Source organism: Echiichthys vipera (assembly GCF_963691815.1).
Source record: "Echiichthys vipera genome assembly, chromosome: 20".
In the NCBI taxonomy this organism is placed as follows: domain Eukaryota; kingdom Metazoa; phylum Chordata; class Actinopteri; order Perciformes; family Trachinidae; genus Echiichthys; species Echiichthys vipera.
Window position 1 is genome coordinate 6,217,470 of NC_139845.1, and position 144,179 is coordinate 6,361,648.

The following is a 144,179-nucleotide window of genomic DNA, read 5'->3' on the forward strand; positions in this document are numbered from 1 at the left end:
TCTTAAGGCATGTAATGTACAACTAATCTATATGTCATTGAAACATATCTTTACTTTATGTAAGCTAATTTTGTTCTGATCCCTGTTCTCGGGTTGTTTGTCGCTCTCGTTTACGAGGTTAGATGGATCCAATATGTTCCACAGCTCTCTGAAAAGATTTATACATGCTGTGAATTACACGCAGTATATCACGTTTGATACAACCATGGATGTTTCTGACATTCTGTATGTACGGCGTCTGGCCTCTCCCGGCCTCCTGAAAGTAGTCATTTATCAGCATGTCACACACTGGACCTGTAGTTGCTGTAAAATGGTGATAAACGACCCCTGCTAATGCATCACCATGGTTATTTAATGTATACAGCAGGAAAGGTCATGGTAAAGCAGAAATAATATTATGTTATTTGATTCTGATGCTTTTTTTTTTTTAGATTGAATCATCTCAGTATCTCTTCATGTATCTCAGTTAAGGGAATAGAAAATCTAAGCATTTGCTTCAGTAAGGGTGGTGGTGGTGGTGGTGGTGATGGAGCGGAGGGAGCAGCAGTTATTATCCACAGTAGATGTCAGTCAGCACGCCCCCAGTTCGGAGAATCAGACAGGAGTCCCAACACAGAAGCTAAAATATGTAGGCTTAACAGTGAAGATGGCAGAATCACAAAAAACTGAATATGGAAGTCTTCGCCCACTTCTGAGGCAAATTACAAAGCAATTAAAACACTTTGAAAGGAAATGGAAACTAATGTTGTACTAAAAGCTAGAAGTCAAAACTAAACTTTAAGTTTTCAAAGCAATTTCAGTCAAAAGCAACTGGACTGAACCATTGCTTTGAGGATAACGATGACCTGGACAAATGAGAATATTCACAGGCCTCAGCTTTAGTTTGTTTGGACAGCCATTTTTTATCTGTCCCATTGTCTAACAAACAGCTCAACATAAGACAATTTTATTGCAGAGTTTTGCAGTGCATTGTGTACACCTTTAAGTGAACTAACATTACTATGCTTATCACCATAGCCTGGAAATGGCAGCATGAGCAGATGTTGGCAGAGACAACCCCAGACTCCATCACAGTGGAAGTAATAGGATGTAATTACAGTTTTACTCAGACCAAATCAATATCTGTTGAATGAGAATCAGCTTTAACAAGCAATTATGCTGTGTTGTAATGAAACGGACATTGCAGGGTTATTCCTGCTTTAATGTTCTCGTAAATTCATAAAGGAGTCCTCCGAGGAACACAATGCATGATGGGAACATTTGCTTCACCTACAGGAGTGCTGAAATAAAATTAGATCCAATCTATTTTAAGCATATTCTCATGGCAGCGTCACATCATCACAAAGAAACACTAAAGCAACACCACTTTGGCAAATCAATCCCAACTCAAGGTTCGCTTATACTTGCTATATCACACATTCTTCATGACTGGATGGAGTTGCCTCTGGATCTGATAACATGCTGATTATATCTAGGACATCTTTCAGGACTTGTACTGACCACTAACAAAATGTCTGACCTGTTTATAAATGTGTTTTAAACCCCATTAGTGCTGGATGCTTCATGTGTATTATAATAACCCAATTCTATAGTGCTTATATATGGTAAATAGTAAAGGGTTCAATTCTGAAAAGAGGAATGCAACAAAGTCTTAAAGATCTTATGTTATACAAAGTTTCTATTTCTTCATTTCTATTTCTTGGTATATTTTCACAACCGGTCAAAGTTGTATACAGCAAATACTGTGAAAGTATCAAAACACAGAAATGCGCACAGTCCATACTAAGAAACAATGCTTTAAGAGATGCTTTTAAATGAGCCGTTAGGTCTATACGGTTGTGATGTCACAACTCTGCTATATGTAATGTTTATATGTAGAAAATGCTGCTACAGAGCCGTTAAGTCATTCCCTGACTGCAATAGCGGTGCAGAGATGCAGAAAGTGCAGATGCGGAAGACCCAGAAACGTTGACCAGAGCAGACTGGGCTTTTTCAGGAGGGGGTCTTAAAGAGACAGGCGCTAAAACGGAGCGTTTCAGACAGAGGGTGAATACAGGTATATTCAGACAGACAGGATGATAAAAATAATGTGTTTATCAACATTAAAGCATGTAAACACGTTCTAGTAGAAACCCAAAAGTCAAGTATGAAACTGAAAAATCATCCGCAGGGCAACACATAAATACGGAGACTATAGTTGATTTCTTAGATGACAACAATGACAAGCATTGAATATGATGCATTTGGGCTTGTAGGCACAGGCAAATGGCACAGATGTATCAGTGTGGTTATTGTAATGACTGACGACACTGACACAGAGCAATAATTCAAAAATAATAGTGCAATTTAGATATGTCAATCACAGCCATAACTCAGAGTGCCATGTATGACATGAACACACATTCACGATGAATTAGTGTAGCCAATGCCAGCCTCTGCGTAGTGAAGGTGATACATTATTAATTGTATTCATTATTGTTGATGAACACTGAATGATCTGTGCGCTTGAAATACATTTTTTCATGGTGATTGTTTAATGATTTACCGATGCAGTTCTGCAACATCATTGAGACAAAAGTTGACATATTTATAAACCTGAAAAAGGTCAGAGGCGTAACCATGGTAATAACTCAAATACATACACTAATCGATCCGGGTAAGACTTCCCTGTAATGTGAGACACATGGGAAAATTCAGCCGCCGAATGACACACGCTTTGTCTGCCCTCTCAATGGATGAAGGGATTTCACGGCAGAACAATTTCTTTCATGGCTTTCCTAACCCAGACCCTACTTAACCTGAAACTGGGTTGGACATTCTACCTGGTATTAAGGCCAGACTCCCCTAAAATGTAAATGTCTGTAAGTGTGGGGGGAAAAAACACAGTATGAAACATAAAGACAAAGAGATCAGAGAAAGAGCCACAGAGCCAGATGAGGATGATGTAGCTTATTGTCCTTTTCTTTAAAAAAGCCTGCTCCTTTGCATCTGATCAGGAAGGCTGGCTTTGTGATTGGCTGCAAAAACAGGACACTCTGGAGGCTGTGGTGGAGAGGAGGACACTGAAAATGCTGTTCTCCATCATGGATCATCCTCTCCACCCTCTCCAACTCACACAGGTCAGACAGTGGAGTACCTTCTCCAAAAGGCTGCTTCAGCTTCGCTGTCGTAGCAACAGACTCAGGAAATCTTTGCTGCCACAATCCATCACTTTTTATAACAACTCCCTCACCTCTGCCTGACAGAGAACTCTGCTCTCTCTACTGTTTTTTTTTCTTTTGTATGTATTATTATTATTATTATTATTATTATTAAAGCAAGTTGCTTCAGCCCAATCCTGTTTTTGGTTGAAATTGTCAAAATATTATGTCATTTTATTTAACATCTGTTGTATAACCAAAAAATAAAAAAATTCATTCATTAATTTATTCCTTCCTTGTTATAGTATATTTTGCATATGTTGTTGTATATATTATAATTGTTAATTGTTTATAGCACACTGTGCACTGTATATATACACGATGTATATATTGGATTCTATTTATGTTTAAGTTTTTACTTGCTGACCCACTACTGCTGTTACAAAATAATTTCCCAGTCTGGGATCATTAAAGTCATTCTATTCTATTCTATCTTGGCTGCTGGACAGTGGCGGTCCGTATCACCAGCTCCAGAGCCGCTGCTGTTTATTTACACTTCAGATACTGGTGAGACCTCAAAAACCCCAAAGAAAAGGCTTTAAAACCACAGCCTTTCTTGTTTGTCTACACAGGCTAAAGAACCAATGGCGTCAAACCCCCTGTGAAGCATACCCCAAAATGTAACAACATGGCTTCAACATTTCCTTCTCTTCTGTCTCTCTTGGGTGGAACCGTCGTTTTTGAATGCACTGGAAGCTACTCGATTAAACAACAGGCTTCGGTGCTCTGCTGCTACCTGTCGACTGGTTTTATCTATGAAGTATCGCCCCCAACACCATCCATCATGTGTAATGTATTTCATCTAATGTAATGTAATGATCCTCTTCCCAACACCCCACACAATTTATATTTGAAACACTCTGTAAGGTGAAGTGTGTATGTGTGTGTGTGAGGTGTGTCGGAGTCAGAGCAATAACAGATGGGCTGTCGGGTATGTCCTGAATGCTAAAAGCAACATCCATGACTGTGCTACATCCTGAGTGCCAATTCAGATATCACAATGACGTTTTGATGTTTTTCTATCATTTTGATTTATGGAGGCAGTTTTATGACATAGGGATCCTCAAAAGCATCACTTTGATTCGCTGTATTTTTTGTTTTGTCTGAAAAAAGCCCCACTAAAGCATTAAGGTGTGTCCTGCTTTATTACCTGATCTTGAGTTCCTGTCCCCTGTGTGATGTCAGAAAGAGGATTGCATGTAAAAGGGGACATATGCTAATTTTCAGGTTCATACTTATTTTGGGTTTCTACTAGAACAAGTCTACATGCTTTAATGCTCCAAAAATACATTATTTTTCTCATCCAGCCCGTCTGAATAGACCTGTATTCACCTGTCTCTTTAAGAACCCCTCCCAAAAAACCTAGTGTGCTGTGATTGGTCAGCATTTCTGGGTCTTCAGCATCTGCGCTCTCTGCATCTTTGCACCGTCATTGCAGCCGGTGTATGACACTAACTGAACTATAACTGCACTTTCTTTTCCAATTACTTTATTAAAGACATTTGTAAATACAAAATTATACAGCAAGGACAGGAACAGACCACAGCAACAAAATAACAACATAAATAACAAACGATTCATATCCAAGGGGAGCTGCAGAGTTCAGCTAGGCTAATTAATAAGCAGACAAAATAGCATCAATTACCTTTGGAAGAGTTCCAGTATTGGACAGTCTGTAGCGTTACTTTCTAACTTTATATAGTATAGTTGTGACATCTCAACCATACAGAAGTCCTTACGACTTGTGCGCATTTCTCTGTGGATTGAGTGTTTTGATACTGCCACAGTATTTATATAGCACCTGCTTCAGCATAAAAAATAAAAGACGAGAACACTTTTTTACAACATGAGACCTGTAAAGCCCATGCAGTCAAGTGGAGGAATCATGTAAATCACAATAAACAGACTTTCCCTCAATCCTCAATTTGCAGAAACGTTCCAAATCACACTATTTATTCTTGTGACATATTTGATATCTAAATTGACATACATTGATGAATATTACTGCAGATCACAGCAAGTGTCAGAGGTGACACTTAGATATGTCACTTGTGACATTTGCTGTGATCTGCAGTAGCGTAATACCCATCAATATACTGTATAATTCAGTGAGTGCTGTCTGTGTATGCATGTGCAGAAGGAGTAGAAGGGTAGCATGTGGGGTTGGAAACAGAATTCAAACAGAACTATGACATTATTCAAGTAAATGTTACTGTTAAATGAAAGAACATATTTTGGCTAGAAATTATATTAAAGGTTGAATATGTAGAATGAGCAGAACACCGCCATCTAATGTCTCAAGATCGTAGTCGGAACAACAAAAAATAATTCCACCAGTCGGGTTGCCAGGTTTGCAGGTTTGGAGCCTGTTTGAACCCATCCCCTCCGACAAATCGCACCATAAAAACAAGTATTGCAGAGGAGTTTGACTGACAATTACCGTTAGCTGTTACAGCTGAGTAAACATTAAAGTTAGCTTACCGATCAAGGAGAAATGTAGATATTTCCGCGTGTGTTTTTATGCCGTTGAATCTCAGTCCATGGAGTGAACGCTTGGCCTATACCAGGGGTGCCCAATCCTGCTCCTGGAGCGTTACTGCCCTGCACACTCAGGTGTGTTAGAGCAGGGAGAAACCTAAAACATGCAGGGCAGCAGCTCTCCAGGAGCAGGATTGGGCACCGCTGGCCTACACTAACTCTTGTTTTTGCGCATCTCCGGTCTCTCAATTCAAATAACGCCCCCTTTACTGAGGCTCAGAGGCAGCTGCAGGATTGGCAAACTCCATTTCACCTAGTGCAAGCCTACAGTAGCTGCACCGAATAACAGACAACCCTGGCAACCCTTAATGCCGGGCCACTATTGGCTGGTACAATGTAAACAGTGACAGGAAGTCATTGTTAAACCCATCAATCAATTTTAATATATTATTTCAGAATAGAAAAACATTCATTCTGTATCCCTCAAAATGCCCAGTGGTTGTATTATTTATATAAAAAAAATATATATAAATAGCTTTTAATAAAGACTCTACCTTTAGATATTAAATTATACATCAATTGAACAACCTCACACCTCCAAGTCCAAACTAACAATAACTTTAATTTCCATATAGGGCACTTTGCAGCCTGTGCATATGCCTGCAACTGCTAATCAGTTAGCCTATACATATACAGCAACCAGCAACAAGACAAAACTCAAACAATTAAACAAAAGTCATGACAATAAATAAAAGTCTACGGACACCACAGTGGGTACAAGCAATATTAAGCCAGCGGAATAAAACACCCCCAAACAAAATATTAACTCCACGACGACAGCAGTCACAAACTCGTTTGCGATAAGAAGAAACCACACAGTTTTGTACAATGTGTAGCGCACACACCCTCTACAGTACTTGTGTGTTGTTGTACCACACTACTCACCTGTCTGAAAGCATCCTGTGTGAGTCTCTTACCCGGAAGTCCTCTTCAGTCACCTTCTCTGCTACGTTATTCTCAGAGCACAATATGACCAGATCATTTGACCTGTCTGTCCCAGGATAACCAGTCCGCTCAGCCTCCATGTCCCACTGTGGTCCTCAAAGTTGTCCAACATTCAGGCTGTGTGAAGCTCTGCTCCTCTGCAGGGTCCACCATTATCATGTCAGCACCAGTTAGCATGTTAGCCAGCCTGCACCTGTGTTTGGGTGTGTTTGATTTGGGTCACCTAGCGTGCTGGCCGGGTGGTGCATTTTACCAGTTATTAATTAAGGGAGATGCAACCATTTTAAACTATAATTGAACCACCCTTCCACCCTTGGTAGCAATGGTGATATGTAACTAAGTGTCGTACTACATTTACTCCAGCACGGTGCTTTACAACATTTTTCCTGTACTTGCAGCCTGCTTTACTTGGACATTTACAGCTTCTTTTCACTTCTACATTGATTTGACACATTTAGATTCTGTGCAGATTAAGATTATTCATACAAAATATGAATAAACTTATACATTATGAGCCTGTTATTATAGTTTAAACTACTCAGGTAGTATATAAAGTAGGCCCTAATTTAAAATAATTTTAAGATGCAAGATTAAAGTGATGAAAACATTACACATTACACAACACCAATAAGTATAATCCTATCATATAATCTATTATTATTCTGCACAATTAAAACTTTTACTTTTTTGTACCTATATTTTGATGCTAAGGATTTTGTACTTTTACTTAAGTAACATTCAAATGTAGGACTTTTACTTGTAGCCTTACAGCATATTTTTGCGCTGTGGTGTTATTACTAATTTTATTTAGGTAAAATATTCCTTCCCACTGATTGGTAGTATGGTGTGTGTGCGGAGTGTGTGCGGTGTGTGCGTGCGTGCGTGAGAGAGAGAGAGAGAGAGAGAGAGAGAGAGAGAGAGAGAGAGAGAGAGAGAGAGAGAGAGAGAGAGAGAGGGAGGGTTAATTAATTCCCAGGACAGCTACACACAGACACACACACACACACACACACACATTATATGTGAAAATAGGGTTTGTAATTGGGCGATTCAAGTTTTGTTCCATGTGTGCAAAGACCTCAGCTGGCTGCCAATGGCAAGGCCTTGATGGAGGATGACTTCCTCTCATTGTTTACCTTGAAAGGGATAATCCAGAAGGAGAGAGATTAATCATGGGGTTTTATTGTATTATAGATATTCAGAAAGGCCTTCGACATGTTTTCCAAGATCCCAACTTAATCAGAGTCATATGTTCAGAAATCAGCTGTTGTTAATATGTACTTGTCTTTGTATCAAAAGCATGGTGAAATGGATTATGTGATTAAATCAAAAATGTCCCTCATGTTGCTGTGAAGCCTTTGTGTATTTTTACATCCTCAAACTGAACTTTGACCACCAGTGATTTACAAAATGGAAAAATCTCCCGGGCCTACGGACACCACACCTGTGAAAGGCTCAGGGGAAATGTCAGGGCATTCTTCCTTTGTATTCAATGTGAGATGAGCCTGTGGCAGAAACAGTTGGGAGTGAGCGGATGAGGCTGGTTGGGCCTCCACTTGACTGGGCAGGGATCTTGGGAGGTCAGGTGGAAAACAGCAGGACAGGTGGGCTCACATCTCCTGGGGCCGGTGTGCGAGCTTGGGGGAGAGTCACCCGCTAAGACAAGGGGTTAAATTCAGACCTGCCCTGGGATTTCACAGTGTGATGCCTGAGATGTCCTAGGGCCTTACCTGTGAGAGATAAATATAATAAATAGCTCAGTGGTAGATACTTGATAGTGTGAGATGAGGTCGCCATCTGCTGGGAGTAAAATAAAGTGCATCCAGCTTTGAGTAAATGGAATCCAAATTCAAGTCAAATAGTCAAATAGTTTGGTTCCCTCTGCTGGTCAAAGAGAGAGAAACATCACGGTACAGTACGTTGTAATGGATGCTGCATTTAATGCACGGCCATGCAGAAACTAAAACTTATAATGTTTCAATGAGTCTGTTTTAGTACGACTGACTTCATTTATCCAACACTGTAAAACCTGGACTAGAATTTTAAAACTCAGTGTCAGAAACAGAAACATTTCACAGATTTTCACTATCTGGCCCATTAGACCAGTAATAAACTAATTAAAAACTTAAACAAATGTGGTTTTGTTTGGGTGTGTTGCTGTTTGATTTGGGTCACCTAGCGCGCTGGCCGGATGGTGCATTTCATCTGTTATTAATTAAGGGAGATGCAACCATTTTAAACTATAATCAAACCCCACAATGACTGAATTAATTAGAATGAAGGGAAGTTATTCATAGAAGTACAAAATGTCTTTATTAGGCTACTGTAACAAGGGTAAATGTTACTTCCACCCTCGGTAGCAATGGTGATATGTAACTAAGTGTCGTGCTACATTTACTCCAGTACTGTGCTTTACAACATTTATCATGCTCAAAGAGAGAGAAACATCACGGTACGGTACGTTGATATGGACGCTGGATACAATGCATGGCCAGGCAGAAACTAAAACTTATAATGTTTCATTGAGTCTGTTTTAGTACGACTGACTTCATTTATCCAACACTGTAAAACCTGGACTAGAATTTTAAAACTTAGTGTCAGAAACAGAAACCAAGAGTCGTTGGTCCAAGAGTTTCTTTTTGCTACAAAAGACAGAAGTAACAGACCGTTTTTGTGCATCATTTTGACATCGATCATCCACAAAAATCTGTTTAACTCAGAGTTTAATGTGTAGAATGTTAAATGTTTGTTAGCTATAATAGCAGCCATAATCACAAACATGCTGTATTTCCGCTTCTCTCAGCTTCTTGACCTCTTAACGAAACAAAGACATCCTATGATCTTGTAATGCTGAATCCTGGACACACAAGTGCCATAAAATACCAGGGGGGAAAAATCTCATAGTCCTGCAATGACTTCTATATCCAATGTTGGCTCTGAATGCATCAAGAAGATGACAGCTCACCCTTCGTAAATCTTAAACCAAAGGAATCTCTTTGTGCGTATTGTACGTTGAGGAATTTTAACAAGCAGAGCTATTGCAGATGAAGTTAGACTGACATCCATACAGCAGTCAGTCACGTGGAAATAGGGAAAAACAAGCTAATAGAGAGGCCTCAGTGATTTGATCTTGGCAGAAATATTGCACAAATAGTTTAGATTTAGCTAAAGCTGCGTGTGTGTGAAAGCCGTGACAAGATGAAAATGTCTGTTGTTATTGAAAGCAGCTCTCCTGCAGTCTGTGCAGCTGCCTCTGCATCACCCTGACCCTTGTTTCCCATAGCCCAAAAGGCCAACGTCAAGCTGTACACACATAAGACACACACAATGACACACACACACACACACACACGCACGTATACACACAGGGACGTGTGGAGCCTTTAAACTGCTGTAATTACTCGCTGAAGCTTGTAAGAGTGCTGGCTTTGTTCCCCGCTCAGGCTGGGCGGGTGGACTAAGAGCCAATAAGGGGAGAAAAACATGCAAGTTAGGGGGAGAGGGGGCCATGTTGACGCCAGTGTTGTCTCTTCCTAGTGCACATTCACTAAACTGCTACAAATGTGTGGGTCGGAAGGGTTTACAGGAACCCCAAAGAGCACTGTTGACTTCTGTAGTTGGAAAAGTGGAAAGGATTCACAGACAGAGAGAAAAAGAGGTAAGAACTTCAGTTTGCAGGACTAATGTACAACGTAGGTCTAAACTTTAAACGTGCAGAATCAAGGTAGTTTATGGTATCAAGTGTGTTCTGCAGCCACACAGAGATGGACAGGTCACAAATGAAGCAAGAGGATGATAAGAAGGAGAAGACGGAGGAGGAGGTGGTGCAACTACGGCGAGAGATCGGCCTGCTGCCTGCGGCGTGCTTCATCATCGGCACAGTGGTGGGCAGTGGGATCTTCATCGCACCCAAGGGAGTCCTGATGAACAGTGGCAGCGTGGGGCTCTCTCTGCTTGTGTGGCTGCTGTGTGGGGTCCTCTCCTTGTTCGGTAAGGTACCTGATGGTATAACTTGTATCTGCTGTCTTGGTAAAAACTTGGAATTGTTCATTTCTATGTTACTCAAACTGAATTTTACATTTATTCACTTATGTGTGTGTGGTATATAGAATGGAATATTTTGGGAAAACACAATAAAAACAGTTGAAGCCTTTAACATCTTCTTTAAAATCCTTTAAAAATGTAATTAATATGACTAATACCGCTGATATAGAATAAGGCAATTGTTAACATATTTTGTTATTTCACTTTTTCATGTATTTTTGGATAGCATCCTCATGTGTACATTTGTTTTTTTATGTCTCAATGTGTTTTTTAATTAATTTCTTTAACAAATTATTAATTGTAAAAATCAATCACTGGTGTATATTGAGCTGCAGGTACACAATAACAAGACAAGGATTAGCCTACAGCCATGCTAGTGGCTCTGTGTAGCTGTAGGTCTACTTTGTGCAAAATGCTAACAACAGTATGCTAACATGCTGATGTTTAGCATGTAAACTCCTACCATTTTCACTAAGTTAGCATCCTAATTTGCTGATTAGCATTAAGCACAACGCTCATGTTCACTTTAGGTGAACTACTATAACATGTCAAGTGCTTTAATAGTTTAAAAAAACATATTTTTTTCCCATGTCTGAATATAGCCTTCCTTTATTGACCCTCCTTCTGAAACAATTAATTAAGCACCTGATGCTTTAAGCTCCCCACAGTAAAAAGCCCAGTCTGCTCTGAGACACTTGTCTCAGCACGGAGTAGGTACCAAAACGGCTCAGGGTCTTGCATTTATAGATGCCGTAACATGTTAAGCATAGCTGTACGTGGGCAAGGAGAGTTGGTTGGGCTCATTTTCTATAACCAGTGTAGCATCAAAGCATACTGTATGATGAATTATTAGCTAGCTAGCTAGCCAGCAGCTAATTATACTCATTTATTTTTACTTAATCACACACACTCTTTTCACAGTACAGGAAAGCACAGTGCTAATGTTATCGCTGTAAACTGTAGATCACGTAGTGGGACCTTGAACTGATCTAGCAGGCCGAGCACATTTGTTACCTACAATGGTACTGTAGTGACACTTTCTACCTTGTGATGTCACAACTGTATAGATATCCTGATTGCTCGTTTAAAGACAGTTTCTGATTACGGCCTGTGTGCATTTCTCTGTGGATTGAGTGTTTTGATACTTTCACAGTATTAATATAGCACCTATGGAAATCTCATTTTTAACAATATGGGACCTTTAATATGTTTTTTTTTTCCCTGGTCTGCTCCTTTTTACATTAGGGGCCCTGTGTTATGCTGAACTGGGCACCACTTTTACAAAATCAGGGGGCCACTACACTTATCTACTGGAGACACTGGGGCCACTGCCTGCCTTTTTACGACTCTGGGTTGAGTTCTTTTTCATCAGGTTTGTTTCGATTAGGTCCATCCTGTTTGTCCTGACCTAAAGTCACATCACACCACATAAAGCATATTTTCCTTGTCCAGGCCAGCTGTGGCTTCCTATGTGTCCCTGGCTTTTGGCCGCTATGTGGTGGAGCCCTTCTTTGCACCCTGCGTTGCTCCCACAGTGCTCATCAAACTCGTCAGCATCCTGGGAGTGAGTGAGTTGTTTCATACCTTCCCCTTCTATCCACAATATCACCGTACTACCCAAACTGTCCACGTTGTGCAAACATATAGATTCATGAACTTTTCTATTACCAGCTGTTTGTCTTTGTGTCCGTAGCATTTGTCGTGGCAGTCAACTGCTGGAGCGTGACCATGGCCTCTCGCACTCAGATTACCTTGACATTTATTAAGATGTTTGCTCTGGTCTTGATCATCATCCCCGGTGTCATCGCACTGGCCAAAGGTGGGAGGATGTCATTGTTTCTCTTGAGGTTACAGATGGCTTTCCAGCTGTTCGGTCCTATCAAATGATTGTTATTTGAAGATAATGCTCAGTTACTCTCTCTCACTCTCTCTGTATCTTCCTCTTTCCAGGAAAAACAGAGAATTTCCAGAATGGTTTTGAAGTAGACTCATTAACATTGGATAGGTTGCCATTGGCCTTCTATAATGGCCTATATGCCTACGGAGGATGGTAAGCAAGTATATTTATCACAGTATGAACACTTGCTTGAACTCAAAACTCTTGTTTGTTTTCTGTTCCCACATGGAATCTTTCACTGTCTCTATGACAGCATATTAATAATTTATATTATTTAAAAATTGCTCGAGTGCACCTCTTTCCTTTAGGTTTTATCTGAACTTTGTCACGGAGGAGGTTATAAACCCAAACAGGTATTTTACATCCGACATCTGCACTTCACTCAATCTATTTTTAAAAGCCTTGTTGCCTTGGAAGCTATGATATCTGTGTGTGTGTGTGTGTGTGTGTGTGTGTGTGTGTGTGTGTGTGTGTGTGTGCGTGTGTGTGTGTGTGTCTCGTCTTGACAGAAACATCCCGCTGGCAATAATCTGCTCCATGGTGACAGTGACAGTCTGTTATGTGCTTGTTAATGTGGCCTACTACACCATGATGACTCCCGCTGAGCTGCTGCTGTCTGACGCTGTGGCTGTGGTCAGTGCTGTGCTGTAAAGTTCACAGTGCACTTAAAAGGACAATCAGAAGAAATATGTGCTGTACGGGTAACTGCTCTAAACCTTTGTCCCTGCAGACATTCGCAAACCGCGCTCTACACGGAGTGGCTTCTGTGATTCCCATTCTCGTGGCCCTATCCTGCCTCGGAGCGCTTAACGGGGGCTTCTTTGGGTCACCCAGGTAATGTGGGTACAGAGAGGTCATTAATTGTCATGTGTGTGTGCTTGAAATGGGCCAAGAATGAATGCTAACAGCCTGATGTGAAGTCTTATGGTTTGTGTTGCAGGATGCTGTTCGTGGGAGCCAGGGAGGGCCACTGGCCTCCAATCTTCTCCATGATTCACATTCGCAGACGCACACCTTTGCCCGCTGTGCTGTTACTGGTAAAGCTTTTTACGAATACTTATCTTAACTCAAGGTCCACTTATCTATTTTCTAAACTTTCAACTACATCACACAGTCTTCACCAGCAGATGGAGGTTGCTTGTCAAGATTTTTTTTTGGGCAAACTACTTTTTCAAAAGGTCAAAAATGCATGGAAGCTAAATGTATATTTGGTTTTCAATCCAAATATATATATATATATATATATATATATATATATATATATATTTATAATATTTTTATACTAATGAAACTAATTGAAATAGTCTATTCTATTCAATTTTTCTTTTCTTCTTTGTTGAGTATTCGATTCTGATTGGTCAATTACGTCGCTCTTAGGTTTTTTTCTGCAGACCGCTGCTATGAATAATGGACTGTGTTGCTATGGACACAGTTCTGATCGAAGACTCTGGAGGACCATTTTAAAAACAAACTATTGATTTATGTAGTAAGTAGTTGTGAAATAAGCGGGATACCACTTCAGGGTGATTCAAGACCCTTCCATTCACAAAAATGACCGGCTCGCTCTATAATATCCCACAAATGCCCTTGATTCTACATATAGCCTACAAATATGATGTGATGAAAGTTCTCTAATCCCTAATCAATTAAAAAACATATTTTCTGGAAGAAGCATTTGATATTTACAATATTTTTTTGGTTAATGTATTTTTTGTCTTGATTTTTGAGAAAATAGCAGGTAAATGAAGAAGTAGAAGAATTACTTTATTAAAACGGGAAATTCAATTTTTTCACTCTATTATTATTATTCATGTTACACACACACACACACACACACACACACACACACACACACACACACACACACACACACACACACACACACACACACACACACACACACACACACACACAGGCCCGAAATACACACACATGCACAAACAGGACATTTATACATGCAATTAATGGAGAGATGTCAGAGCGGGGGGGCTGCCAGTGGACCGGCGCCCCGAGCAGTTGGGGGTTCGGTGCCTTGCTCAACAGCACCTCGGCAGTGCCCAGGAGATGAACTGGCACCTCTCCAGCCACCAGTCCAAGCTCCATTCATGGTCCACACAGGAACACGAACCGGCGACCCTCCGAGTCACCTATGGACTGAGCTTCTGCCGCCCCGTACATTACAGTACATTATGGAGCTTTTTAAACTTATTTTATTGTCAAGACATGTTCCTAAATGGGAACCAGTTCTTAAATCTATTTCCTAATGGTCTCCACATGTATGATGCAAAATTATGAATTGTACAAATAAAATGTTCTTTACTGTCCACGGCATCGCCTCACATGGGATATGCCATATTGTCTCCAGTACCCCTTGGTGGTGGTGATGTTAATCACCGGAGAGATCTACCAGCTCATCAACTTTGCCTCCTTTTCTCGCTGGTTCTTCATCGCCTTGGCGACCTTGGGGATGCTCATCCATCGCTATCGCTTCCCCCTCCACCCGAGACCTTTCAAGGTTGGTGCATCAAACTGTACGGCATTCTACACTAAACTGACCATGCATTGTTTCATTTGCTCTTTTTAATGACCCAAAGGTGCCTCTGATCATCGCAGTCACCTTCACGGTGGTTTGCTTCTTCATCGTGGGTCTGTCTCTATACTCGGACCCCTGGAACACAGGGCGAAGCTGTGTTCTCACGCTGACTGGGGTCCCTGTTTACTACCTGACAGTCTACCGCTTTTACTTGCCCCATAGATGGAGACGCATCTTCAGTAAGTCAAACCAAAACGTTTTGAGAGAACACTTAGTAAGAGTATACTGTTTCATATATCCATCCATCCAAGTTCCATCTCCAATATACTGTATGTTAGACAGAGCAGAAGGTGAAACATTTGCAAGAGCAGATGACGTTGTTTGTAGAGCGTGGACAAGTTTGTTTGTAACACAGAGAAGGAATTAAACTTTTAACACGAGAACTAGTCCAGGACACACACCCTGTTGGTTACTTCCAGTTGATTTGCTTTTCACTATCAAATTGGCTGGCTCAGCTTAGTAAACCCCACTCTAAACAGTTAATCGTGACTTTGGTAAGAATGAAAAGCCGTCGCAGCTCTTTCATAATTGTGACTCTCTTCAATAATCCCAGATTACTGCAGCAAGCAGCTGCAGATCCTTCTAGAAGTGGCTCAACAAGAAGTGCAGACATACTGAAGACCCCAAAGACAGCTTTCTACTGGACACCACCTTTTCTACTGGATACCACCTTAACGTCCACCTTGAGCCCTAGAATATATCTTAGTTTAGAGGAAACAGGTGTCTTATCTGACTTCTGGTAAGTCTTTCATGTATCACACCACTGGACGCGACTTTTCTCTATAGTTAGCATTCTGTGTGAACATCTAAAGCTCTCTCAAGTCTTTTATTTTGTACCACGTTCTGTAAGATTAATAAAGTCATTCTTGAATCACAGAGAGAATCTTTCAATTGTTTCAACTTTTATTCAAATAGCGGTAAAAATAGGTGACCTTGCTGTGTAGGTTCAGATAAAATACACTAGTTTGTTTCAGGGTCCCCACGCATTTTGATGGACAAACCTTATAATAAAATGTCCGTGACCATTCACAACGTATAACAAACAGAACCGTAGTTGCTTTACTCCAATGTTGATTATTGTATAAAATTAAACAGCAACACTGTGCGATCCAAAGTTATTACGTTGTCCTTTATGTAAAAAGATGCTGTACAAGCACTTATAGCAGTCTGACGCAGGGTTTCAAGCAGGAGGGGAAGCTGAACAGAGTGCTCTATCAGTATATTCTGAATTTGATCCCAAATTGCTGAAAGTCTGAAATTTGTATTTGTATCGGTCATTAGAGCCATGATATATAAAATGCATACCCAGCATTATTCAAACATAAATGCAGCATGCATGAAAAGAGACAATGGAGACACATATTAGAGCTACGTTACATCAACAGCTACAGACAATAAATTAGGCGTTATGTAACATTCTGTGGCAAGTTAAGGAAGATAACTGTTGCAACAAAATGCCATGGCTTTTTCAAAAATGTTCAAGGATTTTAACAATTCCATGTCTTCTCCGTTTTTTCATGACTGCAGGAACACTGTTATTGGCATTTTGAAAACGTGAGCCGAGCGTACTGGTGGTCAAAAAAAGGATGAATGGCTAAAAGCTCTTTATTCAGGCGCTGACACCAGCAGATTTATTGTACAGTCATAGAAACACCAACTTCAGAAAACAGAAAAAGGCACATGCTTTGAAAACTGTTTGCAAGAAACCACATTTCATTCTTTGCGAGCCATTCAGCGGCAACCGTAAACAGATCGACCCACTGCAACGCAGAGCCTCTCGCATACAAAAAGGACGCACGCTGTCAAAACCTGAAGGAATTATTAAAGCCGTACATTATTTCGTGGCATTTTCAAAATGGGATTCTCTCCCATTCTGCCCTCCGAAGGTGGTGCTGCAAAAAAACCTACATCCCATTTGTGCTTACGGATAGAAAAATACATTTGCATCTTTACTTACTAATACAATCTGTGCTACAGAGATACAAAATGTTCCGTAGACTACCTGAAAATAGGGTGCAGAGGAGTCACTGCATGCAAAATGTCCCTCTCTGCGGGTACAAAACGCCTACCGATGGCATACTGATCAGGATTTAGAAAGTCATGTGGTGACGACAGTTCTACGATGAACGTACAGAGACAATCCTACTGCTGTTAGTGCTATTTGTATTACTTTCTATTGTTTATTGCTAACAATCTCACAATCTAAAAGTACATGCCGCGAGGCCGTCCGAACCGAACGGCACGGAAGCGTCTATTGCTTATCATGCAATATATTGTCATTTAATTTACATATGCAAAAGCTACATTGTATATATTAAAATGTGCAAATCAACATACATACATACATACATACAAATGCCCCTCTCTAGCGATTCCTTCAAGAATACGGCCGGATATGACAGGTGGGGATAAATGATGGGTGACAAAAGGGCAGTTAATGAGTGAGGGAACCAATGAAAAAGCCAGAGGTGGAAAGAAACATCGGATATGATAGAAAGACAAGCGAGCAGCGTGCTTATTTGACATAGCAAGTGTCCCTGTCGTTACTTTTTTTTTTACTTTATTCCCATTTCTCCTATAGGGGTTTGGAAAACAGATGACATGAAAAGGAAATGTCTTTTGACCCTATTTAAACTGAGGGATGAACTCGGACCAGCTGAGATTGGCCATACCAAGGTCCTCATCGTCCAGACCAGAGAAGCTAATGTCCACTAGTATCTTGCTCAGGCTGTCGTTCATTGTATCCAGAACTAGGCCCTCGGTGATCGAGCGGTTAGCGGGTGTCGCCGCGCCCCCTGCCTGGAGCAGCTCTCTGGAGCAGCTGCTTTTGAGACATTCCATGGGAGAGTCCGTTGGTCCGGTCGCTCTGGACGGAGCGGACGTGAGCAGCTCTCTGGGGGAGCTGAACAGAGGCCAGTCTTTAAAGGGGGTGCTGTTGAAGCTGAAGGTGGTGTAGTCGTGCCGCGGCGTGACCGCGGGACCGCCCGGTGTGCGAATGGGGCTGAAGTCCAGAACGTTTTGGCTCCCTTTGCCCACGGGGGTCACTTTCCACGGCTCGGGTAGGACGTGAGAAGGAGGCTTGCTGGGCGTGGAGGAGGTGAGGTGGCTGTTACTTTTTATGGGGGTCTTGAAGGAGAAGTCTCGGTCGGGGCTGTGCTGCTCCGGCTGGTGCTCGTCCAGCTCAGCGTCTCGCACTTCGTGGAAAGTCGAAGCGTCGGAGGCTACGCCGGAGTCAATGAAGGTATTATCAGGGCAGAGGAGGACGGGCTCCTCGTGGTGAGAGTGAGCCAGATGCTGTTTACGCCGAGAGCTGCTGGCTTGTCTCTTCGGAGGGGCTTCGGGAGTCTCGCATTTAACCGCCACACATCCCGGCTCGTCCTTCACCGTCGCCTTGAGGTCTTTGTTCTTCTGAGGATACATGACCACAGCTGGGGCGTCACTTTGTGTCACCTGTGGGACATAAAACCGTGCACTTTAGAATTCTAACAGTGACTGTGTCCTTCACACACACGTCCCAACACAACATGGAAGAATGTAGCCAGACATAACCAATATTGCTCCAGCACAGGAGAACCAAAATACTTTTTTCATAACTAAGGCGAGACTATGACACTGACTTAACGATATCAGCATACAGTATCGTTGCAGAAAAAGGTGAGACTGAAATGTAGTTTAAAAAATATAAACTTCACCGACATCTCTCTTCATTTCCGTCAACCTCTACCTTTTATTCTGGCGCTCAGTCTTTCTCTGTCCTTGTCCCAGTCCTGACAATTGTGCTGAAATAATGCGTCGCGTTGGTGTTTTTTTTTGGATCGGGTCGGGTGGTTTGCTAACACCTATTTTTGTGGGTTGGGTGGTCAAATTGGGTCTCATAACTGACTGGGTGGGTGCAACTGACCCGCAGATCACTAATAAGCACAGTCAGGAGGACTTAGATTTTTCATCTATGGACCAAGAACGTAGCTGCTTCAGCCATGAATGTGCCATGCGCGACGGAGCCTTTACCTTAGGAGCTATCCGCACCCTCTTGGCTCCTCGCGAAGTGTTCCGTTTCTGTAGCGGGCAAGAGGGGGGAAACTGGGCCGATGAGGACGGCAGGTAGACGGAGGAGGCAAGGGGGAGCTGGATGGGAACCAAGTAGGAATCGGTTCGAGGGAGAAGAGGTTTCATCCTTCTTTCTGAATGTAGAAAAGACAGCGACTCAGAGATAAGCATCTTAATGACATTTGTGTCCATTTTGCCAACTTCCAGCTTCTCCGTTCAACTCACCAGAGCTGGTTGGTGTTTTTCTTGCATCGGGAAGAATCCTCTTTTGTTGCTGCAGAAAAAAAAAGAGACATAACATCACTTTGTGGAGTTAAGCATTCTGCCTCAGTGGTCTAACTTTGCTGAGTCTTTCCTGACTACACTTCAGTGACATTCTGGGTTCTCTCCCTTGCTTTTAGGCTTTTGACAAGCTAGAACAGACAAAAGTCAAAGTTAGAGCTCTTATAACTTCCCCTACTCTTCATAGAGCGATGATGAATACAAGGCATGTGGTCTTAAAGCTGACTAGCCTTCAGTGACCTCCCTACTGCTCATATCATCTCCTCCTGCAAGAAAGAAAGGTTTCCCTAGCCCTCCATCTGCAGCTGCACTCTTTGGGTCAAAGGCTCTGGTGACAGAAAATGCTCATATGACTTCTGATTTTTTTTTCTCCCTTTGCTTTCTGCTTTCTTCTGCCTGACAGTAGAGATGAAGACTGTCCCTAGAGATCTGGAAACATAAAACCATCTTACTTGGTGGGGAAATAAAAGCATAGGCACCGCGACAGGAGCAGTCATCGGGTCGCAACCGGGCTGTAGAGAAGGATGTGGAATGAAAGGGAAGAAAACCATAAAGATCGGACACCAAAAATCCCAAATAATACTTCTACAGTTATGATATCAAACATACAACATGATGAACTATAACACACAAAGAAACACCGTCTATTTCAGTTCTTCCTTCATGATAAAAAAAGGTGGGAGAAGGTGAACGAGGTCTTGTGCGCTCACCTTGTACACCTGATCGAGAGTGAGGCATCGGTTGGCCTCGGGCCGGATAGTCCAGAAAGAAACTTTACCATCTGGTGACGTCTCGCGGATGAACATGTCGTGTAGAGAGAGGTTGTGGCGGATGGAATTCTGCAATTATAAATGAGCAAAAAGAATCCTTAATGCGAGTTTCATCTACTATATTAGAGGCACCAACTAATTGTACATTTATTGTTCAGTTCTTTATGTAGGCTACCTTCCATCCTGGTTTAGCCACCTCCCTGAAGTACGGGAAGTGGTCCTCGATCCACATGTAAATCTCTTTCAGCGTCATCCTCCTGCTCTTCCGGCTGTTGATAGCAAACTGGATCATGGCCATGTAGGAGTACGGCGGCCTCTCGGACATGGGTTGCTGAACAGCCTCTGCGTCGATTTGTGTATTTTGTGTCTGTGAAAGAAATGAAGAGATTGAGGCTTGGATACTGAATCATAAACGTATTAAACTGTAGACAGATTATTTTAGATTACCATGACCCGTTTAAACATGGACAATACAGAGATTCGTATTAAATCTTTAAAACCTTTTTTTTTCTTCCATTTGACACTTATGATATATCCCCTACAGCAGGGGTGGGCAATTCCAGTCCTGCAGAGCCACTGTCCTGCATGTTTCAGGTTTCTCCCTACCCTAACACACCTGAGTCTAACAATGATCAAACTGTGACAAGCATCAGCTGCTTGATAACGAGCAGAGCATTGGAATTAGGTGTGTTGGAGCAGAGAGAAACCTAAAACATGCAGGACAGTGGTCCTCCAGGACAGGGATATCCAACCCCTGCCCTACAGTGTACTGCATGTTACTTAAGTGCAGGGTTCATTCAGCTTTTTAAGGATAGCTTGATTTCAAATATTAAAAGATTTCTGGTTTAAATGAGTGAATGTGTAGATAAAAGACCAGTTTATGTTGAATATCAAGCACTTTTTTCTATCTTAATTCAGGCCTATACCAAACCTTGATAACATAACAGAAATTTGGAAAATGCTTAATTTTAACTAAGACTTTGTATGTACTCTGTTAAGAAATTTACAGCAGAACTATTTCACGTCAGATTTGACAGCTTGATGATTTAGGTTGATTACATGATGAGCTACAACTTTATTTACTGTTGTGGAACAAGTGGAAACATCTACACCGGGAATCGCCCTCAAGTTAAAATCTGACAATCAAAACGTTAAATTTAACCTTTAAGCAGCAGAGCAGTTTTCTGCCATCCCAATACTGTGGAGATCATTGTAATTCCCACTCTAGTGAGACGGACTAGTTAAAGGATGGTGTTTAGGGGACATGCCGAGACATGCCTGAGATCCTTCTCCCCTCCCTGAAACATTGGTTTTCACATCAACAGTAACAAACACACTGAGGTGCTCAAGGAAGAGCAGCAGACCTGAAAAGTCGGTGAATTGGGGTTTTTGTTCTCCAGGTTGGCCATCTGTTTGGCAGGATACGGAGTGAAGGTACATGTGTTCATTCTGCCCAGCCACTGAATATTGGTGAGGCTGTCATCTAAAGGACCACACTCCAGTTCCTTATTCACTAATAAAGAAGAGCAAAATACGATTAGGAAGGATAAGAGATTGCAGGTCAGTGCTGTTGAACTTAAACCCTCCCCCCCAAAAAAAAAAAACATTCCACAATTATACTTGCAACATCATCTTAAAAACATCTTATTTACATACATGTTTTAATTCCAGTGAGAGCTTTAGCGTCCGGCGAGCTGTGCCCAGTTTCTGCTTTCTCTTGCTGTCCGACTGTAGAGGCTTCGTCCCCTTCGGCAGCAGGCTGACAAAAAGACCAATTATCACGACTGCCATTCTCACTCAGGAGGATGAACTTGTTTGGTCCCTGGACGCCACACTCTTTGCCTTTGGCAGTGAGGGCCCCGATGACACTTTGAAGGTCTGCCGTTTTGGGGATGACAACCACCTGGGTGTCAGACATGGAAGGGTGATCCATAATGCGGACGCCATCGGGGAAGCACTGGCTGGCGGCTGCCTTTGAAGGCTCTTCGACACCTGATGCATCAGCTTTGCTTTGGGATTCAGCTGCTGGTGGCGGCGGAGGAGGAGGATCGTTTTGCTGGAAAGGCAACTTTCTTCTTCGGAGGATCAGGGGTCTCCTTGGGCTCCGTCTCATGGTCATCAAATCATTGAAAACGCTCATTGGTGTTCACTGGTACTCTGTAGATAAACAACACAAATAAAATACAAACACATGGATGTTTTAAAGCCTTCTAAGCATTATGGAAAAGAATAATCAGCTTTGATCACTGCAGCACACCACTACCTGTAGATCCCTGTTTACCTGGCTGGAGTATGAAGTCAATGTCAAGGTACTAACGTTAAGCCAGTTGGTCAACAGTCAAGCTAGGCTGGATTCAAACCGTCACACGGATCGATTAGATTGACACGAAGAAATCGATTAATATAAAATACCAATCGGATCAAACAACCCACTAGTAGACGGACTATATGTTGACAATGAACCTTGAGATGAAATCCAGCTGCATACTGTCCGTTTTCTGTGCAGTTTCTCTGTTTATCAGCCTTTTTTTTTGACAGATCAGTTGGTTAACGTTGTTTCCTGGCGACTGTCGCCTTCTAGAACTTTAGGCCGTTAACTGTTACACGATTTCAGTTGACGACGTACCGTTTACCGCTGATCCCCTTGCACAAATCCAACGTTTACTCGGATTCATATCTGACTTATATAAATGTAATAAAATGAGTTAAGTCTCTCAGAAAACATGGCTGATTTAGATCATAACCAGATAGTTCCATCTCAAAATTATTAACTTACAAAATCATGCAACCGATGACACTTTCTTTTACGCCATCGGTCGCTTGTTAACGTTAGCTAGTGTAGTGTGGCAACGGGAAGCGGTGCATTCAATGGACTAACGTTAGCCTAATGTTATACTTTATTAAAACAAATGCTGTATGTTTTGTTATGTATGCCGAATTGAATATGTGGTTGTACTGCTAATAAAACATTTCAATGTATTTGAATACCAATGTACATTCAAAGACAATGTAATGAAAATATTACAATGTCATATAAATGTAACGGAGTTCAATGCGACATTTGTCTCACACGGATGTCATGCACCGGGGTAACGTTAAGAGTTACAAAAGGAATATTGGGACGTAAACATTTTATTCTGTCGCGTTAAACCTCGCGTACACATCAACATTACAACTTTCTCTCTCCGCTAACGTCAGCTGTCTGTTTAGAAGCTAAGCTAAAGTGCTAACTACACCATTGTAACAAAGCTAAGATAACGTTAAAGCCAAACCTTCATGTTACTGTGATGTTTCAGGCAATTCCGTGTTTGCTGGACTCCTGCTAGTGATCCAAACAGTTGGTTCATATTCGGCGTTACATCAAATGACCCATAATATCTGTGGTGTTCTTTCATTTAGTGTTATTTACACGCTGTCTGGGCGATTCAGAAACGTTTTTGAATTTTGGCGCTGTGGGCACCACTTCCGTCCCCTTGATCACGTGGTATAAAGATGCACCAATAGCAGCTGGACAAAAGACGCTGGCAACCAATCAAATGCGACGGTACTGGAAACCGGGAAATAATAAGTAACAAGAGAACGAAAAACAAAGGAAGTGTATTGCAGACAACAAAAGTTGAATAGCTAACGTTTAATAAATGTATTACTCGTTTGCGATAATGACTATCTTTTGCGCGAAGTATCACATTTAGGTAAGTACAATGTCGTATTAGTAGCTACGCATGGAAACGTTCAAAGGTATACAGCTGGCTGTTGACAAATGAACCGGATCTGGCAAAAGTAGAGGCATGATACTGCGTCGATTTAGTGATGTTTTTGTTCCATCAGGTCTTCAGGAATGATTTCTATTAATGCCCCGTAAAAGCAGAAAGACAGATAAGCCTCCCTTGCTGTTCTTGGAGCAGCCTGTGTGTGGAGCCAGACTCCAAAATGTGCCTGAAGTCCGAGCAGCACTCAACCCCAAAGACTTTTTCACAGAGACACAAGCACAGAACAGCTCAGTTCTTAATTCTTGGGTAAGTTGATTGTCCATTTTGAACACTATTTGCAGTATGACATGGGTCGGTTTACAGTAACTGTAACTGGGTATATCATTGAGTCTGTTTTAGCTCTTAAACCTGCATTTTTTCAGCTTGTTTACTGTACTCTTTTAGGTAAGACCACAATTTGACCCTTTGGTTGTAGCTGCGGCACCCCCAGGGAGACGAGGGAGGAGAAAATGCCTCTCTGCCACAAGCATCCTTGACAGTTGCAGTCAGCTGTCCAGGAAAAAAAGTGTGTGCAAATTCCCATCATTAACATTTCAGACAAGGTCAAGAGACCAATCACATCAACCAAAGAGTACACACACAAAGAAATCTAAAGAGTCTACCGTTGTGTCTGATGTGGGGAATCAACCACGAGGATCACGCCAAATCAGAAGGACGTTTTCAAGTGCACAGTGCTCACACACACCAACTAGACAGCTGACTACGATCAGAAAAAGAAATGTGGAGAGATCTTCTGATGGTGCTGCATCCTCCAGCAGATGTTTGGACCAACATGAAACTCCATCTAATAAAGTGACAGAGAAATGCAGAATTCTAGCAGATGGTGTTTCAACGGCTGCCTCCGGTGAGCCCAGCCCCACTGAGGTCAGCAGTGTTAATCCACCACCTGATGTGGACACTCCAAAAGTAATTCAAGAAGGGAGTCCCTCCTCCTCCTCTCTACACTTGCTGCAGGCTCAGCCATGTACACCGCCATGGAATCCGCCACCTGACATTTTAGTGGCTGACACACCAGAGAGGGATTATGGGGTAAAGGTCACATGGAGGAGGAGGAAGGGTTCCATGTTGCTGTTAAAAGAGAGGGGCCATCTCTCTGATTCAGATGTGTTGATTCACAGATAATGTGGAGACTTGGTAAGAAGAGGATTGAAGTCAACAGATGTGACACTGATTATTCATTGGACCTCTTCTGTGACCACAATTCTTTCTATAAACTGTTTTTATGGCACTGACTGAAGCTGTTGCATTGTGATGATTACATTTTAGTTCACTGACTGTTTACTTTGATCGCACATCATAATGATCAGCCAAGGATGTTATGACAGAACTCTCCCACCACCTCCTCTGGGCAGCTTTGGTTATCATCACTGTAAGAATCAAATAATGGACAAACAAAACCTGGCAAAATAGCAAGCCATAAGTGAGAATGTATTTAGACTGATTGCAATTACAATGTACTGTTGTAGATTATGTTGCAAATCAGAGGCAGTCCTTATATCCACATATTATCTTGACCTCTAGCAACACAAGAAAATTTTTTTTTTTTATTATTATGCTTAAGCATTTTATTGGCAGATGTATTGAAAAAAGGCATGTAAATATGGACTATAACTGATAGAACACACCCAATATCAAGCAAACACTATAATTTTGCCACATGAAATCTCAAATCACTGATGTAATAAAACCAAGGGTGGTACTGAAAGATAATTTAAATTCAGCCGTTGGTGATTGTGAGAAATGTTGTGTAACTTAAAACCCTTTTTCTGTCAAATGTGTTGCATAAAATATATGGAATAAATGTGTCACCCAAGTCTAAAGAACAAACTGAAGTCTTGGTTTATTAAGACTTCTCTTTGGCTACAGCTAGTAGGTATAGTGGGACGATGAGGGTTACACTTATTTCTCTTTAGAATGTATTAAAAGAAGGTTTCAAAAAATATATTCTGGGGTAAAATTTTGTTTCATGCTTTCAGAAATGAAATAGTAGTGTGTTCATTTCAATTTGTGTCTAGAACTACTCGTCATTGTTACTAGTCACTGTAGCAGGCCTTGACCAAACTCTTTTCTATTCATTTTTTTCTGGGATAGGTTTTCCTTTCATGCACCTTTTTGAATGAGGTGATAACAATTTTCAAGGTAAAAGGACACATTTCAATAACTCTACAGAGAACAACTCTCCGTCGTTCATTTTTTTCCACAACTTGATTTGCAAATTCTCAAAAAAACCTCACGATACAAACAGTTGTAGAACAGTTCAGCTTCATTCTTAAAAGAAATATATATACATATTCAAATTCAAATTCAAAAAACTTTATTTGTCCCCGGGGGGGCAATTCAGGACACACAGAGCAGCAAATAACGACAGTGCAACTCTACAAAAACATTTTAGCCTATCATATATATATATATATATATATATCACATATATACAATGTTTGTATTTCAGTGGACATTACAATCTTACATTATGATGACATAAGTACATTTAAGAAGAAGGAGCAATTTAATACACAATTAAAAATGAAGTAAAAATAAAACAATAACAATAAGTAAATACATAAATACAAAAAATGGAATTGAAATGTAGGCTATATAATTACATTTCTTTGAAAAAGAAAAACGTGTAGTATATCAGCTGTATGAATACTTTTCTTCATAATAATAATTTAGATAGACTCAAAATAATTTCCGAAATTCAATGTTGAATTTGAATTTAAGCTTGGCTGAGATTTTGAACATTTTAGATACAGTGTATGGATGTGAAATTTCCCCTGCAGGGTGAACACGTCTCTCCACCCTTCGTCACAATATCCAGCCAATCAACGTCCACGTAAGTAACCAACGGACCAATAGGAACGCCCGTTCTTGGTGTGCTCGGTAACTAAGGACCGTGTAACAGGGTTCTCTCCAACCGCATCCACAAAAGTGTTACTGCCGCACGAGGATCTACCTTAGCAACCGTGGATAAACATGAGTTACTACAGCATAAGGTAAAATAAAAACACATTTAGTATACGTTTAGTTAGTTTTTATTATATTTGTCCAACTGTGGAATTAGAGGCTCGCCGGTGTCGTGACCGTTTTCTTTTACCCCCAAAAACTTGACTGTTGCCCGCAACTTTTATAAAAAGGCACCGTTGGATACTGTAAAGGCTGGGCTGAGGCAGCTAACGTTAGCTTCTAACTGTAACAAGCTAACTGTAACGTTTAGATGAGATTACAGTTACCGTGTCTAATGTTACCAGTTGATAATAGGTTGCTCTTTTAATGTCAAGCTTACTGCTTGAGCTAACGGTCGTAAATGTTAGTGTCACCGCACAAAAAGCGCTTGACAAATGTTTTTTTTAGCCGAACAATAGAAAAAATAAAGGCATCATTAACGCCAACGTTACCTAAACCGCGACTGTTTAACGTGCTTTAAGGTTTGCTCATGTCGTAAAACAACGTATCAACTGGGAAAACCAATGCACTTCATTCTGTCTGATAATGTGGAAAAAAATACGTTTAATGGATGTTCAGTTACGCAATAGCCACGCATTCTGCTTTTATTTACCCCCCTAAAGAGTCATTTTGTAACAGTTGAAAGCATTTGTGTGTTTTGACCAGCAATTTCCTGCGGTATTTCCGTCGATACAGTTTAACATGAAGGATTGCGTACAGTTTGGGAATGTGGGGTGACTGGAGTTAGGAATGCAGCAATCTCTGTTTAATTACAATGTATCAAGGGATATGCATCATCGATGGTGGAAGGCACTCAAAGCTCGGACTATAGGTGTAGCTTGAATACATTGAAGCGAGAAGCATAAGCTGGGAAATATTTGTTTTTGCATGTCATGTTTGAGCATGCCTTTCTGTAGCTTCTCCTGTCAAAGCATTCCTGTAAAGCAATATCCGTCCTGGTGAGCTACTACATGTATAGACTCAACTCACAAGTATGTCGGTAAATGCAAAACATTGTATTCTACATTTGAAAGTAGCAAGAGGGATTGATTGTCAATATGTAGCAAAAGCCCGATAGCCACTGTCAGACTCAGCACACACTTCATCTTGGCGTAATGCACCATAGCAATTTCACATTTTTGTTCCTATGACAACTCTGCTGTCATGCCTACAGGTGTGTGTGTGTGTGTGCGTGCGTGTGTGTGTGTGCGTGCGTGTGTGTGTGTGCGTGTGTGTGTGTGTGTGTGTTGGGTGGGCATGATGTTAAATTACTATACGCAATTTCAAGTACTGGAGCAGAGGTCTGCTTTCATTTTGCAGAGAGATAAACATCACAGTAGCTCCCACCCTTTCCTGGCACAGTCACAGTCTGATTATTTGATTTTTTTCCCCCAGTTTGTAGACAAGAACAGACATTTAAGGTTTACACTTAATTCAAAATACTGTTTATTGTAGTTACAGGGATGTTAAAAGGTTTTTAAATACCAATTGTACTACGAACAAATATCTGGCTAGCTATACTCTGTGGATTATACAAAAATGATAAATACAATAAACCCAGAGTTATGTCCATTTTTTCATGGTTATCCTGTGTGTGAGGACAAACAAGTATGCGTTCTTTGTTTTGTATGCCAGGCTTACAGCAACACACACATTGTTCAGGTGGTGTACAGCTCCACCTTTTCATTTCCGCTCTCAGTCTGTGAGAGAACAACTGAATCATGTAAAAGTTGTTCTCTAAAAGTCTTCAGTGTACGGTATGAGTGTGGTGTCGGTTAGAAAATGCATCGCTATCACTGTGTTTGTCTTCCCCCAGATGTAACAGACACTGAGACTTTGCTCAAGAAACAATCTGGACTTTGTAACTGTGTCATTTTAGAAATGTGAGCCACAGCTATGGACTCATTCCTTATGAGCACACATGCTGTGATGAGGCACACTGCTGTCGGCTCATCCAACCCAGAAAGTTTGTTATAAAGTTCGCACATGGCTGACTCAGCATTTGTAATGATCAGCCTTTGAAGACAGTTGAATAAGGGATCTTTTCTCTGCTTCGTGTTGCCTTATCTATCACAGCTGTATTAATAATTAGTAAACTGCAGATTTTTTCCAAAGCACGAGGCCTTCTGAGCTTGCACAGCAAACACGTCTAAGGAGTGGCAGTTTTCATTACAGCATCACAAATGTAATGTTGCAAGGACTGCTAGTGTTGAAAGGCTGGGAGGATGATTTTTGTTTGTTTTCCAAATGTGTTGCACTGTACTATCATTGCCAGGGTTAGTGGTAATAATGTACACGTAACTTAAATGAGAAATGGTACATCAGAACTTTAATGGCACCTAAACACATCCAGTGTCCGCCTAGAGTAATCAGCAGAAGGGAAATGGTAGCTAACAATTTTCTAGTTTATAAGTACCTATTACTGAAGCTAGGTCTGCGCTATTAGATTTAACCACATTGGAGTACTCTTCTTCGCTATAATACAATAGTTACACAACAGTTACATATAATACCACTGAGTACCATCAATATCACAGTCACCAGAGCCTCCATTTATTATTGTCCAACAATGTCAGAAAGAGCAGAAATTAGCTTCCCAGCTACCACAGAAGTTGGCAATTAAATAGCTGTCGTTGCTTTTTTTTTTGCAGAATAGAAATCAGTAGTTTACAGGAATGGTCAAAACGGTTGGAAAATGTAGCTGACTAAACTGCCAATTGTGTATAATGTGTGTAGTCCCCAAGAGGAATAGATGTACGGAAATGAATTCATCTGAGTCGACAATTGCAACACCATCATTATAAATCAATCAATAAATAGGAGTTCCCCACAAGGATGGCGTTTGACCTCTGCAACTACAAGCACGGCTTGTGGCGGAGTTGACATTTACTATGGTTGTCCAGTGGATTCCAAACACACACATGTCCCAGCTGGCCAGAGTAATCTACTCCGTTGCTCAATCACTGAGACACTGAAAAAACCTCCCTGGTATTTGTAATGAACTCACGTTGTCCTTGTTGAATGTAACCGCAGCTATGGTGTAGAATTAGATTTTGAATTTGCTACAGCCAGTGCCAAGTGGCTTCTTTCACCGGGAGAAGAATCAAATGACCAAACACTCAATGGTCGGTTGCGGACACGGCAGTCTAAACAAAGTAAAGCATCATTGTGCTAGAGTTGTGAGTAGAACGGGTCCCTTGAGGTCCCCAGTGGAAATGGTATCATCTCTTGTAGCTCATTTCCATCATTTGTTTTGAGCTCAGTAATTACTCCCTGTGGTGATTCATTCCCCTGCTTATCATCATTATACTTATATGCCATTTTACTGCTGTCTCTCAGGACAAACATACACAAACATACTCTACGTCTTCTCTGTGCTTTCTTTCTCTTGCTCTTGCAAATAGGCACAGAAAAACGATTGGATCGGTAGGCTCTGGTTTCCTAGCAACTAGGTTAAGGTCCCAGCACCATGTCTCTTTTCGATAGGATGATTTAGAGGTTTCCTTTTATTGAGTTACCTTTTTAAAACAGCACGCGCTTCTCAATATTATTATGATAAACACAGACGGGAATATGTTACTCATATGCTGACAGTTGAATAGCGCCATCCAGTAATGTTGACAGGACATGACGTTGTAGAAGAGATTTGGGCTATTTAAAGCTTAATAAATTCCCCCTATTGCATAAAACTGAGATGCCAGACAGAATGTGCATATGTGGTTTGATATGCAGTGCCCCCTTATGAGTCAAGAGGAAATGAGTCTTTCAGAAAGTGACTGGAATGTAGTCCACAGTAAAATAAGGGAACTTAGGAGATAGCAACTCAATTCCCAACCAGGGGTAATTGTAGTATTGGAAGTAGTAGTGGTAGAAGTACAATTGCTGACCAAACAAACCTAAATGTCGACAGTTCAATTGTATAAAAATATAATAATATCCACTTGTGTATAATGTATAGAGTTATACATTTGTAACATACGGTACATTGGGAATAAAAGTGAGTTCATCTGAACAAAACGGTTGGGACCTACTGGTTTAATTGATTTAAAGATATATATTTCCAGCCACTGGGATGGAGTGACTTTTCATCAAACATGAACAGGCTCAAACAGCTTACTTCTGCATTCATGGTGTCAGTCCTGCTTAATGTAACTTTGCGCACAAAATTCACAGAACATTCAGACTTTGTTCTGAATGTGTCTTTTGCGACACAAGTATTTAGGCCTGTCACTTTCATACCTATCCCTTGTTGAATCCTTGTGGGTGCAAAGTCATGGTAACCAGCTCCGTCAGCCTCAGCGCTGGTAGCTGTCATTCCCCTGGGTTGGACATAGTCTTCGTCAGTGACATAAGAGCAGATATCTCCGAGCATGCAGCGCATACTGTTAGGTAAGACGGCACAGTCACTTTGAGCTCCAGTGTGAATGAAGATCTTTTGATATTGTAGATACAGTAGGAGATGCCTGGACTAGCATTCCTGCAGCCGCATCCATGGACACTATAAAGAATGGGGGATCTCAGCCTGTTTACAGTCGCTGGTCATACAGGTAGCTGCACACAGGCACACATCATGCTCTTGTTACTATAGAGGAGGTTGTTTGAAAATAGCATCTCTTATGTGCTCTCTAATATAAATGGTTGTTACAGTTTTTTGTCCCAGGAGAGTGGACAAACACATTTTGCTTTAGTTCTCCGAGCTGTATTGACTTTTCGAGATTGAGAATTGCAACGTGACTCATGCCAGGACGAGAGGTCAGCGCTAATATAAGGTTTCTTCCACTCGCCGCTCCATCTTTCTGGCCAGCTGAACGGCTGACCTGCAGTCAAAGATGTGCCTCTCTCTCATGTTTCTGCCACCATGTCGTTACTTATTCAGAGTATCAGGCTTTGACTCTGCTGTAACCAGAGTTGACGATTTGCGTGTGTTGTGACCAAGCTGTTTTTTTTTTTTAATTGTATGCTGTTTGCTGCTTGATTGGAACATTCATGTGACTAAGGATGTGCTTTGAATATCCATCCAACTGATTATGAAACAGATGAAATGACTGACTGTTACATGTGCCCTCTTATTTTATTTCTCAAGATATAGGGATATCTAGAATATAATTTTATGGCAGTAGGTAACACATTTTTGCCTTTCTTAGTTATCCAGTTAGTCAAGGATTCAGGTTAAACTTCTTTATTCATTGTATATATGTGAAATAAATATTTCACACACTACTTAAACCTAATGTACCAAACTTTTAGATAAGGGGGAAAAAAAACTCTACGCAAAGTGACAAAGTAATGCACAGGAAAGAGAATAGCAGACAACAGTCCATCGGTTGCTTGCTCTGCACCTCTCGCAGCTGTTTCACAATATTAGCCAAAGGTTTTAAAGGGAAAGTTCAACATTGAGAGTGAGATGAGAAGGTTGTTATTATTCTTTAAGATACTGTTTAATCTGTAAGATTTTTATCTAGTTAATTGTTTAACTTACTACCTATCGAAGAGTGAGTTAAAACTGTGGTGATGGATCTGTATGTCTATGGCGACATTCCCTCCCCTTAATGCAAATGTGCCGCACCATCATCCATGTACACACAGACCTTTACGAAAACCTGTGCTCACCAGCTGTATCTGGCAACCACAGTATAGTCAAAGATGCTCCACAGAAGTACTGAAAGGAAGGATAAGCTTTACTGTTTTATGCCCGCTCGTTTGTAGATAAACAGCATGGATGTAATTCTACTTGTGATTTCAGTTGTTCCGTTTTACACAAGTGCGTTATGTAACTCTCCACTGGGAATAAAACATTTAGTCTTATCAGTCCTCCTTTCATTCTGCATCCTCTCTGAATTGCCGATGGTAGACATTAGGTTATGCTCATTCAACTTTCAAATTCCTTTTTTAAGTGGCAAATACTAATTGGAAGGCTTTTAATTAAAATAAAACTGTCGAACTGTGTTCTGATAATAAGAGCCCTCTGGTTAATGCCATGTCATTTCTAAATAGCTTTGATATTGTCCTCTGTAAAGAAGTCACTGGTCAACTTGTCCTCTTGCACCCTGAACCAACAGCAGTGTGATACACAGTTATTACCATTTCATTATTTATAGCATTGAATCACATTTTCTCTTTAAAGTCTATATACGACACATTTGATGTTTGCCTCAGAAAAGCCTCTGACCAACTGTTGAATGAGTAAATATTTAGATTCTAGATGTGCAGCTGAACAGAAATGGCACACCCTCATAGACCCCTCTGTAAATCTTCACAGCACAGTGCTAAGACCTCCAATTACAGTGAAGCCCAAGATCCTCGCTGCAGGTTTTTAATCAATGCTGGTGGAGGTTCGCTGTTGACGGAGCTGAAATCTCCATGGTTACCTTCGTCTGACACACAAGGAAGGGACAACAGAGGCAACAGAGGCTTGTCCTTTTCTTGTCACCCAAGCTGTGATGGACTAATGAAACATTGATCACTCACAGCTGTGATGAGGCATTCAGGAAGTGTGTGTGTGTGTGTGTGTGTGTGTGTGTGTGTGTGTGTGTGTGTGTGTGTGTGTGTGTGTGTGTGTGTGTGTGTGTGTATATGCACATGTTTTCCAAGAACATTTGTAATAGGCAACAGCCCCCAAGAGATTTAAGTTTTAGATTTATGATAAAACTGTGGAGGAGTTGTCTTATTTTATGTTGCACCTGTTCTTCATCTGTCCTCTATCTTAATTATGAGCTTGTTTGACTGTATTAAACAATGCCTGTCCTCCTAAAGCATCTGTTAGTAGACTGCTTTACCTTTCTTGTTTTATTCAAACTACAAATGAATGAGTAAAACCTGGGAAAGATTGTATTATTCATGTCCCATGTTTCATTCTCTTATTTTCCACATGCCCTGTGCTACTGGCTGCCTTGGTACCAAATTGCCGTTTTCCCTGAAGACCCTCAAGCTCTGCCAGCTTCTCCTCTAACACAACAGCAAGGTAGACATCATTACACTCTCCCAAATACACACTCTTTCAAACACTTTATTCTCACAATCTAGGACTTGAATTACCAGGTTAACATGAGTCATGAGGACGTTTTATCTATGATGTAAACACCATATTTGTCTGACTTTTTACAGTGTTTTGGACACATGGCAATCCAAGTGCTTTGCACTACGTCAAAGCTGTCTCAGCTCAGACTCTATCATCAGTTATGATTGATCTCTAGACTACAAACATAATGTGCTTCATCCGCAGCTACCAAATGTTGTGTCTGTATCTGCACTACTATTTCACAGCTACCATAAAAATGTTTGCTCGCGATATTACGACAAAGATTGCCTCATGTATATGCCACAGTGCCACTCAAAGGTGTGTCTTCAGCCATTATTCAGAATTATTTATGCCTTGGTCTAGTCATAGGATATGTGGTAGTCCATTTGTAGAAGTATCCTAATCCACAGGTCTCAAGCCTTCACAGTCCATGCAGAAGACAGTGCCTTCCCCCAGGTGTCGCTGTTTATCTGCACAACTTTGACCAGTGCTGGGTATTGATATTGATAAGTAATTACCAAGTAGTATCAAAACTTTTCCAGTCACACAATACTTGCATTCGATCCTTGGTGTACCCAGATCTAGAAAAAAAAAGTATGGTTTTCGCAGCTAGTCACCCCAAGCTCAGCCAAGATGCTGAGATACTTCCATTCACATGATGGGTACTGAATGATGTAGAAAAAAAAATATCGAATGAAGTATTTTACTGGTATCAGTATCACTTTAATGCTATGTTCAAACTACGAGCGCCAAAAGCTACAAAACAGCCAAGCGTGGCCAGCTACCTTGTCACAGAGTAGCCGCTAAAGTGCTTATTTGGTTTCACCTTTTGCCACCCCACAACACAAAGGGCTAGCATAGCGTCAGCTAACTGAGCTAAATAACACGGTATCACAGTAAGCATTGTGTTTAAAAACATATGATTGGTTGATGCTTCACTGCATCATTGAAGTGCTTAAAAAAGATGAGGACTTTGATTTTAAGCGCATTACGCCCATCACACAGTGACAAGAGTTGGGTGTCGGTTTGTAGCTACATGTCACTGGCCTCCATCGTAAACGACTTGCAGATTATTGCGTTGTTGCTCGTAGTATTAACTCAGCATAAGGGTACTGGTAATTATACGGATATCATAATTAATCAGCCCTAACTTCCAAGCTTCTAATTCCTCATCAATCCTTAATGACAGCCCTGTATGTGTAGTTAGAAACTATGATTGTCCTCCACTCTCTCTCCCATCTCTCTCTTACTATCACCTATTCTTGGGTGCAATAATGGCCTCCCAGGGGACCTGTTGGTTTGCCAGTGTCAACAGTGTGGGATACTCAGAGAGGGATTTAATAGTGACACGACACGTTGGTGCAAGATGACTCATTTTGACATGGAATCGACCGATCATGACTCAAGCTCACACTGGCTGGTGTGCTGCAGATTGTGATTTTACTTATACCTTTGTGGGCTTAAGAAAAGTGGAACAGGCCCATTAAAGCACTTCTGTTCTTCTTTGCGTGAATGGATTTTCGGAGCTTTCGGAGAGATGAGCTGCGAGGTCAGCCATTGTCTGGCTTGAGGTCCTTAAGTAGTGTGTCATCACCTATACACTAGAGCTGTGGATAGGATGTGAGAGTGACTGCAGGAGATGAAAATGGAGGAGTGGGGATGAGCGAGTCAGATATCTGAAGAGCTTACCTGATGGAGAGATAGGCAGAGTGATATGGAGACTTCCCATCCTATATCCCTAATCCTTTTCTCTAAAAAACTCATTTCAGCGAACATGTGAGATTTACCCGACAGGAAAAGATGAAAAAAAATGAGAAAGTGAGTTTGTAACCTACAAATTACATCAGCATATGTGAGTGACTTGTGTGTTTTTGACAGAGAAGCAGGAGTAGAGCTGCTGTAGGTCCCTGACTCGGACTCTGACAGTTCAGACTCCCGCTGTTGCCCTTCTTTCTTCCTCACGGTAGCTAAGCAACATGGGCCCTGTCCCTTCAGAAAGGTGTCCAGGGTAAAAGCCCAGAGGACCCAGACTTCAAGGCACACTCTCAGCTGGAGCTTTGTCCTTTTTCTTTTTTGTTGCTCCCTTTTTCTGTTTTCACAAAATTTGCTTTCTTATCGTCATTTTCAGAGAATGTGTCATGCCGTGTTTCACCGAGACATTCAGAGGGTCACTATCCGGCCTGTAGTTTTGAAATTGTTTGTTTTTTATTGCTGATTTAAAGCTGCCACCACTGTTACTAAACCTCATTAATGCCTTAATTGGTTTGCTTCATAGAAAACCATAGGGCTTGGCTATATTAACAAAATCTTCTATCCTGATACAGGTCATTTCATATCATGATAATGATATACTGTACATCATATATCAGCATGTTTTATGATAATTCAATAAATAAATATAACATATAATATAACCACATGGTAAAGCCTATTGTTGTATACTCCTGTGTGAATTTAACACTTGAGTAATTTATTATTTGATTAAAAACCTAAGTGCAAAATGAACGTATAGCTTTGTCCAAATGACAGTAAATATTGCTGTAACTGCTGTTTTTTTTATATTGGAATAGAAACAAATTGAAAAAATAGAATAGTTGATGTTGATCTCATTCAACTGTGTGGTAATATAAAGTTTGATTATAAAACCAAAACCGCAATATCCAAATAATGCATTGATTATACATGATGATCATTTTCAGAGAAGATATATATATATATAGATATATCGTCTTTACACCTGTATATATATATATATATATATATATATGTGTGTGTAACTGAGATTCTCTATGGGGTTTAGATCTGGATACTTCCTCCTCCAAGACTTCTTTGCACACTTTGGATTCAGTTGTTCCCAGTGCGACGGCGTACATTTCACATCAGACCCAAATTATTTGAACCTTAGAAATGTAATGGCATGATTTGGGGGATGTTTTCTGCAGCAGGAGTTGGGCCTTTTGTACAGCTACATGGCAGGGTTAATGCAAATGTTTTTGTGAACCTCCTTTGGAAACGTGCAATACCCCCACTTCAAATGTCTCCTAATCATCCCACAATTTTCATGCAAGACAATGCCCCCTGTCACACTGCAAAATGGGTGACGCAGTTCCTTGAAGCTAAGAATATTTAAACAATGAAATGTCCAGCCCAGAGTCCAGATCTAAACCCCATAGAGAATCTCTGGAAAATCCTTGGCAACAAAATAATGGCTAAGAAACCCACTACAGTTACCAAACTGTGGAAGAGACTGAAGAAGAATGGACCAAGATCAAACCAGAGCAGTGTGAGAAACTACTGATGTCCTGTGGGTGCAGATGTGCTGAAGTCCAGTGTATATATTTTTAATTTTAATAAAAAATATACTTTATATTCAATAATACATTGTTTCCATTGAAAGACAATGGATAATAATATTGACTTATCACCCAGCCCAAGAAGACCATAAAAGATAACACAACAGCAGTGGTGACCTCTACTGGTTTCATAAGGATTATCAGATTCAGTGCAGATGAATGTGTGTGAACTCTTTAAAAGAAAGGTTTCTCCTTTTTCTCTGTAGCGGCATCGAAGATGACAGTGCCGGTCTTATGCAACAGAAGCTGGAAAAACAGGTAGGAAGGAAAACTTTTTTGGTTTGGTTTTGTTTCCTCTTCTCATTTTCATAAGACTTTGATGCCTCTGCTCTTTGGTCTTTGTATTTTCAAAGAACATCTGGTGTCGTTCATAGCTATTATGTTGCAGCTTTAGTCTGAATAAGCCGTCTAACTCACACAGAGATGGTGTTTTGGAGAGCTAACCTGTTGTATTTGTAAGAACCTACCAAGATTTAGCATGAAGTTGGTAAAATGAAAGGGCCGATAACAGCACAGTGTTCTGCCACTCTGGTGTCACCAAGGGGTGTCTGCTCTTGGCAAGTGCTGCTTTAACATCACAGCAGTGGTGTTCAATTTAGTGATTAAGCTGTTGGTTCGGAAATCTCCTGTTTTTCACCTACCCAGTCAAATGGAATTTAAAAGGGTATTTACTCCCAACGCAGAAGTGTTTCCTTCTTCTGCCACACATTTGTTTTCTTTTCATCTGTCCCCACACAAGTCTCTGTAAGACACTTTATCCCAAACGTTTTCTGAAGAGCCGCCGTGTAGAGCTTTAATTTAAGCAGGAAGCCGTACTCCGCTATCTCACACATTACGCAGAAAGTAACGGGAGGGACAGATTGGTGAGTTCAAAGAGAGCGAAGGATTTAGTGTGGGGCGCCCAGCTTTGTGTGTGTGTGTGTGTGTGTGTGTGTGTGTGTGCGTGTGTGCGTGCATGCGTGTGTATGTGTCCCACTGTGGCTCAGTTATGCTGCACACTTTCAGTTGAGTCCAAACAGCCTCACTTGAGAGTCTTCTGTTCTTATGTAATTCATGAGGACAAACACAGGCTTTAGAAGATATAGCCAGGATCGGAGACTATGGGCATAAAGAGGTAATTTCAAAGAGAGAGAGAGAGCATTCCTATTGTCTGTCTCTCTCTCTCTCTCTCTCTCTCTCTCTCTCTCTCTCTCTCTCTCTCTCTCTCTCTCTCTCTCTCCTCTCTCTCTCTCTCTCTCTCTCTCTCTCTCTCTCTCTCTCTCTCTCTCTCTCTCTCTCTCTCCCTCTTCCTCTCCCTCTCTCCCTAATGATGGCTGATTCAGTTAGCAACGGTGACTGCGCATACGCGCATACACACACACGCACACTGGCACTCAGTAACTCAGTAGTTGCCTGACTGAGAGCCAGACCTTTTTTTCTGTCAAAGGACCACATAGTACAGAAGAGGCTTTTTGGTTTATCGACTGTCAAACTCCACTTCCAGAGAAGGAAGGGACAGGGGGACAGAGTCATGCCCAGCAGGAGTGCTGCTCTTTTGGGGAGAACGTACTTCCATCTGACCTCCAGACGAATGGGACTTTTAATGTTTTTTCTTTAAAGAAACCAGTTAACTTTAATTCACACTTGTTCAGGATGTCAATGGAACGGGTTGGTAACTTATAATATTTCCTTATCTGATATATTTTCTTTTGATCTGTCTTAGGATAAGTTTGTCTGAAAGAGAAAGTTCTACAGTAATTTCTTACTGACTGTATTCAACTTTTGTTGTTGGATGCCTAAAACACACACACACACACACACACACACACACACACACACACACACACACACACACACACACACACACACACACACACACACACACACACACACACACACACACACACACACACACACACACACACACACACACACACACACACACATTAATATACAGCATGTCTCCTCATATCAGATTTATTCTTTAGTCTTCTCCTTCTCCTGTTTTGGCTGATACAGGAAGGAGTTGTTGAGCGTGAATAAAGTCACATCCTGGTCTCAAAATGCCAAATACTGAGTCTTGACAAAAGAATGCCTTATTACAATAGACTGGCTTAAAATAGCAACTAGACAGGAAGGAAACACAGACTGGTCAGACTTTGATTATACAGTATGCAGAATAAGTCCAGAGTGCAGACTGACAGTGGTAGAAATCAATCATAAGAAGTCATTACTTACTTACTTTAGTCTCGTTGTTTTGGGTCTCTGTACCCCCTCCTCATCAACATTGTTATCTGTCTTGGCTGCATTTCCACATCCATAACAGTAATGGCGTCTATTATCAGAATCAGAATCAGGTTTATTGCCAATTAATTTGCCTTGACTTGACGGTGTTTACATGGAAACAGACATAAGCATAAAAATAAACCTAAGCATAATGGACTATTAACCCTAAAAAATAGAAAGTATGTACATATATGTATTTTCACAAGCAGTGATGGGGGGGGGGGGGGTAGTTGGTGCAGCGCATGTGTGAGTCGTGGGTCCATAAGTTTCAGTCAGAGTCTGTAGCTGTGTTCCAAAACCCGATGGCAAAGGGGTAGGATAATCCTGCTTTATGTTTTATTCATTCGTTGCCTTTATTTACAGCCATAAAGTGATCCTGCAGAGCCCGGTCCTCTTAAAGCACTCTTTTGAAATGCTAACAAATCTAGGTCCGGACTGTAAGTCTAACAGACTTATCATACACTTGTGTATTAAGGAACCGATGTACTCAGTAATACCATTTCTTATAGCCCCCTATAGTAACAGGATTTCTTTCACACACTTTCAGACACTTTCCCAGTGACTGATGAGTTGTGAAAGCTTTCGGTCTGGCAAATATGAAACAAGGCCTCCTGGTCCCTTCAAGCTCACTAAACCGGACTTGTTGTGCATTTGACACGCTAATGAATGTGCTTGCATAATCCATCGGCTCCTTTGACCACAGGGACTGGGGCTCTGGGGGATGTGGACGCAGCACGACCAGGAGGAATTTTCTGAAACTTCACAAATCACTACACAACACATCACCTAAACTAAAGTATACTAATGCAATGTAAAATACCAGTTGATGAAAAGGAAAAAAGCCTCATATCTCTGAGCATATTTAGTTAGATCCTGCCTTGTTTCTTTACCACTCATAGGATGGAATATTATTCTTCAACAAAGCATAACACCAAATGAGGCGCTTGGAGCACCCATTATTTCAACTATTCAGTGTTATTCAGGCCTTGGCATCATTGTTAGGTTTTGGTTACACTGCTGATGCAAATTGAAATCTTTGAGTTTGCTACAGTGGAGCATATCTGGCTGTTCTTTCTTCATCTGTGCTTGAATGCACTTTACCCAGCATGCCGTTCATCGGTGTAACAGACAATACAAGACAGATGTCCGTCCTCCACAGAGCTGGGTCTGTCCGATGTTCCTGTCTGTTAAAGGGAAGGTTATCGTTACCATTGTACTCTACGGGGGAACTGTTGGATCTAAGTAAATCATAAATAAGTCATAGAGTGTGGTCTTTACCTACTCTGTAAAGTGTCCTGAGATAACTTTTGTTATGATTTGGCACTATAAATAAAATTGAATTGAATAGGGATCCCCTCTCAATACAATGCACAGTGTATACATAATGCACTACTAACAAATATGTCACGTAGATCTCAAGAGCTCGCACACAACAGTGCACTTCCCTGGGTCCTCAGTTATACAACCACCAAGTGTGAAGTCAGTTAGATGAATGGTTGCAATTTCCTTTTTTCTATAACTTGAAGTGTTTTTTTCAGGAATGCCATTTCTATTGTGTAAAGTATTCATACTTCAAGTCACTTATTCCCTCATGTAGCTATATAATATTTATCCTGCTATCCAGGTCCAGGAAGTTCACAAGAACTGTATACTGTATTGTTGTGGCTTTAAATGACTCCAGCTTAGATTGGTGTTTTGCGATGCAAATGGTGTTACTCTTGACATGGCGGTGTTGGTCACTGGGTTAGTCTGATGGCATAAATCTATGTTCCAAAGTAAAATATCTTAACAATAATGATGAATCATTTCTTTTTTTTATCATCAACAACCGGGAAGTCAACACTTTCACTTGTCTTTTACTGTGGTTTATTGCAGGATAGCAATAAAAATAATACCTAAATACCCATGAGCCTCCGCTGTCCCATGAGGATAATCCTAACTGTGCAGTTGTCACCTGGAACTCATCATGCATGCTAATGTAATTACCCCCCGTTTGTTCCACAGAGGGCACTGCTGGAGCAGAAGCAGCGGAGGAAGCGTCAGGAGCCTCTGATGGTCCAGCCCAACACAGAGGCTCGGCCCCGGCGCTCCAGGACACGGCGTGGTGAGGAGCAGGCCCCTCTGGTAGAATCTCAAGTCAGTATCACCAACGATGTCATCATGGATGGTGAGGAAAACAACCGTCACCTGTTGGTTTTTTTATGTTGAATCTGACATTTTCACACGATCTTTCCTCTGTGCATAAAACATAGGCTTTGCTCGTAATGTTTATATGAATAAGGAGAAGGGGAATTACGTGTTTGAAAGGCAGCTTTATAATGTGCCACTGCATAAATGCATAAAATACATGAAACATAATGTAGTAATCAGTATTACTGCATTGTACACAAGTTTGTGTTTACTCAGACAGACATGTAATTCTATACAATAACTCCAAACCGGAGGACATTAACAGCTAAGGTAACAACTGACTGGTCTGCCCTGCTGTAGGTATCGATGGGCCAGCAGCTTTCTTGCGCTCAGAAGCCCCTGACCCCGGGATGAAAATCCTGTCAGTGAGCCAGTCCCAGTCTCAGTTCCAGTCCCAGTCTCAGTCTCAGTTCCAACCTCAGCTTCAGCCCCAGTCCCCTGTTGCTGAGGAGCCAGAGAGAGATGGAGACACAGAGACACTGCTCGAGCCCAAGACAGACATCCACGAATTACTGCAGAAACAAGGTGAGTCCCAGCTTAAACCTTAATGGACTTTTCAAGAGAATTTTTTAATCAAAGAAGTGTTTTACTTGCATTACTTTGGAACAGAACTTCAAAAGTGGCAACCATTTAATTGACAGGAAAATGACGGTTTATGGTGAATATCCTTTTATTTACTTCATGAAGGATTAGCGAGTTGCTAATTTTCTATTACAACATCTTAAATCCAAATTGCCCATTGATTGCATTTTATCCTCAGTTAAGGGAAGATGCATCCTCAGTTGAATATAAGAGCTAATTTGTTTTCATGAGCACGCCTGCTTAATGATTTGCTTTTATCACCGACTCTACGGAGTCCCCTGCTTCTGTTTTACAATCCACCCTTTGTTAATGTTGTTGTCGTTCTGAGTAACTCCAGATTAGCAGCTGTCGTCGAGCAGACTTTTTTGACATCCCCTAGAATTTTAAGCACTCTGCTGGAGCAGACACTGTTGGGATGTATGGTGACGCAGTGAGAAATGGGTCATTTAATAATAGTGCAGGGCATTGTTCACACTGCAGTTCTCATCTGTGTTATCATTACAGACTCTGCCACCTACATTCACCAGCCAGCTGGCAGGGTTTTTATAAAGTTTGGGGAAGATGCATTAAAACCTATCCCTGGGCAGGTTGTGTATTATTCTGATCCACCTGCTGCTGTGGGGCCAAAACACGTTTCTCCATCATAAAAACAGTCCATCTTTCATTGAAGCGATGTTAAAATCTCAATTTATGCTTATTTTCAGGTTCATAATTTGTATTTTTATTTCCAGTAGAACATGTTTACATGCTTTAATGTTCAAAAAACATTACTTTTCTCATTGCGTCCGTCTGAATATACTTGTATTCACCCGTTTTAGTGCCTCTCCATAAGCCCCCCTCCTGAAAAAGCCCAATCTGCTCTGCTTGCTGCACATCTGCACATCTGCATCTCTGCACCGTTATTGCAGCCGGGGAATGAATGTAACTGCACTTTCTAATATAACTGCACTTTCTACCAATATATGGTATAGTTGTGACATCACAACCATACAGGAAGTCCTGATGGCCCGTTTAAAGACACAGTTTCTGAATAAAGGCGGTGTGCATTTCTCTGTGGATTGGGTGTTTTGATACTTTCGCAGGATTTATACAGCGCCTCTGCTTTACAATGAAAAATAGACATGAAAATCGCACTTTTTACAATATGGGACCTTTAATGTTTAAAATAACTCCACAAGTGTCATAATGTTGGCATTGCAGAGCCACGATTGAATCTGGAGGCAAATGACCAAAAAAGGCTCTAGTTATCACTAGAGATTCAGTGTGACGCGACGCCAGAGGAGCAAATGTCATTGTGCTTCTCAATAATGCAAGGCCTCATTGTTAATGTCAGCCAAGTTTAGCATAGGACTATGTCCTCAGGACTAACAGCAGGTATTTTTGGTTCCCTGTCCTCGGATAATACTAGAAATGGAAGAAATAGGCAATTTGAGGTGCATTCACATTTGATCAGCTCCTTCAGTCAAGATCTGTATTCTTGACGCACTCTTTACCTGCTGTGTGGTGATTATTCTGTGGATTTGTTTCTATCTCTGGTTTTATTTAGTAGGTTTTTGGTAAGCCAATTATGAATTATTTTACTGACCTTTCCAGATGGTTGGCTTCATGAGCTACTGGCTCACACAACCTTGTCCGGTGTTTTAATTGGAGCCCTGGAGTCACTGTTAGAGGGAAGCTAACATTTGGAATCTGAATTTCATGCTTTTCATGCTGGTACTTTCTCTCAGGGATAGACGTGTGTCCTAGGCTCATCCCTTGTAAATACCCCCGTATAAACATTGTGTTTGGCTGTGTTGTCCGTCACATTATTATTCTTGTTCAGTACCACATGGGCCAGTGCTCTACCACCCCCTTTACTCTCTAAGCTTCCCATTCTGCCACGTCCTCCTTCTTCTGTGTGCCAAATATTATTAATTATGCATAACTGTATTATGATCATTTAATGACTTCAAAGATGAAGACTTAATCACAGTCATTAGGAATACCTGTGCAACATGCTCTATAATTTTATACCAACCACATTATAATCATTAATGTCATTGATTTTATTATGAAAAATACTAAAATCCACATAGAATAGAAAAAACTGACAATCTTTAAACACAAATCAATTTTGTTTAACACTATTCTATATCATTATTTGGCAAAAAGGAAACGTGCCTTATTATGCAAATTTTCAGGTTCATAATTGTATTTTGGGTTTCTACTAGAACATGTTTACATACTTTAAATGTTAAAAAAAATAAAACAAATCTTAACCCTCTGCCTGAAACAATCCTTTTAAGCGCCTGTCTCTTTAAGACCCCTCCTGAAAAAGCCCTGATTGGTCAGTGTTTCTGGGTCATCTGCATCTGCATCTGGCGTCTCTAAATCGTCATTGCAGTCAGGGAATGACTGTAGCGGCACTTTCTGCCTTTATATAGTATAGTTGTGACATCACAACTGTACCGGAAGTCCTGACGGCTCGTTTAAAGACCCAGTTTCTGAATATATAACAATATTGGACCTTTAAGTTAAACAACTTTAACTCTGCAAAGTTGCAGGGGAAACAATTTCCCTGCTTACTGAGATCTTTCCGTACTAGTGGAGCACTGTCATCTTCTGACAGCATATTAAAATGAGTTGCATCCTGTCTGATAAATCCAATTATCAATGAAGAGACAGATGTCTCAAACAGTCTAGGCTGGCTGCGGTGAGCCAGGCCCATTTTACATGTGCATGACTGCAGATGACTGGGACGTCAGACTCATCTCTTCACATTATTCTCACCCTTGCAGAAACTGACTGAGAAAAAGATGCATTGTTTGTGACAGGTATTAAGGCCATGGGCCAAATGTGACCTTCGGTGAATACTGAGCAGAGCTAGACTGAATCATTATTTGATAGAAAAAAGTTTGGAGATGGCTCAGTTAGATTCACAAGGCTTTATTCACTTTCCTGTTTTGCTGTTAAATACATCTCCCCCGTGTTAAAGAAACACACTGGTGACTATTTCTGAGTATATATAACAAGGCGGGATTTCAACAACATAATGCACTTTTCTGCTCCAACCATTGCTTAAGTGTTGCATTGGTTCTTGAGAAATTAGTTGTCAATATCAAAGGCTATAAATGTACCAAAAACCTTTGAAATCCACCTTGGGGACAGTTTTGTACCAAAACTAAAGAAACTCCCGGGAAGAAATGAAATGAAGTCTTTCAGATTGTTTTGTAGTTGGGAATATACACAGTGCCTGTGGGATTAATTTTGCCCTTGTGTGAATTTGTGTGAAATTCTTCATTTAGCATTAAAGCTCTCTCACGCCTTTGCCTCTTCTCCCACTCCAGGTCTCTCTGGCAGTATGAACTTCGATGAAGCCAGCGAACACGAGGACGACGCGGGAGAAGAAGGGACACGTTCGCTGTCCCCTAAAGCAGACAGCACCAGACCTTCCTCCGCCGCCAGTGGCAAGGACACTCCAGTGAGTAGCCCAATAAGTTCACTCACCAACAAGTCTTTAATGTAGACTACACAATCTCAAACCCAACATTAAAAGTTCTGTAAAAAAAGCAGTTACTTAACAAAGGTTCGTGCCCTGTGTTTTACACAGGAGGTGGTAACCCCTGGGTCACCCACAGCAGAGAGCTCGCTCATTGACGTGGCCAATCTAGAGGAGTTTGTCCTTCGCCCGGCTCCACGCGGTGTCACCGTTAAATGTCGAATCACCCGGGACAAGAAGGGCATGGACCGCGGCCTCTACCCCACCTACTTCATGCACATGGAAAGAGAGGATGGCAAGAGAGTGAGTGCGGGCCATGGGTTTTACTTTATAGGATCTGTAGAGTTAAAATCATTAGCTTATTCATTGATCGGCATAAAATGTATTGACTAATATTCTGATAATTAATAAATAATTCATAATTATTCCTTAAAATTCTCAAACATTTCTGGTTCCAGGTTCTCAAAATTCTGGATCTGATGCTTTTCTTTGTCTTATATTACAGTCAATTGTACATCTTTGTGTTTTTTACTGTTGGTTAGTTAAACCAGGGCGTTGGGAAATTATGATTTTATTTTTCACAATTTTCCAACATTTTCTAAATGAATAATTGAGAAATAGTTGGCAGGTTAATGCACAATGAATATCATCATAATCTGCAGCCCTAATTGTGCTTTGAAACAATATACACAAAGCAAACCAAGTGGAACAAATTTTTCAATAGTTGCACTTAACATATAAGACCCTTACTTTACATACAGTATTCTGTATAATAAAGTTTAATTGTTTTATCTCTCAGGTGTTTTTGCTGGCAGGAAGAAAGAGAAAGAAGAGTAAGACGTCCAACTACCTTATTTCAGTGGATGCCACTGATCTGTCACGAGAGGGAGAGAGCTTCATCGGTAAACTGAGGTAAAAAAAAACACTTTATCTTAGCTCTCATTGTGTCCCCTGTCCATCACAGGCTGATAGCATATCTGAATATACGTCATCTGACAGGTCAAACTGAACTCTGTATTAAATCCTCCTAAAAATCTTGTTAGATTAAGTATTTCACATTTTTTGTACATGCTATAATTTTTCATTTTGTCAACATGTGTGTTACAAATAGCTGCATTGTGTGTCTTGTATCAGGTCCAACCTCATGGGCACCAAATTCACAGTGTACGACAACGGCACCAACCCCTGCAAAAACCCCGGGACACTGCTGGAAGAGAGCAACACACGGCAGGAAGTGGCTGCCATCTGCTATGTGAGTGAATGACAAACAAGCGTTCGCTGCGTCCACTGTTCATTCATAAAGGGAAAAATTGTCACATTGTCCGTACCATTTGGCAGGAAACCAACGTGCTGGGATTCAAAGGGCCACGTAAGATGACTGTAATCATTCCGGGCATGAACATGAACTTTGAAAGAGTCCCTGTAAGGCCTCAAAATGTGAGTCTGATGGTCCGATGGAATCATTCACTCCGAACAGGAGCATCAACTGAATGGGTAATCCTGAATGTGTTTGTATTACAGGAGCAGGAGAGCCTCCTGAGCCGGTGGCAGAGTCACTCACTGGACAACCTGATTGAGTTGCACAACAAGGCCCCTGTGTGGAACGATGACACCCAGTCTTACGTGCTGAACTTCCACGGCCGTGTTACTCAAGCTTCAGTCAAAAACTTTCAAATAGTTCACGACAACGACCGTAAGCAGTATTCACTAATTGACCTTACATTTTCTGCACTCATGCTTACTGTACCACACTGTTTAACACACTTCACGCTTGTTTTTCCCATTTCCTCCAAATCTAGCCGACTACATCGTCATGCAGTTTGGCAGAGTGGCTGAAGACATCTTCACTCTGGACTACAACTACCCCATGTGCGCTCTTCAGGCCTTTGCCATTGGCCTGTCGAGCTTTGACAGTAAGTTGGCCTGTGAATGAACCACCAGTTTTACTTCCACACCACCACCACCACCGCTCCTGTCCTCCCTCAAATCTCTTCTCACAGGTCCCTTTGGAAGCTGACAGCTACACTGCTTACTTCATCAGGAACCAGTTCATGCAGAAGTCAAGAAAGAAATAAGAGACTAAAAGAAAAAGAGCGAGAGGAAACATCAGAGATGTTGGGGCTCTGTTGGTCGATCCAACAGCCTTCTTGATTCCTGTGCGAGGGTTGTTTTTAATTTCTTTGCACATCATTTTATAGGGGTTATTTTAATATTGGTTTACCCAGTAGGCGATATGAGGTGGGGTAGCTATCCCTATTGTTAGCAAAATAACACATTTTAACCTGCCATCCTCGTTCTCCATCCCCCGGTAGTAGAGTGTGCAGGGCCAGAGGGGTGTTTAGGTGAATATGTTGTGGTGTTTTTTCATACACACATGCTGGCTTGGCTTGGCTCAACTCAGCACGTCAGCCCAGCACACCAGGGATTAGCATCTCTATTACAACAGCGCTACCCACTTGAAGGCGCGTCTTTAACTCTAATGCACTTGTCTTGAGTTGATGGCGTTTAAAAGCAGCTGGCTCGTCCATGGCTGTGACTAGTGTTGGTAATGGTAAATGGACTTGTACTTATATAGCGCTTTTCTAGTCTTCTGACTACTCAAGGTGCTTTCACAGTGTTTGTCACATTCACCCATTCACACAGACATTCACACTGATGGCAGTGGACATCTACATACCATCTAATCTAATTTAACCATTCGCACCACATTTACACACCCATGCGCAGCACGGGGAGCAATTCGGGGTTCAGTGTCTTGCCCAAGGACACTTGGGCAAGACATGTGGACCGGGGGAGGTTTAGTTCGAACCGACGATCTCGACGACCCACTCATCCTCTGAGCCACAGTCGCTCCCCATTCAATGAAATGTCTGTAAAACTATCTAATTTCCTATAAATCCTTCACAATAAGTATCCTCTGTAAGTTTCTATTATGAATCAGCAAAATCAGGAAATGTTGGGTTCTCATCAGCAGTAACTTAACACGACGCCTATACAGCTGAACGCAAACATGAAGCAGTACAATGAAGCAGGTATTTGAAAGTTCAGACAGGGACACGGGAGAGAAAATAGAACCACAGAGATTCAGCTACAAGCTACAACAGTTCTGAGAGCTGATCGCACAGATGCGTCTTGTGTCTTTCTCTCGTGTCTCCTGCACATGAGTTGAGTCTCACAGCCCGCACTTGTTTGCGGGGGAGAAGGGGGTCATCACAGCCACGGGTCTACGACACATCACCACATTCCTTATGCTTTGGTCGGACTGCAGCGAAGGCCCATCTTGCTCTGCACAACTCAATGCCTTTAAACTAGTAATTAATACCCAAATCAGCATCAATCTAGTCTGCCTCAACTCATCAATCCTTATGTGACCAAAGTTTGTCAAATGAGAATATACGGCCCTGACCATGGGTCTGAAATATCAGTCGCTAATCTGTCCCGCGTATCGAGAAATCAACGGTGCTGTCCGCGGTGCTGAAGTAGCACAATGATTTGTAAATCGCGACTTCTTTGAGTACCGCCCTTTTGTCAGTTTCATCTAGGATCTTGGGTGGGGTGGGGGCGGTGTGCACCCCAGTTAAAAGTCAACAAATCGCCTACTGGATTCAACCATTTTTACAGTGTATGTGTACACATGTATAACAACTAAAAGGGAAAGGACAAAGTAAAACACACCACTCTCATCTGCGCTGGAGACACTACTTTCAAACATCTGGTGCAAAATGAACTGATGTAAAATCTGTGACTCGGTCATTGCTTGAAGGGCAGGTCTATGTTTATCAATGATGCATTTTCTGTTGCCTTTAAATTTGTGGGTTGTTCTTTTTTTTGCCACGTCGGTGGTGAGGGAATGTCGCCTGAGATGTTGCTTTACCGAGTATAAACTCTTTTAAATTACATAAGAACATGGCCTTTCCTCTGGCACCACCCTCAGGCCAAACCTTATACTGGAGTCATTTAGTCAAGTTGTTTTACATCCATCAAACGCTTGTGAGTAACGTGCATCACAGTCAGAATTTCAATCTTGTTTACATCTTGACATATGGCTACGTAGTGTGACATCATTGTGATTATTTCGTCATCCCTTTTGTTCTCATGTGGAAGGTGCGTTATTCAACAGGCTATTCTTACTTTTGTTTTGTGAATAAGTGTCATTTTTATCTTATAATTGTGCTTTTTCTTTGTCGTAACAAGGTGATCATGAGAAAAACAAATGCAGAATTGCACATAACGTAAGAAAGGACGGGATAAATACTGTATATGAAATACAAAGTAATGCCTTATGAAATCTACTCTAGCGGTCTTTGAACCACATCAAGATACTAAATGTCATTTCGAGACACAGGATTTTAAAATAAACAAATGAACCATTTACAGACTAGACAGTTTATATTTTCAGTAGTGCACGGATGAGAGAGTCGCCCCCAGACTGTGTGGAGATTAACAAGAACTCTACTGAATGAATAATAAAGATATAAGTGATATTTTATCGAGGTGAGATGGAGGCAATTGGTGCATTCCACATTTTGTCTGTTCAAAAAAAATTACTGCCTCTGCATCTCCATCTCCCCAAGGGAAACGTAAGGGAAGTCAATAAGGGATCGCATCATTTACATCTTCATTAAATGTCCCTTATATTTGGTTCATTCTGGATGGTTTTAAGGAAATTAATGTTAAAATACTTTCAAAATAAGTGTGCCAGCAATTTATGAAAATCATGTTTTGACATTTTGCGGGCAATGGAGTTGTATGTATAGAGAGCACAAAAGACTTTGTAGGAAATATTTTGAAATATATTTGCTTTTACTACTTTGGTGAAACACATTCCAGTCTGGCATTTGAGAAAAAACAAACCAGATATATATGGCTAAAACTTTAACAGTGGATGATCAAACTTGTCTATCATGTTGAGACACAGAGACGTGAACGTACTCGGTGAATAATTTTATTTTCAGGAACATGACGGAAGTTGATTCAGAACACCTTTGAGACAAGTACTTATTTCCATCGATATGAAATGTTTGAATGACCAAAATAAAGACATTTTGAAAAAGTGCTTCCTAAGTTTGAACTACATTTGAACTGTCTGCTTTCATGTCTTCATTATTTAAGTAGAACTTCATTGCCAGTAACCAACATATTGCACATTTGATCTCAACGAACGCAGCGTTTCCCATTCATAACATTTGATAAACCTGATAACATTTGAGGTCATCTTACAACACCTCTAACACTGTTAATGTCTGAACAATTAGCATCAACTAACTCCCCTGCTATCAATGTCCGTCCTCTTCATGAAATATCAATCTCTTTGGGCAGGTCTTGGTACTTGATGAGGTAGTATGGGTAGCACTGACAGCTATCATAAACTACAAACATGGTGGGTTTAGTCGTGTCATCCACGCAGGTGTCGTAGAGACAGAACTGCTTTGTCTTGTTGAGCGGCGGTGGCCGGTGGTAGCTGGTCCTTCCCAGACTCACCTTCCCCACCAGGACTTTGGCCAGGAACATGTGGCGAACCTCATCCGGCCCCTCCTTCACGGAGTAGGTGTGGGAGTGGGCGGCTGTGGTGGCGAAGTAGGAGCCGTAACCCTGTGATGTCCCGTGGAGCCCGGCCAAGCGGTGGTCGAAGTTATTGTGGCAGATGTCCTCTGAGGCGTTTTTGTTTGTCCCGTGGAAGAGATGTCTCTCAAGAGGCTGCGGGGACTTGGTGTCCTGCTTCTGCATGTACGCCTTGTGCCTGTAATGACAACGTAGATACCAGTATTTCGATGTGGCTGGGTTCTTTTGTACGGTTCTTGCGTCTTCGTACTCAACTCACATAGAAAACTTAAAGGGGAATTAAGGTATTTTTCAACCTGGGCTCTATTTCTTTATTTTCCCATTAATGTTATCGAACAGGGCTTACGCTTGCCTTTACACACCTGTGTGGGGCGTGACAAATAATTTACAGGAAAATGCGAAATGCTTGCCTTTAAATGAAGAGCTCTTTTCCAAAACGAGATAAAAGCCAAATTTAAAAAAAAAAATGAGTGTGTCATCCAACTTTGCTGTATACAGAACCTATTCACTGCTTCATCAGTGTTTCATACCAAATCTCTATATTTCCTTGTTTAAAATGTTCCGCAAGATGCAGTTCCTTTCCAAACTGCGACCAGCGGCAAACTATTTTTAGCCTAAATGCGATACGTCCTCTCGACCAATCAGAATTCAGTGAGCGTTCTATGCGATTCAACATGGCGGCGCTCTGAAGCAGGAGAGTTTTTCGTTTTGTCCGTCCGTTTTCCTGAAAATTATTAAAATGGATTTATAGTGTTTTGGAAAAGAGATTCTCAAATATTCATACAGACAGGTTAACAGTTCCGCGGTTACCTTGTTACTGACAGGCTGAAGTTGTGTGGCTACAAATCGATCCTGCGGCTTAGTAACTTTAACTTCAGCATTTTAAGTTTTATAAAACAGGAAGCTGAACCTTTGATACTTGTCCCAGTGGAGGAGGTTCTGGACCTGCTGGATGCTGACGATGTCCACCTTGGTCTCAGGCAGACTCTCATAGAAGAGGTTTAGGACACTCCGGTAGGCCTGTGAACCCGCCGGAAGGTCCACCAGGCTGTAGTCCTGCTCTGAGGCCAGACACCACACAGGAGGGTACCAGGAGCTGAACTCCGCCAGAGGGTCCACACTGAAGTTTGCCCCTGGAGGATCACTGACAGACTCGGTGGGGTCCGTGTGAATTCCTGTCCTGGGTGGAGGGAGGGTATTAATGTGATGAAGAGGAGATATGCGACCATTTCGGAGGACTTTCCTTACAAAACGCTTGCGTTTACCGTACATCTCAAGCCGAGCACTTATAATTCTACTACTATAAACTACTGGGTTTGTTTCAGCTCCACCAGTACAATTTAGTTTGGATTGAAATGTTGTATTTAATGTGCCTGACACACAGAAATGGATACGGACTTTAGGTAAGGCTTCATGGAATCAGGGGAGCGGTAGGCGGGTCTGCAGCGAACTTCTCTTCGGAACCCTGTGGTGAGGTTGGTCTGGATCATGGTGGCGAAGTCCAGCTTGTACTCCTGTGGGCCGATACTGAAGGAACACTCGGGTTCCTTTGCACTCATCTTGTTTAGCAGCAAGACGGAGAGATCCTATGGAGAGATGAACCAATTAATGAACAAGGAGCTGCTGGGAAATGGCATTGGATGCAACTTATGTTAGCTAAGAGAGTGCTTAGAGATAAAAGAGGACTGTGGAGAAAAAAGGGACACTAGCCAAGGGGCGATAATAAAAATGTCTTTTCTTCTTCTTTTGACTGCTCCAGTTAGGGGTCGACACAGTGGATCATCGGTTTCTATGGATGTATTACTGCAGTGTATGGACCTCCCACAAAATGATCTCAAAGAGACGCTTAATTACTACAAAGAAGCACAAAATGACTAAAGATAGTCCACAAAATAATGCACAAACAAAAATAGATGCAAATCAAACAAAGAGATGTTAATGTCCACGTACAGACACACAATAACCAAAAATAGATGCAAAAAAACGACTATTAAGAGACGTAAAAGTTCTTAAAAGTACTGAATAGACTCTTGGAGTTTGGGTGTCTCGTTCCTATAAAGACAGGGTGGGGCTCTGTGCATAGGGGTCCATTCATAATCAGCCTATTTGCATATTTGATTCGACAGCTTTTACACAGGAAACCCTTCCAGAGGGAACTCTCAGGGAGAGGATTCATATTTTGGTGGCACCAGAAAACCCGGGGAAAACCCGCGTGAACGTGAGGGGAACTTGCAAACTCCGCCTGAGCCACTGAGATAATGTAAAAGTATGAAAAGGTTCACCTTGTTGTACTCCTCCCAGTTTGGGTTGTTCCACCAGTAGATTTTCAATCTACTGGGAAAGTAGGGGTTCTTGAGCACACTGTCAGAGTTAGTCAGTCGTCTAACCCCGTCGTACTTGGATACGTCGTCCAACTTCATCGACGCAAAGTCCAGAGTGTAGTGGGCAAGCCTAAAGGGAGGGTTTAACAAAAGAGCATTAAGGTCGCACTTTAAACACACTAACTTTTGTCTTTAACTCTGGAAAGATACGCAGAGTGTTCAGTGATGTAACGGTTTTTATCGGAAGAAAATATCTTCTAAAAGCAACACCCGATCAAGCTCAAACCAGAGATTTGACTCCGGTTCCGCGCTCTTAGGGCGCACACTGTCGTTCTTTACCGGGCCAAAACCGTTTTTTCAGCTAAAGCCTAGTACCTTTAAGCAGTGTGAGTGCACCCGTTCCGCGCATAACAGCCGACAGCGGGCCGCCCATGGCCAGCTTGAAAGAGGTGGGCTTTAGCGGAGCTGTTTGCACATGTACGAGCACGAGCGTGCGCACGTGTACGAGCACGAGCCCTACGGCAGTAGCGTTATGTCCGCCTGTTCGGACATGTAAATAGATGGACGGACCATGCGCGGACATTTAACAACAACAACAATGGCGGTGATGCAGAGGTGGAGTGTTTACTGCAGATTTGGTCGATGAAAGTAATCAAAAACAGTCAACAAGACGCACAAAAACTCCGAGGTCTGTGGAAAGATTTGTAAACAAAGCCACACACACGCGATCAATGCGTATGACTGTTACGGCGTGATGGCGTATGGACGTATGGACAAGTACCCTAATGCCCGGGTCGCGGTGCGGAAGGACAGTGTGAGTGCGCCCTTACTCACCCATCCTTAATACAAATGGCTTCTCTGCTGACGCTGCAGTAGCTCTTCTCCAGTATGACCTGAGAGCGAGAGGGGATGTCGATCCACTCGTGGGCCGTCGCACACCACAGCTGCCAGTGAAACGGGTAGGGAGTGTGGTGCATCGTACACTTCTTCATTGTGCGACACGAACCCAGGAGGAAGTTGTCACAGACGCGGATGTCAGAGGAGATCTTGGTGTAGAACGGAGAGGGGACTGGCACTTTGGACGGGGCTTGCAGCTTGGTGGGGGTGGATGTTGGGGTCTGGATCTGTTGCTTGGAAGGGGTGCCAGGCTGATGGGCGGGCTGTGGTTGGGTGATGATGAGAGGGAGGGAAACGAGGAGGGAGGTGGCTGGCGTAAGGTTCGGAGGTGTGTTCTGCAGAAGGCTCGGGAGCACCTGGGTGCTGTTTTGGGAAAGTGTGAGCATGACACAAGGGTTCTGGGAGGCACCGTGCTGCTGACCGATGGGCTGGACGACCATCTGAGGCTGTAGGATCCCAGGTGAAGGCACTAAGGTCTGTGCTGCTACGCTGGATGTGCTTTCACTTCGTTTGGAAGTTGTACTCTTACCCTGCTTAGAGGTCGCAGGGGTTAAATGAACACTGACGCTGTAGGGGCTGACGTTCCAGGCGATGTCGACCTGCTGGGATCTCACTGCGTCCCACACAGGGAGGCTGGTGTTGGTGCCTGCGGGGATCTCCAGTAGGATAAGAGACGGGCTCAGGAAGGTGACTTTGGAGGATTTGGAGGGGGGCTCAGAGTCTGCCATCTTTCTCTTTGTTCTTCTGGTTGAAACATTCGGCATCTTGGACCTCGTGTAAAAAAACACGTTGAACAATTTATTTTTAGTAACTTAGAACAAAGAACACTCAGATTAAGTACGTTTATCTCTGTATTTAATTAAAAGGTATATAGTATACAATCAAACTACACAGGGAAAAATGTTTTTGTTTTGATGCTGTATTAACGTCCACCTACGTGAGAGTCTCCATTTATATCAACTCTACGTTCTAGTGAATTAAAAACCTGTGGTCAAAGGTGACTGAGTACAGGGAACGGCCAGTGGCACAGTGGTCAGAGCAGCCAGTCGCCCCCATGTTAAGAGGCTGAAGGTCCTCGAGGCAGCGGCCGCGGGTTAAACTCCGACCTGCGGCCCTTTGCTGCATGTCTCCCCCTCTCAAACACCCCATTTCCTGTCTAACCCATATCATAAAGGCTTGAACACTGCCCAAAAGTTATCTTTTAAAGAGTAAACAAGTACTGTAAAATGCATTTACTCAAGTACGATGTTGAGGTACTTGTACTTTTCTTGACTAATTCCATTTCAATCTACTTTAAACTTCTACTCCACTACATTTCAGAGGATATATTGTAGGTTTTACTCCACTACATTTATTAGTTAACTTTAGTTACTAGTTACTTTACAGTTTCAGATTAACACAAAATATTAAACAACAATAAAATAAGACATAATGTGAAAAAATACATCAGCAGTGCATAAAGTCAATAAAATGAGCTCCACCTTTATCAGCTGAATGTCATAATTACATTTATCTACCAATAATTACGATCTAATTACACAATATTCTGCATAATGAGCACTTTTACTCTTTGACAAGTACATTTTCATGCTAATACTTTTGTACTTTTACTCCAGTTACATTCTGAATGCAGTACTTTTACTTGTAACAGAGTATTTCTACAGCTAGTTAGCTCTGAGTGCGTCTTCCACAACTCTTAGCTACACACACTATTAGCACTGGAGCTATACCTGGCTAATAAACAAGTACCTTTACCCGCTGAGGCCTTTCACGGTGAACCTTGCTGGACAAATGCAGCTTTTACACAGATTAAGTGACCCGCAAAGTTATGGAAGTAATGTCACGACGTGTCCGGGAAAGTGAACTAAAGACCGGCACACACCGCTGCTGCTGCACACCGCTGCTGCTGTTGCTTCTGCTGCTGCTGCTGCAACGACGCGTGCACCACAGGAGGACCAGGTGTGAGCGCGTGGGCTGAAGCGGGCGCATCAAAGCCCTGTTAAAGTATCAACAGTGAATAAGATTAGGATTATTATAAGATTAGGATTATTCTCACAGTAGTTACACGTGTAGGTGACATTTAGAAAGTTACAGTAGCATGCAAACTTACTAAATAGTAATAAACTTTATTTTTGTAGGGCCTTTCAAAGTAAGGGTTACAAGGTGCTTAACAAAATAAAAAACAAGATTACGATTATTATAAGATTAGGATTATTCTCACAGTGGTTACACGTGTAGATGACATTTAGAAAGTTACAGTAGCATACAAACTTACAGAATTATAATAAACTTTATTGTTATAGGGCCTTTCAACACCAGGGTTACAGGGTGCTTAACAAAATAAAAGAGCAGTGAACACAGAGAATACAATATAAACAGGGATTTCACAGTGATGGCACACACATACATATATACATGCATACAGACATATAAAATAACAGCATTCAAATATATATTTTAGATGAAAGAAAAATGTAAAAACAAACAACAAAACTATTAAAATAAGTTATAAAGATATTATACAAATGCCAGACTGTATAGGGCACCAACTCAGCTGATCTGATACCGTAAAACAGTAAAATAATATTAGGCTTTATTTTATACGTACTTGTTAAATATAAATTCCAATAGACCAAATAAAAATACAAGGTTCATGTTACCTATGAATACTCGACAAAAAATTGTCCTCCATAACTTCATAATGAAATACCAAAAACACATTTTATCTTTTGCGCTTTAATTCATTTCCCATCTCAAATCTCACTCAGTTTATAATAATAATAATAATAATAATAATAATATCCTGTATATTTGTATGTGGGTATAAGTATGCTTTTGGTATTTGTACCTGCTGTTTACGTGGGCTTTTTTAATTCATTTGTCACCTTTTTTTATAATCTCATTCATTCATTCATTCATTCATTCATCTTCAACCGCTTGTCCCGGGGTCGGGGTCGCAGGGGGCTGGAGCCGATCCCAGCTGACATCGGGCGTGAGGCGGGGTACACCCTGGACAGGACGCCAGTCTATCACAGGACACATAGAGACGAACAGAGACAGACAACCATTCACACCTACGGGCAATTTAGAGCCATCAATTAACCTGTGGGAGGAAACCGGAGAACCCGGAGAGAACCCACACAGATACGGGGAGAACATGCAAACTCCACACAGAAGGGCCCCAGCTGGGATTCAAACCAGGAACCCTATCGCTGTGAGGCGACAGTGCTAACCACCACACCACAAAATGTAATTGTAATCTGCCTAAAATAACATTTGGAGTAACAGCTGTTAATATTACATTTACATTACTCTATTGAGTCGGTCTGTACTTTCATATATAGAAATGACAGCCACTATGACATTTCTCATAGTTACCAATCATAACCCCTGTGGTACGCATTCACATTTATACCCATTGTTTCATTTGAGGCCAAACATCAATGCCTAGACTACAGACAGCACCTGCAGGAGGCACAAAACCAAGGGAAGCCGTCATATTTGTAAATCATTTATTTGTAAATGATCAATCATTGCACTTGCACATAAAGCCTATTAAGTGTCGTTTTATATAAAGTATTTTAAAGGCATAGTAACACCTTTTATAGTAGTGCAGAGACCCAATGTATTCATTATATTTTAAACTGGAAACATGTTTTAGGACACTGAATTAAACCAGGACATAAAGTGCCGATATTATGCAACTTGTGAAGGTGAAATGCACTTTCAGAAATAATCCACAGCTTTCACAGAAACCTCCAGCGGCTCCACCGTCAAGGGACACTGCTGACAACCCACCCAGAAGTAAGGGTAGACTCTCTCGGTGATGGCGTGCTTGAAGGTGTAGATGTGCGTGTTGTCCCGCGGGTCGTAGAAAGACACCCTGCCCTTGTCACAGTCCAGCAGCACTCTGATCCTCTGCGGGTTCCTCTTCAAGTTGAGCCTTGTCAAAGGAGAAGTACCTGCAAAGTACATGTTGTGGTAAAAGTACACGCTCAGGTAGCCGTTCTTCAGCACTGAAGACACTTTCTCCTTCTTCTGGACGGATTCTTTAGCCACGCCGACAACCCACGCCGTGTTATCTCCCACGTTGACGTCCCAGGCGTGCTTCCCTGCGGTGAAGCTCTCGCGGCCCAGTACACCGGTATCGGGGTCGAACCTCTCCGGGTTGTCGGGCAGCTTCTGCTTCTCATCACTGTCACAGATGCTGGTGAGGTCGTCTGACAGGATGAGCCACGGGGCAGCAGTGTTGGGGTCCAGAGTCACCGGGGCTGAAAGAAACATGGCAGATTGTCAGCTGTCCCTGGGAAACACACTCTGACCGTAGTTCATTCAGCATCAGAAACTTTTCTCCGCCTCAGGAATACACGATGAGGTGAAACTACTTCTGAAAGTTTAAAGGACCTCACCGCGCCCTGAGAAGTAGGACGGGAGTGTGTACTCACTGTATTTGACGATTTTATGCATCTTCTTCCACACGTGGAATTTCAGGGACCCCAGATATTCTGCCACATTTAAAAGCGCCCCGGGAGCCATAACTGGATCTTGCATTGGGCTGTTAGCTCTGCAGGGAGCAGAATCAGAGAGTTTATGTGTCTCATAATGAGAGCAGAGAGAAGATAAGACCAGTTTAAAAGTAAAAAAGCTTTTTTTGTTTCACCTTGCCAAAGCGCTCTTGCATTTCTGAAAAACATAGAGGCAAAAGTATTAAAAACAGAAACTTTTTACGCCTGTATCAATGCATTTATACATATTTCAAACATTTACAGACTCACATGAAGGACAGAGATGCCCTCCAAAGCTATCTCCACCTCTAAGGCTCGGATGGATTCAGACACAGATGCTATGCTTGCGCTGATTTCTTCAATCTTCTGCGTCACCGCTCGAGTCTTCTGCTCTTCCTCCGCCCTCACCGCCTCCATCCTGGCTTCCTCCTCGGCTTCAAGGAAGCTGTGAAGTTTTTCAAACTCCTCTCGGGTTCGCCTCTCCACGAATCTTGCCTGGACCTGAAATAAAAACCCTCTGTAAGTATCTCTTGGAAATTACCAGCAAGTGAATGACGGTCATTAGAGGAAACGTCACCAAAAAACAGCACCGCACCTGAATGCATTCCACGGTATCCTCGTAGTTTTTCTTCATTTTGTCAAAAGCATCCCTCCTCTCCTGCAGTGAGCTGAGGGCAGACTTCATTTTCCCCTGAGTAGATCATTAAGAGCAAATTACTTTGAAGGCTGGTCTTTGATCGCAAAGCAGGCAAAGATGCTATAAATACTGTGAAAGTATAAAAACGTTCAATCCACAGAGAAATGCAAACAGCCCATATTCAGAAGCCGTGTCTTTAAATGAGCCTTACAGGACTTCAGTACAGATGTGATGTCACAACCATGCTATACTATATATATAGGTAGAAAGAGCTGCTACAGTGCAGTTTGTCATTCTCCGGCTGCAATGACGGTGCAGAGAGACCGAGAGCGCGTATGCGAAAGATCCAGAAATGCTGACTAATCAGGGCAGTGTGGGCTTTTCCAGGAGAGGGTCTTAAAGAGACAGGTGCTTAAAGTGAGCTTAAATACAGGTATATACAGACAGACAGACGGTGTGAGAAAAAATAATGTGCTTTTTGAACATTAACGCATGCTTTCTCTTGTAGTAACCCAAAATACAAGTATGGACCTAAAGATTAGCATTGGTTCTCTTGTGAAGTTAAGGCTGGTAAAAGCTCTTAAAGCCTCTGAACACCCACACAGGTGTTTTCACTTAACCTGTTTGGTTAGACCTCTTCTCAGGACTGTGTGGGTGTGTCTACTGTGATTGACTGACATCTTCCCGAGTCTCCTGTTAGCTTTGTTTCACCTGTTAAGGCGGGACAAAGTACACCTGCATCGTTGTAAGTGGTAGACGGACATGTATGACCTCATACATTTCCATCAAATTCTCATCAAAGCCCTGCCCACCTTCAACCCAAGCTGCGGTGTAATAACTGAAAACACCTGTGTGGGTGTTCAGAGGCTATAACAGCTGTTCACAACAACAACTTAGAAAAGCAGCCACAAGGAACAGCATGTCATTACTCTACCTTAGTGCTGCATTGTATCTTGAAGGCAAAGTATTTACCTTCACATCTGTGACAGCCTCACTGACAGGGCAACATTCGTGCTGTTTGTGCCTCCTTGAAGTGTGGCAAACCACACAAATAGGCTCCTTGTCTGGCACACAAAAGAGCTTCAGCCTCTCCCCGTGAAGAGGGCACATCTCCCCCGGATCACAGTACAGCTCTCCCGCCGTTTCCTCCAGACCCTCAACCTCCTGGATATAAGACTCACACAGGTTCTTCAGGGTGAGACTGGGCACAGGTTCATCCACACTCTGGGTTCTGCACAGAGGGCAGTCACGGCTCCGTCCTGCGTGAGTCCAGTACTGCTTCAGACAGGGTGCACAGAAGCTGTGGCTGCACTTGAGCACCACGGGGTCCCGGAAGATTTCGCAGCATATGGAGCAGGAGAGGTCCAGTTCTGGGAGTGAGAGCCTGCCTGCCATTCTGACCCTAGCTCCTGTTTAACTGTGAAACTGAAAGTAGGGCAAAGGTGCAGACTGATCAACAACATATAACCATTCTTTATACCCACAATCCCTCACTACTTAATCTGTTTACATTACCCTTATGGACACTACTGAACACACACCAACTTTAGGTAAAAACTGCTGCTAGTTTCACGTGTGACGTCTGAGACAAACATACCTCACAAGCAAAGTCCTGTGACAGATGATATTGTACGTGCTCAGGCTTCGATCACTTCCTGCTTCCTGTTTTGTTGAGTCATCCAAAGGAGGAGGTGCTCAGAGGCCAGGCAAGAGTTTTTAACCCTTAACTAACCTAAAAACATTTACACTCAAACACAATGGTTCACAAGGGAGAAAAGGCTGATGGGTTACATGGTGATTCAAAAAGGAAAGAAAAACAACAATACTGTTTTTCAAAATGGTATTTATTCAAGATTGTTTCAAATGGTTGCTTTTTTTCTTGAAAAATACAGGATACTTTCACCTCTCCAGGGCTCGATGGGTCCTTCTTTGGTCGAACGAATCAGACTCTTGTCATGAGGGGTCACAAGTAGAAAAAGGATCCATACGCCAAAAATGTTGTGAACCAATGGGCGAAGCTATGTTGCCTCACAAAGTAGAGAAAAAAAAGTGTGTGTAGGATAGTTTAGAGACTCTTAGCTGAATGAGTAATTGAGCTGTAAAGTCTTAAATTGTATGCCTTTTCTGCTGATACGTAATCATCACACCACCACCAAAGAGTCTAGTTGGACCCCCAGGAAGGGGATAAATGTTGTATATTCATACTTTGGTCCAAAACTGCAGCCTCTTCTCATTTGTTTCTCTCAGTATATGTCGCCATCTACTGGCAAACTACAGTAAAAGGTTTATTTTTAGTGCTCAAATTTCAGTTTTTGCATGATATCCCTGTATAGCCAATGGTAATCACACTAATTTGGTATTCTTTCATTTCACAGCAAATACAGCTGATCATACCATGCTGCTTTCCCAGTTATGCAATTAAGAACACTTTTCAGTGAATGTATCATGTAATATCTCCTTGTTCTTGGTCACACTCTTCTCACTTCTTTCAGGATTTCCATCCTACTTTATCACAGTTTGATGTAACTGTCCAGAAAGCCTTTCCTGAACATGTTTCTATTTTTATGCTCCGATGAACAGCAACAAATAGACAGTGAAAAATAGAGGCTGCTCACTGTGGGTTCTTGCTACCTGATAAATGCATGTACAACTCCACAGCATCAGTGTGCAGACTCTATTCATCTTTATTTCTCACCCTGTCCATTTGGTTGTACCCATCTGCTGCCTCCACATTGCTCCTGTGATTGTAACTTGATTAACTTGGTGTAATAGCTCTTATAACTTGCTTTGTTTGGCCCTATTGCCCCTCTCTGGTGTCTGATTAGAGCCATTTGAGTTATAGGGAACAGTCTGGGAAAGAACAAAACACTTATTAGTCCTCACAGTCACTGATGCTCCTGCCAAATGTGCATTTAAACGCAGGACATCAAGAACTGTTTTTTTAGAAATGTGGGAAAACAAAGACATGGTGGGAACACTTTTTGTTTCCAGAAAACAACTTAATTAATTTCTTGTAAAGGGCATTTGGAGGAAATGTTTCTTCTTTGCAGAGGCTATATTTGTGGTGTGATTCACTTGTCATTGTGATTCACCTAAATTTATGGTTAGGATGTGGTATGACGAGAGCTTAAAGCGCGACTATGACGCTTTTAAGAAAAGAAACACCATAGAAATAGAATGAGTAGAATGGACCTTCCCATTCAAATCAACATAGCAGGATGGTCAGAGCGGCAACCATTTTATGTGTATCGTTGGCTGTCATTGCAACAGGCTAACACCTGTATTAACTTCCATATAAACCAACTTATGGGAGCTCCTTTGGTTACTCACCGACCAAAGGAGCAGTGGAATACTAACATTACAAAAGATAGAGTGCCAGCTGCTAAATTTGTAGAAATCTAATGGTTCATCCACACAGTGTAGTAAAGCACATTGCTATGGCCAGATGAGAGACGAATGATTGTTGCTCATTTTCTGTAACCAGTGTTGGATGAAAGCATGGTGGAATTAGCAGATTAGCTAACTAGCCAGCGGTGCGCTAGTTATCTTACTTCACGAGCAACAAAACAGTTTCTCAATTCTGTACACTGACAGGTTTTGCTGCTTGAGTCTCATTTAGTCTGGTATGGCCAGTAGCTTTGGAGGCTAATGCTAGCTCATGGTAGCAAACATTTAGGTAATTGTTGCTGCTGTCACACATTGGCTCAGTGAATGTGACAAGGACGGAAAGGGTAGCTAAGGAATGCCAGCAATTGCAGTATTGCTATGGAGGCGTTGAAGGTGCAAAGCAGAAGAAAGTAATGCAGCGTGGCTGTCAACAGCTGGAAGGGAGAAACAGAGTGAAAACAGGAGCCAGCTTTAATGGGACCAGGTGAGCCTGATCTGCTAATGACCCTCTACTGTCACCCAATTACCCGCTGAGGTGGCAAAGGCATGACCCGCCCAACTCTGCCTCTGATTGGCTGCCACAATATTCTTACCTTAACTCAACCAATCTCATTCCTCATGCCTAAATTTAACCAATCCAGCCAACGATTACCTGTCAATTAGAGGCAGAGTAGGGTGGTTCATGCATTTGCCATAGAAGGGTTCCTCATAGCATCGTAGTGGCCAGGACAACCTCCAAGACAATTCCATTTTTACTGTATTTAATCTTTATTTTGTCGGCTGTTATTCATGCAATACTTTAAAGGGGACATATCATGCTAATTTTCCGCTTCATACTGGAATTTTGGGTTTCTATTAGAACATGTTTACATGTTAACGTTCAACAAACACAGTATTTTTCTGATACTGTCTGTCTGAATATACCTGTATCCGCCCTCTGTTTTAGTGCCTGTCTCTTTAAGAGGCTAAGAAGCTCTGAAAGACACAGTTTCTGAATACGGACTGTGTGTTTTTCTCTGTGGATTGACCGTTTTGACATTTTCACAATATTTATATAGCACCTCAACCAGCTTTTTAATTAAAAAAACCCTCCATGGAACCCTCATTTTATGCAATTTGGGACCTTAAATATTTCTTTAGTTGCTTCTTTGTGACTTTTGAGACTCAAGAGTCTGCAGCTTTTCTTTTATACCCAGAGCTGCAGAAGCTGGTTTTAGTGATTGATTGGAGTACAAACTTGCAGTCTACTCGGCTGTCCTGTCACCTTCCAGATGAATGCGATTTTAAAGTGAGCTTCATTTTCTCGAGTTGATGGCACTCGTTTGGCTTCTGTGCTTTTTTGACACGAGTGTAGCGACATGCACAGATGGTCTGTTTGTCATTCATAAAGGAGCTTTGCCGTTTCGAGCATATGCTGGGGTTGTTAATTTCTTCACTTCCCTCCTGGAATGACTTGGGTTTTTTTTAAGGCATGCTGAGCTTCACTTCAGTTGAGCAATTAAGCCTTCACTTTGTTCTCGCTTAGTCTATAAGGTATCGTGAACACACTGTAATGTCTTTGCATGTCACTGTTCACACATTACTTTACATCAAACACCAATGAATTTATCATGTGCATTATGAGCTACACGGTGGTGTAGTGGTTAGCACTGTCGCCTCACAGCAAGAAGGTTCCTGGTTCTGGTTCGCATCCCGGCCTGGGCCCTTCTGTGTGGAGTTTGCATGTTCTCCCCGCGTCTGCGTGGGTTTTCTCCGGGTTCTCCGGTTTCCTTCCACAGTCCAAAGACACGCATGTGTTTGGTTCATTGATGACTCTAAAATTGCCCTTAGGTGTGATTGGTTGTTTGTCTCTGTTCGTCTCTATGTGCCCTGTGATAGACTGGCGTCCTGTCCAGGGTGTACCCCGCCTCACACCCGATGTCAGCTGGGATTGGCTCCAGCACCCCCCGCGACCCCGACCCCGGGATAAGCGGTTGAAGATGAATGAATGAATTATCCTTCACTGCTACTCATTTTGGTAAAAAAAAAAAAATCAAGTGCTTAGTGGAATTTGGTGACGTTGTGTATAATAAAATGAACATATTATATGTTATCTGTCTTAATGAGCCAGATGTCAAGCACATATTTGTTGCTAACAGGGTATGTCATATAAATTGTTGTCTTAATCGCAGAAACATATAGTATATGGAGTACATGAAGTGCTTTACTGAACCTGGAGTATTTTTCGGATCTGTGAAAAATTGCACCTTTACTTCTGACTTTGTTGGAGATAAAGTTCATTTCTTTCTAATCACATGACACATTGGACAATAACATTTGTCAGCACCTTCATGCTGAAACGAAACCAGTCATTTATCTGATGTTGTAATTATTTACCACCACTAGATGTCAGAATGTACCCACGCATGGTGAAGTCAGCTAAAAAGGCCAAGAGATACTGAATTTACGCTGCTTGATTGCATCAAAGTGCCTTGAAGAGAACAAACAAATATCAGGAGATAAGACATAATCTGTTTTAAGCTCCCATGATAGACGATTTTTAAAAATACCCATGCTACCTGCGGTCTAAAGCTAAATGCTCTCATTTACCTGGATGTCACTGTCTGCACCCTCTCCTTCTCTCTAAATTGGTTGTCAGCCAGTGTGACCGGGCTAATAGTGATTCATTATTGCTCACACCCTGCTAGTGTTCACCGAGCTTCATCTGGGCTGAAGGCAAAGGGGAAAGGGGAAGGGGGGCCGTGTCAATCTCTCAGCGTCTAATGAGGACAGGCAGGCGAGCACAAAACAGAGACAACTCCAGTCGGACCTGTCTCTCGGCCTGATACCTGACAGAGAGAGAGCATCACTTTGACGGATATCATCGGGGGATGGAGCTCCTTCCTTTCGCACTGAGAGAAAAGTATTGATGACTGCAGCTGAGAAGGTGCATCAAAAATATTATCGGTGAAGCATAGCCATTTCATATTTATTTCATACTTGTACAAGCCTATTTGCAAATGTGTGACAAAAAGTCAATAGCCTATTACTCTGCCGTGCTATACGCAGTTAAGCCGGACGGTAAAAAGTGAACTAAATCCAGTGAGTTATGGGAGATCCTAAGAGGAAGGAGTGAAGAAGAGAGAGAGGTAAAGAAGGAGACACAGAGAGATTTTATTGTATGGATTGATGGTGTTGGCAGGCAGGTCTCCCCAGAGTCCCCTCCACTTCATTATTTACCGTGTGCTTACACAACACCTGCTCGGTTTTCTGTTACGGTAATGGTATCATATCCCCTTATTATGCACACTTGAAAATTACGACTAATGGCTTTTTAAGTAGTTAATGAATTGTTGATGAAAGTGAGGGCTACTTAAAATGACCAAACTTCAACTTTTGGCCACTTGGGGGCAACAGAAACAATATGTATACAAAACACCAACAAATTGTCACCTTAGGGATTACTTACAACATATTAACCCTTTATACCAGGGGTGTCAAAGTGATCCAGTAAAGGGCCGTCTGGCTGCAGGTTTTCATTCCGATCAACCAAGAACACACCTGACTTAACTTACTCAATCACCTGAACTGTCTTCACACAGTTGATTTGTTGGACCAGGTGTGTTTTTGATTGGTTGGAATAAAAACCTGCAGCCACACGGCCCTTTACTGGATCACTTTGACACCCTTGCTTTATACAGTACAATGGAAAGTAGTAGCATTCTTTGTCAGGGCCAGCAGGGGGCGACGCCACTGGTTACAAAAAGAAGTCTGATTGTCAATGAGAAAATGATCCAACTTCTCACTTGATTTATTAGTTTCAAGTCGTTTTCAATACAGCATGATATTCATTTTGTAAATTATGGCCCCGTTTATGAGTGAAATAGATGATAAAGAAGGGTTTAAAGCAAGGTATGCTTTAGCTACCATGGCGAAATCATGGATAGAGGCTTAGCAATCCCTATTCATGGCACTGTGTACCTTTTAAATGCCTGTGAACTTGTTATTTCCAGTTCCTGGAAGTTAATTGTAACATTTGGTCGCCTAAAAATGTCTTATATTCAGTGTTCGGTTGTACTAGAACACACTAAAGGAGTCAGCTGTTCCTCTTTCCCTCTAAGTAAATTCTCCTTTTAACTAGCCAACATTAGCATCCCACTGAATATGTTCAAGGGAATGGCGGATGCACCTTGCTAACCAAGCTAGCTAGCTGGTAACTTACCATATAGCTTGGCGCTCTACCCTCTTGTTCAAATATGGTCTCTTCCGGCTCCACAAAAACAAGATGGTGACAGCCAAAATGCCGAACTCGAGGCTTTAAAACAATAGTCCACAAACCAATGGATGAATTCTTTTATACAGTATGGTCCCTTCTATGAAGTTGCTCTTCTGCGTATAACTGCCAATTTTGAAAGATCCTAATTTACTATACAAGTGTGCTGTGCTTTTTTATTATTTTTATTTTTTTTATCATAACCAGAGTTTAACAATCCACTAAAAATTGAAATTGCTGCAGTAGGCAGCAGCAGTGTCAGTGCGTATAGTGTGGAGAAGACATACGATTAATCTCCTATTTTCGTCATAATTGTAATTGCTACCCGAGAGATGAGACAGAAAAGGAGAGAGAGAGTGAGAGGGAGAGAGAGAGAGAAAGGGAGATGGAGAGTGTGAGAGAGAGAGAGAGAGAGAGAGAGAGAGAGAGAGAGAGAGAGAGAGAGAGAGAGAGAGACTGGGCCAAGGGCACCAGAACTAAATTACACTTTCTGCCATATGAACATTTGATCTTTTCAGATTAAAACACTTGTGACGCATTGAAAAATCATTTTCATGCTCTTCACATTGTGACTCATGAGCAGCGGGCTCCGTCACCGTCAAAGGGGAACAATATAGCACATCCATTTCATAAGAGGATGCTTTCATTTTGTCTCTTCTTTCACACATGAATTGAGTGCTCCATATAAATTGGATTAAATGCACAATTTCACGAGGGCTTGCAAGGCTCTCTCACCAAAGACCAGGAACCCTGTTTTTTTTTTTTTTGGTCACATAGGCTATTGATATTCCACTTTGGTAACGGCTGAAGAACTTTTGACAACCTTCTCAAGACATGTGTGATGTAGTAAAGGAGTAACGGAGTTAAGGTTTTCCCTGCTAGCTATTTGTATTATGTATTTGTAGATGTGTGGGAGGGGTTGACTGAAACAATAGACTTGCACGGTGCTCACACATGAGCTGTCCTACACAACAGGCACCCCGACATCTCCGCAAACACAAATGTGTACTGAATTGGCGGTAAATTCTGTATCATTTGAGTGGCTGCTCTAAAGCCCGGGGCTCAGAAACCTCCTTCATTCTCTGGAACGTTGCCAGGTCCTCCATATTCACAGGAAACACACAGTTATCAGTATTTCCCTCCCTCCCCGCTCTCCTTCGCTCTCCCTCTCACACACACACCTGCACACAGCGACCAAACCCGCTGGAGTTTGAAGGAGTGACATCAATTCAATAAGCCTGGCCTGACAGGGGCAGCGCAATACACCACAACACAGCTGCTCTCTCTATCTCTCTGCTAACCCATTTCCCCTCCTGGCTTCCTCCCTTTAAAACTCTAGCTCAGCAAAGCAGAGTGATGACAATTTGGTTTTAGCCGGATGGATCCGCTGTCTGTGATGACCCAAATTTTTATTAGCTTTTTTTCACCGCTCCGCTATCAAAAATGGTATAGAGGGTGTCAGAAAATGGTCCCCGTGTGTGGAAATTGCTCACAATCATTTTCTGCTGGAACAGTGTTATGTGTTGCTTTTTTTTTTTTTTTTTTTTTTCAATCTTCTCAGGACTTCATGTCTTTTTGAGAAGTGGGATATTAATAAAATTGCTCTCATTCCTGTAAAGATTCGCAAAAATGAATCTAAGTTAGAATTAACAGAATGAATTTATAGACCTTTGAAGGTGTCATATTGGAAAAGGTGAGATATCCATGTCTTTTTGTGTTATTATAAAGCAAGTCTGAGTGCTATGTGAATACTGTGAAGAATCGACAGGAAATCCACAGAGAAATTAATAAATTAAACTGATTTAACATGTATATTGAGGATGAAAGTGCTGCTACAGTGCTGTGTTACCGTCATCTCCCAGCTACAACGACGGTGCAGAGATGCCGAGAGCGCAGATGCGGGAGACCGGAGATGCTGATCAATGCTTTTTCAAAAGGGGGCCTTGACCTGTTCCTCCCTGAAGCCCCTGCCGGCGGGGGCAATCAGGCAGTATAACAACATCCCCCTCTGCAGCAACATGTAGCTTGCATACAGACCCACATGCTGCATACCCACAGAAGAGCATGTCATTTTCGAGCAGGAACCTCAAAAAGGGACTCAGGGAAGATCAGGTTAAGAAGACAGGTGCTACAATGGAACATTTAAGACAAAGGATGAATACGGATATATACAGACAGACTGTATGAGAAAAATAATGTGTTTTTTGAACATTAAAGCATATAAACATGTTCTAGTAGAAACCCCCAAATACAAATATGAACCTGTAAAAGAGAATATGTCCCCTTTAAGTTGGATCTTTGTGGTGGCTCCATGGGGGCTGTTGCAGGACGAGGAGGACCACACATTGACCATCTCTATGTGGGTCATTTGGCTCAGCTCAGGCCAGAGCCGCCTGTCACCATCGATGTGTCAAATCAGCTGTGGCATGACAAGATAGGCTGCGGGGCTGAAGCCAGGGATCTAACTGGCGAAAAAGGCAGAGCGGCATTATCAAGCGCAAAGCCCGCAGAGCGCTCCGGTGAATTGTGATCATCACCTGCATCATGGTGTATCAAAATCCACTTTAAGGACTGAAGCAAAAACCTGTACAGGGTTTTGTTCCCTGGAAACAAATTGGCCCCGGGCTTCCCTTCATTTCATCTACCGGAGGGAGACATGGGTCTCTTTAAAACTCAGATGGATGTGCTTGCTCTGCCAGCATGACACCCAAAGGGCCTCTGTCACGTGATGGTGCACATTAAAAAGCTGATCTGGGTGGCAAATACCCCGCCCTCGGTGGCTCTATGTTGGGACAGTTATGAGATATAGATTGCTGGATGCAGCTGCACAATCCCCCACTGACCCCTACAAGTCCTCTATGTTTGCACGTGTGTTCCTACTGGGAGTGATAAAAGCACAGGGAAACACATCAGAGGAGTGTGTGGTTCACATCATTTGCTTGATAAATGACCACATAGCCTTTAAAAAAACCACGGCAGAATACAGAGTCAACTTTAAAGATGCACGAGAGCTGCTTGGGTTGTGCTTTTAAGGCTGCGTGCCGAGGTAGATAAATCCTACACACCTACACTGGTTCAAATATTTTTCACGACTGTACTTTTTGTGGCCTCAGTGTTAATTAACGTTCCTGGGGCTGCTCACATCAGAGTGATTTGAGCCACTGACAATTCTGCAGGATTATATTAATATATATTTTTGTATCTTAGCTCCGGGGAGGATTTGAATGATATAAATCCCCATTGCCAGAAAAAGGATTGGAGCTTCTGCCTGACTTAAAGGTGTCAAACAGTCCGCGACGGCAGTAATCCTGTAATCTGGGCAGTCAGCAGCACCACAAAGGTCCTTACTACAGTACGAACAATGCACGCAGACAGATACAGAACCACAGTGCTGCCATTAAGACTACAGTCGTCAGCAGCCAGCCCAACAACACCACCGCCCACGTCGCAGCTGTCATCATATCCCACCTCGCATCGCTCCATTTTATCCCGGAACCCTTTGTCCTCGGCTGAAATGATCGGGCTATTGTGCTGTCAATAGCTAAACGTTGGTGTTTTCTTCAGTATGGGACGACAATAGAGTTCATGGTTCCTTTGTCTTTTGTCTTTGAATATTTCTGCTTTCATTTTTTCACATGATGCGTTGGGTTTGAGACACTTATTAGAGAGTAAATGACTTTTGCAGACATTCCAGGTCTTTCATATGTACGTTTGCTTCCTCCATCCTTTTGGGTGGGTTTGAAACATGACTAAGTGCACAATATGATGGGTTTGCCCACAGTAGAAAATCTAAGTTGCAGAATGTAAAAGAGTTAATAAACGTTTAACATGTACAGAACAATGACATTTTTGTTACAATAACGCAACGCAAAACGAACCCAGCATGGGTTTGGTGGAGTATAGGGAGGGTTTTTATATCATGATGAATTAAAAAAATGAGTAATACAATAGATGTATTGTTGTTTACACATTTGAACATATCTGTAGTTACAGTATGTACTAGTAGACATAAACTGCATATACCTATATACTTACATGTGTATAAGCACGTGTGTAAGATCCCAATCCCACACTGTATTCTCCACAGGAGCACAGTGTGGGGGCTTCTTTTTTTATCCTCTCCTCCTCCCCTCCTTTCCTACCCTCTTTGTGAACTGAATTGCCCCTCAGGGGTAAATAAAGTTTTCTTGAATCATGTATAGTATATGGACCTGCAGTTGGGATTGCTCAGTTCTACTAATGAACTTTCTTTTAATCCAAAGTCAATTACAGACCAATTCACACTGGCCTGGGAACGCCTCAGGATCCCCCAGTTAGAGCTGGTTAATGTGGCCCAGGAAAGGGAAGTTTGGGGTCCCCTGCTAAAGCTGCTGCCCCCGCGACCCGACCCCGGATAAGCGGATGAAGATGAGATGAGATAAAGATAGAAAAATAAAAACTTTCGTACATAAGTTATTTAAGTAACGTATAACGTAATTGATGACTCTAAAATTGCCCGTAGGTTTGAGTGGTTGTCTGTCTCTGTGCATCTCTATGTGCCCTGCGACAGACTGGCGTCCTGTCCAGGATGTACCCCGCCTCACGCCCGTAGTCAGCTGGGATCGGCTCCAGCCCCCCGCGACCCCGACAGGGACAAGTGGTTGAAGATGAATGAATGAATGCATGAATGATAACTTAAGTTATGTATGTAATGGTAAGTTATGTAAAAAACATACTTATTTAAACACAGAACACCATCTTTTTCAAAACCTAACCAAGTAGTTATGTTGCCTGAAACTAACCAAACTACAACCATTTCAGAACCAAACCATATTTTTAAAACTTTTACGTTTAGGTATGAGGACGTGCTGATCTGCGTCCACCTGTAAGGATGTTAATTCAGGAAATTTGGGTCGTGTTAGACTGTAGAACAACCTTTGTGTATCTATGGATGTTGGCTTGTTGGTTAGGTTCAGATGGTATAAAATGCTGAGAAACACCGTTTTACTCTGGCTTGGGTTGCATCAGTGTTAGTTATACTGCTGTGAATGTCAGAAAAGTTACACACTGACATATTCTCCGGCCCTGACCTGTTAAAATGGCTGAGGTTTTAAAATGTGCGAGCCTTGTGGACGTCAACATCTTGTTTGCTGTGCAGAAATGAATACACATTCCTCTCGGTAACCAGCCTGTCCCCCTCTACTCCCTTATGTATAGGTTAGCAGAAAAGATTTAGAGGCTTGGGAGGAGAGACACAGACACGTTGCTGGGATACCAGAGAGCTGAATGCATTGATTGCATCTTATGCTAAAAGATGTATGCTGAATCGGATTACGGTGGCTGTTTGTACCTTATTAGCCTGACATTTTTACAAGAGGAGGCCCATGTCCCCAGATGACTCAGAGAATTGGCTGCATCTAAATGTCAGACTACAAGGGCTAATCATTTTTATGTCTTGACATGTTTTAATATGCTTATGAGAGCGGGGGGGGAAGCAAGTCTAGAAAATTGCAGATTGTGGAACGAGCGTAGAAACTGATAAGAGACCTTCTTATCACGGCAGCTCCTTTCAAGAAGAGGAGACACAGCAAACTCTTCAAGTGAAGCCCCAGCTGAGTGCATTTGATGATAGCAATTGCATAATGAGACTATCCTGAAGCTTGGCTGAGTTCTCAACTTGAAAAAAAAAATCACAGGTTTACTGTGGGCGAGTTAGAACAATGTGCCATGTTTGAAGTCTTTGTTGTGGTCCTTACCTTCTTTTTCTTTTCAAATATTAATAACTTTGCGTGGCCTAAATCTAATGAATGTCACATCAACTTGAAGGAGGCTCCTCTTCTCCTGCTTTCGCTTCCTCAAATGAGCAGCATACGCAACAGAAAGACACCGCTTTCTCTGCACAGCAGCAGTACGTTCACATCTTTTAATTCTCATATGACGGAGAGACGGTAACTCAGATTTAAGCCTTCACTGAAGGTCCCATATTGTAAAAAAAAGAGTTTTCCACGTATTTTATTTATCATTAAGCAGGCGGAGGTGCTGTATAGATACTGTGAAAGTATCTAAACGCTCAATGCACAAAGAAATGTACACAGCCCATATTCAGAAACTGTCTTTAAACGAGCCGTTAGGATTTCCTGTATGGTTGTGATGTCACAACTGTACTCTATATAAGTAGAAGCTGCAGCTACGCTGCCGTAACAGCTGGAAACCAGACATGTCTGCCGAGTTCATGTTTCATTTGCTCTGGCAGGTACTTCTGGCCCTTCTGCCAGTCAGACAGATTTCTAGCTGGCCAGATCCTTGGGAAGCCAATCACAGTCTTTTATCTCATGCGGGGCAGGTTTAAGGCGATGACTGACAGAGGTGCGTCATAGTTACTAATGTAACTGGCGTTCACAATCCAGCACAGTTCACTAGGTTCACAAAACTGTCAAACTAGGCAGCTCTGATCAAATATGAATCACCTAAAATGCTTCCAGTAACACATTTTAGTATATTGTTTAGCTGTGATTTGAGAATGTTTTGGACTTGAAAACTTGCGTCTCTCAGCAATACATCGTTTTGTTGCTCTGACTGGTTGTAGGTCTGTCCAATTGTGTCCAGAGGCATTTTGGTCTGTGCCTTTGAGAACACACCTTGGAAATCGAGAATAATATTCACAGGCTCATGCATTTGCAAATTAGCCTGGGGGTGCCAGACTACGTTACTGTCATTTCCCGGTGAAACAACTGTACAGAGACGCCAAGAGCACAGATGCTGAAGATCTGCAAATGCTGATCGATCAGAGCAGACTGGACTTCTTCAGGAGGGGGTCTTAAAGAGACAGGCGCTAAAACAGAGGGTGAATACAGGCATATTCAGACAGACAGAATAATAAAAATAATGTGTTTTTTTAACATTAAAGCATGTTAACATGTTCTAGTAGAAGCACAAAATACAAGTATGAACCTGAAATGAGCAGAATATGGGACCTTTACTTTGATGGCTATAATGTAGCTTATAATATGGCAAACATCTGTATTGACTCATGCTGCTGTAGTTCTTCACCTGGCTTGAGGGGAGTGGTGCTTAAACCAAAGCAGGGGCAATAATCAGCCATCGATCCATGGACAGAGGAGTAGCTGTATTCAGTCAGGCCCTTTCGATTTTGATAAAACAATGATGTATGGTAGGCGAGCGTTAGGGGAAACTAGCCGAGATAATTGTTTTGTTGGTGGTCCCTCCCTGACCACACTGTGCCCTCGGTGAAGGTCATGACTTATTGAGCGTTTGGCGGCGCTTGTGACCATAACATTGCAGTTACGCGGAATGGTGTTAGCGATCAAAGCTGTTTGTGTCCGTGGAATATTATATTTTACAACAATCAGAAATGGCCCACAAATACACAGAGAGAAATAATCTTTTGAAATCTGGAGGTGGCACAAAAGCTTATCCGTCATTTTGGAGCTGTGGCATGTAAAGGCCCATTATCATAATGCTGGCAGACAGGCGGAGTGGAGATTCAATTGAATTTAGAGCCACAGGAGTAGTAGCTGTGAGAGAGAGGGAGACACCATACGCTACAGAGGTAGTAGGTAGGTATAGAAGCATTTTATCTGAACCTAAAGATGACCTTAAAGTGGAAATGTGTTATTTTTGGAAGAAGAAATGACCCAAGTTGTACACACTGAGGTGTTTTGCCGCTACAGCCCGATTTGCTCGGGTATGACTTGAGCTTATGGTTAGAAAACTCAAGATGTACTTGGGTTTCTACTAAAACACATTGCTTTCCACCTATTTTTACCCATATACAGTACCTGTCTCCCTATCAACAACGTACCAAAGAGAAACGAGTATGCATCCGGTATATTGTTTCATTTGATGTATAGATAGGTAGCTAGATAGAGGTTAACTGTGAATTGACTTCCCCCTAATGTCCTCTCTGCCATGCTGACAGATTTAAACCTCTCCCCAGTAAGTGATATGCATGATCTACCCACTGCTTTGGTCAGTTGTTTGCAGTCTGTCAGGCTCGTGTGACTGATGGTTATAGGGTGTGAAAGGTCAAAACAGTCTGGCCTCACCTGCTTGGACTGGGGCAATTCTCAACCTCATTAAGTGGAAATCACAGAGCTCCTCTCCCGGACCAGACTTATTCTCATCTGTATTCCGGGAGACACTAATACGGACATCAATGTGGCTGGCGCTCTGCTCCGTCTGCACGGCTAAAACTGACCCAAATAAAACCCCGAATGAAACATGTATCGATGCAGGCGCTTTGCTTGGGCTCCAGACATAAAATTCATCTTGTGAATAGCTCAAAAAAAGGTTCAATTTTAATGCTGTGATCATTATTCATACGCCTGATGCAAACCAGAATCAAGTTAAAGGCTTATCTTCAACAAAACATTCAGAAGTTTTCGGGGCAAATTAAATGTTATAAAAGAGGCGGCTCTTGCTGTTAAACTTACAAATCCACCCGTCCAATTACAATAATGTCGACCATTTGGGAGGCTGCATTGTAATGCAGCACATTGAATTCTTGCTAATGAGAATACAGCATCGGTATACCTCAGTGATAGATGAAAACTCATCAGCAGGCATTAAGTATTGGGCACTGCAATGCAAGGGCTAATCCTAATACTTTATCTCTGCAAGAATGTCCATTTTTTCCATCCAGGAGACATTTTTCACTGCTGAAGCACATTCCCACCGAGGCTGCTGCATGTGGCTTCATTAAAAATGGATGGTAATCAAAATAAGCTAGGAGTACTGTGATCAAAGTTAAGTCCCAATGTACAAAGTGCCCACTTTGTCTCGTCTCTAATTTGAGCTGCGTTCGGGCTTCTGACCAAGTCTTGTGAGTTGATAAATGTGCCTCCTATTTACCAAAAAGTAAGCCACGTTAATGAAGATTTATTGCACTTTTCCGACTGAACCTGCAGGTATCAAAGTGTACAGAGACTCTGTAGTCTTTCACAGTGTTTTTATAGCAACTTGACCTGCTTTGAAATAAATAAAAAAAAAGACACAGGAAGCTCACTTCCGACAATATGGACCCTTTAAAGACTTCCCTGCTGTTTTTGATTTCAATCTACTTGTACTCCGTGTGCGCTATTGTGAGTAACCGAGGAAGGAACCTACAGGGTGCTGAGCGCAGATGGTCCGAGCCGTGTTGTTAGATGGACTTTTATTTACTTTACCACCTCCCGGATTGACAGTGAGCACCTGCAAAGGGCAGGACCAGCGCTCGCTAAGCTGATGTGTGTTTACACGCTTGGCCGACTCGGAGAGGAGCCTGCTCCAACTGCGAGAAATGAGGCATGGGGGCCCCGATGCCAATCACAAACACTTTAGCTGTCTCGCTAAATCCCCCAGAAGAAGAGAGAGTAAAAAAAAAAGAGACAAATCCATCACTTTTGCATACGGTCCCTATCACCCTGTCTCATTAGTGAAAGTATTTCTCAAGTTCTTTTTGGAACGGGGTTAAATTGCAGCTGTGACTCAAACTCTTTTTCCAAGTCATCTAGCAAGGTTGCAAGTGGTGATTTATTTTCTCATCGATTGGGACTGCAGGCCCTTCCAAACACTGACAACTGGTGATCAGCTGGAGTGAGACAGAGGTGTTTTATTATGGCTGTATTGACTTCTATCTAAATTCACTTAAGTACCACAGGTAGGTCATCTTTGTAAGGCGACAGTGGGAACAAGTTGCATCACACAGAATCGAATGTTTGCATCCTTGACACAAAGAACTCCCATCATAACACGAGTGACGGGAACATCAGGTATGTGGCACCGGAGCCTGATGTCCCGGGGTCAAAGCGGCTTTCCTTCAGCGTTCCCTCAAAGGGAGGAGGGTTCAGCATGTGGTCACAAAGCTATTTCCCTTCCTTCTTTTTCTCAAATCGGCAGATAAAAGGGCTGCGCGGTGCCAAGCAAACAGCCCCCAGCCCACTGGCTACAGACTAGATGACAGAGAACAAATCAAACAGAAAGACAAGTGTTCCCTCGGGGGGTTCAGGCTCCATCAGTGATAGCAGTGATCCCAGTCAGTGGAGATCCTCTCTTCCCTTGCCTTTTTTGCTACTCAGCATGGCACTAATCCTATTGTTAAAGGTGACTGCCGGCAACACAGAGATGCTCTGAGCCACAAAGTTACTTTTACAGAACCGGGCAGATGATATGTCATTTAAGTTTTTCTCACCTCTCTCACTCGGGGCCCTCATTCTGTCTCTATATATAGTTGTTTTTTTGTTTTGTTTTTTTACAGCAGTTCCATCACTAATTGGCCTCGAAGCTATTGTGTAACAGGCATGAGAGAGGCATTCAAGCGCATTCCTTTTTTGCAGGATTGTGTTTTGACGACTGAAAGTTTTGAATTGTTGACTTGTCTTTAAGACCCACAAAATCAGGAGGAATGTATTTATCTGTGGAATGAAAGGCTGTTTATTTCAGCACAGCGAAAATACCTTAAGGGGAGAGTGAGCATCTATAATCCCAGCAACAGTTAAGAACAAAACAGCACAACTACGTGTCTTGATTCAAAAGCATTTTTAAGGCTTCTGGACCATCTTTTTCGCATTTCATCACCTCCTATTGAGTTTTGAAGCTACTCATTTAGCAAATGGGGAAGCTTTAAAGGTCTCATATTGTTATGTGAGATTCTTGTGTCTTTTTTTTAAATTTTGAAGCAGGTTGATGTGCTGTTTAAATACTGTGAAAGTATCAAAATGCTCAATCCACAGAGAAAGGCAGACAGCCCGTATTCAGAAACTGTGTCTTTAAACGAGTCGTCAGGACTTCTGTACGGTTGTTAGGTCACAACTACACTATACGTAGGTTAAAAGTGCTGCTACAGTTCTGTTACAATCATTCCCCGGCTGCAATGACAGTGCGAAGAAACAGTAGTTGCAACGGAAATGCTGACCAATCAGAGCAGAGTGTTTTTTCAGGAGTGGGTCTTAAAGAGACAGACGCTAGAATGGAGTGTTTCAGACCCAGGATCGATACAGGTTTATTCAGACAAAAAATAATGTGTTTTTTGAACATTTAAGCATGTAAACATGTTCTAGTAGTAACACAAAATACAAGCAGGTACCTGTTAATTAACATATCATCTGACCTTTAAGTGATTCAACCTCCACCTGTGGATATTTTTTGTAATAACTGACAAACTACAACTAAAAATAAGGGATTGGATTGATATAGCGCCACTTCACAGAGTCCAGGATCCATTCATTCACACAGACATACATGGTGGTGGTAAACTACGATAGCAGTCACAGCTGCCCTGGGGCAAACTTACAGAAGCGTGGCTGCTAATCAGGGCCTACAGCCCCTCCAACCACCTCCTCAAACATACAGCAGTCATACACATTCACACGAGGCAAGGTTGATAAAGTGTCTTGCCCAAGGACACAACGACCACGACACAAGTAGGGATCGAACTCCCAGACATTGGCTGACCAACCTACCAACTGAGCCACATGGGAAGAACGCCTTGCCCTCTATAAACTGAGTTTGGTCTGTGTCTTTCAATGCCTTTCACAAGTCCTTAATTTAGTTTGAACTGTGGCTTGCTTGAAGCTTTTATGCATTTTCATTTTCTGTCATCATCTCTCCTACCAGATCTCATACTCGATTATCTGCAGCGCTCACCATCAAATAACTACAAGACGCATCACGTACATTTTCTATTTCCAGTCTTTTTTCAAGAGAACGTTTTATAATCTCGAGTCTGCACTATAGCATATGATTGAAATGCCATTATTGAGAACATACTCGGGCCATACCAGGAACACAGAATTAAGCCATTAGAGATTAATGAGTTTTTTTGGGGGGGGGAGCGTATGGAGGCAGATAAACGCAGGGCGACGGGGCCAGACTGACGGCTGGGAGACGAATTGGGCGAGAGCTGTTTTTGCCTGTCACGCTCCGCCGGCCACGCTGGAGTGTTTTGGCTCCTTCAGATTAATTGTCAGTCATGAATTAACTTCCGCAGTGTTCAAACAGGACGGCCTGAGCAGGGGCTTTCACTGACGTGGTTATACACGAGTATAAAAGAGGACATGTTTGATTTGTCTGGTTGGAGTCGCATTAAAATTCTGCTGAAAAACTTCTTAGACATCGTACACAGCAAAGTGAACCCGGTGCTGTATCAGATTTCCATTTGTATGACTCGTCGGAGCCTCTGCAGTGTCACCCAAGAGAAAACTTGTCATCCTCTAAGAACCGTAGGGATCACTGGCTTCCAATATGCGAAAACCACATTATCATACAAAAGCATCAGGCTAATAAATCAGCATTCATCCATTGTCAGTCTGATTATGTTGCTAATCAATACATTTTAACCATTGCACTGCTGATCCTTAAAGTGTATGATGACTAATTAGCATCAAATGGATTTTAAATGGAGATTAAATACTACATTAAGGCCTGAATAACAATTGCAGCTGCAGTCTTACAAGCATCAGAGTTAAACCTTTGCTTCTCACATTGCTTCACGATGAAAATGGGAACTTGCCTGAAGTTGCGAGCCGTTCAACAACAACAGAAAGAAGAAAACATGCCGATCATATTCCACGGGGAATGCCGACGATGGACTTTGGAAAGTAATAATCATTTTACTTTTATTAGCTAGGGCACAGGCGTATAAATATTAATATTCAACCAAGAGCTTATGCTTTATTAATGAAACTGAGCTTCTTGTGAAATTAAATGGGCATAATGGGATAACGTTCATTACCTCACGCCGAATAGATGCGAGCCATAAACTTCATCAGGAGATAAAGGTTGTGCTTTCATAAAGACTTTTGTGGAGAATCGGATTTACGGAGGTGTTTGTGATGCGCCCGTGACTAGTTAGAGTTTATATGTAAGTGTGTGTGATACGTACGGTTTGTTGTGAGCAGCTCCACTGAAAATGATTGGAATTAAATGGGACTTTTAATTAGGCCATCACAACATGAGGAATAAATGCAATAACGTGTATATCTCCATAATAAATAAACAAACATTAAAGTGTGCTCAGTTCTGCCTTTCTGCTGCTTTCAGTATACTGCTAAAATACCTGTATGTAATGCCACAGTCTTTAGCGATGCATTTGTTGTGCAAGTTGATATTGCAATAATTGTGCAGTCCTACTTTTAATTTCTTAAAGGTACCATATTGTAAAAAGTGAGATTTCCATGAATTTTTTTAATACTATATAAAAGGTGTAGGTGCTGTATAAATACTGTGAAAGTATCAAAACACTCAATCCACAGAGAAATGCACACTGCCTTTTTTAACTGTGTCTTTAAACGAGCCGTCAACACTTCCTGTATGGTTGTGACGTCAAAACTATACCATATAAAGTGCCTTTACAGTCTTGCCCAGGCCGGCGTGATGATGCAGAGACACAGAGAGTGCAGATGTAGAAGACCCGGAAACACTGACCAATCAGAGCAGACTGGGCTTTTTCAGGAGGAGGTCTTAAAGAGACAGGTGCTAAAACTGACTGTTTCAGACAGAGGGTGAATACAGGTATATTCAGACACACAATGAAATAAATAAGGTATTTGTTGAACTTTAAAGCATGCAAACATGTTCTAGTAGAAACCAAAGATATAAATATGGACTTGAAAAAGCTTCACTATTCAATGTTTTTAAATTACTTTCTGTAATTTGAAAGCAACATTAGCCGCTAGCTTGTGAGCCAATCACTCAGATATTAGTAGTATTTGACTCGACTTACGACAACACAAAACATTTCTTCTCACAGTTCCCCAAAATTGAACAATATGCAAAATCATTTTGTGAATTTACTCCAATTAACTCAATGAGTTCTGAATCTAATGATCACTTAGAGTTATTGAAATAAATTGTCTTTGTGCAATTATTTTCCTCAGAAATGTCTCTGCTATAACTGCCTTGTAACTATGCAACGAATTCTCATCAACAGGTTCGTGTGATATCTTACGAAAAGTTATGCACAAATATTCATAGGATAGCTCACGAAACGGCGACTGGAATTCGACCAAGATGGTTACGGTAAAGGACACAAAAGGCGTCGTCTAGGTTTAAGCATCAAAACTACCGTTAGATCTTTCGGTATAAAATCCGCAATTAGGTTCGGGTAGCAAAATGGTTAGGATTAGAAAAAAGGTCATGGTTTGGCTCAGTACCTTTGGGACACGAACACGAACCTGAGTGAAAATCCTGTGTTTTAGGACCCATCCACCGCACCCACCTCCCTCCCTTAGCGAAGATTACAATCTTATACTGCGTCCCCTGCTTTTAATAAATGGAATACACACAAAATAAATATGTGCAATACATGCAAATTACTGTGCCTTACTCCGCATAGTTATATGTACAAACAGTGGATGAGAACAGCCTGAACAATACAATTCTTGGTTTTGTATTATAATTCTTCGTAGCTGTTTAAAAGTATTGTATACTATATAGTACTGCTGCTATCGATACAGTGTATGTAGATGCTTACTATGCAAGAACATTTACCTTGAGGTCTGTCTTCTCTTTACCTGATGAGATTAATTTCTATGGAGCACTTTTCTCAAGGGTGTAAGGATGGAGGGTGTTTGTATTGATGCTGTTTATATTGCAAATCCCTCCGAGACAAACTTGTGATTGAGGTCGATATAAATAAACTTGACTTGTTTCATTAGTTGGACTATAGACAGCTGGATACAGTATTTAGCCGGATACAGACTTAAATGGCGGTCACGGCCTCACAGATGTTCAGTGTGTGCGTGTCCCGTCCCGTGTCTGATATGACTTGTGGCCTAGCGGGGTACATTCTGTGAATCACGCTGACATTTTGTCCCTGCATTTTTTTCCTCACGCGCTCGAAGAAAACACATATGAGCCCTTGACTCATGACTTTGTTATCATGGAGGGTTCCTATATGCTGCTGTGTATGATTATCTTACATCTTAACAGCTTGAGTAAATTGAGAGGATGTTCTGAGACATAGCTATTTCCCCTCCTTCTCTTAAAGCCATAAATTCAATCTCCATTTCCTTCCTGACATGTTGCGCAAATTGAATATTTGCTTTGAAAAAAAATAAATAAAAAGGCACGGAAAAATGACTTTTTACCATTTCCTGTTGCTCTCGTCTGTGCAGATACTTTGCGGTGTTTGTGTCGGGGCACGATGGGATGGCTGGTTCTGACTTGGACAGGCCGATTTCATTGGGTTTCATCAGACTCTCACCGCAGACAGGCCCAGTCAATGTCGTCCTCTTATTGGGCTGCCGGCACTCAACCAACAGGGTTGGTAACAATCACTCTATCCCCGGCTCTGTTCGGGCTCACAATGACAGCAGCCAGTTTAAAGTGAGCAAAAATAACCAGAGCGCTGTTGTGTTTCATATAAAGATCATATTTCACTCAAACTCTGTTATATCTGTGTAAACCGTTTTCTGGAGCTTTCTCGGCTCGACGGAGATTCTCTTGGCCATCGAAGATCTTTCTTCATGATTTTTTCATCGTTTGTCATATCTCATTTAATCAAATGAGGGAAATGATATCATTGGAGAAGCTCCTCGCGGATGGCACTAAAGCATATCGCACACTTAAGGGAGGGCTGCAAATGGATGAAATGTATTATTAATGAGTTGAATATGAGACGGAGCAGTGGAATGGTATATCGTTATCACCGGGGGGTATGAGTCAGACTAATTACTGGCCATCACCGGGGCTGATGCTGAAATCCCCAACAGTGCAACATGATGCTAAACATGTCGATCTGCAGTGTTTGCAGCTACACCACAACACTCCAGGCTTGACTGAACAATGGACCAAGTGCAGGGTAGTTATTTAAAAAAAAACATCACACAGTTGTGCTTTCCGTGCTTGCTGATGCAGTTTGGCCATGTGTGCACTGAAGTGAAGCATATATATTTTAACTTTGTTTAACTGCATGTTCCACAGAAAAAATCAGTGCCTTATTTCTGCCTTCATTCAGACTTAAGATGAGCACATATCCTTCTGGGAGAGAAGCACCAAACATCCTAAAGGCTCCTCACTAACTCATCCATTATTTGGCTGCTGGCCTATTGCTTGACAATTTCACCATTTCTTTCCTCAACACAGCACCTCTTTGATGACTTTGAAAAAAATCTTTTTCAGTTGCCAGGCATAAGATGTTCGAAGCCAATCACTTATCCTCCTCTTTGAACTTTAAGTTTGAATACCTAGGATTGAGCGGCGGCCTTTTGAAAAAGAAACACTGAGTTCCACCCCTCATCTCTTCAACATCCTTTTTCATATCAATCTGAAAGAAGCTGCACAGTGTGGAAGTGAAAAGACGACTTTTAGACTCCAGACTTGGACTTGAGTCAGGCTTGCATCAGAAAAAAATATGTATTGACTCGAACTGACCACTGTGAAACTTTAAAATCTCTCATTTTGACACGATAAAACCACAAAACAATGAAAAGAAATAAAAGAAAGAAAGTAATTCTCACAAAAACAACATTTAAATCCAACTGGGACCAACTCCATCTTCTGAAGAACATCATGTGAGGTGACCGGCAGCCTGTGGTGAGATTGTTTTTTAACTGCTGTTTCCAATTAAATGGTAAACAGACTGCATTTATAAAGTACCTTCCTACCTTACCGGACAAAGTGCTTTAGAATTTGCCTCTCATTCAACAATACACATACGCTGATTTAATGTAGCTGCCATGTAAGGAAGGGGCCGACCTGTCCATTCGGAGCAACTTGGGGTTCAGTGTCTTGCTCAAGGACACTTGGGAAACAGAAACATGGCTTCCAGCAGCGTGGATAGATCTTTCATCTGATCTTTCTCTTTTTTTGTGTTGCAAAATGTAGTTTGTGGTTCTGCTTTTTGACTGAATCCTCTGGTGGTGCATGTCGACGAGGGTCCACCTCGATGTGTGTCACATAAATATCATCATTGTGTCGTCATGTGCTCATGTCCATGAAGGTCCAGATGGATTGTGTGACCATGGCCGACTCAGCATGCTCCACTTCAGTCCATTAGGTGGTGTAGGTATTCAACGCTAGCTGGTTTGCCAAGTAGATAAAAATAAAGAGAAGGAGAATGAGAAGCATATTAAAAAGAAGGGGGAAAAATACAGTAAATGCAGAACTTTATAGAGTTCAAAAGAGAGCTATTCATCAAGCACCAACCACAGCGACTTCCTGGTTGATCCAATGAGGAAGTGCAAGAAACTGCAGTTCTTTGAGTGTCCACTAGTTTGCACAGAAGACTAATTTCTCATTGCCATGTTAAACAGGCATTTTTCACAGCATAATCAAACCTATTTAAGGCCTGGTCCAAAAAACATTCTTGTCTGTATGTTTAGGTCATATCTCCATGACAACACTGAGGGGGGTGACTTTCTCCGAGCAGACTAGTTTTCATTTTATTGGAGTTAAAGTTTATGAATAATTAGGGGCGCGGCCTCTTGAGTGAGGTACACATCAGCCAGATGGACGTATCTCTCCCCCCCCGGAAGTCACATACATGCCCTTTTTTGGTAAGAGGAAATAAGACGGAGTCAAAGTCTAATAAGATGGCGACTCCCGTAGGCGAGGACGATTGGATCAAGTTGAGAGAACGATCCCCGACGGGTATGCTACGTTCATTTTTTTATACAGTCTATGCTATTTCTGTCTGTGGTCTAACATTTTTTAAATCTTCTAGTGATAAAAATTTTACCTTCCCCACAAGTACTTGAGTCTTATTGGAAAGGAGTTGGGACTTAACAGCTCTAATGGGAAGATTTGGGTATTAGTTTTGAGAAAGTTGACCATTAATGATATTTTTTCTGTCTCTTTCTTTAACTTTAATAATGTCCAGTCTCCAGCCCACAGTCTAATGGTTCTTGAATATGCTTCCACCTGTGAGTGACCATTATAAAGTAGTGAAGTGGGGAATTATATTCACATTGTAAAAGTCTCTGAATATCACCTTACATCAGCATTTGGCACAAAAATGAGTTATCTAATAATTATGAGCTAAAGAGCTGCTGTTTTGGACTTTAGGGCGCACTCACACTGTCCTTCCGCACCGGGCCAAAACAGGTTTTTCGGGTGAAGCCTAGTGCGTTTGACCAGTGTGAGTGCAACCGCTCCGTGCATAACTGCGGCCAGTTGGCCGTCCACGGCCCGTCTGAGAGAGGTGGGCTTTTGTAGAGCACGTTTGTACATGTACGAGCACGAGCGTGCGCACGTGTACGAGCAAGAGGACGAGGCCTGCGGCGGTTCTGACGTCATTTATGTGCGCCTGTTCGGACATAGAAAATGGAAGGATGGACCATGTGCGGACATTTAACAACAACAACAATGGCGGCGAAAGGTTCACGTTGGTGTGATGCGGAGGTGGAGTGTTTACTGCAGATTTGGTTGATGAAAATATTCAAAAACAGTCGACAAGACGCTCAAAAACTCTGAGGTCTGTGGAAAGATTTGAAAACAAAGCCAGGTATCGCGATGACGTCAATCAATGCGTGTGACGTGTTACGGCGTGATGGCGTATGGACAGCAAGAAGCATTTGCGCGAGGCCCAGGCAGTGTGAGTACAAACGGGCCTGGGGCGCGGGGGAAGAGGGAGGGGGGACAAGTACCCTAAAGCCCGGGGCGCGGTGCGGAAGGACAGTGTGAGTGCGCCCTTAGACTGGGTTTTTTTCTGGTGCAGAATGAATCCGTGCCAGCCACTCAATCAATAACCCAAGAATGGAAAGACAGCCTTATAAGGTGAATTGCAAGGCCATTTCTCTGTGTGGACTACAGAGAGTTCACTTTTGTACACAGGGCTTCATGGACAGAACTAATGGTACACTTTATTGATTGTGTATGCTGTAATCTGTCAATCCAGGCTGGTCCAGCTGGGCAGAGTGCCTGGGATGCTCTATAGGGTCATCTCCAGCCATCTGCCGTTACAAACACCCTGAGAGTATCCACAACTTATTACCACACTCACTCTAAAAGGATATCTGGCCACGAATAAGAGTTAAAATGGATTAAATCAGAAACCCAAGAGGAAGAGAGAGACAATGAGAGAAAGATAATAGATAGCTGTACATGAGGTTTACTTGACTCATCTCAAAGTTCGATGATGAAAAGGTGACTCATTTTTAACAGTTGTTAGTTTGTCAAATGCTTTTGACTTATTTTCCCGAGATACATTAGCCACTCCGGTCTATAATCAAGTGTGTGACTGTGGTGTTTTGTTCAGGCCTGAAACAATTAGCCAACTAATCGGTTAGTCGAACAAAAAAATCAGTGTTGAAAAATGCAATTAATTACTTATTCAGAGAAATAATTGCTTTAATAATTTCTCATCTGCAAAAGTAATTAGTTACATCACTGATTAAATATCTAAGGTGCCTTTAAACAACTTCAAAGCCTCCACGTCTAACGTCTTCTGTTTTAGACATCCACTACTCAGGGTCATACATCAGCTGCTCAGTTGCTCCACTTTGATCGGGACAAATAGAGAAATATGTGTGTCAACAACTTTTGTTCTGATGGATTGCCATGAGACAAAGGGTACTGACATTCATGGAACCATAATGACTTTAGCGATTATATGATATTTTTCTGTAGCACCATCAGCAACGCTTTCACTTATCTTGAGAAATATCTTATTATTATTATTATTAAGTATATTGGTAAAAAATTCAGTCCAGTTATTCATTGTTCCCACATAATGTATCCTACTTGCTTTGGTGATCCTAAAACCTTCTCTTTAGAGCCTCCAGGTTAATCTTTATTAAATGATATCTGCATATGAAATAATCTACTGATGGGACAAGAATTTGGTACCTGAAGCATTCTATTTTTTTTTGTTTGTAGTCTGAGTGTAAAGCAAAACTTTGTTGCATGCAGGTAAACAGTCCATGTGAAGAACAAAAGAAGTGGGGCACTCCCATAGCGTATCGCGGTGACATTTTTGTACTGGCATTCATGTCCCCCTCAGGAAGAATTATAATAACTTTGATGATTATTTTAATTTTCATCTAGTGCCGGCACAAGGTCAACATTTTAATTCATCCATTACTTTGTTTTAAGACCAAATATCTGTATGGAGGTGTTACCTTGGGCTCTGGGAAACTGTGATGCATATTTTCCACTATTTTGCAACATTTTTAAACTAATGGTTTAATCTTGATTATGAAACAAGTTATTGCGAGATTCATCAACAGTGGAAATAAGTTTCCCCCTCAATATTTATCTCAGTGACTAACTTTATTCACCCTGGAGCTTTCACAACCTTGGTACGGTCCATTTGCGTTGGTGGGAAAACCAGAACTGTGTTGCGGACCAAGCAACAGCCCTCTGTTCCATCTCCAAGGGATGGTCTCTGGAACTCTGGAGCGGTTCATTTCTGGTGCGAACACCATTCGAACCAATCACAGCAAGCATTTTATGTGTCATTCAAGTGGTTAAAAACATTTTCTATGACTGTTATGTTGACTGGGTGAACTAGTAACCTATTTAGCCAGCAGTCTACTGTGATGAGACCATGTGATGGCAGAGCTTCTTCCTCCAAATGCCTTCATTATTGAATAATTTAACACTTGCTGTTCATGCGCGGTCCTCTAAAGTCTGCTGATAAGTGCTTTAGACCAACATGAACAGAATCTGCCAAACGTCAGCCAAATGGATGACCAATAATCAACATTTCCACCGTTTATTCTGTTTCCAATTTCAGGACGAATTGAGTTTTGGATCAGTTGGAAAATCAAAACAACGTATATGTGAACTCGCTCTAAGACAACCAGAATATTAAAAGACAACATACGGTATATAAAGTTAGACATCCATTCAAGTAATTGACAAAATCCTGTTTAAAAACTGTGATTAGAGAAACAGTCAGATGTAATTCATATGATACAGTGGATCTGTTTTTGCAGTGCTGGCCCATATGAAAAGCTGAAACAAATGCGGAGCCCAGCTGGTGTTTGTCAATATTCTATTGATTGCTGTGGTTGGACTCACTTTTCCATGGATCAACAAGATATTTTATATAACTCTGTGTGGTTTGGCTGTGCTGCTGCAGCCTGCACACCCTGTGAGCTCAGCTGAGTCTCCTACAGCAGCGTTTAGTGGTTGAGTTTGTTCGCTCCCCTGAATATCTGCCTCTCCGTTGGCATTTGGATCAGTGTCTCTCCACCGTCTCCCTTCTCTTTCTGTTTATATGTCTTTTTTTTCTCCCCATCCCCACGGATGTCCCAGGCACTTTGGCTCTTAACTGCCTCTCTCTTCCTTTTCTCTTTTGCTCACACTCGTCTGCAATCTCACATCTTTTCTCTCGTGTCTCACTGAGTGCCAGGCAGGGCGTCCCTGGAGTGACCTTGGGGGTAATGAGCTCCTGATCACGAGTCAGGAAACCCAGCATTCAACACCCAACCCACCACCCTCCCCTCACCCCATGCAACACACAAAAAAGAAAAAAAAAACTACACAGCTATCGCATGCTCAGCCCACAAAGAGAAATAGTATTGGAGAGGCAGGGCAGCGGGGCAGAGGTGCAGATGAAAAGAGTCTAGAGAAAATACTTCTTCAAGCATATACAACTTCCAGACCTCCAAAATAAAGTAAGTGCATTTTTTCCCTCTTTTCTGGTAGCACATTTCCTTTCATGGAGTGAGCGTGATGTGATGCTGAGGTGGTTACTTGAGCAGAAAAGTTTGGAGTTCAACTGTTCTGTTAAGAAAGACTCAACAGTACAGATGGTATGAAGGCCAGTTTTGGTGCGTGTATCTCGGTGTGGGTATCTTTCTTTATGTCCTTTTCCAGAACTGTCAATATCAACCCCCTGTTGTGTTCAGGATGTTTTTTTAAATCTCATTATAAGAAAACTCAAGTTTCAAAAGTAACTAAACTCAAGTTTCAATCAAAACAATGGATTGCATTTCTGTATTTTGCCAACTATTTCATATTTTACCAAACCGCTTCTGTAGACATGGTCCTAATCGCTTTTTTGTTGCTCTTCCCATTTCAAGCAGATTTTTCCCTGAGGCTGTTGATAAGAGATAATAAACATAAGAAAACATAAAAGACTATTAAGCTTAAAATGCTGAGAATTATAACCGCAGATGGGAAAGTGGCTTGTAGACATATTGCGTAAACAATTGGGAAGTCACAATAATCCAGCAGCCATGGGCTATGGACTGTGGTATTAAATCATTAACAGGGCCGTCTCCTCAGTGATTAGACTTCAAACGTCAATATGTTTTGTTTATTATTGCTATTAGCCAAATATATGCAAGCTCCAATTAAGTATGTCTGTGCATGTGTTCTGGTTCAAGTAGGCTAGTTTTGCCGAGGATGTCGTAATTTGGGTCAGGCCTGACTGGAATGACAAACTCGGAGCAGCAGTATTGTATCAGCGCTATGTGGTCCGGCAGACCTTCTGCTTGCGTTGCCATGGCTTTCTTCAGTACTGGTATAGCAACCCGAGTCAGACCAAACAGTGTTCCTCTCTGTCTTAAGGGCATTCCTGCTGCAGACAAAAGCTTTCCCGGGCTCATTCTTGCTCGAAATGAGGTGTCCGCTTCATTTCTTTAGAATCAACACATGGTGTGGTCCTAATGAAAGAGCTGGGGGAGATTAAACACGAGGTGGAGATGAGCTTGAGAAACCTGCTTTGGGTCCGTAGGAAGTCAGAACACAATGTGGATTAAGCTGGAGGACAGCCAGCAGGGCCAAACTCATAAAACTACTTCATCTCTCAATGGTGTCCTGGCATTTTTCTTCCAAGATGGCCACTTGGAGGCCTTTAAAGGACATTTTACACATTCTGCCCTTTTCCCTTGTTAAACGCTTGTCCCAGAAACCTCCCCACGTGATCGCGCCTATATGTCAAGACTAAGCACAAAGCCAGTTCATTTCCTTCTGTGTCTTCACAAATGCTTTGACGAGTCTGCTCTCCATGGAGGAGCCAAAGCAATAAGGCATAGAATTGCACAGTTAGGGCCCTGAGAAGTCCTCTCCAGGGGGGAGGGAAGAGCAGTGAATGGGGCCAATTCTCATCTATAGGGCACAAGTAAGTGAGAGAGAGAGAGAGAAAAAAAGAGGGTAGGGGGATGAGGACATACACAAAGATCCTCACATTGAGTGGCTGGTTTATTCTTGTGGGGTACGCACTGACCCCTCACATGTGGGATGAACAGAATGAGCCTTGATGGGGTACGGAGGGCCTCCAAAGAAAGGGAGGACTGGATAAAGAGAGGAATAGAAGAAAAGAGGAGGGGAGCGATGCCAGGAGAGAGGCCTGTCAAGGAACCATCCTTCATTGCATCCAGGCATCATACCTCAAAAGCTGCAATAAAGTGGAGCTGGAAAAGGGTAGTAATTTGACCCTTAAAGGATGATTCCGGTTTATTGGAAGTTTTTTATTATTAGTCTGGGCCACCATTCTTATTGGAAATAGGTTCATTACTGAGATCTGGGAACATGGGGAAAGGGCTAAAAGCAATCGGACAAAGCATGAAAGATAGATTTATTTATTTTTTAAAAGTAAAAGCAAAATCAAAGCAGCAGAAACTGAGATATCCTGACTTTCAGTTCCCAGTATAGACCAATCTGCAACAACACTGGATCCTACACTTCCCATAATGCAACTCAGAAGTGTCTTTTGTTTAAGCATCCCTGTACACTCCAGCATATTTTAAACTTCATGGCACTAGTTTGATTGTTCTTAAGTTAAAGTTACGTTTTTTTCCAACCTGATCTCACAGAAATATGTGAAATGACCACGACTTTCTTGGCATCAAATTACGTGACAGTGGCACATAATGTGTTAAAATGACATGCCTGCACCGCAGCAACAAATTAGGTTACGCTAACAAAAATACTAGAAAAAGATTGTATTTATATTTGTACAAGATAAAAAACAAAAGCAATGGCTAACGTAGTTTCACACGGGACAAACAACAGTCTCCTGGGTTTGGTTGACCCATCGACCCCCAAAAATGACATTAAACAGCTCTTTTAACAGGCATAGTATTGATTTCTGATGACAAATAAACTGAACTGTCCTTTTAAACAACCACTTTAATTGCCAAAGTTATTTACCAGAAAAAACAATGGAAAAGTGTACAATTATTGCCCAGATTATAACATCCATCACAGTATACAGACTGACTTCCTGGTTCCACTTTGAGCTTGATTGCAATAGTTTTGTGAGTGCAGCTGTAATCCATCTTGGATACCTCCGGTTTCAGTTTCACCTCTGAATAAGTGCTAAATTATTGGCTTGTTTACAGTGTTTCAATACCTGATAAAAATAATGAAAAAGTCCTGAGCTTGCGACTAAAATCTCCTGTATTTTGTTCAGCTGTGGTGAGGAGCAGCGGCTGCTCCTGACACTGTTGAGTTAATAGTAATGTGTGTAAATGCAGACGTTCTCATGGAGACGTCAAGCAAGCAGCTATCTCATTACAGGCGAGGGCGAAACAATCGAAGCTGTCTGCAAAACCTCTAAGCCGGTGATGAGAGATTGTTGCTCTTGTGTGGTGTTGGTCCCGATTGTCTGAGGGAGCCCATTGATGGGGCAACTAATGCCTTATGTGGGCCGATTTAAATACACGAGTCAGGGTTTGTACAAAGGTTTCCAGGCATGTTGTGAATCTCTGTGTCACGTTTTGATCAGAATCAAACACCCACCATTTAGCTTTGCACCCTAAAAAAAGCCGCCCGTTTCTTTCCTTCCGTAGATTCGTACAAATGTTCTACCTTCCTGTGCAAAGACAAATATCTAATTGTGGCTTGGTCTGGCGTGTGATCCTGGGAGAACTAATGATAACCCAAGGCTTTCCACTGTCAGCTCATTAGTGTCCCACTCATTCACAGAGCCACCCACACACACGTACACACATATGCAAAAAACTGTCCCCAGGCCTGCTGGTAGGTGACTGAAAGAAGAGAGGGCAAAGGTCACAGGGTTGGAACATAAGTTCTTTACATTACAAACATACAGTAATGTAAGACTGAACTCTAGCATTTAATTGGATGTGTTTGTTTGTAGTGTTGATCTGTAGCACATTATGGTTTATACAAATTAGTGGGTTAGCAAGTTCTAGTCAATTTACTACGAAACACTCATAACTAAACCATGCTAACGTGTGTAGCCCGTGGAATAGGATGCCACACAGGACACAATTACTTCTGGGGTTCTTGTAGCCTTAGTTTTATTTGATGAACACACCTTTATGACAGAGGGTGTTTACGAAAAAGGAATTAAAATAAAATAACAGAGACATGCGAGATGAAAAATTTCAACTTGCACAAATGCGGGTGTGGTTCATCGTCTTGTGCAAATTTGTGTCTGTTTAATCAAACCATGCAGAAAATTAGCCTTGCGTTTGGTGTGAAAACACCACAAGAATGACCCCTTTCCCATTACACAGTCATGTGACCCATAAAAGTATTGATCAGAGCAGCTTTAAGTATGCACGATATTTACATGAGGAGCTAATAAGGAGCTTGCTAGTTTGCGTATCAGCTTTGTTTGCCCTTCAGTAACCTCACGAGCAGCTTAAACAGTTCTTGCAGTGTACAGTACATCATACAGCAGATGCTTTGGACAGAGATGTTGTATATCTTTAGCAAATGTCATACAGGGAATACAGATCCTGAGGGTGCTCCCCCAAGCCTTCAGAGTGTGAAGCACAGGGGAGGGGGGAGTGTTTGTCTCCCTCTAATGAACTGAGGGATGAGCTTATCTCTCACGCACCATGTCATCCCAGAGAAAGCTTGAAACTGAGGCGAGAATTGGACAAATAATGATACTTCAGCTGTATTTACCATAAAAAGAAAAAAACAAGAGCATACTGGGTATTAGCATTATACCAATGCAGTGGTAGATACACTTATAGAAATAGTCTTTCTTAATATCGACCATCTGTTAGTCTTCTCTCTCTTGATGATTACAGGTGCAGCAGAAATAAAAGTAAGCCACGTTATCGACTCGTGAAACTTTCTCCCCAATGCAGAACCTTGCTAAATGGCTCAGAGGTAAACCCGGAGGGGACTATTAAATAAAATACAGCCAATATGCTTCCAAAGCTCCACCTAAATGCTGTAATCTATTGGCTAAATCAATGCAATCTCATTTTATTTAGAGCCACTTCTTGGGCTGCTGTGTAGCCAGGAGTGGATTCGACCCGGCCAGTAGAGGTATTAACAATATTATAATCATTTCTACAGAAAAAGTTGGATTCTTGCAATGAGTAAACAGCATGTAGGTGATTGAATGCGGGGAAAAAACTTTCAGAGACGTCTACCAGCAGGTCGCTCACACCCATAGGGATGCAGGGACTTGTTGTGATGTGGCCACTGATGTTGAATGGAAAGTTAAATTGATCGTGAGCATCACAGTGGAACACCGTCTGCCACTTAGGGTCTCCATTCCAGTCCAACCGCTAATTGGATTGCTAATGGTAATGTTGCACGGGGGTGACAAACTTCTCTGATTAGAATGGTTTGAATAGTTAAACATGAAATTCATTTCGTTTTAAGCGCACTTGAATAAGATCCAATTTCTTCAGCATTTAGGGGATTCATTGGAATTAGATTTCTAGAACAGAAAATGTCTGCCTCCTGCGGATCTTTTTATCAGGACAAACTGTGGTTACCAGGCTGCTTACGTCTTCAATACTTAATACCAAAAATAATTTTAAACAGTTTATACAGCCTCCTCCTGCCAAAGGGGGTGTCTAATCCTTGGTTAAATCTCAGCAGGATTTAATCTGGCCCATTGGAGGGTTTCTGCAGCTATGGGATGTCTTCCTGTTCCTCCCTTAGGGCACCACAGTCTGGAAAAAGTATGATTTGGAAAGTTAAACACCTAAGATGGATGGACAGAGGATTAGATATGCCCACTATGGCTGCAAACACCAATCCGATGGTTTTAAGTCCACCCACCAATAAGTGATTAAAAAGCTAGGATCAGTAAGGGAGGGGGTGTGTTCAACAAAGCCCCAAGGGAGGAAATGTTCTGTCAGGCACTGCCCTTAAAAAACCTAAAATGTGCATGCATGTCACAGATGTCCCTTTAGTCAGAACTGAATTATGCATTTTGAAGCTCTGACTTGAGATAAAAGTTACATCCACATGGAGGGAAAGGAAGAAGGAGGAGTGAGAGAGTCGAGTGAGAAGGAATCGGGAGAAAGGGAGAGAGAATCATTAGTCATATCCATTAGTATTCCATCCACAGCTTGTGCTGTGAGACAGCCGGTCTGTCCAAACAAACAACCAGCAGAGGGGGGATGCCTCATTATTACTTCCCCTCTTTTTTCTCACCCGGAGTTCACATTCCATCTGACCACAAACACCAGGCCAGGGCTGTGGCCTTGCCCTCTGTCTCCACTGGAGTTAAGGGCCTGCTCACACTATCCTTTTGGCCGCGGCCAAAACCGGTTTTTCAGCTAAAGTCTAGCACCTTTAAGTAGTGTGCGCGCACCCGCTCCACGCTCAACTGGGGCCAGCTGGCCCTCCACGGCCCGCTTGAAATAGGTGGGCTTTAGCGGAGCCGTTTGAACATGTACGAGCACGAGCGTGCGCACGTGTACGCGCACGAGCACGATGCCTACGGCGGTTCTGACGTCATTTATGTGCGCATGTTCGGACATAGAAAATAGAAGGACGGACCATGCGCCGACATTTACAACAACAACAATGGCGACTATAGGCGCTTAGAGGAGGAGCGCAGCAGGCTGGACATAGAAACACTTAACGCCTATATCACCACTCAGGCAGAGACTGAGGTCCGCCGACAACAGCGGACAGATGCCATGTTTCAGCAGCTTCTGGGTGCCATGACACAACCGGCCAGGTCTATGTCACAGGAAAACCTGAGCTACTGTCAGTTGTGACATTAAAATTATTAAAAAACAGAGCCGGAGTCTGCCAGAAGACTGCTGCGTGCACTATTTTTTGTATTTAATTTTGTTATTGTAAGGTATTTAACAACTTCCATGCATGTTTATTTTAAATAGTTTTTACCTTTTATATAACGTGATTGTGACTTTTTATATTTTTTAAGTGTTTTTCTAGATATGTTGTTTATAATTTTGTTTTGCCAACTTTTAATAAAACTGTCTTACCATACATCTTGTCTTTTTATAAACCTATAAGGTCCATACATCTATTGGAAACAATTTATTGTAAGCCTCAGTGCATCAATCAATACATAAAGATCAGGTTATGAGATGTAAAACAACACAGTTTAAAACAAGTAAATGTAGACAACAAAAATGGTTTTAATTCTATTTTATTTATACAACCATGTCATAACAAGAGGACACTGTACAGAGTATGTATAGACCCACCCAAAAAAAAGTGACACCAGACCCACCAAAAAAAAGTGACAACAGAAAAAACAGTCACTTGTTTGCATTACAGACTACAGAAGTAAGAACACAAGGCATCTCTTGCAGTGTTTTGAGTGTTGTTCAAATTACCGCCATGATGATTGCGCGCCTCATTTTCATCATTAACAGTGGAATCATCATCATACTCCTCGCTGTTATCTTCGCAAAAGTTGTGGAGCACACAACAGGCTGACACAACAGTGTTAATGTTGTCAATGTTACCATCATATCTCTTCATCAGACAACGCCACCTTCCCTTAAGCCGACCAAAAGCCCTCTCCACAGTCATCCTTGCCCTGCTGAGACGATAGTTAAAGTTCAGCTGAGATGGGGTGGTGAGCTGGTTTTCAGGGTAGGGCTTCATTAACCATGGCAGTAGAGGATAAGCTGAATCTCCTAGCATGACCACTGGCACATCCACTCCAGCAAAAGTTTCAGTGATGTCAGGGAACAGTGTGCCACTCTGACCCCTCTCATAGATGGCTGAGTTCCCAAACACTCTGGCATCATGGACTTTGCCGGGCCAGCCCACATTAATGTCCCAGAAGCGAAGGCGATGGTCTACCACACCTTGCAGGATCACAGAGTAAAAACCTTTGCGGTTATAGTAGTCTGCAGGGCTGTCAGGTGGAGCCAAAATACCTATGTGAGTCCCATCAATAGCTCCGCCACATTGTGGGAACCCCCACCGGTCTCTGAAACCTTGAACAATGAGCCTTAACTCACGTTCAGAGGGTGTTTTAATGTACAGTGGAAGCAAGTGGGTCACAATGACACGAGAGACAAGATTGGCAATAGTGACTGCAGTAGAATGTCCAACTCCAAATAAATGGGAGATGGTTCTGAATTCAACATTTGTGGCCAGTCTCCAGATGCATATTGCCACACGTTGCTCCACAGGCACTGGTCTCCTGAATGTTGATGCTTGTCTTTGAAGGTGTGGCCGGAGGATGTCGCAGAGCTGCATAAATGTTGTCTTCCTCATTCTGAAATTTAACTGCCATTCATCTTCTGTCCAGTGTGTGATGATGTGCTGCCACCACATACCACATCTTTGCCGAACCCAGATGCTCCTGTAACAAAAGGAACATTGCTTATAATTATCTATGCATTTAATATAGCCTGACAGCTTTTTTGAAAGGACAACAGTGTAACAGACAGTAATAGGAAAGGATGGCTATAAACCACATGCATATCCCCCATTGCATACAGATGTTCTCAATAAGTTAAAAAAAAATCCAGCAACTAGTACACATGCTCAAGTACAATTGGCTTGGGCAATGCCATCTTTTGCTACTTTGTACTTCTGCCCCACTCCATTTATTTGGCAACTGCAGGTAACAGTTACTATGGAGACTCTGATTACTAACATCAAATATGCAGCTACATTAAAGTTATATTACATTAATATCTAAATACATGAGTCTAATAATGCGTTGTTTTTACATTCCTTTAATTATATGCTCTTTACGCGAGCTTTGCTGGCCCCCCCCTGTTCAACAATTCAACAATGCTTTTGGTTAAAACTGATGTTGTTCTCACCTTGTTGATGAATGGGACATGAGTAACGCTAGGAATGCCTCCCTCGCAACCTGCTGCCTTCGCAAAAACCTTCTCATTCGTCCCCTTCGGTTCGACTCAAGTTGTCGCCTCACAACGTCGACTAAACTGGGTCGTGGCGCTTCACAATGAGTCCAAAACAACCACAAAGCCAAAAATTGTGCCATGTTTTCAGCGCTGCTTTCCATTATGTGCGAGTGCGCCCCTGAAAGACCGCGCGCATTTTATAAACAAAGCGACGCATCGCGATGACGTCTATCAATGCGTGTGACGTGTTACGACGTGACACGTCACACGCATACGTGATGACGTGATGACGTACGGACAAGCAAAAAGCATGGGCCGGGGCCGAGGCCGGGGCAGTGTGAGCACAAACGGGGCTGGGGCGCGGGGGGGAGAGGGAGGGGGGACAAGTACCCTAAAGTCCGGGTCTCGGCCCGGGAGGATAGTGTGAGTGCGACCTTAGGTCGCACTCACACTATGAGATGTTAGCACACTAAGAGATGTTAGCGCGGCTAGTAAAGCAACAATTCACATGTTGTTCCGTACACGATGAGAACAGTGCAGTGCAAGGCTGCGAGGCTGCGGCCCAGGAGAGGGAACACAAAAACACAATGTGAATTCATATTGTTTAGTCCTCTGAGCGCTTTAGATTGACACCCCCTACAGCCGCCTGATGCATTGTCTGTTGAAAGGGGCGTCTTCTACCCTTGAGACGTCCCCTCTTCACACACCTGCCTTCCCGACAGTTTATCCCCGACATATCCCAGTGCTCCCAGGAAGAGGCACTCGACTGGCACACAAACCTCAACTATTGAACATGAAGAGAATATTTCCCATTCAAATGTTGCAAATGTCTGCAAATGTGAATTAGTGCATATTTGTTTGAACTACCTTTAGACGAAATGATTCACGAGGAGATGACAAGATTTTATGATTAAATGGAGCATGAGTAACTCTGATAAATGAAGGCATTTCACTGCTGCTTCACACTGAAGACGCATTTTTGTGTTCATTTTTTAATACATTTGTTTCTTTTGATCTTTTGATGTTCCCTCTGATGATTTTATCAGCCTTCACGGTTTATAGAGAAGCAGGTGGCATGCAACAATCCAACCCCTGCCGCCCCCCCAGCCTATAAAACCCCCTACATCATGTACTTTTTGTTTCTTACTTCTGGGTTTTGTGGTGGAGTGGAGGCATATGACAGTGAGTGGCGGCATGACATGAGTGGAGTAGAGGAAGCAGGAGCAAGTCCCACAGCGTCACAATCTCTTTCCATCAGTTGCATGCTTTCTTTTTTGATATTCCAACTTTTCAACCTCAAGCTTTTGTCTCTTTTTCTTTGAACATCTGCCATTTCCACTCAGGCGCATTGAAAATGGGCACAGAAGCAGTGGTGGATCGACCTTAGACACCAGCTGACCTGAAACAGAACCATCCGATAAGGTGTCATTAGAAACCGATTGGGAAAGGGCAGGCACTTTCAAAACATTACCTGGCAGGTGATTGGATGAACCATCTGTCTATCAAACTCTAGCCTATGTCAGTCCGGAGAAGAGAGAAAACATCTGTTACACTGAGAAAAAGCCTTCAGTGTCGTTCCCTCAATGAAGAAAAACCTCTTTAGGAGCCACTGTTGAGCAGTCGGCTCTCAACTGCCAGTAGCTCTTTACAGGGTTCTGATTGGCCGGATAACTTCTATATGAAGCACAAACGCATTACTTGTAACCTGACGAGAACGATTTTCATGTCACACGTGACCTCTCACACCTCTCAGAAAAACAAAGTGCGGCAGTGTTCTACCAGGAGCAGCACTCTGAGCAAGTGCATTACAGAGCCCTTAGCTGTGACTCAGATTGTCGAACACCTGCCATTAGCACCTTGAAAAGTTCAATTATGCACCCAAGTGACCTTTAAAGATAATAATCAGGGAATATAGAAAAAAAAAATCAAACTGCTGCCTTAATTTGAATGACAATTTCCCTGACTCTGCAGTCCTTGATGTGAACTATCTCCCACTCGTGGCTTTGGGAGACCTTCAAATGTGGTTTGGATATGATTAGCACAAAACTCATTTCAAGTAGTGTTTTTTCTTTTTTTTTTAAATGTCCAGACTTTCTAAAATCTGGATATGACAAAAAAAAAACAACGTGGGCAGGCAGTTTCAACGAGGCCTAAGAACATGACATTTAATAGTCACTTTTAATTCAAGCTGAATTGGCATTCAAACCTACTTTGTACCTTTTACGGTCGATTAAAAAAAAAAGCACACATCTGCTCTCTTGAGGGCCTATTAATTCCAAAGATCAGCCCGTTTCCATATAAAGGACTACGGCGTCGTGACGAAATACTTTGTCAACTTTATTGTTATCCTCAACAATTTGTGGCGCGGATTCATTTGTTATGAGCATCTGGTACTTTTCTCTACTCATTTATCCCGTTTGTCAACCATCAGTATGATATATTGTTTGTCAGAAACCCAACTATGTGCCACTACTATTTATTAGTGAAAACTGTGCTTTTACTGTAGCTCTTTTGACTTTGTATGCTCTGCAGAGACAACCAGCTCAGCACTTGAGTTATTGGATCAACTGCATGTCACTTTGGGGCACTTGCATGCTCTCCTCACGCTGGGGGAAACCACCTAGTTGACTGTGTGACACACATTAAAGTAAAAGAGGATGTCGGTGGAAACCTCGTCGCTGTGCAGTGTTTATACACGTGCACTTGATGTCTCCACTGACTGTTCTAATGCTCAGTGGCAAGTTGAAAGGTCATGTTTAATGCTCTGGGCTGTGACTGTGAACAAGAGCCACATCCCCCCAACCTTCCTCGAGCCCTCCACCCCTTTAACCCTGCACCCACTCCACATCTGAGCACAGCCGTGTCTCGGAAAGGCTACTGACATTCGCACAGCAGCACTGACTTGTGTTTTCATCTTGAATAGGAATGATTGGATCCGTCCACGCAGCAAAAATGGGCTCCCTTATTTATTTGTAAATTGTGCCGCATATAGTATTTTCACTACATTTATGGATTGGTAAATAAAGCTGGGGCAAATAGTGTTTTGTGCAGATGAATGTAGACAATGACAGTAGTGGGCCAGGCACACGCTGGTGTTGCATTCCTGATGGATGGAAATCGCTCACCGCAGAGGTTGGGTGATGGTGAATTGGATGGTTTTGTGAGGTAGACATCAGCAAACTCGACACTGTGTGTGTGAGAAACTACACTTTATGAGTTTGGCTGGAAAATAGGACATTTTGAAAATCAACATTAATACACAGTGGCTACATTTAGTGTATGTGGTTTATTGAAATATTGGATTGTTCAGTGTCCTATTTTATGACCCCGCTGCAGCACATAACACAGGAAATGACCTGTGGCCTTACTGTATTTCATGGTTGCTTTCCGACGTTATTATGTTATTCTACGCTTATTTAAGGCGTTTAACAAATAAGTGAAAAGAGATTCACAGAAAATAATCTGTAATCTTCAGTAGCGTTCATTGCCCGTTCATTGTCAGAGGAACTGCAGCAAGCTGCAGCCGATTTTTTATTGTGGAATAAATTAGGTGGTGTGGATGCTGTGTATTGAATTCCCATCAGCCTCTCCAGCTGACGTCAGAGGACTTCAGGCGGTGGATCTCTGCGGTCTTACGCGTGCCCTCCTCAGTGACTGCTCAACACTTAAAACTCAACTCTCTCTCTCTCTCTCCTACACACACACGCACACACACACACACACTCACACACTGTTTGGTGATCCTCTAGGGACCTTGATGCTATGCAATTACATGACAATTACTGTCTTATTTTCTCTATTTTTCTCTTTTCTCTCAAGTCAAGGAAAGCACGTATAAAACATTATTTACATATTTATTAAATTTGGTGTGAAGGCAAGATTTCTCTTTGGGAAAACAGGTGTTCAATTAACTTTCAGCCAGCTGATATCAGCTATGTTTAAAAGATGATTGCTTAAGTTGTTTGCTGTTTTTTAAAGGTCCTATATGGTAATGTGATTTTCATGTTTTCTATTATAAAGCAGGTCGAGGGGCTATACAAACTTTATAAAAGTGTTAAAATTCTTAATCCACAGAGAAATGCACACAGCCTGTATTCAGAAAGTGTGCCTTTAAACGAGCCATCAGGATTTTTTGTATGGTTGTGATGTCACAGCTATGCTATACAGTATATAGGTAGAAAGTCTTGCTACAGTGCTGTTACAGTAATTCCCTTATTGCGATGACGGTGCAGAGGCCCAAAGAGCGCATGCTTGAGACCCGTAAACACTGACCAATAAGAGCAGACTGGGCTTTTTTTAGGAGAGTCTTAAAGAGACAGGAGCTGTAACAGCATTTTAGACAGAAGGTGAATACAGGTATATTCAGACACACAGTATCTTTTTTAAAACATTAGCAAAGCATGTAAACATGTTCTTGTAGGAACCTTAAATACAAGTATGAAAATGAAAATGAGCATAGTATGGGACCTTTAAGTTGTGGTCCCATACTTAAAGGTCCCTAAGCTGCTGCACTGTCTGACCCCCAGACAGTGCAGCAGCTTATACTGGTTTGTTGGTCTATTAACTGTTTGTTTCAGATCAGCAGTTTGTTTTGGAGAGCAAGGCCAACCTCTGTAAAGCATTGTTAGAGTGTTTCCAGGCTCTACAGGTTACAGACTGGACTTTATCTCTGTCCAGGAAACTTTGCGGTGGAAGACAGTGCTAGATGAAGGTAATGCGCCATGTTAGCCTCCCAATTCCATCTCCTCGTGCCAAATGGCCCCCAAGACAATGCAATAAAAGTGAAGGATATGCTTCGGCCAAAAGTCATGTCCTTGACAGATCAGGGATGTCCAATCTCCTTCTGTCCACCGTTCTCAGTAAATAACTTTCCCCCTGCTTCCTCGATGGCTGGAAATAAGACTGTCACTGGGTGCTGGAATATAGTGCGTTGCAAGCTATGCTTGATTCATTGAGGGTCGCGCAGAGCCTGGCAGAGTAGGAACTGAGTGACACTATCATTGCAAACAGGAGTAAACAAGTTAAAAATAGCAGTCTGTCTTTGATAGATATAGAAAATGTTCTTATGTTTTGCATAGAGAAACAAGATAAGCCGTTTTTTTGTATTTTAACCATAAAACAGCGACAACACAGAATTATACCGCCCTGATAATGAGTTGTAGCCCTTTACATCTTGATAAGGTTGAATTCCTCTGTAACAATTCCGTTTCTCATTACAACTTCTTTTGTTTTTGCTGTTGAAATGAATAATGAATGATGAACCTATAAAGATGTATTGCATAACGTGTTCGCAAACAGCTGCCTGTTCATCCGACAGACACGGTCTAACATCAGCATTCATTTAGAAGCATGTCTTTGGTCACCTGATGTGAATCTTTTTTACTCTGTTTTGGTCTCCACCAACTCGTGTAGGAAACATTTGGCTCTTTAGTCACTAAATGCTCCACAATGCTCATTGTCTGCACTCTGAAATGGTCGTAAATGGTCGAAACAAAACTTCTTGGTTAGGTCAGACAAAGTCAAGATTGACTTTTGCTTTCACACAGGACACAAACAGCGGTCTCTTGGGTGAAAGTCCTTTGTTTGTTTGACCCATCCATCCACACCAATCTCCTCCCTATGCGGAATTTGTGGGTCTTATAATTGGTCACCTGACACGCCTTTGCTCCCATCGTAATTACTACGGCCTGTGGTGAAACAGCTAACCGATAGATGGTAACGGCCTTCTGAGCCAATAAGGAGGAAGAGTTGTGCCGTACCGCCTAGCTTTACTCCCAATGACAACTAACAATGGCACGCAATGAAAGAGTCTCATAACATTCAAAGTGGGTGAAAAATACACAGATCAGTTAAAATGACTATGATTAAATGTGACACTTACAATGTGTAGGTTTTCATTATATAAAGCATGACTTGCAGAGACAGTATTTGTTATATACATATGTATTTACTCAGAATGAGGGAAGGCTCATGTCTCATGTAAATATCTCCGTTTCACCATATTTACTGAGAGACAGGAGAGTTTAGACATGTTGGAGAGGTTCTTACAGTCGGCGAGTATTTCATGTTCTGTTTCACTGAATTAATTTTGATGGGCTGCTATGGTCCGGGTGTCTTTAACAGTCCCGACAAGCCTTTGTTCTTTCCCTGTTTTCATGTCTGATCTCCCCAACAGCCCACAGGGGAAAGCTCTGTCGGCCGTGTGCTCCGAAAGCCTTTCTGTTTGATCAACTTCTAACATATTTGAACAATTTAGGCAGGGATGAGTGCAGGTAATTCAAAGGCAGCCAAAAGGGGTGTTTTGGGGGGAGATGAGAAGACGTGAGTTCACCAGGAGAAGCAGGGAAACTCTGCTTTTCTACTCTCTGCGCTGCTGGAAACCCCAAAACTACCCATTAACATGAACGTGAACCCGTATGCAGCATCTAAAAAAGATAAGAGACGACCCCATCTCCCCCAAAACCCTCTATCCTTTCTATTTCCATCTCCTCAGGCAATAACTTATTTCACCCAGTAGAGGCCAGTGTGTAGCTGATGAGGTCATCCACTCAATATGACAGCAACACCACAAAAAAAGGCTTTTGGACACCCTCAGTGGAGGTCACAGTGAAGGGGAGGGGATACCATTTAGTCCAGTCTAAAGCAGGAGAGTAACAGGGAGGAAATCAATGGGACATTGAGCACGAGGAAACAAAGAGACAAATGGTTTTTGACAGTGAGGTAAGAAAAAGCACTAAAGCCATCTCCGCCATTGTTTGAAGTAGAAAAACACAAGTAAAGAGGGAGAGAAAAGCCCTGTTCAGTATTACATTGATGGCGGGTGACACTGGTGCAATAGAGTGCGGATGAGAGGTCAGGGCCATTACGGATAGATCATGAGAGCCCTCTACTGACAGTTAAATCAAAAGAAAACAATATCCCCATCAAAACAAAGTCCCCGGCTTCCAATTCCTGCCGCACATTAAGAAGAAAATAGACTTTACTGAATAGGTGTGATTATTTTCCGTGGTTGAGTCATCAGAAATAAGCTGCTTTTCCCCCCCTTTCATGTGGAGAATTGAAGTGGGGCTGGGACGTTCTAATCATCATTTAGCACGAAAATCTTATTTCAAACACCCACCAAGTGCTGTAAAAGGAATGAAACACTGATTTAGTGATGAAGAGGGGAGGTGTGGAAGATATCAAGACAACGGTGCGGAGTCTTAGTTTGCTGTTCTTTAGTCATATGAGTGTTTATTATCCTTTAGTGTCTTTGTTTCATGTTTGTTCATATTCTTAATGTAATAAAAGTGTTAGTCATAAAGGAAGTAAAAAAGACAAGTGTGAGGATGCTGAACCTGTTAATAGCCTTGAAGAGTGACCTGCGGTTTATTTTACAGTTCAATTCAATTCAATTCAATTCAAAAAACTTTATTTGTCCCCGGGGGGCAATTCAGGGCACACAGAGCAGCAAATAACGACAGTGCAACTATACAAAAACATTTTAACCTATCAACAAGAATAAAGTGTAAAAGAAGAATAAGTGTCAGGATGTTAGTGTGTTAGCACAGGTTAGAATCCAGTCACAGTTAGATACTGTTTAGACCGATTTCATTTGAAGCTGTGCAACTTTAGTTTCCCTTGAAAAGGTGTAAAATGTTTCTCTGTCCAGTGCAAAATAACACACGCAACCTCAGACATGCCTTTCCCTTTGATTTATGCTCAAATTGGTAAGATTTTGTGACTAGAATGAAGTGAAATCATTACTTCTGATGCACATTCACTTGCAGTTTTTGAAACGTGGGCTCCCTTATTTATTTAACGTGTCCAACGAGACGAGTAGAAAACGTAGAATAAGTCTGTGTGCATTGAATGAATGAACTTTTCTCCCCATACTGATTTTTTTTCCCCACTTCACTCGAGAAAAATGAGATTCAGACATTTGAATTAACGATTTAAAGTTGCTTTTTACCGCACAATTTCACACCTCAAGCCATTTTATTTAAAGGAGTAAAAACAAAGGAGCTGTAAATATTCATTATTTCATTTCTCCAGAAAATAAAATCCATTTGACGTGTTTGTTATTCAGCCACGGTTTTTGCAAATAATGTTAGAAAAAGGACATAAACGACAAATTCCCACTTAGTCCGTCTGGATAACTTTACAGACAGGATGATATCTGAGGAGCAAATCCCAAACCAAAGCAGCAGAGAAACAGTTAGTCAACGGTGCACCTAAACCTCTGCGGGTCATCCACCTGGGAACAACGTGTGAATGAATATTTATCGAGCAAACATTTCAAACATTAGACGGGAATCAATCCGACGGTTGGGATGTGCGTGCGGGGATTCCACATGTGTTGGGCACGAACGTGGTACAAATTGAAGGGTCACCAGCTGATGTCCTTGGAAGAAAATAGTTGAAAATGACCAGTCGTGATTGCCTCCTACCAAATCGCACAGGTTGGTGATTAAAAGGCCTACGCTCGCTCGGTTGCAGTCATCCCTGAAATTGGACGGATATCGAGGTAATGCTGCGACTCAAAGGGCTGTAGAGAGAGATTATTACTGTTATTTTAAAATCAATAGGCCTTTTTTTAGGCATCGCTTGTAGGGTGGAGCTTGACTGGTCGAGGGTTTGTGATGTACATCCCCTAGATGTTGAACTGTAACTGTTTCTCTCCGCTGCTGCTGTGTGATCCGAGGTGAGCCTCAGCCTGGAGGGAAATGTACAACTGTTTGCTTTTGTGAGGCATTCGTAATCTGCAGTCAAGCTTTGTTCCGCCGCCACACAAGCTGCAAGAGAACCGACAGGACCGGAGAGCTTCAGCAAAACAGAAACCCCATACTGTATCTCTGTTATTCATCAGAATCTATATATATATATACTGTATAGAAAATATATACCTGCACCATTTCAAGATTGCATAAAGAAACACATAAAAGCACCTCTGATTCACAGTGCGTGGGCTCAAGAGAGCACCAGGGTGAACGGGATTGGGAAATATGTATAGTATACTCTACACTCCAGTATCTATCCCGGCAGTGTGACACTAATACTGTAAACGCGACATTACGTGTCCTCACAACAGGGGGAAGAGCTGTCGAAACTGTACACCACAATTTGTTTTGCTAAAGTGAGCAAACACAATCCGCCCACTGCTCTCAGTTATTGTCTCGTGTCAATGTCAGACAGTCGCAACTTCTCATCCCGCGCGCGACTCGGGGACAGTGCGGCTAAGCATGCCTTGAAATCTAATGTTGCCGCCATTGTCACCGAGGCTTCTCTCAAGATGCAAGATGAGACCTGCATGCAGAATGTGAGAGGAGGGGGGGGCCAGAGGAACATTAATGAATCCTTTGACAGTCGCATCTTTTCTCCCAACTTGCTTATAGCCCCGCACGCTACTCTGGAGATAATAAAACAGAAATACCAAATGAAATCAAATGTATACAGGAGGATTATTCTGTTTTGGAATTTGCCTCAAACTAATAACTTTCTGACTAAGATTAGTTGACATTATTCTGCCCAGAAGCTAATGCATGAATCTGTAATCAATCCGTCTGGAAGGATCTACCTGTCACTATGCTGCAATGTGTTGTGGATAAAAATATCCGTCAACTGATGTAGGTTATGAAATATTCTGACTGCAGACAGCAGCACATCCTACACCCACAGCGTAATGGAACTTGTAAAATGTCCAACCACTGGCCGTTAATCTCCATTTTACACTATTAAGTCAAGATTAGTGGCTGGCTTTATTTGACATAGATGTTGACACAACTGGGTGTCCCACTGCAGAACACCTTTTCTTTTGTCAATGGACATCACACTCACAGAAACATCTGTTTTTTCTGCTGTACCCATTGCAGACAGAGTTGTCTACATCTGTATTAAGCTTCTTTTTCTGGGGGCACATTTATAAAATCTTACCTGTCCAAATTCCACTGCCTGTTTCAAATGTTATCACTCAATAACTGCTACACCTACTGTTATCATCTATTTACATGATAATCACACCCTTAGAGATTGGTGTGGACCCCTTGGCATAACGTTTAATGGCTCTGGAAGTCCGGTTGTGAACATTAACAGAACTACTTGGTTAGGTTTAGGATGAGATTGTGGTTTGGGTTAAAAAAGCCTTACATTCATGGTGTTAGCTGCGACCATTACGTATGGAACCGTACGTAAAAAAGTTAAGTTACGTAGCCCACGTAATAAAAAAAAGCATCAAATTTGACTTTCGGCATTACACAGGACAAAAACATTTAATTATGCATGGGTTGCGGTTATGTCAAAATGGATGGGTGGAATATTACATTAAGGAAAATATGACTTACATTCTATAAATGTAACAGAGAGCAGAGCAGCAGAGATGTTGTTTCTGTGTTCCAATTAAGAGATACGGTGTGTGCACGTTGATGCACTAGTAATAGAAGCTTAATTCAGAAACTTGATGTCCTGTGTTTGTCTGATCATCCCACCCAAACCATCCTTATGTGGAAATTGTCACTCTTCACATTGCATTATCTGACAGAAGTTGCTTTGAGTGTTTAATGAAGTAAGCTGAGTGATGAAGCTTACCTATAGATGATAACGGCCTACTTAGCCAACCAAGCGGTAAAGTAGATCCATCTCATCTCATCTCATCTTCAGCCTCTTATCCGGGGTCGGGTCGCGGGGGCAGCAGCTTTAGCAGGGGACCCCAAACTTCCCTTTCCCGGGCCACATTAACCAGCTCTAACTGGGGGATCCTGAGGCGTTCCCAGGCCAGTGTGGAGATATAATCTCTCCACCTGGTCCTGGGTCTTCCCCGATGCCTCCTCCCAGCTGGACGTGCCTGGAACACCTCCCTAGGGAGGCGCCCAGGGTTCATCCTTACTAGATGCCCGAACCACCTCAACTGGCTCCTTTCAACGCAAAGGAGCAGCGACTGTACTGACAATAACTGATAATGTCCAGTCATTATTAACTACAGTTTTAAGATGGTTTTGTAAGCAGGATCATGCCCTCATAAAGAATGGTATATATGCCTCACTGACTTGGAGGCAATGTAGTGACTGCTGTCATGTTGCACTGCATCACAATATATTTGTACGACTCGTATCCAAATGTGAGCATACGCAAATTTGTATCCTATTGTGGGTATCATAACTCAGTGAGTGAAATAAACAAAACTCCTGGAAGTGTGTGTGCACTGTTCGCACCTACAAAGTAATAAAATAAATCATTTTTGATTTTGCTCTTCATCCCATACTCGGCCCACGAAAGCATAGATTTACAGCTCCAAACCGCAGATGCCTGTTACAGTATTCATTCATTGGATTTTGGCGGGGGGAGAATTCCTGCCTAAGTTTTAGGTTTGTGGTTTGTTTGAAATAAATGAAAGATGATCCGGGGAAAAGAGAGCCATCTGCAGAAGCTCAAACTTCAGGAGCGAACGCAAGAGAGGGTGAAAAAAGAAAAAAAGATCTCTGGAAAGGGAGGGGGGGGGGGTAATACTGACAGACGCACTGTATGTGGCTCCGTGTTCTCAGTCTCAGGTAAGCCCTGTCCTATATTCTGCTGCTAGACGTGTTGCTGCGACCATAATGCTGTGTGTGAGAAGCTGGGCTGGGATTACAGGTAACTGGAGGCTTTATCTCTCCACCAGCAGCTGAAGTCGTGCTCCCTTCTCAGCCTCGCAGTGTGACATCTGGTTTGGGTGAAGTGGGTGGTAAACCTCTGTGGGGAAATGTTGGCGTGTGTGTAGGTGGTTGATGTAGGTTATCTGAGACTTAAATCCAGAGGATGAGCAATCTCACTCTCTGGTGTGTGGTATTCAATAAAGGAGTCATGCGCTCAATCTGAGGTTGTGCTGTGGTGGTGCACTAAGCTTTCAGCCTGCTGTCATTATTATTCAAATTAGAGTCAGCCTGCACAAGGGAAACATGACACTTCTTGGGATCCAACAGCCACCACCAATCTGATTATTCCTCTGTTCTGTTTAACAGAGGAATAATCTGTAGGAATAAATAATTTGACAAATGACAAATTTGGGGGGGGAGTGCTATGAGCATATTAAGACTTGGGGCAGCGGTTACAAAAGAAGCATATTGCTGTCACGTCAGAAATGGAAAAAACATAGTATCACAGTACAATATATTGTAATTGTAGAAAAATGTATTGTTATGACAATATATTTTCATTTTATTACAACATACGATTGTCATGTTATAACAATAATATTGAAGTTTTTAGAACATGAAACGTTTCATTTAATTTTAGATACTTCTTAGGACGCACTCACACTGTTCATTCGTACCGTGCCCCGGGCTTTTAGGGCGATTGTCCCCCTCCCTCCCCACGGCTGGACTGCGTATTGCTTATATGTCATCACCCCTCGGAGATTTCATTTTGTCTGACTGTTTTTGAATATTTTTCATCCGACCAAATCGGCCGTAAACACTACACTTCCACATCAAACCACTGCGAACCGTTCGGCGGCATCTTTATAAATGTCCGTCATGGAGAACAGACGCATATAAACACACATCAGGGCTATGCTTGTACACGTGCGCACACTCGTGCTCGTACATGTGCATCCGAGCTTTACTAAAGCCCACCTCTCTCAACCGGGCCCGTGCCTGGGCGTGGTTCAGTTGTATTGCGCCTGTGTGAGTCACTCACACTCACACTGTCCATCCGTACCGTGCCACGTGCTTTAGGGTACTTGTCCCAACGGAGCGTGGGGACAAGTACCCTAAAGCACAGTACAGGACAAGTCCAGGCCCGTTTGTACTCACACTACCTGGGCCTCAGCGAATGCTTCTTGCTGCTTATACGTCATCACGCTGTAACACGTCACACGCATTGATTGACGTCATCGTGATGCTTCCCTTTGTTTACAAATCTTTCCGTAGACTTCAGAGTTTTTGTGCATCTTGTCGAGTGTTTTTGAATATTTTCATCGACCAAATCTGCAGTAAACACTACACCAAACACTTGCACTCACACTGGTCAAATGAACTAGACTTTAGCCATGAAACATGCTCTGACACGGTACGGATGGACAGTGTGAGTGCGCCCTTAGTCTCCTTCTTCCATTATCTTCAATACCAGAAGAATCATACCATGTCTCAACCCAATGACAAAGTAGAACCAACTAATTTTTTCCCGTTCTCCACACACTGTTCCCTCATTCAAACATGAGTTTTACGTTATAACACTAGGTCCATATAAGCCCAAGTAATTACACTAAACAAGCTAAACAGTATATTGTTATTAGTAATAAACCTCATTTAATGCATTTTATATAAACTGAAATCTGGGATTTGGTTGCACATTCACAAATTTGGGGACTACACAAATTTGGGATTCTGAAAACAAGTTTTATTTTTAACTTGTGAAACTTTTGTAACAAACAACATTTGGATCCTGATTAATAATGTTTTGTTGTTTGTGGGTGTGAATTTTGCCACCATACTAAATTTTAGAATTCTGCAACACAAAAATGTACTTTGAGATTATACTTATAATCTAATAAATATAATTATAATACCACACTATACCAAATTTTGGGATTTAGATGTATTGACCAAAACCAGTGCATGCATCTTAAAGCTGTCTATCTTGTAATAATTGAATGTGTCTTTATAATAGAATTTTCTTATTCTAGCTCTTTCCATGAGAATCATAATAATAACCAAAAACTAAATACTTGTTTCATTCATAAAAACACTCACATATAGGAACACTGAAATAACACAACTGTGCAGAGTGGGCGGGCGTACAGACTTTAAAGCAGTGAAACGTCTCTCAGCTTCTTACTCAAAGAAAGCTCTGGAGACTGCAGATAGTTAAAATTTTATTGATTTGGTCCAAGTCCTTGCATTTTTTTTTTTTTTTTACAACTGCATCATCAGTCAAACTTTTGTTCTCTGTCACTCTCTATGAACCCTCTGTGTGTGAGGCTGTATATGAAAGTGTGAGGAACCTTCAATCACGCACTTTATCTTAACACCATTGAGTTCAGTGCCGGCTTCTTGTGAGGATTTTTCTTCTCCAAGTCAACTTTTCTGTGAGACAAGATCCAAACATGTTAGTCATCTTGTTTCTTAATAAGTCTTTTGCCTTAAATCTGTTTGTTAAAAGTAATGTAACTTAAAAGAGAGATAGATGGACTGTATGTGAATAGTTTGATATAAACTCAGGGTGACTTGCAAGACTGTGTAAAGTTAAATCGATCCTTTGTGGAGAACAGTGGTCGGCTTAAAATGGATGGAAAAAGAACAGGCGGCCACGCTTACATGCACCTTCTCTGTAGCTTTGCATTGGGACTGAGATAAAAGCAGTAATGCTGAGCATAGGGAGGGCCGGCACTGAAGTGGAATATGCTGCAAAAGTAGTTTGGAAGATGTCTATTGACACTTTTATTCTTGTTTAAGACATTAACAAAATGTGGCTATTAGAATATATTGTACCTGCAGATCTGAATAGAGCTTCTCCTCCTGTGCAGTACAGGTGTTCAGTTCATGCATGATCACATCCTAATCACAGAATCCTCAAGCTGAACTAAGTATACCATACATTTTCTTTATGACATATATTAAGTTATTTTCCTGGTTAAAAACGTACCGACAAACAGTGGAATTCACAGAAACAATCAGGGAGGCGCAATGAGGTGTCCATCATCAGGAATTGATGGATGCTGGGCAGGACCACCACTGTCGACTTGCTACTGCATCATTTCCTCACAAAAAAAATATGTTTTACAGCTGATTATACCGTCTTCGGAGAAGCACAGGCGTAGGAGATCTTTTTCACATGAGGTGTTTGCTGGACAATACATACTGCAGTAGTGTTTAGAGTCCATAGTACACCAGACTAGCCGTTTCTCAATCTGCTACTTTGTGAAAAGTCAATAGTTGCAGCCCAACTGCTGTTCCAATTCAGCAGTCCACGTCACGCCATGGACATTACTAGACACCACAAAGTGCACCATCCCACAAAAACATCTGAAACCTTTCTTTAATTTTTTCATCAGAATCAGAATCAGAATTATGTTTATTGCCAGGCAATTTTCATTAGAAGGAATTTGACTTGATTTGAAAGTGCCTACATAAATATAAACATGAAAAACAAGCAAACCAAACATATAGCATTGAATTGTATACATGAAATATAAGTGGGTGCATTTTTCAAATATTTCTATGCACAAAGTAACTCAGTTATCACCTGAGGGTTTGACTAATACCTGGAACAATCATTCCCATCCCATGAGGTTCTTATGGAATGGAAACGTTGTTTACTGCTCCAGTAAAAAGGATGAACCTTAGATACGACTTGGCAATGGGAGGTCATTCCAGATTGGTCATTCTATGAGCGTGTGGCTCAGAGGTAGAGCGGGTCATCTTCCATTCGAGAGGTTCGATCCCTGGCTCCTCCGGTCTGCATGTCTATGTGTCAAGGCACTGAACTCCGAATTGCTTTTCGTGCTGTGAATAGTTAGATTAGATTAGGTGGTATGAAGATGTCCACTGCCATCTGTGTGAACGGGTGAATGTGACAAGTTGTGTGAAATCGCCTTAGTCAGAAGACTAGAAAGGTGCTATATAAGTACAAGTCCATTTACCAGAGCTAACGCTAACGAAATTCAAAGTCAAAACACATTGCGGACAGTTGACAAACAGTTAATAGAATTTGACAGTAGGTTTAACAGCAAGACAAGCTAGCTATCCAGCTATGTAATTGTTCCCAAATCAAGATTTTCACAAACAAATGGTACGACATGTGTAACTGCCCGCAGCATGAAGTAGCGTTAGTAAGTTGAAAAGCAAATAGGATGTGAGATGAAGTAAATTCAGAGGGGCTGTGTTATGCCGAAAGTGCCACTCGCCAAAATATATTACATTTTTCTGCGCTCGAGAGATGTGTTCATGTGTTGTGCAGGAGTACATTCTTCATAACATGGTTCAACGTGTCATAGGAATCACACTCTATTACTGATTGGCCGCGGGTATTATCTGGCCGCACGTTGCCGTTAAAACATTTAGTTTGGCCACACTTGCATCTTGTGTGTCACAGTTTCCATCCTTATGTTGAGAGGAGGCGGTGAATGACTACACTCAGTGTTGTAAATGAGATGTTCGCTTGTTGTGTTGCTTACACATTTTAAATGGAGGTGCATTCCTTTAGAAAGGTGAACGGAGTTCAACTGGAACTACTTAGTAGGTCTCCATTAACACCTTTTAATGAACACCCTGCAGCCAATTGGAATGGAGTTTTCACCCAGGTCATGGTATAAATTGTAGTAAATAGGTGTTTGCTGAGTGTTAACCATAGAAACAATGCTGATTAAGCCTAGTTTTGTTCTGAACAGAGTGGAACAGCTATGAGAGAAACCCACTAAACACTTTTTGCCGCCATATTTAAGCCTACTGGAGATGAACTCCTCATATTCAAAAGACATATTTTGCAGGTGGTGCAGTAATTAATGTACATCTTTCTAAGTGATTCTGCATGATTATGTAATAGGTTTGGGACTAAGGCTACTGGCATTCATGTAAACGTCAGCAGCACAACACTTCACAAATGCTTTATGTACACATATACACACTCGAAATAGAGCTCCAATCAAACTTGTAGACTGCATGAAAAAATGGTATTCATATTTAGCATTTTTATACTGTATTATTCATGAATGAGACATATCTGCCGCAGCATTATTTACCTCATTCCACAGCACATTAAGTGGATTCTCACTTTTAAGGAGACTGTGATATCTGCGCTCATGAATAAGCTGTCACTGCCGCTCCACTCCAAATATGAAAAACCACAGTCTGTTTACAAGCAAAATTAAAAACTCTGAGATATGAACAACATTGCTCAAGTGGACGGAAATACAAATTCTCTGAATATCTCTCAGCTAAATACATTGAATAAGAAGTGGAGAAAAGAACAGAGGGTGAGAGCGAGAGCGCGGCAGACATGGTGGAAGAGAGAAAAGGAGGGGGGGGGGATGGCTTAATCAACAGGCAGACAAAACTGCCCACGCTGTGTGCAAGGCTTTCTCATCCAGCATACTTTAATGAACAAGTGACTCAAGGTGCTTTCAGCGGGTTCCTGAGACGAACACGCACACACAGAGACGCACACTCGAATAAAGATAAATGTTGCCCATTCAATTAGACAGACACCTCTAAATTGGCGCCTTTGGAGAGTAGGCAGGAGGGAGCGTCTGCGAGAGGAGAGAGGGAGGCGCTGACTGTTGATGCTAACAGCGTGGGGCTTGAGGGACGGAGCTCTGGGCTGTATGTGGCTGCAGGGGGATCAGACTGCACAGGTCCTGGGTCCAGACAGCTAAGATCTTAAGGGTAAAAATCCTATTTCTAGCAATCAAAAGGCCTCCAAACAGAGAGGAAAGCCCAAGTGCGAGGGCTGGTGATAAGACACCCCCTACTGTCAGTCTGCGCGCAGGTGCTTCAGCTGTGGCTTTGTTCACTGAGGGGAATGGAGATTAATGGTCAGGATGAAAATGGCCGACTGTGTGAATACCTTACACCCGTATCAGCATCATCAAAAATGATCAAACCTGCTGACTCAAGACATTCACACTGTGAAGCCTTTTTCAGCACATTCTCTAGTTTTGACATTTTGTACACACACACAGAGACACACACACACACACACACACTGACACATATATATATACACTCATAAATACTGGTGCAGCTGTGTGTGTGCAAGAGAATCCTTTCAAGAATCTCATACCTGCTAAAATTACTTTAAATCTGTCTTAAATGTAAAACTAACATTGAAATAAAATAAATTCCAAGGCCTACAAAATGTTAAAAAAAAAAATCATCAAAAGACAACAGGTCAAATATGAGGTGTGTGTGAAGTGTGCTTTTCTCTGTCCGATGGTGGCATGTATATAATATAATCGAATCTTCAGGTTCATTTTATAAACCTGAAAGTAAGGATATTGTCTACCAGCAGTATCCACGGACCTCTGTGACACTGAGACCACAGATTATAACATCCAAAACAAAAGTGAGCGCTGCACTGTAACCACTTAGTTTCATCCCGTGTCGGAGTGAAAGGCAGAGGTTGAGTGAGTCAACGTATACTCATGAACAGATTCGTATGAAATCGTACGAATAGTTCCGCACAAAACTTTATATTGTACAAAGTGTGAACGGAAGTGGGCTGCGATAGTTCCTTTTGGTGTTGGTTAGGCACCAAAATAACCATTTTGTGACCGGTTTTAGCCTAAATAGCACTTTGTTAGGATTCAAATTGGGTTGTGTTTTGGTTTAGTACGTCCACCACTAAGAATCGGGAATATTTGGAATACACATGCAATAAATACGTGAAAAATGCACAAATTGCGTGTCACTTCTCATTTTTATACGTACGGGAAATGTAAGAGAACAGTGAGTTTGATGACACAGTCTCCAGACTTGCTAGGTTCAACGAAATTAAGTGTAATGTGCATTGCAATTTGTGAAAATGATAATGCTGTCCTTCAGTCCAATCTGGCAACTAATTTCCAACACAGTAACATCCTTTTCAATGGTTATATATCATTAGGAAATCGGGGGATTAGCAGAAGAATTCACCCATCAGGGGCACAGTGGGAGAAAGGTTTAAAAATCATGTGAACCTGTGAAAATAGGGAGTGTTGGCAGGTATGGAATCTATGATCTTGTCTATGCGTGAACGAATGTAAATCTGACCACACCTTTCAGGAGAAAATTAGCAGCATGCTTGTTACTTTTTACCAATCTTCAACTAAAATGGAAAGAAAATGGAGTATGCCTGTCACTGCCAAGAAAATCTATTCTCCAGTGGCAATCATTCAAAGTCTGGGGCTATCAGTCACTGAGTCCTGACTTTGAACATTCTCTAATATGTGTTTGAAATGTTTACCCCTTGAGTCAGGGCTAAAAACACGTTTGTTTTTCTGTATTTTCAAACCGGTCACCACTGAAAAGAAGCCCTTATTAAAAGTTTAATCCACTTGTGTGGCCCCCTGGCTCTTTTTGTACATCCCTTTTTCCCCCCCATGTGAAAGCATGACTGAAACATTACAAAGCATGAATAGATATAAAGAGAGGGAGGCAGTGGAGCTGCATTTGCAAAGAAAGTTTAACACAGTCTATATTTATGGTTTGGCAGTTTTATAATCCTTAAAAAGAAGGGTAATCATTAACTACTGGAATTTGTCATACCAGTGACAGTATGGGACTTATAATGTCTTCATATGAGTGTTACTAATAAAGAAAAAGGCTGCCCGGAGATGAGTAGGAGGATAAGCGACTGAGTGGGTGTTTGAAGGCGTAGATATAATATGATCAGCGTAATGGAGGCATTCACGCATAAATAGAAGTCTTCAATTTCAGCCGTTTCAGCTCCGATGCTCTCACAGAGGCCATTGTTTGTCATCCATTATTGTGTTTTTCATCATTGAAGAAGTCCATCATTCTGGCCCGCTCTTCCAACTGAGCTCACTTTTCAAGACATGGCCTCAAACACAATACACACAAAAACACTCAAAGACAGACAGGCGCGCGCACACACACACACGCACACGCACACACACACACACACGCACACACACACATGCTGTTTTTGTTCCGGAGCATGGCTCCCTGGGGACTCCTCCTGGGCTGTTCTAAGAGATAGCGGGGACCCTCTCCACACACTCTCCCTCCCACTGTGTGACCTTTACAAAACACAAGTCAGAAAATAAGTGGTATTTTCCTCTAATCATCTGCACCTAAACACATGAGAAATGGTGGTGTACTTCAATTAAGGCGTCCTGGCCCTATGAGAAATGAATCACTTTTCTTCAGTAGCAGGCATTATTAAACCCAGAGGGATTATTGCATAGAGCAGCATTTTCTTAGTGTCATCTTATATGATTTACCATGTATTTGTCTACTCCTGGTGAAAATCTTTACACAACTGTTGATGCTTTCCCTTCCCTGGCAAACCTGTCTTTACTTGGATATTTTGGACATGTTATTGACATGTTTTTCTTTACGGTTCACTGTTGGATCGCCTCTAGTTACAGAGAGCAAATGCAACTATGTGCCCTTGAAAAGAAATCCCCATATATTAGTAGTTGTCATTCAGAAGAGGAGTGAATGCTTCACCTAGACACAGGCGTAATGAAAGGATTGAAATGTTTCTTGTTCTGAGTATTGACGCTTTTGAAAGATTCCAGCCCAGATGAAATGAGAAGTGTATTGACTAGAAAGAGACAGACAAGCAGAGACGCATCTAAAGACAGGCATAAAGCTCCAATATGCACCCACACAAAAACATATGGATTACAGGGGTAAGGTTTATCAATATTGCAAGAAAGAGGATACAGGCAACTGTCCAACTGAGATTATTTGGAGTAAAAACTTTCCTAGAAAGCAGCATCAGTAATAACATAGGAGGCAGCAGCAACAACAAACACTGACCTTAGTGTAGACTGTATATACAACTGTGAACTGTGTTTGTGGACTACCATTGCTATCTTGGTTTTTTGGAGCCGGAAGTGACCATATTTGGATGAGAGTGTCACGTGGGGTGACGGAGAAGACACGGAGGATGGGACCCAAATGCAGACACGGAACTCAGGAGACAGTATTAACAAATTTAATAAACCTAGTTACAAAAAGGTGGACTAAAAACAAAGGAAAAAACAAGAAGAGAACTGATACAAACTGACACGAGGCATGAACACAAGAGGACAGGTACGCAGGGAGACATCTGGGTGTATAGAGTATGATCCGACCCCGAATGAGACTGAGGACTGGCTTAATACTACTGAGAGGCAGGTGATTAGAGCCAACTGGAAACACTTGCCGGGAAAACGAGATCACAACAGGGAACACAAAAGGGGAGCACATACAGGAAAACATAGACAGAGGGAGACAAAAACAGAGACTAAAAAGGAGAGGGGGGCTGCCCTGACGCAATCACGACAGAGAGGGTGAAAGTTATCCAAATGCTTAGAAGCTAGCTTGGTTAGAAAGGCGCAAAAATGACCAGCCGACGATTTAGAGTGTCTTTAAGGGCGCACTCACACTGTCCTTCCGCGCCCCGGACTTTAGGGTACTTGTCCCCCCCTCCTTCTCCCCCCGCACCCCAGGCCTGTTTGTACTCACACTGCCTGGGCTTCGCGCAAATGCTTCTTGCTGTCCATACGTCATCACGCCGTAACATGTCAAACGCATTGATTGACGTCATCGCGATGCGTCGCTTTGTTTACAAATCTTTCCATAGACCTCAGAGTTTTTGAGCGTCTTGTCGACTGTTTTTGAATATTTTAATCGACCAAATCTGCAGTAAACACTCCACCTCCGCATCACACCAATGTGAACCTTTTGCCGCCATTGTTGTTGTTGTTAAAATGTCCGCGCATGGTCCGTCCTTCTACATAAATTACGTCAAAACCGTCGTAGGCCTCGTGCTCGTACAGGTGCGCATGCTCGTGCTCGTACATGTGCAAACGCGCTCTAAAAAAGCCCACCTCTCTCAGACGGGCCGTGGACGGCCAGCTGACAGGAGCTTTGCAGCTTGACCCGAAAAAAACGGTTTTGGCCCGGTGCGGAAGGACAGTGTGAGTGCGCCCAAAGTTAAACCAACCACTGAACGGGACATTGTTACGCGACCAAAATACTAAAATCAAATTTAACACACTGCGAAAGGGTCAAGTTTTAAGACGAAAACCTGGACAACACCCAAACAATGTGGTAGCAACTTAATCACAAGATAGCTACGCCCTAAATCATACAGTACCCTACTTTATCGTCCATTTTACTCAAAATGGGACAATAATCTCAAGCGTCATGCTGTGATGAAGAAGACTTGAAAGTAGCCTTTGAGGCCACAAACTCATTAGGAACATGTTTACTGAGGTAGTTATCTCATACACAGCAGGACAAAGTTTGGGAGGCAGGCTAGTTCAGAGGCTTAATTGTCATCAGACCAATAGCCAATGGGTTTGGATATAAGTTATTCTTCTACATCACTATACCAAATGGAGGTCAGCAAAAAATATATTTTTCTGCCATATGGGAGCAACAAAAAAAGTGTACATGTTAGCACACGGTTGCATATTTATACATCCAGTGGACAAAGGGCAACATAAGCTTGCAGATGCACACAGCAGCTCAATGGTTAGTTTATGAACTATTTATATGGTTTGGTGAACTCCTCCCTCAGCGATTCCTTTTCACTGCTATTAGATTGCAAGACTTTGTGATGGCCCTTCTTCAGCTATATGTGTATGTGTTTTTCGCTGGGCCTGTGTTTTATACTGTGACCTGTGAGTCAGATGCTTTCTTTCCACACAGTGAAGAGAGAGGTGAATACGGTCAGTTCTTTCTTCTTTCTCCAGGTCCATTTTTTTAAGTGAAACAGACCTCGGTGACCTGAGGGGTCTTCTCCACCTGAGACCAGTCTTAACCTCTTAGAAGTGAACTGTGGGCGCGCAACTTAAGTTACCTTTACTTTCACCTGCATTTGATATGGACTACAGAAACGGAAAATAGCCATGAAAAGACAAAAAGGCTAGGGGGTAAAAGTTTATTGCACAAGATAAAACATGCGTATAGCAGCATGATTCATCCTCGCCATGCACAACTTTATACTTTGTACAAAGTGCACATGGGAGTTCTGCTTTTTTCTTACACTGGCCTGTTGTTCAGTGTTGTGTACCGTACAGTAAATCAGCCTTACGTCATAGAACATGTTTGGCTGCCATCCCTCTTTTTACTTTACAGATGAGATGGGTGGAGTGTGGTGGCTTATTCCTGTCTGTCCTGCTTTCAGGGCATGTCCCCTGTTACTGAAATAGAACAACAGTTATATATTGCACGCCGGACTGAAAGCAGAACCCTGTACATGTTTTCCTGACGTTCCATTAATCACAGAAGATGTAATGAATTCATTGGCTTTTTAGAATTGGCTGAAAATCTCATCCCAAGTTGAATATGTAACCTCTTTCATTGATTGGAATATAAGTACAGGTCCCCTACAGGTCACCGTTTCACAGCGTTAAATAGAACATCATAAAAATCATATGAACCCCTTGATGGGAATACGTTCCATAACGTGTCTTCGTCTCTGGACAGCATGAAACATGGCCAATGCTCGCTGACATGAAAGACAAATGACAATGTGCCCAATTGAAACCAATTCTTGAAGAACTCGCTCCACTTTTCTCCCGTTGATGGGTAAGATGGTCAAGGTGACTCGTTTTGTTTCCAGTTCGCAACCTCACCTCATCTTCTTACTTAACATCCATGCGTAAAGTGCCTACTTCTGACAAAACTATGCTTTGCGTAGCCTAGTTTATTTGTTTCAAAACAGTTTTGCATTTTGCATTTTGCGAGTTTGCTCTAAATTAGCTTGACAACTGAATGGAAACATGACTACTCACCGTGCATGTTTGATGCTGAGTAGTGTACAGTAGCTTTTTCCCTGAAAACAGCTGAGGGCTGTAGCTAGTAACAGCACTATGAGAGTGGTGAGAGAGAACCAAAACAGTGGGTTGGGGCTGTACAGCCAAACAATGAGCTGAAACCTGCTATAAAGATCTGCAGATTGTGGTAATAATTCTCTATAGGTTCATCAATACAAGTGACCTCACATTAACATTTGATACAAATGATCGATTATGGTTTCTACTTAAACCAGATATAAATTATTCTGTATTTTCAAATTATGTGTGCTGCTTTATTCTATTGCTGGTGTTTAAATGCACCATATGACTTAAGTCAGAGGCATATTATGCCTAAAAAATATCATTATATGAAACCAAAAAAGGATCACATCATATTTACTCCAAGCATTGCGTGATGAGTCAGCGAGATGTGTGAAAGTCTTGCCTTTGGAAACAACATTGTTTGATTTGTTACCTCCAGGGGCAAAGAGTTATTAAAAAGCATATATTATTCATGTGCAGCAAAATGATATTAAAAGCATACACGTGTGTTATGATAATATTTGAGTTCATCATTAGCACATCACAGAGGGGGCGGTTGCTTGATTACATGATCCCCATATGTATTTAGACACGTTCTCTGATTAGGTACGGAGTTTTGCAGAGGATAGGTTAATGGTTTAAATTAAGGAAACCAAAATCCATTCCTCAGAGTGGCAATAGCGGTAATCTCTTTTGCTCAGTCAGTACAGCTAATAATGCGAGTGATTCCACTTCTTGGGTCTTCTAAGTGATTTATTAAACTGCTCTCTTCTTTATTTCTGCAGTCACATCCATTGCCTCTTGCTTTTGTTAGCAAAGGATCTGATAGTATAGATAGATTCTCCTTCATGTACCCGGCAGGGATTACATCAGTCCTAATGAGAGAGTGAGATTGGAAGCATTTTGTATCTGGTGTTTGTCTGTGCTCTGGAGTGCTGGAGCATCTTGTGTGTATATGCTGCAGCACACAAGGAGTCACTGAAGGTCCATCGATTTGTAGGCAGTATTGGTTTTCCTCCTCCTTCCCCTTAACTGGGAACCCACAGCTGTGTGTGGATCAATGGGGCAAATGGAGGGTTTGATAGGACTAATTCTCACTAGCTCATGAGCCACACACTGATCACTGGATGTTTCTGATGTTCCAGTTGAAGAAACCCTCAAGGTGTGAGGTTTGCAAACATTCAGTTCTTGTTTTTTCCGTCGTTGCTCAGTGTGGACCTCTACTAGATTTCTACATTAGACTTTCCTATTGCCACATTTACACTGCACGATACAGCACGTCTCTAAGTTAGAGAAAGTTGAGGAAAGTTTTTTTTTTTGCTTCCACCTTGGTAGAGATTTCAAGTCAGCGAAGTCGATACTGTAAGGTGGAGTTAGAAGACTTCAGACCACTGATTCATCGGAGAGGTTGGAGAGAATCCACACCAGAACGACCCGGGAGATCCTGCACAAACCCAACATTTTTAAATAGCCACATCACAATACAGCACTGATCTAAGTTAGCAAAAGTTGAGGATGGTACTCTTTTTGCTTCCACCTTGGTAGAGATTTCAAGTCAGCTAAGTCGATACAAGTCAGTGCAGACAGATGTCCGTCCTCCACAGAGCTGGGTCTGTCTGACGTTCCTGTCTGTTATAGTGAAGGTTTTCGTTGCCACCGTACTCTACGGGGGAATTGCTGGGTCTCTGTAAATCATGAATAAGTCATAGAGTGTGGTCTTTACCTAGTTTGTAAGGTGTCCTGAGATAACAATTGTTATGATTTGGCATTGAATTGAAAATTCAATTGAATTTAAATTAATTGATACTGTAAGGTGGAGTTAGAAGACTTCAGACCACTGATTCATCGGAGAGGTTGGAGAGAATCCACACCAGAATGACACGGGAGATCCTGCACAAACCCAACATTTTTAAATGGCCACATCACGATACAGCACGGCTCTAAGTTAGCAAAAGTTGAGGATAGTACTCTTGAAAAATCTCTACCAAGGTGGTAGCAAAAAGTCAGCTAAGCACGATACTGTAAGGTGGAGTTAGAAGACTTCAGACCACTGATTCATCAGAGAGGTTGGAGAGAATCCACACCAGAACGACACGGGAGATCCTGCACAAACCCCACATTTTTAAATGGCCACATCATCATTAATAGTGAACACAATTCGTTTTATCCAATCATTTCAGATTTTTAAAAAATGGCTGGCCCCCAAAGATAATAAAAGGATCTAATCATGTTGATTAGGATGTCACAGCAGTTTCCCTCCTACGCTGAGGGGTACTTATCTGCCTTGGGAAAAAAAGTAGAAGAAAGTATCCGGTGTGAGTGAGTCAAGTCGAGCGTAACCATACTGTACAGCAGATATAAGCCATGGGTTCCTGACCATAGTTGCAAGCAGTCGCTAAATGTGCTCATATTTGGCTCCCCAAAATAAAATATGTAAACAAGACTTTTATTTTGTGCCCTGAACTGGGGACCTTATTTTTTTCTCTTCTCAAATAGTGTGTTATTTATTAAATTCAAGCAATTTTTTGTGATAGTTTGATGACAAAATTGAGAATGTGGTGATTCTGCAACTATTTTGACAGTCTATTAATCTGCCCAGTTATCATTGAGCAAAAATACCAAACATTTCTTAGACTAAATGATGAATCAAGAAAATAACTGGCAGATTGATCAATAATGTAACCCCGAACCCTAACCACATGTTTCTCACACATCAACGGCAGCAAAATAAAATCTATCTTGGTGGCTTGTAAATATATATTTTATAGTTTTTACTATTCCAAGAGTAGTTTTCAGATGTGTGACTTTGAAGTAATTTCTTGTAGTAAACCCAGGACGCCCCCTTTAGACTCTTTAGAAAAATATATTTTGAAACTTAAACCTTTACTACAGCCTCTGAGGCATCAAATGCCTTTTTATTTGAAGAGTTTCACTTCACTAGACCTTCAGGTATGGCAATATACTGCATCACATATCTATCTTAAAATCTGGGGACAAGATGAGGGATGAGGTTTTATTCCTTTCGACAGGCTACTTGTGTATCAACTTTAGCTGAACGCTGAAATACGTCTAAGAACTTTGCAAAATTCATCAGTATTTCCCCGAAAAGACACAGGGCAAGATTTCCCGCAGGGCAAAACGCCACCTCTGTGTTGGCGACGATGAAGGATGATGTGACCCATGGTGAATTGAGCTGAGATAAAACCTCATTGCTTTAGTCAAATTATGGGGGTTCGAGTCATGAAAATAAGTGAGCTCTGGTCAGGTTTTCAAGGGCTAAGACTTGGTAAGGAAAATTGTGTCTTTTTGAAGTGTTGAGCTGCGTGTATTGAAGAAAAGGAGGAGGAGAGCATTTATTGGAAAGCACAAGTAGATGTACTTTAAGCTGGCAATCCCCCGCGCTTCTTATCAAAGCATTACACAGGCAGCACACGTCTGCTGAATGACAGTCAAATGCCTCGATCCACCCTGTCATCCATTATAGGTGCTGTCAAGCTCTGGAAATAGGAGCTACATGGCCGGGGAGAGACTTCCATTTAATTTATTAACTTCAAGAAGAGAAGAAACCTGACGTCTCAGAGGATTCTCCGGCTTCAGAGGAAATGGTTAATTCACTTTAATTCTAGGACTTTTTTTTTTTTTTTCAAGCTACTGTATGGAGTGCTCATTCAAAGTCATCAACCCCGTCCTCTTCTATGCCTGCACTGCACCAGGAGCCCATTACTGTGTGTGACTAACTGAGGAAAAGGTTTTCTTATCTTTTGAAAGGCCAGAATGCCTTTTTCATGGAAAATGATCTTTATCGGGACGCTTTCATCAGGTTTTCTCTCTGTAACTCTTAGAACTCATTGTACGCCCTTCTTACAGCTGGGATTCAATGATTTCCGTCTCCCCTCTTCGGGTTATGGAGATGAATAGTTTGGAATATCTTAAAAAGAGTCAACATAAAAAGAAGAAAAACATCAGATGGAGTCTGAAATAGTTAATCAAAACAGGGTTTGCCTACTACCTCCCACAGTCAGTAAAATATAAAATCAATTGTGGAAAGGAATCAGACGACTTCTCCTGCCAGGCAGACTACAGGCACCACCATAAGCCTCATTATGAGTTTCTAAGAAGTGCTGGGGGACATTAAATCCTAGGTAGAATGCACTACAATAACATCCGATAATTAAATACATGGTTTGAATACCTGATGTAAATTTCAGATGCTCCCACTGTCCTTTAAACAGACTTGTGTGAGGTCTTAAGTAAGTGAAATGAAAAGTTGGGAATAAAAAGTTCTGTACACAATGCGACGGGAAGGGCTCAGCTCATGATTCATTAAAACTGACAAATGGATATTATTTCCCTACCAGGATCAACCTGTCTGCAGGAATTTGAACACAGGGGAGCTTTTTTTTTTTTGGTAATTGCTTCAGTCTCATGCTGTCTCTCCTCTCACGGAGCTGCTGGAGGATTTCTCTCTCACAGGAAAGTAGAAGACAGTGGGTTTTCTGCAATAATTTCATCACAGTGTATCAGGCTGGCTACGGTGACAGTAACAGCTTTCTGCTGATCCAGAACCAGCTGGGGGATCAAATAATAAAGGAACTTATGATTCTGATTTTTTAAAACCTTAAACCAGCTCAAAAATGTCAGCAGCTCTCTGCAAACAAAGAGACAGATGACTAATGACATTTTTTTCTATGACACTTTATTGTACAGTGGCAATTTAATCCCACTCGTCTTGCTCTTTTCTTACTTTTGTGCAGCAGGTGTAATCTTTTCTCGAGCAACTATTGCATAATTTGCTGTTTGGTCTCCAAATACAAGGTTCTCAAACTACAAGCCTCTGCACCTCAGACTGATGCTGGAATAGTCACCATTTCCTCCCATTTGTGCTTTCAACTGCAGTTGTATAGCATCGTGTCCTTGATCACGATCCAACGCAGTGCGGTATTATTTTATATATGCAAGAAAGGATGTCATATAACTTGATTTTGATTCTGAACTGGTCCTCATGTTAAGAGTTTTTCTAACGATCGGTCACACCTGGTCAGTACCCGCTACCGTTAAATATGCCCTGTGGAGATGTCTTGTAAACAGACAACGTTTCTGTTTACATGACGGAGGAGATTAAACCGCCCGGAACTTGCTCACATCTGTCACATTTTTGTTCATCGCTTTATCGCTTCATCCCGGCTCAGCCTACACTGCTGTTGTGCTAAAAGGAAAGTTATGCTAGTGCTAACCAGCGGTCTTAATGCTTTTAAAAGAACAGAAGTGAGTTCTCAGATGAAGTGTGTGGCTCTTAAAAGAGCCGTTGCGTTGCAGTGAGATCAGGCCGTCAGTGATTTAACCTCCGTAGCTGTACAGGTGCTGCCCGATTTCCTGTAGATCAGACCGCGATACGCTTCACTCTGCAGTTACAGCTTTCACCTTCTTCTGGATCTCTGGCAGACTAGATGCCTGAAGGCACGTCGCTGCCATCCACAGTTCATAGTTATATCTATTATATTCTAACCACAGTCTGATTTCCTTCAAGGACTGCATCAATGGCGGCTTTGGCGAGCCCTGTCAACGCTGATTGTAGCTCGAAATTTTACAACTTTAAGCGACACACGCGCAATGAGGCGATGGATGCTTCAGCGATCTTATCACTCGGACCGCGTCGCCCGAAGTGGCATCACGTGTCATTGCGTCATTTACATTGATTTTGAATACTTGATGCTTTCATCGCCTTCATAGCTTTTGGTGTGAATGCATGGTTAAGGATAAACACTAAGCTTTTTAAAAACGAAAAAAAAAAAAAACTGCATGTTTACTTGCTAGCACTATTCTTCCTTATTACCTTTTTCGCACATTGCTGCATTACTGGGGTCATTACTGCCATCTGGTTGTAAAACACAGGAAATTACAATGCATCACCCATGTGTATGTAGACATGAATCCTTGTGTGTGTGTGTGTGTGTGTGTGTGTGTGTGTGTGTGTGTGTGTGTGCTAAATAGGGACTGATTCCTAATACAAACCAAACGGGGACCCACTCATAAAACAAAATTAAACTGGGGTGAAAAAAAAACTCATAAAATCATTGCTCAAGGGCACTAATAGAGGTCAAAAACTCCACAGGCTACCTTTCATAAGGTCAGTATACAGACTAATAATGGCAGTCAACCCTACTAAACGTGAAATAAAGAGCCTGCCACATTGCCGCCTCAATCTTATATTGTCACCAAGGGTTGACTCAGCCTCCCTCACAGAATATTTGTGAGTTTTGACAAATCAAATCAAACGTGTGTGTTGACTTTATCTACTTTTGACAAGGTTTCCCTGAGATTGACAGCAAATATAGCCGTGACTGACAGTGTAGTGGCAGTGCAGACAATCAAAATGTTGATATTGGAATCCAGCACAGTGGAAATGACACCAGATGAGAGATGGAAATTCCCCAGGCTATTCCCCTATATCTCATGAGACTTGGGACAACTATTACTTTTCCCATCTTCCTGCTGTTCTACGAAACAGCTGCATGTGGCATGTCCAGGTACATTTTTAAGGGGTTCTCAAAACTCACTGTTTTAAAATGTAGAAGATAGTTAATCAACATGTTATACGTAGTATCCAGGGACACTTGACATTTTAAAATAACTCCCGGATTTGCACTGAACAGCACTCCACTTAACGATGTAAAGAAAGTATGTTTTTACTTTAACAATTGTTTTTGTCTCTCTTTAGAATGAATGGACAGAAGCAGTGGACACGGGTGGCCGTGATGGCACTTCTGGTGCTAACAGTGATGGCAGCCGAAGGAGGCAAAGCAGAGAAACAAGGTGAATTTTGCCAAAGCTGAAGACAGATTCTCCATCTTTTGAAGAATCATTAGACTGAATCTATCTCTGCAGGTTCAGAATCTCTTCTAAACACCATGGAACAGTAGCACCACGGTGTTCACTATTGAATCCAATCTCAAACTTGTTTGACGATCAAGAAGCAATGTCTGTCATTAAATCTCATCATTGTAAAATGACTTTTCCCCAAATAGAGTGACATAAAGTGCTCTCACCCCCCAAAATGTTCCTCTTAACAACTCAGTTAGTTGGACACAACTCTTTGAAAATGCGAAAATTAATAAAAAGCCTTTGGGGGTTTAAGTAATTGGCCTCCTTTGCGAATTAACCACAAACAAGTAGCAATATCTCGCAATAGAGGCAAACTAAGTCACATAATTCCCACTTGGGTAAAAACAACATTTAGCTCATTTGAATTCAAGGAAAAACAAAATCTGCAATGAAAATTAAAGCGAGTTCTAAACTTATTACATCTGCCTTGACACAATATTTAAAAAAGAGTCCAAGAGGAGGTAAATAGTTTAATAGACACTGCAAGGAGGAAGTTTGACTATAAACATCAGTGTGCACGAACAACATTAGAACAAATGTGCTTATCTGTTAAAGGTGTAAAACTGTGGAATTCCCAGGAGGATGAATTAAAAAGTTGTATTTAACTAAACATATTAAATCATATAAACTTGAGAACTAGCTTGTACACGTATCGTATAAACTGTTCTATAGGTTTAGTATTTAATTTGGTGATTACTGTGCGAGGGTGGGGGAAATTAGGGGAGGTACTCACGTGTTTGTGTAATGTTGAAAAGGGGCAGACAAATATAACAATTGTATTCTTCTTATCTGCTCCTTTCCATTCATGTAAATGTTTAAATGTATGTAAATGTAATCGTGAATTGAATTCATCATTGTGTGTACAATGTAATGAACAGGCATTTTCATGAAAGGAACAAATAAATAAATACTAAGTAGAAGCTTCCATTAAGCTTCCAACATAAACTAAGATATTAACATTTAAATGTGAGACTTTTGTGCCTTTTTGGACTCATGACATACAATTCTAATTCAGATATGACATAGGCATGACTGTTATGAGACTGGACCTACAACTTATCTGTTTTGACACAGGCAAATGTTTTGACCTGCTAAAACACAGGAAAACCTGTAATGTCAGGCCGGATGAGAACACACCTTTAATATATATAAGACCTATATTCCTAGAGGAAAAGTTCTAGCTCCCAGCAATGTAAAAACAAACTTTTAGATAATCGAGGTGATAAAGTTAGGAGAATATAAAACTGGTCTATGTTTGGCCCTGCAGGAAAGAAGGAGCGCAAGTCAGACTGTGGGGAGTGGCAGTGGAGCGTGTGTGTAGCCAACGAAGGTGACTGTGGACTCGGCACCAGGGAGGGCACACGCACCGGTACCGACTGCAAGCAGACCATCAAGACCCAACGCTGCAAGATCCCCTGCAACTGGAAGAAGAAGTTTGGAGGTGAGAGAGCAACAAGATATTTAACTAATCTAAATGGTCTACCTTTATCTAAATACTCCATGAACACTAACATATGCAGAGAATTTCCTTCCTTCCGCTGCACGGCTCCCATCCATCACTACACACCTCGCCATAATATATGCTGGCCTGTCACTCATGCAAACAATGGTGCCGTTTTCACAATAGGAATGAGTAAGCTAGCTAATTAGAGCGACAACAGAAATGTCTGCTGAGGAAGTGATACATCGTCATGGAAAATGCAGGAATAATCATCCTACTTTGTCATTTTCTTTTTGAGCTTGAGACTGCCCGGCCTTCACAGCTGAAATGTCTTGCAGTGACAAGCCGGAGGGACTTTTGTTCCCCCAGTAAGGCCTGTCAGGCAGGAGCCTGCTGCTCTGCAATGAGCCTGTCACAAGTGATGAACACACTGCAGGAAATAATGGCCCCGCTAACTGGCTATATAGATTATAGCAGCAAAAGTTTTGGGGTAGTGGCAATAACTTACATGCCTCTGGCCTTTACATTGTGGAAAGTCACTTGAGAAAGGAAAAGAGACCCCTCTTGTGTTGTAGAGGCTGAAAGCAAACCAGTGTCTTTTTAATCATAAATACTGTAACATTTGTGCCTACATCCCACAAGATGCTTCAGAATTTGGTGTTAATCCTGGTAGCCAAACCTAGATTAAGATATGGTGCTTCTCAGTGCAAATGTTGATGTAAAGAGTATTTTAGTAGTAGTAAGTACTGTGGTAGAAGAAGTACTTTTACCAATGTTAAAGTAGCAATACCACAGTGCAACATTATGTGGAATTTGTTATCATTAAACAACCCTGTAAAAAAGGTAAACTTGAAATAATAGAGGTATTTCTCTGACAGTCGTTCCGGACATCATCCATTGTTTTTTGGAACTCACAGGAGTATGATACAACAATGCAGGGACCGTAGAAATGTGCTTAAAATAGGGGGGTGTGCACAACACTATAGAGCCAGAGTTGCCAGCAGCATGACCCAAAAAAGAGGGGCAGGTGATGTGGGAGACCAACAATACAGCTAATGGGTTTCTATACAAAAGACCATAGAAATGCTTGTTCAATGCATGCACGAATGCATGGCCACGAAGCCCAGAACAAATGAGTAGCGATATTGAATAGTGATTAAAAAGGGGTCTGCAAGGACATGATTCTTTTCATGTCGTTGAAGCCTGGGTCTGTTTCAGTGTTGTGGAGAAAGTTATTCTGTCCATCCTAAAAAATATTGTCGGTTCAAAGGTTGTGAAAAGAATTGGAGACCAGTGACAAGCGTAAAATAGCCATATTTATTTACAAAATGAATATTAAAGAACAGAAGGAATGTGGAAGTCATTAATAAGTCATGCGTGTGTGTATGGAAACTGTAGCTGCACCTGCAAGGGATGAGAGAGGCCTGTGCAAAAGGTGGTGAGCTTGTAAAACCAACACCGGGCTCAGGTGTGGTTTATAAAGCAAATAATGACCCTCTACACTGACCTGACACACACACACACACACACACACACACACACACACACACACACACACACACACACACACACACACACACACACACACACACACACACATACACACACACACACACACACACACACACACACACACACACCACTTTAATTCTTTCTAGCGATGACCTTAAAATTAGAGTACTGCACTGGAAATTTTTCAAAGGCAGGGCCAGATTCTAAATGATCTGATTTGTTCTTCTAATCATCCTGCAATCTATAGAGGACAACGTTTGGATGTCGGGTAGCTGATGAGTGGGTGTGTTCACACGCTGCCTGTCAAATTCCCAGGAGCCGGCAAGGAAGCGCTCTCTCTCTCTCAGAGACAAATTATGGAGGCGTAAGGTTTTAAAGTTGGATGTTCAGGAAGTCCCTGTAGGATTCTTGCAACAATGGCCCTGTCGCTCCCTCTATCCACTCGTCCCTTCTCTCCTCGCCCCTTCTCTCCCCACCTCTGATGAGCACCCGGGGATCTCAGAGGCAGTGTCAAGGGGTCTGACGCTTTCATGTGAGAGGTAGCTGACGAATGAGTGTCACAGCCTCGAGGGAGCCCGGCTAAAGTGGCAACGAAATAATGGAGGGAGATACGACAGACATGGGCATACAGTACTCAAAACACACACACACACACACACACACACACACACACACACACACACACACACACACACACACACACACACACACACACACACACACACACACACACACACACACACACACACACACACACACACTTTAAACACATTTCTATAACAGCAATAAAAAGGAAGCAATCTGGGGTTGAGTTTAAGATGGGTTAGAATTAATATCAAATAAAAGCACATACAGTACGTGGAATTTATCTGAGGTCCTGCTGACAGCACTGCCGTCCATAATCCCCTCGAAGAACAGGTTCCAGGTCGTTTTTGATTACATTCATCTGTTAGCAGATTTCATTATATAGGAAACATAGCATGGGAACTGTGAAGCACCATCTGTTCCTGTTAGGAAGAAGCTATAAGCATCTTTTATTTGGATTTTAATAAGAGCATCTCCTGGCGTGGGTTTGTGCATCTTGGACAGTCTCTATTGATAGGAAGGAGATAATAGCCAAGGAAATTAAAAGCATTCATCAAACAACCATTCACAGTGTATGACTCACAACCCCTCAGGCTCAAGGGGGTCGATTAATAGACTGATTGCAATTTTTAAGACAAATATCAATGCTACATTGTGTCCTTTTACCACGTTATCTGCTTGATCTCTCCCATACTATACCTCCTCAGAGCAACTTCACCGAACAAAAGCATCTAATGAAGTATCTGATTCATTTGTGTGCTCTAGGGGAATGCAAGTATGACTTCCAGGCTTGGGGAGAGTGCGATCTGGCGACGGGCAAGAAGAACAGGACAGGTGTGCTGAAGCGAGCGCTCATGGATGCGACCTGTGCCGCCACTGTCACAGCCACCAAGCCATGTGGGAAAATCCCCAAGACTAAGCTGCAAGGTAAGCTGAGAGGGATAAATCATCACTAGATAAGATGTAACTCTCGCAGGACATGCTGCCAGCAACAGCGGGAGTGCATTGAAGTCCTGTTGATGAATCACCGTGTCCTCAGAAATATGGCACGGGAAGTTCTCTGCACTCTAACAAAAGATCTGATATTTTACTCTTCAGTGTATAAGAAACTTCTAGAATTTAGGATGGCACCTCCACCAAGCAGTTTTGATATTTCGATTCTGTTTGCTTGTCCTTTCAGCGATATTACGGAGAAACCAATGGCCTCATTTCCATGAAATTCGATGGAAGGGTGTAGCATGGGTCGAGTAAGAACCCAGTATATTTTGGAGTGAATCTGAATAACAGGGTGGATACACAAATTATTTTTCACTTTTGCTTATACTGCAAGATAGAGCATGGCCTTGGCAGGGCTGCGCTCTCTGAGTCCCCCTCTAGGTTAAAGAGTTCCATCTGACTTCTTCATTTGTGACTTCACCTTTTGACTTACACCTGACATTGATTGGATTGCAATGATATAGGGCTTGACCACATGAGAGTACAGATGTAAATTAACTCTAAACACATCAAGGACCCAGGCATTTATGTATTGTGACCACATTGAACACAAATGTGTTTTCAGTCCACATAGAACTGCTATCAGAAACGACCTCTAGCAGGTCTGAACGCTGGGCAGGGCAGAACTTTCAGTACAGACACAAGGAACATCTCCAAGCAGCAACAAGCGAAAAGTCCCATTAGAGAGAGAGAAAAAAGAGTTGCAGGTGCTGGTGATGGTACACCTCCCAAAGCCACATTTAAACCTCAACAGCATTTCTATTCGTCCTGCAGTGCCCTATGGCCGAAGTGCTGCCGCAGTAGACGGCTGCCTCAGCTGAGAAAGAACCAACAGGTGCAGCATGAGGAAAAGAAAAAAGCAAAAAGATGTTTAAGAGTGTCTGGTTGTTTGGGCTGGACAAAGTGATATAAGCTTAATGGACACAAGATAATTTAAACACCACGTGTCAATGGTGTCTCGCTTAAACACGTTGGCCTAGTTTGATTTAGTGAAGACATCAAAGTAACACACTGAAAGATCTTCATCAATACAACTTAGAAACAACTGAGAAATTATCCCAAAACAAAGTCTTTTACAATAAGCCTGTGAATGTTCTCATTCGTCCAGGTCATCGTTATCCTCAAAGCAATTTCAGTCAAAAGCAACTGGACTGGTTATTTGTCTAGGAAGACGTTTCACCTCTCATCCAAGAGGCTTCATCAGTTCATGTACGCACCTGACCAGGCTGGGACTGGACCAGGACCAGGCTGGGACCAGGACCAGGCTGGGACTGGTCCAACTAACTGGTGTGAGATCCAGGTATTTAACCTCTCACAAGGCCGATGTTTTCACTGAAACCTTTTGTGCTCCAAGTGCCAACTCCCGTCGTTAGAGTGGCAGTCGTTGGTGGGAAGTTGGTTTGGACTTTCTTAGTGCTCTATTGAGTCTTAACGACAGCCGTTGGGTTCACAGGAGGCCATTTGTGAACAGTTGTGCTTTGAGGTTAGATTGTTTAATCTCCTGGGAAGGGAACAATACAATACTTGTTCGTGGTCTGTGTACTGTAAGCTTCGGAGATTTTTTGAAACACACCTTCCTTAAACCCTAGGTGCAACACAAACACCTTTTTGGACTAGTTTAAAAACTGGAACTGATATTTATTTGTTATCTAGATGAATCGTGTCATTGCTGTAGGTTGGTTTGGATCAGAAATAAAAGACCCACGTAGAAACAAACTTATGGTTCACGAGGAGAATCACTCCAGTACTTTCTTGCACTGTCAAACAGTTACAGGGAATGTTAGATTAATAGGTTTGTTTGTTTAATTAATTATAGCTGGAGGGATGTTTACCACTTCGGTGTCTCTGTTTATTCAGCTGAACTGCTGAATTTCCCCGAGACCTGCTTGTTAATTTTGTACCGTTTTGGAATAAAATAATCTGAATGTCATTTGAATTATGATACATTTGCATTAGTGTGTGCATCAAGGTGTATTTGAGAGTGGATTTTATCTACCTTCTTTATAATTACAGTGTGAATTCAATAGATATTTAGCATGTCTCTTGGCACATTGCGGGTTGATTGCATCTTTGTTAAATCCCACAGCAATTTTTTTTTTACCAGCTGTGATTCACATCATCCTGATGGAAATCCACCTACTTAAGTGCTAAGTTGAGGCAGTGAATGACAGTGTTAACTCACTATTCATCTATAATTACATGCTTTTAGTGGTCTTTAATCGTGTCAGAGAAAGTGAAGGCAGGGAGCTCCTACTAAGCACATTCTATGAGAAACGGACAGTTATGGGGAAACTTGAGCTCACTCAAGAGTTAAGCTAAAGGGACAATGTTAAATAAGCACATGGATGCATGTAGAATAATATTACCATCTGGTTGGGGTAAAACTGCCGATAAGAATGCGCATGATTCATTCCAAGTGAGTAGATGCCCTTTGCTAATTCTGTAAACAAGGATGTAACTGACCCACTGTGACTGTCCCATTGTCCAAACAGGATTATAATGAGTGCAGAATTGCTGCCAATGGTCATAAACTGTGCCCTTATCACGCTCAGCAGATGACTTGTGTGCACACAAAAGGTTTGCACATGGAGTTTACTTAACTTTACTGTCACATCATCCAACACCCATTCAGGTGAAGCCCCAAATGACAATAAAGCAAATGTAACATGTCGGTCGGCTCGACAGTTTGTCGTAAGATGATATGGCAAACTGTATTTGACTTTCAAAGGAGGGATCTGTTAAATCTTTCATTTGCCAGCACATCATTAATGCATTGTGACAGGAAGTTTCTCAAGGAGCTGTACTGTACCTGCCAGCTGTGACTCAAATAATACAGGATGCTGCTCTGCTAAATATATGGTGATTTAAATGCATTTATCGAAGGTCGATAGTAGATGTCCCCTCAAGAAAAACTACGGTCAGTTCAGCAAATGCCCAATAATGATATATATTTATGTTAAAGACCTCCTGCAGCTATAATTCAGTGTCGGGTGGGAGTGAAGTGCAATTACAAACAACGCATTTTGCTTTTTAAATTTAGAAGACTTGTCATGTAATGTCCATCCATTTTCTGCATTGATTTATGCAGTCCAGAATTATGGGGGAGGGAATCTATTCCATAATGCAATGGGTGAGAGCAAGGAAGGTTGCACCGTAGACAGGTCTCCAATATATCAGCATCCATCACGTTCACATTCACCCTACGGCCAATTTACTCCACCAGCTGCCTTTGGATTGTGTAACTGCAGACATAAAATCGCCGTAAGTCCTGGTTTTTATCTTAGGTGTTATATTGTGAATATAAAGAACCTTATGCCACATTAATGGATGAATTTAATCCAAGCCCCCACCACAGTGCCTTCCTGGTTGATCAAATACTGAAGTGCCAATCAGCCAGACGGACGTACCCCCACCCCGCCCATTGTCACGTCAATGCCCTTTTATGGTAAGAGGAAATGAGGCAGAGTCAAAGTCTGACCAGATGGCGACTCCCGTAGGCAAGTTCGATTGGATCAAGTTGAGAGAACGGGCCTCGACGGGAAAGCTACGTTCATTTTTATAAAGTCTATGATTTAATCATTTGACCCTTTCAGTTGCTATTGTGTGGCATAGAAATTCCAGACAAGAAGGTACAAATTAATGCAACATTATGCAAGATTATTTGGGTATTTTTGCAATTTGGTGCCCCTGTGCAAATTCGATTTCAGAATAAAATGGGCTGACTTGGTTAATGATCAAAAGCTAGCCAGTTGACAATTTTTCTAACAGTCAAACAGAAAATGCATTGCGAGATATAGCAAGCCAGCTAAGACAATTTACTAGAGTACAGCTAGTCTACGTTACATTCCAATACATTTAATTTAGCCAATTCTTTTATCCTAAGTGACTTCAAATAAGTGCATCCAACCATTAGAGAAAAAACCCAGAAAGCAAGGATGAAGTGGGTTAGCTTTAATCAAGCCAAACTACAGAGTGCTACATATAAGTGCAGGATGTAAGTGGCACTTACAGTATATTCAATTGCTATCATCTTCTTAGCCAAGGTGCAGTCGAAGGAGATGCGCTTTTAGCCTGCTGCGGAATATGTGTAGACTCTCTGCTGTCTCAATGAAGATAGGGAGCTCGTTTCACCATTGGGGAGCCAGAACCGCATCAGTTGTGATGTATTCGAGTGACTAGGTGTCCCTCGCAGTGAGGGAGAAGCGAGCTGATTGGCTGAAGCAGAGTGGAGTGGGTGGGCTGGGGTGTAAGGTGTAACCATGTCCTAGATGTAACAATATAACAACAAGAAGGTCAGCTCTGTCTTACAGTAATCTATCTTGCGAAGCTTTTGGCAACGTCATTGTCTGGACAAATCATAGGTTGGAAATACTTTAAACTGTATCCATACGGAGAATACCCAACTAGCGTCTCCTTATAGCTAGCTGATGGTGTGTGACATGCCTTATGTGCATTACGCACTTCTCCACTTAGATCGTAAAGAAGAAAATAGACAACATACTATTTTCACTGAGTTTACCATCAACAGGATTTTGAAGCTACTCTTTAAAGGTCAAAAAGTTGCATTATTTAAGTATTTATGCATGGATGCATCCACATTCCACTTGGATTACTCTGATTTTCAAATGAAATCCCTCATGTTTAATTATGCAGGAATATCGATGTAGATCATGAACTTTTCATATTAAAAATGTATACATATTCACAAACTGCCTGTGTGAGTGAATGCAAATGAAAAGGTGTTTGGTTTGCAGCCATGTGTGCAGTGCTGCGTACCTGCGCGCATCAATTCCAACGGAGGCCAGATGCGTGGATGCGGAGTGACAGCCTGAGAGGTGTGAGAGCTGAGGGCAACAGAGAAGCAGAGCGAGAATGACAGTGGCAGTGATGAAGGGGAGCAGTCGGGAAGAGAGACTCGCTATCGGAGCAATGTGATTGCACGATGTACGGTGTGATTTTCCATGTCTGCCAGTTGGAAGATAAGCCCTGGGAAGCAAACAGGTTACTGGGAAAAAAGAAAGGTGGGAGGCTGTGCACAATGAGTTGTGCACAGGAGGGGGAATTGTGTATATTTTTCTGTGTCAAGGGATGGTAGAGATACAGCAGGATGAGGGAGCTTATGGGAAAAAAACAACAACAACACAGAAATGTTTGCCTGTGGAGTGACTGAGAGGCTATCTAACCCCCTGGCTGGGAGCAGAGATCTGCCCGACTAAATCTGCAATTCTGAACAGCCACCTTGGGTTGGGAGATAGGTTTCCCCCGACTGTAGCAGGTTCTGTGATGGAGGTAGCATCTGTCATTTGCAGATTCTGGAGGAGACAATGCTAAGAGGCGCCTCGGGAGGAATCTGAGATTCAGAGTTGCGTGTCTTTGCTGTCTAGCCCAGGTGAAACACAGACCCTGCGGAGCGAAAGAGAGAACAAAGAGTGACAGAAATGAAACATTATGAATGCCTGTAGAAAGCTGAAGGTCCCCGCCTCCTCTTTCAGCGGAACAGGAGGGAGCGGTGCGTTCGGTGCGCCTTGGATGCCAGAGTTGATTTTGGGTTAAACAAAAGGCTTTGTAGAGATAAATCTTGGTTTCTTGAATTTGTTTGGAGCAATTTTGTTTCTTCCTGGACAGACAGATGGTGTTCAGATTTAAAATTAAATGAATTGACTCAAAGCCACACCGAGTATTATTGTTACACGCCACAGTTTTGTGCCGTTACGGCTCTCCGCGTTTGTAGGGCAGGGATATTAAGTTAAAAAAAGAAGTTTGGTCAGTCAAACTGTGTAAAAGATACTTTACTTAAAAACGTAATAGGTGCCTTTCTAGGCAGACTTTTCTGACATCACCAGTAACCATGTGATGACCTCCTTGAAATTATCTCAAGGTAAAGTCCAAGAAAAACACAATTGGCCGACGTTCTCATCCATTTCAACTAATTAGGTAGTAATAATAATAATTAAACGGATGACAGGAAATGAAGGGATCATGTTGATGTTCATGGTTCGGTGGCTGTTATCAGATATTGGGTTATTAATGCATCCATGTGATATGCAGCATTTTGATGTTGCAGCTAGTCAAGTTGGAGAGAATTTGTACCACTTTATATATATATATATATATATATATATATATATATATATATATATATATATATATATGTTATATGTGATTTAACAATATGTATGTATCAGGAAAGTATACAGTATTACTTTCTTCTGAAATGTTGTAAAATAGAAGTGCTATAATGGAGCATAGAATTGTAAATATACCCAATTACCTTATGATTATAATTGAGTAAATGCACTTGGCTAAATTTTAACACCTAACAAAAGTCCAAAAGTCAGATTCTGCTCTCGACCCAGTTTTGGTCAAATATGTAGTGACCGTGTTTGGCTCAGGGCAGATTATGAGTCCGTGTCAGAGGCAGAGGGGAAAGTGAGCTGTGCCATGTACTGTACAAGTGCAGCAGAAAGCACTGGTATGCAAATCCCCCTCTCACATACAGAGACAAAGCGGAGCGAGAGCGAGTCCTTTTCCTCCGACTGTTTTCCCCGGGGAGCAGAAAATGCTGACAAAAACAACAGGGGGGGAGAGACAAAAAAAAAAGAGCAAACAAATGGGACGGAAGAGCAATTTCCGGATTTGCATGGGTGAGAGCACTTTCCGCGTCAAAATCTTAATACCCATGGAAGTTTGCCACAGAGGTGACAAGAACAGTTTCCGAGAAGATTTCCTCACAGCCCACACTCCGAATGTTAAAAGGTTGAAGCTCAATCAGATCTCACTCTCTAAGCATACCTTCAGTCGCTGTTCAGAACGGCTTGCCGGAATGTCACAAGAGGATTTGTGGAGGTGTCCAAGATAATCCATTTTACACAAATATTAATTCAAGGATTTAAGCCATCGACAGACTTTTCATAAATCACACTGTATCTCTTTTAGATGTTTTTTCTTAAACATTACTTTGATTGGATTTGTCAGGCATTTGGATCAAATCTGCAGTAAGCAACTTCCAATAGTTTTACCGTGCTATATAAGTAGAGGTACACAGTTAGAGGCATACATTCCCCAGTTTTTTTAATGGGACTTTTTCCCATCAGCCATTTTGACTTATCCGCAAGTGTTACCAATTGCACGAATGAAGTAATTAGTAACACTTCCTCCCCAAATAAACAACCCCATAAGTCGTTGGTGCAAGCAGCTTGTTACAGACTTTTTTAATCTCTCCATTTTCTTTTATTTCTTTTCTTGTTTTCTCACGTGTGCAAAATTTTTTTTTAACGTTCATAGTGGTGGCTCTAGGCCAGCGGAGTCAAACTCAAATTCACAGTGGGACAAATTTAAAAACTGGGACAAAGTTGCGGCCAAACTCAATATTTACTAAAAAACAAAAACAAAAAAAAGACTGCAAATGTTCATGTGTTCCCTTCTCTCCAGATGTGTAATGTTGAACCTTTTCAGTGCAGGTCCTTGTTCTTGTCGTGGCGTTTCTAATGTTTTTTTCTTTCGTTACCGCCACGGTGGCTCTGCAGACGAGACAAACAGGCCTTCAGACACAGATCATCTGCCTCCCACCGCTGCTGAAAGCTCCTGTTTAACATCTTTATTTTGGCCTTTTTTTGGGGAGGGGTGGATTAAGTTTGTCTGCAGAGACTGATAACATGGATGCTCATGTTTGTTAACAGAAAAGTAGACGTGGATGTGCTTTATACTCGCGGGCCAGCTCTCATAGAACCTTGATATGATCTTGCGGGCCAAATATTATTACACCGCGGGCCAGATTTGGCCCACGGGCCTGAGTTTGACACCCCTGCTCTAGGCCGTAGTAAATATGACAGGAGCAAAGGCCTAAACGAACACTTTCATCGAGGAGATCTCTGTCCTTGTCCCGTGTGAAACTCAAAGGCAACAATGGCTTATTTTAACATACAGAGTTACGTCCATTTCTATATCGCTTACAGTATGTAACTGTAAGTCAGGCTGTGTAACAAACGCACATATTTTAACCCAAACTATGATCCTAATTTTGAACTAACCAAGTATTTATGCTGCTTAAATCTAATCAAACTGCAACCATTATGTTTAGGTATGAGACGCGTTGATCTGCTGCTAATTTAGGAAATGCTCCTCTATTAGAGGGTGGGAACAGATTAGCTACAGGGTTGTATGAGGACTTGTTGCTTTAATGATGGCTCTCTTATATTCTAATGTCCCAGAAACACATGGTGGTTTTGAGATTACAGATGTGTATAGGAGAAGGGGGGAAAAACAGCTGAGTTGGAGCATTTTCTTAGTGTTAAAAAGCATAAAGTCAATATCAGGAACATGAAATAGAATTCAACATTCATTCTTCATTCTTTATTATTTACATTATTTATTGATTATTTATTTCTGCTGTGACATGTCAAAATGTCATCCATGAAAAAGGCACATTTGGGGGACAGGGAATCATCTAATTTCTCCACTAAAATAATCTTTAAAAAAAATGTGGTAGTGTTAGGCATGTCACCCATATCTGCACACCCAGGCGTATGGTCGAAGAACAGGAAAGACACACAGTTCAGCTGAGAGACAGACACATGTGCATACAGACAAGCAGATACACACAAACAGCCCAGCAGATTGACAGTCCAAAGACGCAGCTAACCAGCAGCTAGCTAGCCAAGCCACTGCAGTCTGTGCTCTCTCCATGTTCACCAGAGCGGAGAGGCTGCAAAGCAGAAAAAGGAAGCCATGGACTGTGGCTTCTGTCATGGCTGCCAGGTACAAATCCACTGTTGCAGGAAGTTGATAAAGCGCTTCTTTTCGCCCATGGGGTATACGTACATCAGGCCACAAATCCATCCCCGGGAGGGAAGGAGGAGGGCATGCATGAGTGTCACAGCACTAAACCTCTACTGTGGCAAAAAAATAATAATAATTCAAAGTCCTACGTTTGATTATTACAATCTGAAGTGGCGCGTATGTGCTCTTCACGGAGACAATGGGATTTGTTTATTTGCAAAAACACCACCTCTGGCAAAGAAACTGTCAAAGTAAACACTGTTGTTGTTTTTTTTGTCTTTTCTGTTCTTGCAGATGCAAAGAAGCAAAAGAAGGAAGGCAAGAAGCGAGAGCGCACCCAAATGGACTGATGAGATTGTTTGTGCCGGGGAGGAAGGAAGAAGAGGGTGTGCAGACGTCCACTGCCCTATCTCAACACGGTTCCTCTCTATATGTCCTGTAGGTTGACAGTAGGAGCCTATAGATCTTTGACAAAACCAGTGGAAATGTGACTTTTAGTGACAACATGTTTTACTTTTTCTTCTTTCTAGCACCTGATAAGAAACAACTTGTATGTTGCCATAGGAGATATAATACTCAGCGGTAGGGAGGATAATGAATATGGAAAGAAATTTGTTTACTAGTGTTCTCACGTAATGATGTTATTCCTAGGATTATTTTCTTACGAAACAAATTGGATAGGATTTGTTTTACAGTTGCGTAGCCTAACTCTAATTTGGAAAACTCCATGCCTCAACTTAATGAAGCAGTTTGCTAAAATTGAAGCTCCAAACATCTTCACTTCATTAATTTGAGCAAGAAGAAAGTTGCACATTTGCAATTTTTTAAGTGTCTCGAGTTAATGGTAACACTTTCCCCCCATTACTCTTTTGCTGTATGATATTTTTCTTCTATTTCCAGTAAGAATAAACATAAGCTAGTTCTGTCCGGGGGCTGCATGGAATAGAATCTGTACAAGTGTGCAAACTACTACTGTTTCTAGTGTTTTCCTCCTGCTGCTCTGTCGTACCTCAATTTATACCCACTGCTTTATACTCTCCAGCTCATGGCTGTGAAATAAAAAAAAAAGAAAGTCCTCACTGTTTTAGTCCTCAGTTGGAGATAACATTCCCCTTTTTTTCCTGTTTCCAAAAATAAAAACGAATAAAAAAAACAAATAAAAAGGTAGAAAAAGTGTGTCTCTTTTACGGAAGGCGAGAATGGCTATCCTACAGTAATATTTAATGCTGGTATCAAGGTCACATGTCAGTTATACACAAACTCCACTCTTGGACACACACACATCAGCATGTATGCCCTCACAAGTTTTACACAATAGCTCCCACAAACACACACACACACACACCTTCGCAATCATCAGTACAGTGAGTACAGTACACGCTGTGACATCAGTCTACTAATCAGAAGAACCGTGATGTCTTGCACACACACACACACACACACACACACACACACACACACACACACACACACACACACACACACACACACACACACACACACACACACACAAACACTTATTTTGTTCAGAATTTGACAGACTATCCGCTGTGGCTATACCACGGCTGTACTAGCATGTTTTATTTTAATAACCAAGGTACTTTAACAAAATCCTTTATTTTGTGAAACAAAAACAATGACCAAAATTAGAGAACAGTAACTATTGTGTCAGAAGAGAAAGTTAAAACACTGTTTTCTTCTATAGGATACAAAAATGAACAGGAAGTGTAGAGGCCCTTGCTTTGAATGACTTCAGCACATCTGCGCCCACAGGACATCACTAGTTTCTCACTCTGCTCTGGTTTGATCTGCGTCCGTTCTTCTTCAGTCTCTTCCACAGTTCGGTATCTGTAGTGTAGTTTAGATCTCAAAGTAAAGGTTTTTGTTGAAGTGCCTTGGTTATTAAAAAAAAAAACATGCTCGTACAGCAGAGGTATAGCCACATTGGATATTCCATCAAACTCTGAACGATAAAAAAAATTACATTATTTCAGAATGAATCAATAATAAATATTTTCTTCTCTAATTTTAATCTCCAGTGTATATACCTATACGGAATACCACTTTAAATATATTCACAAGTATTAAATTGTCCCATGTATCCATATATATTGAACACATATATTAAAAAGAATTGACCCCGACAGGGACAAGCGTTTGAAGATGAATGAATGAATGAATACCTTTTAATCTTGACGGAAATTGACAATTGACGGTGATAGATTTGAGTTGATCTCTGACTACGTACAGACACAAAATCAAGTATGTCATTTAAAGATATGCCGAAGTAAGTGTCCTGTCTGGATGCATTCACATCAATGTCAGTATAGATGGGTAGACTACACTGTGGTTGTCTCAGCTTCTGTACTCTTTCGCTTTGTGCATCATTCAAAAAGTCCAAGAAATTTTAAAACACATTTCATATATTTTTATTTGAATTCCATTCTGAGAGAATATAGCACAATGTAACCACTAAATGCAGTTCCTCTTACAGTGTCATAGTGATAATAACACTCAGATTCATTGTCCCGAACAAATAATCAATCAAGAATGCATCAAAAAGGAAATCAATAACATTGTTACTGTACAGTAAGTATCATAGTGGGGGAGGGCGAAGGGAATAAATGAGGAAGTCTCGGGGGATGAAACATTCAGATAGTAGCTATTAAAGACGTGTACGTACATTTTTAAATGTACCACATCCCAATTACATATAATTCATTATCATATAGATATATACAATGCAAACAATAGACTGTAAAATGTATTTTTTTTTTTCCTACTGCAAGAGAAGCCACAAGCCACAGTGGGTGAATACACAGTGAACATCCACGTACATAAGCAAAAGAAAAATAAGCACTTGTATGTACATTTAACAGTTGCAGCAGGCTACTGGTATTTACTCTTATTTCTTCTTTTTTTCGTTTGTTTGCCTATTTCTTTTTTTTAAATCCACATGTTAATCCCGACTCAACCCTTTGGATTCTCCACCCAAAACAAAAAAACAAAGAAAATCGACTTTTCCCCAGAATGTTAAATTGCAAAAGTTAGAAAGTGTGTCCAGTAAGATAACAGACAATCGGCTCCTTCACAAGGTGAGAGTGAGGTCTCGTAAATTTACAGGTGAGATCAGAATGAAGCCCTTGCCTCTGGG

At 41.8% G+C, this 144,179-nt stretch overlaps 7 protein-coding genes across 7 annotated transcripts; 4 read left to right on the plus strand and 3 right to left on the minus strand.

The window, feature by feature from the left end:
- Nucleotides 1–10,225: 10,225 nt before the first annotated feature.
- Nucleotides 10,226–16,093, plus strand: LOC310962626 (cystine/glutamate transporter). Its single transcript, XM_083935132.1, has 13 exons — nt 10,226–10,341; nt 10,438–10,673; nt 11,973–12,099; nt 12,180–12,295; nt 12,421–12,546; nt 12,678–12,777; nt 12,933–12,977; nt 13,134–13,257; nt 13,355–13,458; nt 13,565–13,661; nt 14,990–15,139; nt 15,219–15,396; nt 15,771–16,093. Exons 2-13 carry the CDS (start codon nt 10,448–10,450, stop codon nt 15,833–15,835), a joined length of 1,458 nt encoding a protein of 485 aa, XP_083791258.1. The 5' UTR covers nt 10,226–10,341; nt 10,438–10,447; the 3' UTR covers nt 15,836–16,093.
- Nucleotides 16,094–17,842: 1,749 nt separating this feature from the next.
- On the minus strand, nt 17,843–24,725 carry foxm1 (forkhead box M1; the record flags this gene model as incomplete). Its single annotated transcript, XM_083935647.1, has 9 exons — nt 24,689–24,725; nt 21,973–22,473; nt 21,681–21,829; nt 20,492–20,683; nt 20,257–20,385; nt 19,999–20,058; nt 19,490–19,538; nt 19,226–19,398; nt 17,843–18,667 (listed from the first exon to the last, which is right to left on the minus strand). The coding sequence occupies exons 2-9, from the start codon at nt 22,454–22,456 to the stop codon at nt 17,843–17,845; spliced, it is 2,061 nt and encodes a 686-aa protein (XP_083791773.1). The 5' UTR covers nt 22,457–22,473; nt 24,689–24,725.
- On the plus strand, nt 23,905–25,683 carry rhno1 (RAD9-HUS1-RAD1 interacting nuclear orphan 1). The gene is made up of 3 exons (XM_083935648.1): nt 23,905–24,008; nt 24,145–24,332; nt 24,471–25,683. Exons 2-3 carry the CDS (start codon nt 24,168–24,170, stop codon nt 25,206–25,208), a joined length of 903 nt encoding a protein of 300 aa, XP_083791774.1. The 5' UTR covers nt 23,905–24,008; nt 24,145–24,167; the 3' UTR covers nt 25,209–25,683.
- Nucleotides 25,684–26,977: 1,294 nt separating this feature from the next.
- Nucleotides 26,978–48,365, plus strand: tulp3 (TUB like protein 3). The gene is made up of 12 exons (XM_083935568.1): nt 26,978–27,079; nt 33,949–33,990; nt 37,607–37,658; nt 41,670–41,832; nt 42,156–42,380; nt 45,764–45,897; nt 46,027–46,218; nt 46,715–46,827; nt 47,050–47,167; nt 47,254–47,352; nt 47,437–47,608; nt 47,715–48,365. Exons 1-12 carry the CDS (start codon nt 27,060–27,062, stop codon nt 47,846–47,848), a joined length of 1,464 nt encoding a protein of 487 aa, XP_083791694.1. The 5' UTR covers nt 26,978–27,059; the 3' UTR covers nt 47,849–48,365.
- A 2,842-nt stretch (nt 48,366–51,207) lies between these two features.
- Nucleotides 51,208–55,459, minus strand: LOC310962563 (protein mono-ADP-ribosyltransferase TIPARP-like; the record flags this gene model as incomplete). The annotated part of the gene is made up of 5 exons (XM_083935067.1): nt 51,208–51,655; nt 52,388–52,657; nt 52,876–53,063; nt 53,760–53,928; nt 54,633–55,459. The coding sequence occupies 5 exons, from the start codon at nt 55,457–55,459 to the stop codon at nt 51,208–51,210; spliced, it is 1,902 nt and encodes a 633-aa protein (XP_083791193.1).
- A 2,792-nt stretch (nt 55,460–58,251) lies between these two features.
- Nucleotides 58,252–61,495, minus strand: trim35-14 (tripartite motif containing 35-14). Its single transcript, XM_083934865.1, has 7 exons — nt 61,435–61,495; nt 60,810–61,262; nt 59,796–59,891; nt 59,471–59,701; nt 59,356–59,378; nt 59,141–59,259; nt 58,252–58,966 (listed from the first exon to the last, which is right to left on the minus strand). Exons 2-7 carry the CDS (start codon nt 61,230–61,232, stop codon nt 58,422–58,424), a joined length of 1,437 nt encoding a protein of 478 aa, XP_083790991.1. The 5' UTR covers nt 61,233–61,262; nt 61,435–61,495; the 3' UTR covers nt 58,252–58,421.
- A 27,388-nt stretch (nt 61,496–88,883) lies between these two features.
- ptn (pleiotrophin) lies at nt 88,884–142,095 on the plus strand. Its single transcript, XM_083935439.1, has 5 exons — nt 88,884–89,015; nt 127,550–127,644; nt 128,981–129,154; nt 132,017–132,178; nt 141,320–142,095. The coding sequence occupies exons 2-5, from the start codon at nt 127,551–127,553 to the stop codon at nt 141,373–141,375; spliced, it is 486 nt and encodes a 161-aa protein (XP_083791565.1). The 5' UTR covers nt 88,884–89,015; nt 127,550; the 3' UTR covers nt 141,376–142,095.
- Nucleotides 142,096–144,179: the final 2,084 nt, after the last annotated feature.

Coding starts and splice junctions, on each gene's coding strand:
- tulp3 (XM_083935568.1), top strand. CDS start 27,060: ATGAGTTACTACAGCATAAG. Junction 46,219..46,714: donor AAAGAGAGGATGGCAAGAGA/GTGAGTGCGGGC, acceptor TTTATCTCTCAG/GTGTTTTTGCTGGCAGGAAG. Junction 47,168..47,253: donor AAGTGGCTGCCATCTGCTAT/GTGAGTGAATGA, acceptor ACCATTTGGCAG/GAAACCAACGTGCTGGGATT.
- rhno1 (XM_083935648.1), top strand. CDS start 24,168: ATGCCCCGTAAAAGCAGAAAGACAGATAAGCCTCCCTTGCTGTTCTTG. Junction 24,333..24,470: donor GCTCAGTTCTTAATTCTTGG/GTAAGTTGATTG, acceptor GTACTCTTTTAG/GTAAGACCACAATTTGACCC.
- LOC310962626 (XM_083935132.1), top strand. CDS start 10,448: ATGGACAGGTCACAAATGAAGCAAGAGGATGATAAGAAGGAGAAGACG. Junction 12,100..12,179: donor GTTGAGTTCTTTTTCATCAG/GTTTGTTTCGAT, acceptor TTCCTTGTCCAG/GCCAGCTGTGGCTTCCTATG. Junction 15,397..15,770: donor TAGATGGAGACGCATCTTCA/GTAAGTCAAACC, acceptor CAATAATCCCAG/ATTACTGCAGCAAGCAGCTG.
- ptn (XM_083935439.1), top strand. CDS start 127,551: ATGAATGGACAGAAGCAGTGGACACGGGTGGCCGTGATGGCACTTCTG. Junction 127,645..128,980: donor AGGCAAAGCAGAGAAACAAG/GTGAATTTTGCC, acceptor TTGGCCCTGCAG/GAAAGAAGGAGCGCAAGTCA. Junction 132,179..141,319: donor CCCCAAGACTAAGCTGCAAG/GTAAGCTGAGAG, acceptor CTGTTCTTGCAG/ATGCAAAGAAGCAAAAGAAG.
- trim35-14 (XM_083934865.1), bottom strand. CDS start 61,232: ATGGCAGGCAGGCTCTCACTCCCAGAACTGGACCTCTCCTGCTCCATA. Junction 59,702..59,795: donor ATACCGTGGAATGCATTCAG/GTGCGGTGCTGT, acceptor TTTTTATTTCAG/GTCCAGGCAAGATTCGTGGA. Junction 58,967..59,140: donor GCATAAAATCGTCAAATACA/GTGAGTACACAC, acceptor TGTTTCTTTCAG/CCCCGGTGACTCTGGACCCC.